The sequence below is a fragment of the Corvus cornix genome, chromosome 9 (genome assembly GCF_000738735.6).
Source record: "Corvus cornix cornix isolate S_Up_H32 chromosome 9, ASM73873v5, whole genome shotgun sequence".
NCBI classification, from domain to species: Eukaryota; Metazoa; Chordata; class Aves; order Passeriformes; family Corvidae; genus Corvus; species Corvus cornix.
The window spans coordinates 6,258,992-6,403,170 of NC_046339.1; the positions used below are offsets into that span (position 1 = coordinate 6,258,992).

Genomic DNA, 144,179 nt, shown 5'->3' on the forward strand with positions numbered 1-144,179 from the left:
TCAACCTGAATGCATTCTTGATTGATTTAAGTTAAGGGAAAATAAACAGTTCTTAAATGAAAAATGAACACCCACGGATTGGCTGGCACAGGTTTAAGTACAGAAAATCACTCCTTCTACCAGTGCAATTTTGCGTTTGTTACGAAGCTCTAAAATGTTAATGGCTTTCAACTTGCAAAAACACAATGCTCTAAAACTTTGTCCTGTTACTCGTGAAGTGCACTGCATTGAGAAGTACATGATAATTAGAGGGAATGTGCATTTAAAAGCTTAAGAATACAGCTTCTAACTGAGAGTCACTTAATGTTTATGATTGCTTTTATCTTTACAAGCAGCTGAAGACATTCTCTGAAGTCTTAAACTTGTCCTCATCAAATGTTTCAGTCAGTGTATTTTCATGAGACCTGGCAAATTTATTCCATTATGCTGCTATTAACGGTGGATATTTATGCATCAGGATGCAAAGGAGCAACTCCTACAACTAACATTTCACATAGGAAACTTCTGTAATTACACCAAGAGATTGGGAATTGGAATACTTGTGTTTCTGCTGAGCTGTGGGACAGACATAATGTGCTGTCCCCAAAGTGAGTCACTTTGATTCCTTTATCCACAGAATGCACAGTAATATTTCTAAGGAATTATTGTGAACATATTTGATGAAAGGGTGGCTTTCTTTGTCATTTGATCCCTTCACCTGCATGCTCACTTCAGGGCATTTTACTGCTGCTAAGGTTCTCAGAGATCCTCAGAATAGTTTTATTGGTGTTTATGGGTGGTTAATGAGTTATTCCCTTTGTCTCTGACCTGGGTCATAAAGCTGAGAAGCTGAATTTGAAGCAACAATACTGGATAAGAGGTAGAACAGAGAAGTTTACGAGCAAGTTAAAGAGAAATTGAGTTGTTACTAAAGGCGTTTTCAAATAAGCCCTTTTTATTTGGGGAGAGGATTAATTTTTTTCTGGAACTATCCAACTTATCAGAAAGAAAATGAAACCACTACTGCTCCAAGACCCAAAAACTGAAAACTTCTCCATTTCTAATAAAATTTTAGAGATTTGTTTGTTCAATAAAAAAGAAGAACATCTAACCTTCATGCTCCTAGATCCTTCACGTCCAGTGTTTGAGGAACAGGCAGGGCAGACAGGCAGTAGGATCCCCCGGAGAAAATCCGTCAGCAGAGATGTCAGAGGGACACAGCTCCAGCTGTGTTGCAGAAATCCCAAGGGAAGCTTAGAGGGAGCATTCAGTTTCCTCTCCCATATCTGCAGAGACCCAGGCAGGTAACTCCAGCCAGAGATTGTTCTAATCTCAGCCTCTGGTTCTTCTTCTATTCCTAATAAACCTGTCCTCAAGGACAAGACTATGAACAGTTCCCTGGAGAGTCCCACAGTTTTTAGCATTGTAGGCCTTTCTTGTTACTCTTATGAGAACTTCATCACCAACGGAGCCACACCAGGATGGTGGCGGCCCAGTACAGACTTGGGGGGCTACTGCTGATCTCCAGTGTCCTCACTTGCCCTGGGGACCAAATTCTCAGGAAAATTCAAGATATGGGAACAAAACCGAGCCCTGTCAAAGCCTCTCATGAAAAAAGGGAAGAATCCCATGCCAGGACAGCCTCTCTCCTAGGATAGCTCTCTACTGGTGTACTCCCTGGTCTGCCATGTGCCAGGTGGGCAGCCCAACCTTTGGCTTTTGCATGTGCCAGTGTAGCTTAGAGTTCAAGGATCTTTTGGGTTGAAATTTCCCATTGAAACAGCTCTATCTGGCTGAGACGTTCAACAAAAGACTTTGCAGAGAAAGGTATTTTATTCAAAAGAATGTCTTGAGTTTCGTAAGTGCCCTGACTTTGGTGGAAGAAGTCTCCTCTCTGAGCTGATGGTGATTTATCTGCTCTGTTAAGTCCAGTGACAAAGCCCCGGTGCTTTCAATGGGACCAGAAATTAGATTGCCTGTGAAAAGGCAGGAATAGAGGTTTTACCTCAGCTGCTCTGATTTAAATGCAGAGAAGCTCTTGTGGCTCCTTTTGTGTTATTTCAGCTCTAAAGGAACAGAATGGAAAGCAGAGCTGGGCCATAATTGCCCAGGCTGAAACCAGCAAATAGCTCAAGCAAAAATATTTTATCATGGAATTCCCAAGTATATTTTGGAAACTACTTGTTCATTTCTCAAAAGTGACATCAATTCTTTTCATTTAATGATAACAAAAACAAATTTAAAAACAAACCAAAAAACCCCCAAAACAAGCAACCAAACAAAATCCTTTGCCACTTCTCACTTATATTAAGAATATACTCACCCAGACATGTGTATTTTTTTTCCTCACATTTCTCTCAAGGTACAATTCAGCCAAAAATAAATACCTTTTTTTATCCCCTGTATTTAACAAATAAAATTCTATGGTAATTTCACAATCAACAATGCCTCGTGTTAGGAATTCCATTATTAAATCTGATTGAATATGATTAAATACGGCTCATGCTTTCCAAAATGGGTTGCATGATGGATTTAAATGAACTCATTAGTGGTTAATGCAGCAAAGCACTTTCTAAATGCTAATGTTTGGCTGCCTTTGGCTCATTAATTAATTTGAAGATTGTGTAATTATGGGAGCTTTCGATTAGCATACGTCTCTTCTTTTTATTCCCAAACGACAGTTGTTTGTGTGTAACTATTGGAAATTCAATTATATTTATAATAAAAATAGGACATCAAACTGCCCAAACAAGCACACTCTGCAGGGGAACAGCATCTTTTTCTTTAAAGCCTCTTTTATTACTGTTCTTTTCAAAAAGAACATGGGCTCAGCAGCTTTCTCTCAGCACAGAGAAGAGAGAGCAAAGTACATGGCACTGCCAGATAATTACACACCCCTGAAGAGCTGTGCAGGATGTGTGAGGGCTGACTATGGCTTGAGAGGAAGCAGGAGCAGAGCCTGGCTTGTTTCCTCTCTCTCTTCCCTCCCCCTATTTTTTTTTTTTTTTCATTTATTTACTTTGTACTTTGCTTTTAAAGACCAACAACCACAAAATGAGGCAGTAGGGCCCAAACAGCCCAGCCAGAAAAGAGGAGCTGGGGTGTGTATGCTGCGACAGGCACAGCCCCGGGCTCCTGTGGATGTGCAGAGCCACATATCCAAGGATTCTGCACCAGCTGTGAAAGAGACCCCTGCTAAACTGTGCTGGTATTTCAGGCAATGAATGCACTGGCAGCTCTACTTTAAATAACACCACAAATAGAAATAAGGCAGACATAGACTCTTAAGCAGATATTAGGCACAAGGGTGGGGCCATAAATATAACAGAACCAGAACTGGACAAAGTGTTGCAGCCAAGACTTGTGTCTGTAACAGAAACATGGCTTAAAAGAGCTGTGGGCTCATGAGATGCACTACAGGGATAACTCATATCCAAGACTGCTGGAGCTGTAAGGCTCCTGGGTGGAAGAAGTAAAAAAGAGCTGGATCTCCTGGAGACATTTTGAATGACATTGACTAAATAATTAAATCAACTCCCTGGAGCTTTCTTCCATGCTTTTCAAAGGCATATCTGCTTTCTCTAACAAGTCCCATCATTGTCTTCCCAGCACACACTGAATCCACATCAGTCCTTGTCATAACAGGAAACTTGTTTGTCATCAATAGATTTTGTTTCCACTAAGTATGGGGTTCTTTGCTGTAGTTATCCAGGGCCATACACAGCTGGGTGGAGTGGTATCACAAATGTAAAAGCCAGGAAAACAAACCTTGGGGTTCATTAGCATGCACGGCACTGCCTGAAAGGAGCCTTTCTCTGCCAGCAGCTGCAAGAGCAGCAAGGCATTAACATATGGAATAACTAAGCCCAGTAAGTAACTACTGCATTTTCTAGTGAAACAGAACCACTTCATTTTCTCATTCAACTTGTAATCTCAAAAACGTCCAATGTGCATCACTTAGATAAATCATCTGATGACTGTGGTTTTTAAATTGCTATTAACCATGGATGTTCATTCTGTACACTTCTATATGGATATATATTATTTTAAAATGAGCAATAGGCATGATTTAATAGATAGCACCAAAACCTCAGCACCCTCACCACATCTTCCTTCAAGAGAAAAACGCAAGGAATGATTATGAAGCAAGACCTGTTGGCCGGGCTGAGCCACTGCTGCTTCCAAAACCAGAACCCCTCATCCATTCAGCTGCCAGAGAGCCGTGAGATGGTGTTAGTGATGACCTGCACTGAAATGTCTCCTCCTAAGGCAGCTGGGAGAGTGAGTCACTGACTGAAACCAACAGAAGATGCAGAAACAGAAACAGGCCAAGGAAGAACAGCACTGGTGAAGGGTGCAGGGACAGGCAAAGAGCAGGAAAATCAACAGAACTTTTGCCACAGCCCCTGCAGAGGAAGGCAGGGAGGGAGGAGGAAGGAACTGGGCTCCCAGGCAGCTCCTGCCACTGCAAAGTCTGTTGGGCTGATCAAAAATAGATGAAACAAAACCTAAAACACACACTTCAAACATGGCATTGGCACTAGGGAAAAGTGCAGCACAGTTTAGCAGAACAGCACCAGAAATGACAGGAAAGCAGTGGATTTTCATGCAAAGTTGCAACCACTATCTAAGGTCGCACTGAATCTCTATAATCAGTGTTTAAAGCCCAAGTCACAGAGACAGAGGTTGGGATTTTTTTGTACTGAAGTTCCCAGAAATGTGGCTGCTGAATTTGTCAGCCCGCCTAGAAGTATCTGTAATTCCAAGAGGGAAAACACCTTCCACCCTCCAGGGGTACGACATTTATGGGTGAGAAAGGCAAAACAGCATTGCTCATACCCCCTCCCTGTTGCTGGTTAGGAGACTGCTCTGATATTAAATCCTGCACTGATGCTGATGGCCCTGGACTGTGCCACAGGGAGCCAGGGCAGTGGGAAGAGCCAGCACTCCTGCAAGACAAACTAATGCAAGGAAGCAACAGGAAGGTCTGTAAGTGCACAGTGGCCAGCTCCAACATCCAACAGTGCCTGTGGAAGTTTCCCTGTTGTTCTGCAAAGCTGACAGCCTGGTACTCTTCCTGAAATCCTAATCTTTCCCTGCTTCCCCCGTACACCCACAAAGACAGCTGCACCTGCTATAATTCCCTTGGGAAGGGTGCTCCATTCACCCCCTCAGCTGGAAGGATCATGGTCCCAATGCATCAGCTCTTTTATCTGCCTTTTAATCTCCATTTTTCCACCCTTGAGGCATACTCCATCTTCCCATCTGCAGACAGGGAAGGCCTGTACACCATCATTTACTCAGCGGACGATGAATCTGACAGTCTAATCTTAACTTCTTAACAGCTGTGTTTATTTACTTAAGTAGTAAATTGTTTCCTCTAAAGCACAGAGGGGTTTGTTTGAACAGACACACATCTCTGCAGTTGGGGGAAATTTGGTACTTGCACATGCTTTCTCTTGAAACTATACATTTTTCTATCACTGAAGTATCTGAATTACAGGCAATCTTGGGATCCAAGCTTTGCTTTAATGATTCCTCTGGCTGCTGCTTTGTATGAAGGAGCAGGCAGGCTGGAAGTGCAGTAAATTGGCTTGCAGGAAATGGGAAATAATAACACCACTTATGCTCTGAATCTGACTGACTACACTTGCTCCCATTCCAAGACACTTTTCTGCTACCCAGTCGTAGTTCAGCTCAGATTACACGAGCCATTGCAACACCATATTGCCCTTTTAGCCTGTGTCCTCACTTACACACACGGGATAGTTCTGTACAAGCAGCACCACTCGAGGTCAGAAGAGCTGTCAGGATACTTTAATGAGTCACTCACCCACACCCTGAAACTTAAAATCCAGCCCTGTTAGTCCAGATCAAGCTGGTTTTTGTGTTTCTGGAAACAGCCTTGAATACCAGGTGAGTCCTGCTGGGACGGCAGCAGCTCCTGAGCTCACACTGCTCTGCTGGATGCTCCTGCTCTCAACAGACTGTGACTGCTTAGGAACCCATACAAAGCACAACTCCTGCCCTAACTCTGGGGGAAGGAAGCAAACCCAAAATCTCACAGCTTATTGTGAGCACTGCTGCAGCCATCCCAGCTGGAATTGCAAGTTTTGGAAAGCAGAGGAGATGCAGAAATCTAATGGGAAAATAGCACATCCTTCCTGCTCAGCAGCAGTGGTAATTTCTTAATATTAATGAACACGTACCATGATATATGGTCCCGTGCTAATAAAATCTCCTCTTCTGGAATCCACTTCTCCTTGGGGATATGGAAGCAGCGGAAAATACAGCACACACCTACCCTCCCTATCACCACTGGGACTGCTGGATCCTTAAAGCTCCTCTCTCAAACAGGGCTGTAAAAGGAGATGCATTTTCTCCATGCTCCCCATGGCAGCAGCAGTCTCAGGTGAGCAATGGCCTCTATTTAGTTTGCAGGTGTGTGGGGTTTTCCAGTTCTAAAATGTGGTATCCATTTAAAGCTTTTTATTCACAACAGATTTGGATACTGTTGAATCCTTGTGACTTTGGTCTCTATAAAAGAAGTCCTTCACAAGACAGAATACCTGTGTGGTCAGAAAGCAAGAATATGTAGGTCTCCATGATACAGAAGCAGCCTTGTCTGAAATATATTTTTATAATATTAAAAAGCATTTACTGCCTGAAAGCATGTTTAACATAGAGCAGTTAAAATTTTTTCTCTCTTCCTTGTAACTCTTACCAAGTGTATTAACACATCACTGGAGCATTTCCTGAATTCACTTTTGTGTTTTGTTTTGCAGGCCCTGCTTCCCAGGGGCCCTTCTCCACTCTCACAGTTTCTGGAACATTTCTGTCACAGTGCTGGTTTGGGAGCAGAATCCCAGGTGGAAGCTATGGGCAGATACAATCCTCAGCCTGGTCCTCCATCCTATTTTGGGGGATTTTTTAAGTTTAATTCCTAGCTTTGCCACAGATCTGCTAGGCAGCCTTGGACAGAAACCTGTCATGGGCTGAAAATGGGGAAGGGGGAGCAACACACAGGTTGCAGAAGGGAGAAAAGGTGTTTATGTAAAACTTCCAAGAACCAGTGGGTCCTTGCTGGGACATCAGCAATGCAAAAACCTATAAATTATTGAGCCACTGCTCATAGTTATTATAGCAGAACTGCAAAACCAGAAAACTTATTTTGTTTTCAGTTTCTCCCCAAGTTGTTTCAGAGACCATTTTTCTTATAAACAAGATTCTTATTTCAGTATTCATTAGATTGTTTGTCAAGGAGAGCAGCTGGTGCTGATGAATTGATTAAGACACTCTGAGGACAGTTCAGCTTAAGGAAGAAACGACACAGCAGATTTCAAAGACGTAAAAGGCTGCTGTGAACAATAAACAGCTTTTTCTTTCCCCCCACATTCAGGGTGGACAAAATGCTAAGTTTTTAACTGCAAAGAAGATTCAGATTAGAAAGTGCTTCACCGTTAAGGTTATTGCAGTATTTCAACAGGAGAACCTTGGAGAGCAGCCAGGCAGGACCAGACACGTGCAGCTCCCTGACTGCCAAGGCCTCTTCCACACCTACAACCTCAGACATTTCCCCTCACCTTCCTCATCACTTGGTGACTCCCATTGTTTTCAAACAGGACCTCCAAAAGCAAAAGTATTCCCCTTTATTCTGCTTATTTACAACTCCTACTAGAGAAAGTGGAATAAAATGGCTGAAGAGCTAGAGAGACAGAACTCTTGGAATTCCTATATCCATGTAAAAACAAATGACAAAGAAAGTCACAATGTGCTGATTTCATACTAACAGAGCACTATGGGCACAGATTTCTTATCCTTATTGTGTCTTATTTCTTGTGCAATTCAGAGGCACAATTTACCTGCAACTAGAAAAGCATTTGATGGAAACACTGAGTTGATTTATCCACCCAGACAAGCAAACAGTAATAAGCCAGGAGATAAATAAATAAATGTGTCAACAAGTATTTCACTCTTGAATGCTCAAGATAAAAAATTATATACCTAAAGCCCAAAATTGGAGGATCACTCACTGTCCAGGCAACAGCACCAGACTAAACCTCTATACAGTTGACATTTCCAAGAAGTATTGGAGAATTCCCTGCCGGAGCAACATGCAGGGCAAAGTTATAATTTATTCCCTATGAAAACTATATTGAATGATTTTCCCATAGAATTAGCTGCAGGAACTGAATAGAAATAAATAGAATAAAATAATAGAATATTTAATTCAGCACACACAGCAAGTTTTGCCAATTTGAGCATGAGATGGTAAACAACACAATTGCAACAAACTACACGAACTCCTACTTCTGTGCCTTGGGAGTTGCCTCCTGGCTTCAAATTACTCACTGCTAGAAAGCAGTTTGTTCCCATCCACCTAATCAGCACCTGACTTTGCTGCAGTGTTCAAGCAAACTGAAGACAGATGGGCTGTGGCAATAGAAAGTGAAAGAACTGCAAAACTTTCAAATAACTATTTAAGAAGTAAACTAAGTAAGTGCAATTCTTCACAATTCCCCTGTGGTGGACATTTGCTACCTTTAAAACTAATCACTTATGAGAAATTAAGGGATATATGTCAAAATTACTGTGGCTCCCAAGTATTATGAATTGTATCATAAAAAAAAGGTCTTTTTCCATATTTATAAAGCAGAGAGCCCCAGTGCAGCCCAAGTGTAACAGCCAGCAGACACTGTGCTCCAAGTGGCTTCTGCAACTGCAAATGATGCAGCAGCACCACTCCCTGAGCAAGAAAGAGGCTGTGGAGACCCAATGCAGCTTTGGAGAGCCCCCAGCCATGTCCACAAGACTTAACCCAACCTCTGCCCCTCTGCCTGGCATTTATTAAAGGCAGACCCCACACCTCAGATATTCTTGTCAGCTTAAAACATTTGAAGCAAGGACAAAGGTACAAATTAAACTAAATGGAGCCTGCAGATTTCATGGTTTCCATCAAGGCTAAGACAACATGCAGATAGCAAAGGGTGCCTTAGGTTTGTGGTGTGAGCACTTCAGCATAGTGGCACAGGAAACTTGATCTTTAATGGATGGATTTGTGATATGTCAGAATAAAAAATCCTTCATCCACCATTTCTTTTCAGAAGTGCTGCCCTAGGTCTGCTTGCACTGAAGGAATTGGGAATTTCCCCTCAGCATCACTGTGAGCTGAGCCCTTTGATTCTCTAATTGGGAAGGCAAAACACTCAGTCTGAGCTGTCACCAGTCCAGTGAAGTCTTGAAATGTTCAAGAACGTGTAACTCAGAAAGCTCAAAATACAGCATTCTCAAGGTTAAAATCAGGGCACTCAGCATCTAGAACAAGTCAGAAAAACTCTGTGGAAAAAAAGAAAATAGTCTACTGAAAGTACTCAACCTCTATTGAGACATCTTGACATTTTTTTGAGTCCAAAATCTTGACCTGGTAACTGAAGAATTAATCTAGAAGCAGAACATTTTCACGTTACATCTATTAAGAAAACCTCTGTCTTTGTTAATTCTTCACCGAGCTTTTATGGCACCAATTTTTAGTTAGTCAGATAAACAGGAAAGCCCCTGCACTGCAGAACTCCTGGGTCCGCTTTCCTTAAGGACAAAACACTAACTGGGGCATCATCATTCTCCACAGAATCATCAATAAATTCCTCCTAAATTATTATTCCATTACAGCTGCCCTGTGCTGACATCAGCAAACAGAAGATATTGCTTCAACTTCCATTAAATAATTTCCCTAGGAGGTAGGGAACATGGACTTTATGAATACCTGAGATCACTAGTTCCTGCAGAGTTATAAGAACCAGACTGTAACTGAAGTCCAAAGGGAAGATTTGGGAAGCAGTGGCATAAGGCACCCACCTGGAATGTTGTCTCCTCTTCACAGGATGGATCTGGGCATCACTACCACGTGAGAGCAACATGTACATAACAACACTCCTTCGTGGTTCCTGCATTTGCACTGAAACATCAACTCACAGTCTCTCAGAACCATGAAACTGCTCCAATATTGCTGCCTCAAAATCCAGGTGATGCAGAAATCTTGCAGTGCACTTGGACTCCAGGTAAAGGGAAGTCAAGACTGGTTTTACACTTGTAAAACAGAGTCCCTCCTCTCTTTTCAATTCATTACAGGCACTTTTCAACAGCAAGTTTCAAAAAATTAAGATCAACTGATTTTGATAGCATTACTAAGAAAGCTACTACTTTTGAATATAGAGTAAATCAGTAATCTACAAGAAAAAGCAGCAATTTCACCATAAAGTTCTGGACACATTGAAAATAAACTGTCCAGGTTCCCTCACCTGGATTATGACATGACCCACAATTCTGAATGAATTAAAACATCATTATATGTATGATGGATGTATGCTATCTCACATGGGAATCTAAATGGTTTCACACATCTGAAATACAGTAACACAAACAACATTGCTCTGCACAACCAAATTGAGTTGCTCTGTTAACACCAGATCTCCCCGACATGAGATTCCATCACCACGAAGGAGCTGCTCCCACACCTCCAGAACCTTCCACACAGCTGGGGTGCAGCTGTGAGCACCACTGGACTCTGCTTCTGTTCCACAGGTGTAGGGGGGAGGGGAAGATGGAGCATGTGAAACACAAAATAAATCAGTTTCCCTAAATGGAACAGCAGGACATGGTGGCAGGGGATGGTGTCACCGTCACAGGATCTACTGTGTGCTCACAAAGATCCTATAGCCACACAGTGAATTACCTCCTGCTGCTGTTTGCACCTTGTCTTACCTGAAAATGTGCCAAACTAAATATTAAAAATAGTGTTTTAGTCTGTCACTTCCCCAGCCTAATGATCTGCAAATCTTCCATCCCAAACATTTAAAAGTACTGGTTATATAACATTCAGCCAAGGTAATATCAAAATATATTTTATTCTGGACCTCTTTCAGATCTGATTCAAATTACAGTTGTCAAAGCAATACAATGCAAAGGGAAACTGCAACAGAAAATGTGCCTAGAAGGGATATAAGGGCCTTGGGGACAAATCATTGTGATGTAGAACCAAAATACATCATAAAGTGTAATTAACATGGTCCAGGACAGTATAGAACATCTATATCAGTCTTCTTTAGACAATAATCATGAAAACTGAACAATAAAAGTCCTTTAAACAAGTACAAAAAACTGTCATGGGCTGGTTTACACTTTTACAACAGTTGTAGTTTAACTGGATAACTGAAGAAATGATGCAGACATTTTAATCCAGTGCTATAGGTAGGCTCACAGAATTAGACCCAAAGGATTTGTAACTCCAAATGAAACCATAACAACTACAATGTCAATGTCAGGAGAGAGAGAAAATTACTTCTGTATTCTAGAATTACTGTTCTGCACACTGCAGTCTGTTGAGGACAAGATTGCAAAGTACACTGGACTAGCAACAACATGCAGACTGTTTTCTTGTATTTACCCACAAATGTCAAAAAACATTATGAAGTAAAAATGAATGATTATTTAAAAATAAAAAAACAAACAAAACAAAACCAAAACATGCCTCAAGTTATTGTCAAGCTTCAAACTTAAAGGCAGAGAAAGCGAATTATGTACTCAAAACTACTGATCTGAAGCACTATTAACACTAAATCTGCAATCCACTCGAAAAGGCAGATTTTCCTGGTTTGTCTGCCTCCCACCAGACTGACAGTGAAGACAGTCACACTTTCACAGCTCGTGGTATTTCAGAGCTTTCTCTAGAGGGAGAAGTGAGGACTGCTCCATGTCTCTCTCCCTACGGAAAATGTCAGGGATCTTGATGGAGATTTACTGCTGTCTCCCGAAGCCATATTTGCTTCTAACATGCCACAATGTTGCTTCTGCTTTCTTCAGGCGTCTGGAGAGTGTGGAAGTGATCCCACCGGGGGCTGGCTCTACGGGGCTTTGGGAAGGGAGGAGCTATCCCGCTCGTCAGCCAAAAAGGAACACTGGGCTAAATCCGGCAGGCCCTGCTCTGGTAAAACCCCGTGGACACCGAGGGACCCTCGGCTTGAGGGGGATGTGGCTCGTTTTACCCACACTGGGGCTACGGCACGGCCCCGGCACCTCCAGCGCTCGGGGTTCCTCATGAAGCGACAGACAAAGGGATTTCTGGTGAAGTAAAGACTGGAAGAATCAGGTCCCAAGGCTCCTCTCTTCACTAAACAGACAAAACCGGACAACCTTGTATCTACAGGCTGAACCCCCCAGTTTGCAGCGGTAATGAAACTCCTTCCCTCGGCAGAGTTAAACGTGTCACCGGCTGAGGCCACTCTGCTGGCAAACCGGCATGGCCACCCCGTGCCACCCACTGTTCTCCCTAAACACAAAGGACATTCCCAAGGTACAACGCCCCACCAGACGCCCTAGCATGAGGTAAGCAGTGTAAGGAAAAAGGAGTGCTTTTTAAAATGAAAATCAATTAAAATTGGTAGAAATCTTTGGCCTTTCTCTCAAGATGCATTAAAGTGTCACAAAATCAAGAAACATGCTTCAAAATGCCATGTCGTTCTGACTCTGGTAACTACTACCTCCCCTCCACCCAACCCAAAAAAAGAGGCACTTTTAGTGTTTCATATAAGATTTCCAATCATCTAGTAGACATGCTAAATAACCCTGCACAATGGTAGTCCCAGAATAAACTCAGTTTATCAACATTACAAAGAGTCTAAAAAAGCTTTTATGAAGACCTAGATATTCTCTTAACTACACTAAAAAGCCCACTGGTTGGGAATCTTTACATCAATTTAAAAATGCAGAAAAAGGTAAAGTAAAAATAGAAAAAGACGAACTCTACAGAAACCTGGATCTGGTCATGCAAAAATGAGAAACGGGATTCTGAGATGGACGCACAGAAAGACAGCGAACTCAAGAGCAGTTCATTTCTTACCCCATCATTAATTCTGAGCCCAGCTTTTGCCCTTCCTTTTATCCTCTGTTTGGATATTTGCCTGTTACTGCGTTGAGCTGATAAAAATAGGAATGACTCCATCTGTAAGACTGAGCATGTATGTACATGCTACACAAAGTCAGGGCCTTGCTGCCATATGGCTTCCCCTTTGAAAGGAGCAATTTGGACAGTCCACCTCACCCTGGAACACGAGGCCTTTGTGCTATAAAAGACAGTAATTAACGTCACGGTTCTGTGGTGGTTTTGTCTCGGTTTTGGTTGGCAGGATGGCAGAACCCGGCGCACCCGGCCTGCGGCGGCTCCGGGCGTGCGGGGCGGCGGGAGCAGGAGCAGCACTGTGGCATGCGAGGCAGGACAGCAGGACAGCTACGGCCACACCTCGGCTCGGGGCCGCTGGCCTGGCCCCGTGGCAGCGGGCACTGCTGGCCCTCGCCGGGCAGGGGCTCCGCCCGCGCAGCCGGAGCGCTCGAGCCAACGGAGCCGACGTTCCTGCCGGAGCCAGCACCTGACAGCCCTGGCCTGGACACACTGAAGCTCTGGTGTTCTCTATTTCTGAGTGTGTGATGCTATGCTGAAGCAACTAGAATTACAACCAAAACAGCTGATGATTGAGAAAGAGGAAAATGGCAATACCCTAAAACATGGCTGTGTGATTTTGCAGCTATGTCACAGAATTCCACCACAATTGTTTAGATTGGCTGAAAGAATCATCCAATAACTTTTATGAAAATGAATAAACTGTCCATATTAAAATACAAAAGTACTATCAAGAATCACTTCTGACTTTCAGATTTAAATTCAGTGCAATTGACAAATGCATTGCTAAACAAAAAATGCAGCTTAAACATACTCAAAACATTTGTGTCTATTCCTGGGAGCACAGTTTAAAATTATTGCACAGAATTTTTTTTTTATTTTTATTTTTTTTCATTAAATGACAGAGGTCAGCCACAGTCATGGACCTCCAGCAATAAAAGCAATATTTCAAGTGCCAGACACTCAATATATTAGGTTTCCTACATATTGTAACTCACAGGGTAATTGCTCTAAACATTTGCAATATGTTCCAAAACCCTAAAAATAGCTGGCACAGAACCACCATGGATAACTGTCTTTATGGATATGACTTGGTGTTGGTTTTAAACACTGTGTATGATAGCAGTATAATCCTGGGGTATATATAAACAATGTATTGTTGACTTGTCTTTACCACTGGCAAATTGCTACCCTACCTTAGCCAAACTCAGACTTGCTTCAAGTCATGTTTATTTCATGGAAATAGCAGAAATTGATGCCTAAAGAACAATGGTTAAAATGTCAAAGCTGCATTATCTCAATTAGATGAATTTATACTTTACTTGAAGGGGGGGAAAAAAAAACCCAAACGAATAAAAAAATAGGTTAGAGACTAACAATCATAAGCCACAAAATTAATTGTGATTGAAATAGTGTTATAAAACTGATAACTTTGCAAAGCTCTGTAATATAAACCATTCCTTAAGTAAAATGTCTGTGACATAAATTTGACAACCTCTCTTTCTATAAATTTACACTCTTGGAATCTTATGCAAGACATGATGCAACCTTTTCGACTACACATACACATAAACACAACCTCATGCTATCATTTACAAATAAAATCACTATTAGTATACTTTTAATCACATGAGCAGAAAAAGGTTTGCCATATACATCTGTCATTGTAAGAAAAATACTTGATATTGTAAACAGAGTAAAAGACACTATATAGTAGTGATTATTAAAAAAATAGCAGCTTACATCTACCCTATATTTGGAAAAAAATGTAGTCACAAGATACAATAAACTGCAGGACTGGAGCAGCAGGGGAATTAGTGCAAGTATTCATCTCTTAAATAAGCTGAATCACTGCTATTAAAATAAACTTGAAGCAAGTCCTCTGTTTAAGTTTTTTTTTTTAAATCTAAGGTAGTAAACATTTTGCCTCTTAATGGCAGTGTTATCAAATATATGCCAAAGATTTTATTTTAATAAAGAAAAATTACATGAAATACTTTTAATACTGGAGTTTGGTTACAATTATACATCTAAGCTCCTACAAATAATGATGGGCAACTCTCAAAGAAGCTGTGGCATGAACCCTTGTCCAGAAAGATCTTAACCTCTTAAACAAAATCCCCCAGCTATACTTTGCTCCTTTTCACAATAGTGCACAATTTAACCATATTTTAGCTATGGTTTTAAAACAACAGAAGATGCATTTTTCCGCTTTTTTTTCCTTTTTTTTTTTTTTGCATCCCTGGTTTTTTTTTCTCCTGTGTTTTTGTGCCCTTCTGTTTTTAAGTTTGGCAGAATTATGTCCCAAATAAGAAATTACTGCATTTCAGCCATGTCACCAGAAAATCAAACATAGCATTATACCCATTTCCATCATACTTCGTAGATGAGAAGGATGTGAAATATCACGCCGCAAAGAAGGATTTTTTTTTTTTTTCTTCTCTCTCCCTAATCCCTTTTCCACCCTCCCTCTGTTCAAAGAAATTGTGCTCTGGGAGCCACAAAATGTACCAAATGTTATCAGGTTCAAACTACCTCTTCAAAGAATGCATCAAAACATGTTTCAAAGAAACGCCTTTTTTTTTTTTTTTCCCAAGGTGAAAAAAATATAAACAAGAAACTAATTCACTCCCTTACTTCATGCATTCGTAAACTTAACCAAAACAAAACAGAAAACCCAATGTTTAAAAGCAAAGAAAAAACTACTGCTGCAGATTTCTGTAAGTCCATTTTCTCTTTACACACAAACTGCTCAACTACTGAGAAGGAAAACAAAAATACCCCACAATCCACGTGAGAATGGATTTCATGGGGGAAGGGGTAATGAAGGCTGCCATTAGTATCTTCTGAATTTGGTATGTATATGGGTCTGCTCTTGTATATGGTATATTTCTCTCTCTCTCTCGCTCTCTTCTGGTTTTCATATCCAAAACCTTTAAATGTTATTTTGGGGCACAGCAGATTCCAGCACTTGGTGAACAGGATTCACAAGCTGTGACAAAACTCTGTCATCCTCTTCAGGGTGTAATTTTTTTTTTTTCCTTTTTTTTTTTCTCCTTTTTTTTTTTATATACAGTATATGTATATATTTCTTTTACATTTGGCTGTAGTGGACTGGCCATGGTTCGATTGGGACTATAGCAGTACATGGGTCAGGGACAGTCATTTTGGCTATGTACACATTCATAGTCGGTCCATGGCTTCCAACTAAGAGCGCTATTTCCGGAGGTCTAATACACAAACCTGCAAAGAGAGAGACACAGATAGAGCAGCTGCACAAGACCACATGGTTTTACAACTCTGTGTGAAGTATCAGAGCAAAACCTACAACATGGATTGTGTAAGCTTAACCTTATATCTATTAACAGTGGTTAAATAATATCAAAATGACCAAGTGAGCTCTAAATGAGCCCCCAGCCAGCTCCAGTGCTAAGGGCACTGCTGCCTCCTGAACTGCTATCAGAACAGCAACAACATTTTATGTAAGCTGTTTGCCTGTTATTTAATACTGTGAGGCTGAGAACTTACTCGAGTCTAGTTTGTAAAAATATAAAATGAAATTAAAATACGTGGACAAGTACTAAAATGGATGAGGAAAACAGTTAATGGTGTACAAATTCGAGTTTTAGTCTTCCCAAAATCTCCACTGAGTAGTGCTTTTGGGTCTGTCAGATGTAGAAGTCTATTAGTAAAATATAACCACACACAAGATAATACCAGCTGCAAGCACATTTAAAACAGAGTGGATGAGAAGGGTTTTTGGTAGCAAATAATATAGAACAAATTAAGCCCAGCATTTTTTTAAATATCAGAAACTAAATGAAAACAAATCTATTCCAAGTACAATCAACCTGTTGGGCTAAATTAATTGGAGGACTGGAAAGGTCACACAGCATGTATAAAAAAGGGTCATCTGGGGGGAATGATAATTAATTTTCTACTTAGGATATGCCTTGAGTTTTTTTCCTTTTATGATATTGCCTATAGTTACAGGACTAAAATGATATGAAACACCAATCAAAATTAATTCTCTAGAATTTAGGCTTCTTAAAATCCAGAACTTCCTATTTTGTGCTTTGAACTCTAACAAAACAACCTTACTTACCAGCATGGAGCATTCAGGAAGGAAGTGCTTTGGCACCTGTGTTAAAATGCCACCTGAGACTCTGCACTACTAAGCTGCCAGGATTGCTTTTTGCTGATGTTTGTTAAAGGAAGCTGGAGCACTTCAAAACACAATTCCCTTATCAGCCTTATTTTGTTTTAATTTTGCTTTTCCTTAGGCTCTCCTCTCCTTTCTTTGCAAACAATGGCAAGAGAGAGGCAAGCAGAAACCCCAGGACTGTGCTTCCTTCTGAAGACCCTGCACATTCCCATCCCACTGCAGCTCTCTGCAGGACAGTGTCAGAGCAGCCAGAAGGTGATGCTCCAACACCCTGCAGTGAAATGACAGTGGGGACATTCATGATTAGTTAAACATGATTTTATTCCCTGCTTTTTCTAAGCAAAGTAAGCAGACTGGTACCTATATATAGCTGCTGACATTTCTAGGAACTTTTTAATTACAAGCATTTAGAAATCTGCACTTTGTTTCGCTGTTGAATGCAATGCAGAAGGTATTTCATTCCTGTCATGCATTATAATAATATCACCTACACTGAGCATTTTCACTTGAAAAGGGCAGAGAAAGATAAACAAATTTGTTTCCAGACCAGCCACACTGAACACACTGACACAGTAAACCCCAGCAGGAACAGAAAACATAAATTGGAGTTATTTCCACCTTCTGAGGTTTTCGGGGGGTTTAGAACAGTGATGCCTTAAACTGGAATAAAGATATTCTCCTTACAATATCACAGCATGGTTACAGGTGGAAACCTACAGGTGAGCTGGCTGTATTCAACCTTCAGCTAGAGAAGGAAATTTTGTCTCCATTTTTGGTTAAAAGATTACCAGAAGATGTTTGTTATTAGAACATCAACCAAATCAAGCAACACTTACTGAACCATCTGAAGCACTTGCTCCAACTTTGTCTCCTGCTGCATTCCAGCAAACCTCAAAAATCCCTCCTGTTCCCCGATAACTGTGAACTAGGGCACCTGTCTAAAAAAGGGACAAGCCAAGTAATTAATACAACAAAATCAAAATGAACAAGCACAATTTGTACATGTAAAAATTCCCCGCTGCTTTCAAAAGCTGAAATTCTCAGAGGAAAGTGGTCCAGGGAGAGACCTGTGGACAGTCTCAGCACCTTGTTAAAGAATGTGACATAACCACTGCACCTTGAGCTCCTGTGTTTGATAGGCAAAACTGGGGATGGTCACGACTACTTCCAATTACTAAAATGAGCCTTTCAGAAATTAATACCCAATTCCCAGTAGCCAGAGACTGCATCATGCCTGACAACATCTTTAGACTTTCAAACATAACAAGCCCTTGGTTTTTTGCCAGAAATATAAAACAAGTAATAGTGTCCTTTTTGAGAAAGTTACATAGAAACACTTTGTCATCATTCTCTTTCCTCAACTATATTCTCTTGTTTGTCAGTGAAATTCAGTGGAACAGCCTATCAGATTAGTATGTCTACAGAGTCATCATTTTTCACAAAAACCCCTGTTTTATCAGGAATTTAAAGTTCAGAGTTAACAAATACTATTTTTGGATGAAATATGTTCTTGGAGAAACCTTGCTGAATGTGGGGTTTTGTCGGTGAGTTTTTGGTTGGGTCTTTTTGGTTTGTTTGTGGTTTTTTTGCTAAGACAATGTAAAAACAAGTACTACTTTACCATAGGCAAGCATTCAAAGTGAGAAATTAAATGTACATCCATTAAAGGAAATAATCTTAGAACAAAGAGAAAACAAGTGTGTTAGGAATGACAAAGCTCTTTGTGGCTGAAGTATGATGGAAAAACAAAGGTTGGAAGGATGGAAAAGACCAAAACACAAACTTCTCAACAGAGAGAAGAGCTATACCTGTGTATTCCAGATGTGTACACATTTATCAAAGGAGCCACTGGCCAGGTACCTGCCATCAGGACTGAAAGCTACACTGTACACAGGTTCTTGATGTTTTGTCAGAGTATGAATACAAATTCCTCTGTCTACATCCCATAACCTAACAGTAGAATCAAAGGATGCACTGTCAAGGAAAAAACCAGAGATTAATTACATCTCAATTCAACATATCTTTGATGCTAATACAAACAAAATATGATAAAGTATCCTACGTGCCTCAAAACATTCTGTGAACTTACATTTATAGAGTGAAGTAAAAATAATGTTTAACAAGCATTTAAAACCAGGATTAAATAGTACCTTGCTAACATAAGATTGGCATTTGGATTATTTGTTCCTGGTCCTGTAGGACTCCATTTGATAGTATAAATTTCTTTGTTGTGTGCTTGTAAATCATGGACACAACTGTCTTGTTTCATACTCCAGATCTACGATAAAAAGGGAAGAAAACACAAATAATTTAGCACAATATTGTACTAAAATACATTTGACATGGTTCTTCTGTATCATTTGCACGCTGTTACCTTTTAGGCCACTCAAAACATTTGCTATGATTGCTAGGTTTCTAGAGTAATGATGCCAAGTATTATTCCAGGACCTTTCATTCTTTGGGTTATAAGTTCCCAGAGAGGTTAATGAGTAATAAAGGTGCTGCCTATAGAAATGAATCTGCCTGAGTTAACTGCAAACCCCTTGAGAAGTGCAGGGATGAGAGCAGATGCTGAAATGAGAAGAGCAATATGTAAATGCTCATGTCTGAGTTGATAAAATATCACGGTCCTATTTTTAAATGAACTTCTTGCTACACAGACTGAGTGAAATAAAGGGATAGTAGAGAAATTTTCTGTTTCCATACAAATCCAGAGATGCAAATACCACTATGGCATTTTCCTGACTTATTAGCATTTGCATTGCCAGATTTCAGTGTTCAGTACTTCACAGAGGTCATTAGAGGACTCCAACTCCTGTATGACCATGCTCAACAAACAAAATAACTTTATTCTATTAAGAGTCTACATTGTTCCTACAGAAGGGATTTTGGAAGGCTTTTATACCTTTTTCTACATGTGAAACTGGATATGGAAAATAACCATCAGAATGGTTTTTTAAATAGTATCTGTTTCAGTAATGCTTTTAGATCACTTTTTGTTAGAAAAAGCTACCAGGAACATGCTTAAGCCCAACTGTATTTAAGATGCAATTGAGGTACATGTTTAAATAAATGGTGCTTTTCAGAACTGCTGCTTTGCTGAAGCGGAAATTGATTTTCAATGTCCAGACAGAACTGAAATTGTATTTCCAGTTTAAACTGATGGGATCAAAATCTAGCTTCTCATCCCAAAACCAGCATGGATGAAAGTCTGTATCAGCTGCCCTAGAGAACATCAAGTTGTAGATAGAAACTAACCAAGTAAATAAATCACTAAGCCCTTCCATGTGCTTCCAAACCTGGTATTTATTCCCTCTGCCATTGAAAAGTAAGGGATCCACAAGTGATTAGTGATGTGTAGACTCATCCCCCAGCACTTGGTGTTTGAGCTAATCCTGAGCAAAACTATAACATTCTTTGCAGCCTGGGCTCAATTCGAAACAGCTGCCAAGAAGTTAATGCCTGAATCCCACAAATGCTGACACATTCCCAGTTATCACCTCTACTCATGGAGAGGCAGCAGCAACAGCTCAAGCTCTAGACTGGAATTCGTCACCCTGAAGTTTCAGCTGCTTTAAGTATTAAATACCTGGCTTAAGCTGGCTATTTTGACTCCATCCACTGCCAAGGGAGAACAACTGATGCTCTCAGGGGTTTACTTACACACTTGACTTAAGACACTTAACTTAGGAAAGGATAACTTGCTCCTCAGCAGTGCTGACTGGAGATGTCTAGACATCCACCTCTAGATAGAAGGCTTAATGCTTAAGTGTTTGTATTTAGATAAGGTGACTTCCCTTGCCAGAGCCTGACCGTGTGCCAGTACAAGGGATATGTGGCTGCTCATTCAGCCATTCCCTGATTAAGTAACAGTGAGCTGGATAGAACTAACTGTCCCAAGGGCTACTGGCAGGACAGTGCTGTCAATGTAAAAAACATGTCCTGAGACTCTACCAAGCACAGTGCTAAAGCTCCCAGGGAATGTAAAGCAGTGCAGGAGTCACAGAAAGCATCTGTACCATGGAAGCAGCACAGGTCTGTCAGGCATGAACAGCCTCATTTCTGCTGGTGGCAGGTTTGTAAGGATCTTCGTGTGCCCTGAAGTCACGTGTGTAAGTTGCAGTGTCCTCTGCACTCACAAGTTTGCCCCTGTTCTACAAGAAATGTAGCTGTGAATCATTTGGAGGACAAGTGTAGGTGTGACTGAAAATTGCAGAATGACTCCTGATGAACTGGAAAAATCCAAGAGTGTACACAGCCTCTGAAGAAAAAACATGCCAAAGATTTGAACTGGAAAGAAGGGGAAAGCAGAATAAAGCCAGGAAAGGAGCAAGTCACCCATTCTTGTATGTGTTACATGACATGCATTCCAACTTTTTGTTTTAACCAAAAGCAACCATCGGGCGTGAGAGCTTAATGATTAATGACCTGATTCTGTAAACAGCTAAAAGCACCTAATAAATCATGCTCCAAGTTTCAGGCTGGCAGCCTGTAACAAGTTCTCTGGACCAAAGCTTGGCTCTGATTAACAAGGATTTCTAGGATTGCCTAACCTTGTTATATTAAAAAAGAACAAATATTGGACCACACGGCAAGTACAGTGATACTGCTGGATTGTCCATTCCATGGTGTGCATTCCAGAGTCCTACAAAGACAAGCACCAGCCTCAGAACTCCCATTACCTTTAGAGTCATGTCATCAGAGCAGGATGCCAGCAGATTACCAGTTGGATCCCATTTGATTGCATTTACTTCATTCTAAAAGTGAACAATGAGAGTAAGTTGGAGTCTTCCCTTCCATTACAAATGACAGCTTACAAAAGATGAAGCTGGACAGCAGTTATGAGCATTTGCATAATTGTCAGGATTTTAGCACTTAATTTTTATTCATAGCTTGGCCTTCAATAACAACAGCTTTTTGCTATCCATTTATTACATTCCCCATGCATACTTGTACACCATGTGGGAAAGTCTTGAAGTTACCATGTTTCTTCTTCTAAAGCTCACTTTTGCATCCTGACACTGGTAAAACAAGCTGCACACGGGGCTGAGAATCGTCCTGATAATCACAGAGACTGTGATTACCATAAAACCTTAACCACAACTACCTGTGTGTGCATCTACTGCCTATAGCCAACAATCAACCATTATACAAGTGCTGGGTACTGGTAAATTTACTGAGCCCCCAAACTCTCACCAATAAAAATATCATAGAGCAACCCCCTTTTTGCAGTACTTACCGTGTGACCCTGGAAGGTTTTGATGGGCCTATCTTGTCCTAGTTTACAAACGTGAATACACATGTCTGTACTGCAAGAGGCAAATGTGTTGTTACTCTGCCAATCAACATCTAATGCTGGTGCTAAAAGAAAAAGGAAGATATTTAAAGCTACAGTATGCATTCTGCAGGAATTTGATGTGCAAATTTAGCATGTACCACCCTGGAAAAAAAGCCAACAGGAAACAATCATTAATTTTACAGCAGTTAGTTCTCAAGATAAACACTGTGAACAGGAAGAAATGCAGCCCAAACAAGTCTTACGCAAAATGGAACAAATTTAATGTAAGTCATCATAATATGGAACATATTTGAAATCAAAGTTATACAGAAGACAGTGCAGCAGGACTTCAAGCTGTACTTAAGCCATCTACAAACAAATCTCAGGAGTCAGCACAAGGAACAGGTTCCCACAACTTCACACATCATCATGCGTGAGCTCATCTCCACCAACAACTGCTGCTCGTGCTCAGGGATGGCAGCCATGGAAAGGTAAGGATTTATTCCTTTCTTAATTCCAGCATTGTAAGGTGTGGCAACTTGAAACTTAATCATGGGCAACATATTCCATCTGATCAAGACAGCTGTTTACGGCAAATTGCACAGACAACTGCTTGGAGTAAATGCTGAGTTGATGTTTTTGACTGCTGTCATGGCACTGGAAATGTGGCATTAGCGGAATAAAAAGTGGGAACAAGACACGTTTCTTAAAGGCCCTTCAATGACACGTCTGTCATCCTCTCCATTCTGTTTTCCAGCTGATTCTGGCAGGATTGCTCAGCATGCAGCCCACAAAGCAATTTGTCTGACCTCCTGCACTCCCACCCCAGCTGGCCAGGGAACAGCTTTCAGCTGGTTTGGCCAAACAAGCTGGGGACAGCAGAACAATGGGACGTGGGGTGGGATTAGCGCACCAGGAGGATGGCAAATGTGGTCCTTAGGTGATAAACACAAATCCCTTGTGGCCCACCCACTTGATTTGTCAGCCACCATACTACAGAAAGTCAGAAATACTTGGATTATTTATCTCTTATGACTTTCATGGAACTGCAGTAAAACTGCAAGTTATAAAATCAGAACAAATCTAGCTTTGTTTACATTCTCAAAATTCAAATACAGGAGTCAGTAACCCAGGACTACCTGTAAGATTTTAAAATGATGCAAATAAGCAGAATAAACATCAGATTTTTAAATTTATTTTTAAAAATAACACCTTTTTGTCTTTTCAGGTGACAAGCCTGAATGATAAAATCAAGACTTACCAGAATGAAAAGGAAACTGCTGCTTGGCTTCGCCAGTGTGGGCATCCCAAATAATTGTGGTCTGTGTTAAACAAATAAATAAACATTGAACAAACTTGTACAAATTGCTAATTTCCCCACAACTACCACCACTCTCAAGTATGAGAATACCTACCCTGCTCCCCATCACCCAAACCTGCTCTTGATTATACATTTCTAGAGTTTTACCCAGTACTAAAAGAAATAGTAATAGATGTACGGACAACAGTAGAACACTTAAGATTGCATTAGAAAGGTGTTTAGTCACAAAATTTTGGGGTCAGGAGGGAGGAAGGAATTTGTGGGTTTTTGACCAGTTTTATCCCCTTAGTCCTATTTATATTCTTGTAATCCATTCCACATGCCTATTTTAATTTCAAACACTTGTATATTCAAATTGTAATATCAGCTACTCACGTGTCTCTAAGGAGATGTTATTAACAATTAGTCACATACTGAAAGATTTAAGGGTGTAATTTCATTCTAAGTTGTTCTCTGCCAATACTTTGAAAACCTTCTGGTTAAAGAAATCTTACATGACAAAATTAGTATTTTATGATCATTATATTATATGCCAAAGTCCCTGGCCTACCTCAATGATCAATGAAAATTTTGATGCCAATGGAAGCACGAACTGACCATATAAATTAATTATGGAAAAGGAGCCTAAGGTTTGAGTCATTCTCTCTGCTAATGCAGAATATTTTTCAAAGCATAATCTCAGTTTGTCTAAGAAGTTTTATTGACTGAAATGAGGCTTCTATTTCTTCCTTAATTATTTTCCTGCAAATGAAAGCTGTACCTCCACAAATATTTAAAAACTGGCATAACCATCACAGCTGCCAAAAGAGTAAACACATCCTTTCCATGCTCTGAGACATAAAATTTTCCTTCCCTTGTGCCAGCACAAGCATTTATAAAGCTGGCTACTAAAGCAAACCAGGTAAATGCACGCAGGGAAAAAAAAAAAAACAAAAAAACAAATAATGGAGAGAATTTACTACTTTGCAGTGACACTGCCAGTTTTAAGTGGCTGTAATGAGGTTACAGTTTGCCACTCTCACTAAGAGAAAACCTGTGCCAACTTCTGCACCTTGAATGAGTTACAGAGGAAAAAATCAACTCTCTTTACTCTTGCAATAGTCTATTTGATTCTTTGAATTCACTTTAAGTCCATTTCTCATCACTCTGTGCCCTTCCTACCATTCATAAAACCTCTCACACTAACAGCAGCTCTGAACTGAAAGACCTTGTGAGCCTAATTTGTTTAGAGATGTAAAATAAAACAGTCAAACAATGAGCTCCATGGCATTACACCACTGGCACCTCCCCAGTCACATATATCAATTCTCTGTATATTCCAGCTCTAATCTTTTTAAGCATTTTCAGGTTTGACTGATATCCAACTCAGCCTGAACCTATTCCTCTAGTACAATTTTCTTTTTCCTGAGGCTTTGCATGAAGTGTCCACTGGATTTTACATGGTTTGGTTTTACAATAAATTGAATGTTTCTGGTTTCAATGCACTTACTTTCCAACTCAGGCTAATCTAATGGAAAGAGATCCACAGACACTGAAATCTAAGAAATTATAATATCTCAATAAACTACTATAAAACCTAAGGAAACATAGCTAAGCATAACAAGATCTTTGTAAGCACATATTTACATCCCATGCCTTTAGTTTCATTTACTTACTTTGCATAGTTTTGCTATTTTGCTTACAGTTAGATTATAACCATGAAGGAAAGAATTTTAATTTTACCAAAGATTATCTCACCTTGTCCACTCCTGCACTTAAAATGAAGTTTCCTTTCTTGTTCCATTTTAACGCAAATATAGGACCTTTATGTTGCCCTAAGGTGCTGGCAAGATTACCTGAAAATTTATATTGATATGAATACATTAAAAAATAAAAAACTATGCTGTGAGCCACAATATAGGAAAATATATTGTAAATTAAAAAGTATTTTGCTTACCATCTTTAGTCCATATCCTTGCAAAGCCATCATAAGACCCAGTTGCTAGAAGTGTACCTTCACTCTGTCAGCAAAAAGGTTATTTATTTATTTTTACTGCATAATTCAAAGCAAAAGAGCACAAAGCAAATTTGAGGAAGAATAGATCTGCGTGGGATTTACGATATTTATTTCATTGATTGCAGCTTATTAAAAAGAAGTTCCTGAAGTACAACAGAAGAAGTTACTACACTGCTCAAAGTGAAGAAACATTTCTGGTGCTGCCACAGAGGACCCCTGCTGCTGTCACTTAGGATTGGACCAGGAGGTGCTGTAGGCAGGATTTTCCTGGGAGCATTTTGAGCGCTGCCGTTTGTACTCACGTTCCAATCCAGCGATGTCACGTCCTTGTTGCTGGGTACATCCTGCCCCCCTTCCCGGATGCAGTGCCGCAGCACCAGCTGCGTGGAGCCGCTCGTGCTGTTCTCACTGAGGTTCCATATCCGCGCTGTCGAATCGCCAGATCTGCAAAACAGCCAGTGGGGAGAGAGATGGTGCCATTTAAACATGGGCAATGCCGTTTATTTCGTGTATGTATTCATAGATATCGTTGTAATGATAGCCTGGGTTATTATAGAATATGCAGTGTGCAATATACAATATATTAATAATATATAGTATGCATAATAATACATTATAGACCATATTCAGTTATATATTTAGAGTTATATATAGTTATTTATATTACATACAGCATGTAACATAGCAATATGTAATATAGCAATATACTATATGTGCTATACAATATATGATACAAATTATATATAAATCATATATTTTTATATTCAATACAGTATAATTATATTTAATATTATACTAGATATTAATTCCATATTCATTATATATTAATTGCAATTATTTTTAATAACAATAGCGATGATGATGATAATAATGATAATAATAATAATAATAATAAATTCCATTTTAAAGCACTATTCTCTAAAGAACAAACACCACGGCATTTGATGTTTGGGGTAGGTGTTCCCTGAGCCTGCTGCCCTCCCCACACAGCAGCGTGCCCCCAGCACAGATAATTCCATACACACGTGGTCAGTGCACATACCCTGAGGCCAAAAGGTCACTAACGGGATTCCAGGCACAGATGAACACTTCAGATTCGTGGCCACGCAGCACCACTGCCTTGTTGGGAGGGATTTCGACATCTCCATCTACTTCCATCATATCCGTGTGATTATCTGCATTATGGGAAACAACAGTAGAGAGAGGTGGATTTTAGTATTTTGGGACGTTGTGACTCCTGTACGGTTCAGATTCTTCTGGGATGAGTGCAAGAATTCACAACTTACGTGATTCAAAAATTTGACAGAGCTGTCACATTCTTTTATTTTTTGGGTTTCAATTAATGAAGCACTATAAACAGATGGGGAGTTTCAAAAATGTGAGAAAGCTCTTCTCCCCTGTAAACCTTCACATCCAAACAGATTTCATTTTGGAGCTCCAGAACTGGGGCCAAAAGTTAATTTTTTGCTATGCTAAAAAACAAATGCTGTTACAAGTACTCACTTTTTCAGGCCCGATGCTGCATCGTACAATATGTTACTAGTCCAGCTTGTGCTTTAAAAATACATTTATAACACATTCATTTTCAAAAATCTCTCTTTTCACCAATTTCAGTCAAACAGGTTTTAAATCCACATCTCTGACACTCCATTTACAAAATGGCTTTAATTAATATAATCACATTTGGTGATAGAGCAAACTGATAACCAAGCTTCTCAAACTTCACCAGCAATTACTGTGGAATTATGGCAGCGTAACTTTCTGCGTGGAAGTGAGGTTGAATCCATATTTTTCTGGGGGTAATTCAACTGACAAAACAGTTTTCTTGGCATCTACCATCAATCATTTTCTATTATTAAAAATGAATTCACGATGAGTGCAAATGCAGAATGTAAGAAATGCTGCACAGTTCACCTGTTCCATATTTATTCACTGCAGTTAAAGAAATCACTTCACAGCTATTGCTTAATTTAGCATTGAGGGTTTCTCTCTCTGTTTGCACATGCAAGAAAATAGAAAAGGCTATTAAAACATGCATATTTTTTCAGAAAGAGCACCATATAAAGCATTGCTTCAGTCAGAGGATCGATGCCAGTCTGAAGTGCTGTACAGCCAGCAGGGGTTGCTGGCAGATCACATTTAACAGGGCTGAGATCCGAGGTCTACCCTTCCTCTATCCACAGTTATCAAGTAAATATCCTTTTTAGATTTCTAAATGAAAGCATCAAAGTAGGCAACTCATTTTTTTCAGCCAAAGATTGTATTTCCAGCTTTTTATCATATGTACTAATGAAAAAACTTAGTAAAATCAAGCTGTAAAACTTGTACACGGCTCAATATTAATATTCTCTCAAAAATGTCATTTCTTCAGGTGTTTTTACAGAAAGAACTGTAACTCCCACATGTAAACATGCAATTCAGACTTCCAGAAGACTATTTTCAAAACCACAGTTTAATTCCTGACCTAAACTTTTCCATACTAAGCCTCATTGTAAGGTATGTTCCTTTGACCAGTGATGACAAACAGAACTCATTGATTTCACCAATCACAACTAAAATGGAATTCATGAATAAAGCAAACCTGAGAGCAGTTGCATCGAGCAATTCTGAAAAGCAAATCATGAAAACTGATACTGATAAAGGAGACAAGGGACACAGGGCTTGTCCCAGCAACCCTGACCTCAGCATGAGCTGTCCTGCTGGGAGCTGGGTACAGCTCTGGGATCCATGGGATTTACAGAACCTGTTGGAAGGAGTTTGTGAAGTTTCACAAGCAATACTCAGTTTTAACCAGCCATGGACTAGTGGACTCCTCTCCTCATTCCTTGTACAGGAATGTCTCTTGATTATTTTTTCCTTTTTACGGAAGAGTCCTGTGAAAAACCTTCAGGTGATGGGAAAGAAGCAGTACTGGAAGTGAGACTGGTCAAGGGAATATTGTGAATTAATGAATTCAGGACTCTGCATCTCTTGCAACCCCATATATCAAAACTGGGGACAGCCAAAGGTGAGACATGATGTGTTCAAGTATCACCCACAAAGAAGGAATTCTCTGCAAGCTGCAGTTACTACAAGTTACATTTTTACCTCACTATCTAAAAGCTCATACTATGGTAAACAACTAGGAAATGCTAACCCAGGTTAAGGCCATTTCTGTCTCAACTTACTTGCTATAGTGTGTGCTCCATTCTCCTCTCCATTTGCAGTATTCTCTCCATTTTTCGCTGATCCCTGTTGGTTGGTGGCGGCTGCAGCTGCAGCAGCTGCCGCCTGCTGTTGTGCAAGTTTGTCTCTGTAGGCCTGCTGCCTTGTCTGTACCACATCAGGCATCACTGCATCTATCAGTGAGAGAGACTCTATCGGCCTACCATCAAACAAGGTACCGTCCTAAATTACAGCACAGGGAGAAAAGGAAAGAAAAGAAAAAAAAAAAAAAAAGACAATACCAAGTACAAATTAACATTACGGGCAAAGATTGCAAGCAAAACTAAAGGAAAAGTTTTGATTTAATATAATAAAGTGGTTTACATATGGTGCTGGAAGTGGTATCTCATCATTGTTGTGGTCAGGATTGGAATTTTAGTCTAAAGTTAAGTGGCCACCATAAATATGCAAAAAAAGCCACTGCAGGCCTCTGGGGGAGCCTGTGGAATCAAAAGTTATTTGCTTCAAGTTTGCTGAATTGTTTGCTAAAAAATTCTGTAAGCTATCTATGAATATGATTTCAAACATGAGTGGCTGCAGCAAAATCTAATGGTTTGTTTGAAGACAGAGCTGCAAACATTGCAACTCGGGTCACTGACTTGTGAAGTTATAGTCTTATTAGACTAATACTTTCCATAAACATATTATCTGGAGAGTTGACTAGTTTTCTTCCTTTTTTTAAACAGTGCTGGCATGTTTTCAAACAACAAGGAAGAATTTTATCCTGAAATGGACAAGACCCAGTTAAAAATACCCTTATACATATGCTAGGGCTTTGTAAGGATCTATTTTTAGGAGCTAGAAGGATTCCTTGCAATAAATATAGGGTCGTCTTCTTCTATTCCTATCACTTGCTTTATTTTTCTGAGGCTTCCTAAGGGAAAGGATTTGCTTCACTGGGACTGTGAAAACCACACAAACAGCAGACATAAGGGAGACTGGAAAGTGAGCAGAATTAATGGGGGGAAAAAAAGTTTCCTTCTGTAATCTAACTGACACATAGAAAGGCTTCTCACCTTCCAGGCACAAATGACAATGGAAATTGAGGGCGAGTGTCTGAAGCATCAGGCAGGAAGATACATAGCTTTCTGTACTGCTGGAATAACCATTTAAACATCAAATTTAATAGATCCTGCTCAAGATGAATTAGCCAGCAGAGGCAAAAGGCAAACTGGTGTATACCTTCAGCCTTCCTGCCACAAATTCAAACCCTCTCTCTCCTTGGAAACCTTGCCTTTGGGCTCACATTACTTCACTGTAATGACACAAGAGCCCAAACAAGAGCTGCACAGTGCTCTCCCACCTCCCTAGTGCCAGTCTACGAAACCAAAAAATGAGGAGATTACTGGTCTCAATTATTATTATCTTATTGCACTTCTCTGGATGTACTACAACATAAGAGTAGGGTAAAAACTCTACAGACAACGGACCTTTAAGCAATGAGCCAGAACACCATGCCTGGTGTTGTGTGGCTGCACTGGGCAGAACCCCCACCCAGTTATGTCACTCCATTCTGGTTCCACCACTGGAGTCATGGTGAACACCAGCAGTAAGGAATCTGAAGTAAAAGTAAATAAATAGGATACAAGAAAGTTAAGAAAAAATACTAACATTCAAACTTACTGCAAGCAAGGACACAATGCTCCTGCAAACAAAGCCTCCTTACCTCATTAATACTGACTTCTGCCTCTACATACTGCAGACCTTTCTGGATGATGGAAATCAAAGCAGCTGGTGGCACCAGAGCACCATTTATATTAGACTGGCTGATATGGCTCTCTATACCAAAGGTAAATGCTGAATGGGAAAACCCTAAAGACAAGGCAAAGACATCAGAATTGATTTATAGATAGACAACACTACTTGCTGTACCACGGTAGGACCTTCTGTTTAAAACCTGAGCAAATTATATGAAGTATAATGCTACAGCATGCTTCTGAGCTACCAAAAAACTTGTCAAAACACCTCAATTCCCTCATAGTTCAAGTGTACAAAAAGAGAAAAGTAAAGCTCGTATATAAACACGACAATTATTAATTACAGTATCAACAGCAAAACATTTGTGTGCGAGTCAATATAAAATATACAATTCACTATAGCATTTAAACATGTTTATATATTCACAAACTACATGTATGTGTTGTATCATATGTAGCATTTAATAAAAAAAGAAATAAATATCCAAGACACAAGTCTCACTTCCTACTTTTACTCACTGATTTGATACCCATGAAAGTGAAATGAATCTGTATGTGAACAGAATTCAGCTCATGGTACAGTGCTGCCATAATTGTGTATGCTCTGGCATTTAGAGCTACATCAGCACTGTGCACTGATTAAGAAGTGGCAAACATGTTACGGTGCAGCAATGGCAGCTGCTTGCTATTTATTTGATCACCCTGAAAAAGTGAATTTAAGCTAGAGAAAAATAGTTGTTTCAGCAAATTAACTCTACTGTCATGGCATTTTTCTTAAACCACTTCATTTTTTTTCCCTTTTTCCCTGTCAGGTAAGCAAGAAGCTGCCTGCAAACTTTCAAATGAAGATGAGGCAATTTTGTAAGTTTGGCTTCTATGACAAAAGCAATCAGCAACTGGAATAAGAATGTGTAGTAGTTTTCAGTAAATTCAGGCAGAAAAATCAGGGTTAGCTTTCTTTTGACAAGCTGAAACTGAAAAAGTCTGCCATCCACCATTGCTTCTAGTGCTTCTCTGCCTCAGCTTGGGAAGTCCATGAGCAGTGGACATATGTTGCATCAGTCAAATGCATTTTCAACAAGCCTGAAGCCACCCATCAACAATCACTGAACAAAACTAAGAACCAGCAAATGCTGAAAAAAGGAAGGTAAAATACGCAATATATGCGTACATTTTCTTATCTACCTATACGTATACACATTAAAGCTGATCTCTTACACTGTTATCTTAAGACTGGAGTTTATTTTTGCTTTAATATGCAGACTTCTTTTATGTATTGCTGAGATCATATTCCCTCCTGCCAGCTGACGATCATCACTTGTTCATTTACTGGGGCATGCCCTGACTTCCAGTCAAATCTTCCCATTCTAAATGTAGGCTGTGTTAAGCAATCAATATCACAGTTGTGAGTAAAAGATGATGTTGTCTCTTACAGAGCTTCAGGAATAACCACCACCACAAAACTCCCTGCAGCCATATGGCTGCATCTAGGAACCCAAACATGCAACACAAACTCAAACTGCTGATCCGACTGGGTTGGGGAAGCTTTACAAATAAGGGAGCACTGCTGCATTCTTGCTTGTGTTGTGCAGACACAGTGTGGAGGGATATGACAGGAAAAAGGTTTCTTTCCAAGTCTGACAATATTCAAATGTCTTTTGCTCTTTCTCCTAAGAAGCAGGAGATTCTGGCTACCCTGATGCCAAAGGACAAGGTCCTCAAGAAAACGTCCTGCAGGGACAAAGGCTTTTGGGAGCCCCAAGAGTTATTCCTGTAAAAAATCTGTTCATCTCTAAGTAGAGTCAAGCAATACAAATCACAGTCACAGTTGTCACTTCTTCCTTTGAAACACAGCCACATCTGCCCTCCCACAGTCACGTTCAGGCAAGGAATTCGGCTACACAAGACTGGTTCGCAGGAGCACCATCACTCCAAGGCAACAGGGAAAAACAGCATTTTGCTGATCATTCTATTTTCTTCTTCAAGCAGCCCTGAAGAAAATGGTGCAAAGTGCCATCATCACCCTGCAGAGAAGTGATCTCCAGGAAAATGCATTTTAGCAATCGAGTGAGTCCTTGGCTGGTTGACTGCCATCTGAAGACTCCAAATGACTAAATCTGATTAAGTTACAGAAGGTAACTTGGCAGGAATTCATTCTCTTGTTGAGAAGAAACACCAAGAAACAGTTCAGACAGAAGCACATGCCTACTGGCAAAATAATTGAATGAGCCTATGTTTGCTAAAGCCAGTTGCAGATGAAGATCAAATAAATTATGCGTTGTTTAATAACCAGAATTGTAAAAACTCACCTGACTCTTGCAAGTATCTATATACCAGGAAGTTAACCTCATCACTGCTTATACTCATCTTTATTCCCAGTTAAACCATGAGGTCACAACAAAGGACACAACCCTGCAAATAAACAAAAAATAATAGGTCAATCAAATATTTTTAGTGCGTAATAGGTATTTCCCAACAAATGCTGTATTTATAAAGTAAGTAGCTCCCTGGCAGCATAGACAATAGCTTCATTTTATAATGCAAATAAGTCTACTGGAGTCATTAAAAAGTCATTTCTCTCACCACAAAATAAAGGTCAGTAAATTAAATATTGCAGGGCCGGATTCTCATACGATGCAAGGTGGTAAGGACTGGAGAACTCTGCTGTTTAATACCAGTATTAAAAAGCCCTCGTTTCACAGGTTTTAAAAAATAATCAAGTAAGTTTCACCCGTTCTACATTACTGCTCTGGAACACATTTTTTATAACACGGGTCTCTCTCTGCCTGGTTAATAAAGACCAAGAACTTGGTTTCACATTGGCATCCAGGCAAGTTCTCACTTTTATGTTCTAATCTACTCCAATTTTCAGTTATTCCTGCTCTAGTGAAAAGGTACAGTATAAGCTACAACACGGTGTCTGTTCAAACAAGCCCAGCTAATCCCACTAAATATTAGAAAACATCTCAGCCATACATTTTGGCTTTGCAAAAAGAATTCTTGGCATTAGAGATCAACTTGAGACAGTCAGTTTTTAGTAACATTTCTCTAGGCTTTCAATCAGTGCTTCAAAAATATTGATGGGATATATATACAGATAAATAGATATAGATATATATATGTCTATATCTATATTTACACACACAATTTTTCCTTGATTTTAGTAAAGGCAAATATTTAGCAAGACAAATAATATATCAGACTATATATACTTTTGATTATAAACTTTGAAAATATGAGGCAACAACAGTGTTTAGAACATGAAGAGACAATACAGTACTTTTTCTAACTCAAAGCCTCATTTTTGAGAACATTCTCATGATGTCTGAATGTTTGAAAACTCTGACCTTTTTAAGTAAGCAAGTGAAAACATCAGCTTCCAGAACATGTTATGAAATAATGTCCACCTCCTGTTCCTATTATCTGTCCAGCACTTTTCATCAGCAAATCTTCCCAGGTTTTTACCCAGCTGACAACCACCATTATTTCTTCTGTGGAACTGGAGTCTGAGAAGGCAAGTGACTTTCCTACTGTTTATTTGACAAAGCTTGATCTGGGATCTGATGTTAAAAGGTACTAGAGAATGGGTTTTCCTGCATTGTTCAAAAGAAAAAGTTCTTGCTGCATGGCTGTGTGGTCAGGCCATTTGCCACTGCTGCTCCAAGAGGGAAAGCAGAGAGTGAACACAATAGAAAGTAACAACTACAGGGTTATGATTGACATTATAAGGCTGCCATGTGTATTCTCCCTGGGCATCTTTTCCTAGCAAGAACTCCCAGGGAAACAGGAGAAAATGACCACACTGTTTTTCTTATCACCTAACTTTGAGTTTTACCAGTCCACTGCAGCTAAACTTGGGAACAGCCCTCCAGGATGTGACCTTCCCACAAGTCCCATCGTGCTCTAAAGACGAGATCCAATTAAACCCCTCAAGAAGAGGAGAGGCTAAAGGATGAACTCCAATATCAAAAGGAGTTTATTTGCCTGAAACCTCACACAGACATCCCCAAACCTGCCCCAGGCATGTGGTCACCCAGCTCACAGCCATGCTGTGTTGTCAAAGGGGGAGATGACTTTAGTTTCTTAAGGAAAAAAATATTAAAATGCAGTTCTACTTAAATCCTTCTCATGTCTAAAGGAAAAAGCTGCCCCAGGACAATGACTTCTAGTAAGTGCAATACGGGTGGTAAAGGAAGGCACATTGATCCAACCCTACACCACCCCTCCAGAGCCCCCAGCCATGCCTGGGGTTCAAGACATGCCTGCCAAACTCCAATATATACTTTGAGGACTTGTTTACTGAGCAGAATGTAAAATGAATGGCATTTTTAGCCATGTCATGCATTAGCAACCAATTCCACCATGTGCAGGACCAAATGCTAATTTTATTCAGTTAGGTTTTGTTGCCATACATGGAGAAAATTATCTTTCTTTAAGACTTTTTTTTTTACAGAGAAATGCTGTAGGAAGAGGAACAATATTTTCCTTCAGAGGAATAGGTAATTAACTTTAAAGAGACTCATAAAGAAGGGGGTTTTTCTACATTACGCATGCACACACAAACGGCAGTATTTATTTCATGGGTCTGTCACCGATTTTTAAAATCTTGCTGCATCACCAAAAACGATAGATCAAACTGCAGAAATCTGATGAAAGTGCTATTTGTCACGCTGAGAAGTCCTGAATTATTAATATAAAGAGGGCTCCCCCCTCAAAGCAGAACTGTGGAGATGCCACATCAATTCACCTGTTATGTAGCTGGATAGCTGAAGGAAAAAAAAACCCTAATGTTTTGCTTGTCTGTCAAAAGTGTTCTTCACCCTGCCCGAATCAAAGGAGCCTCATTTTTTCAAGGCTGGTTCCCAGTGTTTTCCACAAGAAGCTTTGGCAAGGGGGAGCTGCCACCCGCTGTCCTGCCCGGCTATCGGGAGGTGGCACTGCAGCACTGGCTGTGGTACCCTGGCCACGAGAAAAACACAGAAATGCTGTCAATAAACACCGAGTTTGCCTGATGAGGGGCTTGAAACTGGAAAAGGTGCAAAAGGTTCCAGTGTTTTACCAAAATACTGCTTTATGCACGTTTTCAGCGCTCATTTACATTTTCTGGAAGCTCCTTTTTGTGTCTCCCCCATCCCAGGCCCCGTGGCTCAGGCAGCGTCTGGGGACAAGCGTCCCACAGCCAAGTGACACAAGAAATGTGAGAAGAACGAGCAACACCAAAGCATCTGCCTTCCAACCCAAAGAAAATGCCACACTGAAGAGAAAATGCAGCAGAAAAGGATACGATAATTATTTCCCTTTGGCACATTCCGAATTAACGCCAGGCTTATGCTGCCAACCCTCAAATTGTTTGTGACAATGGACCCATGCATGTACACATATACCCCAAACCCTAAAAAAAAAAATCACCTCATCGATGTTGGCTAATTTCCCCCAAATTCACTATTTCTACAAGCAATCAACTACTTATTTTGGTCACTTTAATAGATATTAATATTGCTCTTTATTTCAGATGCAGAAATGAAATCACCAAAGAGACACATAAAAATGAGACAAAAATAAGTAGAAGTTAACATGTAATTCCTAGCAGTCTTAGATTTGTAGCCGAATTTGCATAGGGCCCATTAAAAATATCTTAAAATATTTGCAGTTTTATGTCCCAAACCGATTCTGAAAATGTGATGAGATCCTTACGGCCCCCCCCTTTCTTTTTTTTTTTTTTTTCCCCTTAGAAACATTCCAAGTCTTCCTCAAAACATTCTGTGAAATTACATGGCAAAGTACAATGCACCCACACTGCTGTTTCAGATCCAATTATGCTTTTGAAGGAAATCTCTCCCACTTGCCTCTACTTTTGTTTTGCATCCTGGAGCAGGCACAGCACATGTGGAGTGGATTCCTTACTGGTAAAACCAAGATTAAATAAATAAATAAAATACCCCATGACAGGTAAAAAAAAAAGGATGTGCATGAGAGCTTACAAATGATGCCCAAATTGCTCATGAGAGTCTCTGAGACCACACCAGGATTGATATTCCCTGCTCAAAAGCAAGTCCATTTCAGCAGGCCTCTTCCCAGGTTTGATTTGCCTTCCCAGAGAATGGGCCTGTGGTTTGTAACACCACTGTTCAGTTAGAATTAGCACAACATCCAGATATCCCAGGTAATTTTTAATGCTGCTACAGAAAGTCCCTGAAGTCCCAAAATTTATCAGGCATAACACACATCAGCCATAAAAATCAACTGTCTGTAGAGATGCTGGCCTTGAGATTTACACAAGAACAGGTCAGGAGCACACAAGACACACACCTGAGCTTTTGACAAACTGACCCGCTCATTCCATGCCAGGAATCACACAAAAATTAATTTGGAAGCTACTTTTTGGAAAGGAAATGAGGTTTCTTATCCCAGAGACAACACCAACTCTGGCTTTGCTCCCACCCTGGCAGAACTGTGCCTGTGTTTCTGCGCCTGTCCCAAGGCAGGTCTCACCCCAGCACCTCTGTCCCTTGAGGACCATTCACACACTTCATACCTGGGGTAAAATTTACAGGTAAAATCCATTAAAAAGGAGATCGAATTGCACTCTCACCAGCACCAGATCTGCAGGCTAATCAGTGCCAACAGTGCAAACCTGGTTGTATTTCTGACAAATCATTATTCCACTCCACATGTTTGTGCTAGCTTTGTACTCATCCAGGTTCATGCCAAATGCTGGAGAACAGATGCCACCCGATAATGGCTCCTGGCCTAATAGGTTTTTTGGTTGTTTAGTGGTTTTTTTTTCAGACAAACCTGAACTGGCAGAGAAAGTTTATACATCAGATTATTACTGGGTATCTCTTAATCACCATTTGATAATGTACACTGGAGTTACACTACAATTAGAGCTATTGCATCATCAAATAACAGCCTAAGAAAGTGATATTTCTGCAGTTGTAGGTGGGCTCTAACACATTCTCATTAGGTAGGAAAACAGGAAAACCTGGCAGGCTGCTGTGAATACTAATTCCCCAAAAACATACCAATCATTAGTTTGATACCAAATATGATATGTTAAAGGGAGCAGCTAATGCTCTGGGTAGCTCTGAAGAATGCTTAATGTTCAGACATAAACAGACTGCTACAGTTATCCATGGAAAACAGAAGTCTGGCTACAGAAACAATAAATCCCCTACAACAAAAATATTGCCATTAGAGCTTTTATTTTTTCCTCTTTTGCAAGAAATCCAGACAAATATTTTGCTAGCATATGTGCACATAGACACTGATACCAATTTATTAATTGTTACTTAAGAATCTTTCTTGTTTTTAATGGCCATGATGATTAAAATAAAAAGAACAAAGGGTTCTGTTTCAATCCAACCACTCAGACCAGGCAGACTCCTGGATGTGTGAGGTTTCAGCAGGACTTCATTCAGATACTAAAGCCACCATGGGAGGAGCCTGCAGAACTGGAGATTTAAACCACAAAACACTGTTCCTGGTGGCTGCTGTTCTACTCAAGCTTTCTCCAAAGCCTCTTCCCCAAGACATGGTAAGTCTACCCCCAAAGGCTGATGAAATTCATAAGTTTACATCCAAAACCCTTTAGAAATGCTTTCTATGAAGGAAAACTCATAAGCCAGTGGTTCCTTTATATCAAACATGCAGTGACTTGTGTTGTACATCCTTCTGCATAAGAATTTATTAGACACCAATTTCAATAAAAATGAACATTTTCTCACACTCTAAAAAGAAAAAAAATAGTTGACTTTTCTTTAAGTGTACCAACTACTTGCTCGAAACACTCCTATTTGCCCTTTCACATCTTCACTTGAGAGATGGGGGCCAATATTGTATTGGGAACAATACAATTGAACGCTTAGTAAAGTTTTCCTACCACCCGACAATCTGCAGTTAGGAATTTTTTCTAACATTCTGAATTAAAACAAAAATATTTTTTCAAGTTAAATGCCTACGTTTTTTCTGTAATATCTCAAAATAAAGTGTTCTCATGTTCTGCATTTTTACCTGTGCCTCTAAACTGCTATTATTTAAATGTCCTCTTGTTTAAGATTTAATAATATGTCAGATGTGCACTTGCATTAAAAAAATCTGTAATTCTATCTTACGAACCTTCTTAATGATTTCTCATATGATCAGGCTTTGCTAGTTTTCCTTCTAGTAATTTAAACCAAGAGATGCTTCTCATGTTCTTTGTTTAACTCTACTGCTTTGCTTTTAACCTCAGGAATACAGCTTAACTTCTGAACATTGAAAAAAAAATAACTTTTCCTCTCCTCATCTGAATTGCCTTCCTTAGCTCAGGCGATAAATATTTGTATTCTGTACTTCAGCTTTAGTGACCTAATTTATGGCAACAGTCTCTGCCTTTCCATGCCAATTTGAGAGTATGAAGAATACAAGATGACAAAGCCAGCCTGAAATCTTCTGAAGAAAAAGAATTACAACCCTGAAAGGGAAGAGAAGGAAAAAAATAAAAACCAAACAAAACCCACTGCAAAACACAAAACCACCCAAAACCTTGGCTAAAAGTAAGTTACTGTCTACTTATCTGAAAAATGCAGCACAGTACTGTTACAAAATATGCTGCAGATGAAGCCCATTTGTTGATTTTGCCTAGAGCAAAGTAGTATTTAATTACTGAACTACCAATCTCCTCCCCAAAGTCATATGCTGTGTGACCCAGGAGGCTGGAATTCCGGATGTTACAGCACAGACACAAGCGACAGTGTACCCAGTATTGTATTTCCAGGGCTATGGCTGCAAAGCTGCACACTTCTGTGCTTTCTAGAGTTGAAAATACATCTTCCTGGACAGCTATAGGGCATCTTGCAGTGATTCTTGGGAGCCACATTTTGTAAATCCCTAGGCTGACTAAAGATACAGGGATATTTCTGGTATTGACACTTTATTCAACACTTTAGGTTCTTAAACTGTTTTCTCTCTTCATTATTATAATGCAATACCAGAAGAAATGATGCTTGGGGGAGATTTTTCTCCTTATTTCCTGTATCAGAATAGCAAAGAGGTATTGTTTATTAGTATTTTAAAGACTTTGCAACTCTCTGGGTAACAATGAAAATAGACAGATGGACTAAATGATCTCCAGAGGTCCCTTCCAACGCCAATCATTCTGTGATTCTGACATCTCTTTAAAGGCACAACTGTCCTGCATGACAATTACAACCTTGTTGAAATGGAGCTAGTCCTGATACATCCTTCTGCAGATGCAAATATGTTCCTTTAAAACTTAAAAGCCAAACTCAGCTGCTCAGAACATGCAGTAAAACCTCCAGCAGTAAGTCCTGCCTCATTTTTGATTACTCCATGAAAGCCATCCCCCTCTGACTCCCCACAAGATCCCAAGCCCAAACACCTTGTTTAGTGAAGGATTTTTAATCACAGAGCTCAAGCTCCCTGATGGAGACAGACCGAGATTAAATGAAAACTTAGTAGTACACACAGTAGTTCAAAAGAAACCACCATCATCTTTCAATACTTATATAATTATCAGAACACACCAGGAAATACAGCTAAACATTATGAAATTCTCCTTGATCAATTGTCTAATCCAGACCAAAGGCATTTTAGAAAGGAATAATCTGTGGCTTGACGGGATGACCTTCAGGGTTAGACTGTCCTACCCACACAGAAGCTGGACAGATGCTTATGGCAACAAAACTGGAAATGTGGCATTTGTAAAACTGATTAGAAAGTGATGGGTCTTGACTAATGACCAGAACTGGCACAGTCACCTGAGGGAGCACTAGTGTAGGTTTGGCCAGTATGGGTTACTTCAAGATGACCTGCAAGGTCCAAATTCCGGGCCCTGTGCGCTAAATATATCTCTGTAATGGAGAGGGAAGCACCAGACAAATGCTTGGCGTTCCTCCTGGGAGAGACATCTGTCCCTCAAAGGGGAAAATTGTCTTATTGGAGGGGCCATCTCAGGAACAGTGGGAACATCAAACAAGCTCTGCAGCTTCCATTCTTAGGCCATTTGAAGGATGTCCCTTTAGAGAGAGTTACAGTCCTTCAGGAACACCCAATTCCAATAAATAAACATTTCTGCAGTCAAACTTTTAGACCCTGTCTCAAGAAGGCTTTTGGAAATTATTCAATGGCTTCACCAAGTGCTAAAATAGGAGCCTGCTAATGCTGCCTGGATCTAGACACAGAACAGCTGCTGGAATCAAGTCCAAGAAAGGGGAAAACTGGAAAAAGCCTTTTCTGCAACATTGTTTAAAATCCTGTATATCCCTTTTTGGCACACATCTGATTTTAAGTATGCAACTGTATGGCTGCTGATCTCCTGTGCTGCATTAAAAAGACTTTGCAAGAAATTAATTATGGATGCATGTGGGAGCACACCCATTAAACCTCGCTTGGATCAAACTGTGTAAAAAATTCTGAGAAAATAACAGATTGAGAAGAGCCCTTGAGTCAGTCAAAATGAACCCTATCAAGGGCTTCTGCTGAGACTACGGTGGGGAGGGGCAAGGTCCAAAAATGCTTTTCTGTTTGTGAACACCACCACTGAAAATAAACACAACTCCTGTGGTTCAATCTTTTTGATCCAGAACTTAGAGAAATTAACAGTTAAACGGGGTTAAAAATCTCCATACCATGCTAAGTTTCTGCTCTCACCTGATTTATTCTCATTTTCACTGCTAAAAAACCTACTGAATAACATGGCCTGTAAGTCTGATCAGGAACATTCCATTTCTCCCCAATATGTTGTTCCTGATGTTCCCACAATACATCATTCAGGGCTCTGAGGGACTGTGTCAATTGAATTGAATGATGTGGTCGCCTGCTGGTACATAAATGCAAAAGCAAAGCTGAGGGGGTTTATTTTCAAAACAGGAGACATTGATCCTGTGACAATGTTCCATTACCCTGACTTTATTTCTATTAGAGACAGTGATTACATCTACATCAATTGCTTGAGCTGATGGATACTGGTGCACTAACAGTGACACAGTTCTTCACTACGCTGCTGCTGGATGCTGATGGCTTACAAAACAAGATTCATTCTCAAACTAACACTACTTATTTCTCCATGGAAAACCACTGAAGTTTGGGCAGACTTTTGTAATTAGCCAGTTCTCAGCTGTCTGTGGTTTTTTTTGGGGGGGGTTTGTGTGTTCAGTAAATCTTATTGTGGAACGGTGATTAGTGACTGTGTAGCCTGGCATGGATTCTATTTGTTATGATTAAAATATTTACATTGCTACCTGCTGGTAATAAAACAGCAGATGTAGTTCTCAGAAGCAGCTGTGGAAAGGTATTTCTGCACTGGTACAACAGCAGAGGCAGCCCTATCTTGACTGGGGATGTTTTCATACAGCTGTATGGGCTCCCTCCCCTTTTCATGCACTGTCACCCTTTTGCAGTTTCTGTCCACTGCCCTTGCTATCTTTCCCAAGCTGGTGATCCATCTTCCAGCTTTCATCTCTTGATCTGACATCTGATCTCGAGCCTGTGGTCATGCATTTGCCCTGGTTTTCACCTCCTCACCATGCACTGCCTACACACACTCTGCACTCCTGAGTCCATCTCTCCATCTGCTCTCCAGAGTATTGAGTTTATCTGTATCTCCTTCAATCACTTCTTTTTCTATGTCCTTCTTTCCCTACTTTTCCATTACAACACAAGTTGCTAATGTTTTGCAGAAATAAATTCTGCTGGTTGAAAAAAAAAAAAAAAAAAATTCAATTCATCATCAACAACAGTGTTTTCTAGTCCAAGTAAACGCTGTTCCTTTTATTTGTCCTTGTTTGTTTAGCCTTGTGCCCTGAGTCATGTCCTGAACTGCCTGCAGGAGAAAGGCCTTCATCTGACTCACTTCAGGGTATTTACCAGAATGGGTTCCCTCACTCTTGATAAGGAAGTTTTTTTAATGTTGCCATAACAACAAGAACTCGGGGTGATTCGGAGCAGCACCTGCACAGAGTGACCAAGCACAGCTCTGCTCTGAGCTCCCAGCGCCTGAAACTGGGACCAGAGCAGGTCTGCCAGAGCCAGCCAGCACCTCCTCTCTGCCCCAGGCTGGTGCCTACAACTCAGCACAGCACTACCTGGGCACCTCCCTGCTCAGGGCGATTTCATACTGCACACCTAGAATTTTTGCACAACCAACAGCAAAATAAAAAAGCTCCAAATTGTTCTCTGTGGTGTGACTGGGGACTTGCAAGGCTGAGCCTGCAGGGATCCAAGCAGCCCTTGCCTGGCAGTTCTGAGAGCAGTGAATTCTACTAGAGTCCAAGTCTGCAAACACTCATTGGTGGCCATCCCTGCCTCACGGTGTTGGAATAGGCTTTTTTGCAAAACACTATATTTTGGGGTTTTATTAAAGCTGATATCATTACTTGGGTAACTACACTAAATTTCTGCATATCTTTGGGGACTGGTTCCTCTTTCCTAGTGAACAAGCAAATTAAAACCAAACATGCATCGGTCTGGGCACAGACAGCTCCATGAACATGACTTTTTCCAACAAAGGATCCGCTCCCTCATTTACCCTGCCCCTCGTGTCTAAGCCTGAACACTCTCACCTCAGCTTTTTCAGCACCTACAAAGTTATTTTCAAGCGCAGGTATTATTTTGAGCATGAGAAGTTAACAGAACTACTCCATAAATAATACTGACCACATAAATAGAGCAGGAGAAGCATTTCCTGGAGTGGAAGGATGCTCTCTGTGTGTGCGAGCATCTTTTCTGACTCCTACATTATTTCAGAAAAGATCAGGGATTATCAGGCACAGCACAGCTTTGGCAGTGCTGGGGATATAAACATATGAAAAAGAGAGAGACGGTAATGAGGTGCTCAGTGCTCAGAACAGGTCCTGAAGAGGCTTTGATCCATTCTAAACGCAAATAAACCCAGCTTATTTCCCCATTGTTAAGACTAGTCTTTTATGCCTTTCCCATGAGAAAAGAAGTTTTGGAATTATGTTACTCTGGCAGCATCTAGTTTGGGAATAACAAATAATTTTTCTGAAATTCCTTTGTGAGTGCATAAAAGCTGCCAATTCTTTTCCTGAAGCAGATGTCTTGTTGAACAGTAACAGCTCTGAGTCCTGTGTTTCTGAAAAATTAAGGATGACACACAAAACCCCTGTGAGGGAATACCATAATGGGGTGAGAAAAATGGAAAAAAATCCAACCTAACAACCCCACAGGACACAGAGAAGATCCTTTAGTTACAATTCATTGAAATTTCAAGCCAAGAAAATACCAACTGTTAACAAGGAAAGATAATTTCCAGCTTTAGTGGCCATTAATCACAGAATCAGCTCATGAGCAACTACATTGGGACCTGCTGCTTTCTGAAGAGGAGGCCAGACTTCTTTATCTACTTTTAACTTTGGGATGAAGAAAAAGAAGATATTGCCCTTTGGACAGGGAAAACAATGAATTAATTATACTAACAATGCAAGGGTTCGTTGTGGATTTTTTAAACAAAAAACATTGAATACTTCTGACTTCTTAGAACAAGGTCAGTATTACTCATGAGTTGTGGATTGATGGCAAACAAGTAGATTGGTACTTGTGAACATTAATAGCAGAAATACACTGCACTTTAAACAAGCTTTTCTCCATTTACCCGGATATTAAACATGCTGAGAATCTAATGCAGTTGGCCAGCAGAATTTGGTATTGAAAATATAGGCTAACATTCATCATATTTAGTATTCAAACTTCTCCACAGCCATGAAACATATCCTAAAGCTTGGAATAAATTAAATGTAAACTGACAAGTTCTTCTAGCCCCAATATGTTCACCTCAAGAGATTTAAAGACATGTAACTCACGACTGACTGCAGCATTATGTATGAATGGAGTTCTAAAGAAAGCTTAAGAAAGTTTACCCTCAGATTAAAAACTCAACTCTTTGCTTTGCCCAAGCAGTTTCACATCCACCTTGTTCACTAAAGCAGCCTGAAACGAGCCTGTGGGAATCTGCAGGTAAATAACCATTATGAGTGGAGGATCTTTAAAAAAGCGGAAAACCCCCCCCACTTTTTGCAAAACCAAAAGTCATAGATAACGTGTTTCTGCAATTGGTCACATGAATGCAAAACCAGAATACGTGTGAATCTCCATGAGCTATTTCTACTCCTACACTCCTGCACTATCCCTGCCCTACTGGTTGCTAATCTGCAAAAAAAGCCTCCTTTCCTCATACCACTCTACCAATGCCACCTACCACACCATCTTATTCTTAAATAAAACCAAAAGCAACACCAGTATAAAAAAGTGAAAACCACAGCTCTGAGTCTTTAAGAAGCCATCTTAGAGCTACAGCCCATTTTTGTTCAGGAATAATCAAACTGCAGTGTCTGAGGATAAATTACAGAAATCAGTTACCAGTGCAAACAACATCAGGTGCAAAAGGGCATTATGAAACCATCTTCACCTAGTTGGTTTTTTTTTTTATTACTTAAAGACCAGTTAGCAGGGAAAAAAGTCACTAAATCAGACATTCCTCATTTAAAAAATGAAAGAAGATGTACTAATTAAAACAAATGTAACACCCAGAAATTTATTTCAGATAAAGGGCCGATGAAGTGGATCAGAAACCAACTGTATTTACTTTGGCACCTCAAGATTTAATTTCAGGTGAACTTTGAAATTAGGCAGCTAAATTTTCCAGAAGCACCTAGAACACTTGGATGCCATATTGAAATTATTTCTAACAAAGAATAGGATGTGAAGTTCTTGACTTTTGTGGCTACTTCCTACCAAGACCCATCTCTCAAAAGCCATGAAAGAAATTAAGAAACAAGCACTGTCTGACAAACATTATTTCTGGTATTCAAAGAGGCAAAGCTCTTTTGGTTTGTTAAATCAAATATTACAGAAGGGGTTTAATACCCATGATCCCAGCCCTGCTACAGACACCGGGCATGGCCACTCATGAACACGAGCGACTGCAGCTGCAGACAGCACTGATTCATTGTCCTAGGCAGTGACACAGCACCATCACCATACTCATCCTATTTTCCATTTGCAACTGAAAATAACAGGAATGTGAGACCAGTGTAAAAATTCCCATTTCTCCTTTCACTGCTCTGTATGCCAATCTGCAATACTGGTGTGATCTATCACGAAGCCATAGAGGAATAAAGCAGAAATCTCAGAGCTGCCAAGGCAGCCAGGAGGAAGGAGCGTGTTCCTGAGACAGCTCTGGAAAAGGTGGTGGGGAAGGGGCTGTTGGGGTCCGTCATTAGGGCAGAGTGCTGCTTTACTTTTACAAAATGAAAGATTGGGCATTCCTGGGCCTCTGTTCTGTCCTCATGGTCCCTCAGGGCTGTCACTGCCTCCTGCACAGGGCCCAGGAGGCAGTGGGGTGACAACCACAGAATGAGAGGGGCAGTGCAGTGACTCCCTCGGTCCAGCCCCACTGTGAGACTGGACATTCAACTGCACAACACGAGACCCTGGTGGGCACACAGGCAGCTCTGACAAAACCACCTCATCCCCAGGAACTCTGCAAAAATGGCCAGATTGTTTTCCAAGCCTGCAAGTACCTCTTGCCTTGATTTAGACAGTTTTCAGTTTCTGCTACAGTCACCACCCTCAACGCAGACATTCCATCTCTGCATCTCTCTATCCTACTCTGCACCATACCTCAAATCTGACTGTGGAGGTTTTCATGAGCAAAACCTATACTGTCTAGGCATTAGTACTGTGTATTTTGGCAGAGACATCTCCATCTATATTAGCTATACCCAAAGTTCAATAAGAAGTCGTATTGATTTTTCCCTTCAAGCATATATATATTTGATGAAAAACTCACTCATGCCTCCAAAAGTTGTCTAGACATTAGCTGATTCCCCTTCTGCCTTCAGCATCTGCTTTTTTTTTTTTCCTCAAAATGAAGCTGTACCAAGGGTCGTTTGGCAGAATATTAAGAATAGCATGTATGCTGATATGATATGCCTATAATATGTGGAAAAGGCACACAACACGGTCAGTGTCATCAGCCTCCTTGACCAGATTTTCCATACCCTGCAATATACCCTTTTTTTTTTCCCCACTGGGAACTGTTCCAATATCTGAATCATCAAGAGCAGTCTTTTCTTTTACAGAACGCCCTAAAAAATAAAAACAAGCTTCTTTCCTTGCCTGTAGAAATTGGAATATTTTGCCTAACTCAAATTATCCCGCACTAAGGACAACTTTGAATAAATGCCAAGTTCTGATACTTCATCAGTGCTTAAGTCTAGAGGCATATTTATACTACTGTAAAAGAAAAATTCCCAGAGATTGGATGATTGTGCCTGCTGTAACACAGCCCCAGACGGCTCCTACACATTGCAAAGTCACCTGCATCTCTAGAAGTAATTACATTGTTGATCTTAGAAGATTAAAGCAGCATACCAAATGGTCCTCTTGCTAATTTGGCACTCTACAGAAGGTCTAACTGGCAAAAGGAGCCTGAACACACCTGTAGAAGAATATGTAATGACATTCAAAAATATATTAAAATGTAGTTTAAAGGAACACTATTTTGCTTTTCTGTGTAGCACATGGGATATAAAAAAGCTATAGTAAAGCAGCCTGTGGTATATAAAGTTTTTGTTCTGTGAAGGAGTCATCCTTCCAAGCTGTATGCAAAAACTTGCCTCAGTGCCTATACCCACACATAAAAACCTTAAAATTTAAAGCTGTTGGCTTTGTACAGTAGGAGAATCTACTGAAGAAATTCTTATCAAATGGGCTGAAAGTCACAAGGGGTCCAATTAAGATAAAAAGTTCAAACTCAGGACATTTCCTCTTCTTTCTGAGTCCTCTTCTTTCTGACTGCTCAGGCCAACATCAGACATCTGTTCTCACTAATTTTTTAATTAATCCCCTTTGAAGCAAACTATTCAAAACCTGACAATACCTCATCTGTCCGATAAGGACCCCCCTCCATCAGAAGGTGCTATTTTGAATTAAACTGCTCCTCCACTGATGCAGTTGGAAACACAATCATAGCTTTGTATAGAGAAAACAGTTTTGCTGAGTCAAGCTAAAACATTAGCAGAGATGGAAATACACCCTGTCTTGTAACTGCAGGCAACTATTACACAGGCAGCTGCACTGAAATGGTCTTCAGCTTGTCCCACAAGTGACCTCTACTCTGTTTTTTTCAGAATTAACCAATCACAGTAACAGCTTCTCCTGGTTCAGAGTCAAACAAATTAGATAGGACGGCTTTTCACAAAAAGAAACCCACTGTCTTTGGTTACCTTGACCTTACCTCAAACAGATTCAATGCATGTAAAATTCTGCTCACCCATTTCCAGTAATGGGAGCATTATTTGAAAATAAAGAGATGATAGAGAGGGAGAAGTCCATGACTTCTCCAGATGACATTATACTTTAATAAGTACTGCACAAATTGCTCACAACATTTTGAAAAATTTTCAGTATTTCTCAGACTCCAAAGAGCTCCCATCATCTTTCTTTTCTTACAATATTTATAAAGCTATGATGTTTTTACTTTGCAGAATTGCCATTTAACATTCTTGAGTGATGCTACTCAAACCTTCCCAAAGCCATTTCTCTCCTGTAGATCTGAAAGCGCATTTTCTGCCACTCCAAGACTTAGAAACTCTAAAGTAAGCCTACATGCATGGCTGGTGCATGCTCGAGGCACTATGTACTTACAGGGCTGGAAACCACGCAGTGTGAGTAGTACCATGACCAATTATTTTAGATAAACCAACCAAATGCAATGACAAAAGGGAAAATGGCTTCAGTCTTTATTCACTCACAACTTCCAGCACCTTTTGCTTCCTTTATTTATCAGTCCAGAGGCTTCTCAAGCAAGGACATCCCTCTCTCTCCTCAGTATCTCCAGCACATAAAGAACTTATTTGTTTCTTAGCTTGACCAGAGAATCCCATTGAAAATTTCTTGTGGACTCCACCTTGTTTTCAGAAAGTACACACAGAGATCAATCCAGAAGAACATTTAAACATATTCTAGTCCCACTGCCTTCAACTGCTTAAGTGATGTGTTGGAGTAGAGCCAGCCCAACACTACCCTGCAAGGCCACAAAGAACATCAGCAATATCCTTCTCTACCTTGTGGGGGTCTACTTGCAAGATAAGGGTTGTTAAATTCCCTCTGTCTTTGAGTGCCCTCCATAGACCTAAGAGAGGCACACAAGGAGAGCTTGCCAAAAACTTTAAGGGACTGTGAATTTAAAAAAAAAAAAAAAAAAAAAAAAAAAAAGGGGGGGGTGTGCTGGGGAAAGAAAAGACATCTGCTACACCCACAAGACATTTGTTAAATTATGGTATATATTAAAAATGCTACAGATGCCAATGTGGTCTCAGTTATCTCCTGCTGAAAGAACAAATGCTCAATTGTGCTCTTGCACAATACTTGAGCATGGCTGCTGGTGGCCTGGTGCACAAGGAATTTTCCCTTTTCCCTTTCTAAGAATAAGCATAGGTAATCTCATCTCCCTTGTAACTCTAGCCATAGAGAAGAGATAAGAAAATATATTTACGGAAAGTTTCCAAAATCAAAAGAAATTATAGAAGGATTGCAGTTACATACATTCAAAGGAAACAACTGCAAAATCATGAGTGCACATTACATTTAAGAAGACAATAATAACAGCACACAGTCTGGATATTTGCCCTCTGAACCACACACTCATGTTTTCCTTTGGGAAGACAAGACTTTAGCACTTGAAAAAAACATACTATAATCAAAATTCAGTAATTTTCCACCCTTTTTTAAGAACTGATACACACCAAGGCAATAGTGACTCCACACTTCAAGGAGACAACATAGTTTTTACAATGTGTTTTAACAAAAGGTCTATTTATTAATACTTCCATACCGTCAATTGATGTGTTATACCATAACTCTCAACAAAATGAATATGGATTTACACATGAGACACTAACAGCTCCAAAAGGAGCTGTTAAAGACCACTGAATAAAAGAACACTTAATGTATGGATTCAGTGAACTGCAGAAACTGATACCTAACAAATACTGTAAATGCACGTAATACTAAATTGTACCAAACTACAGTCCACTTTTATGACAAATAAATAGATAAATCATTGAGTGTCCTTACCAGAACTACTCTCTGAAACCCCACAAAATTGTGATGTGGCAGCAGTACAGCCCTTGGTATTACACCACCTGTAACACAAACCATATTATGATAGTTTCTATCAATATTTATTTTAAAGGATGAAAAAAGGATAAAAGCTATTTTTCTACCAGTCTTTTTACTGAAAGAATTAAAACAACATTCAGTTTCCTACTGATAACAATATATGCTTAGTTAAGAAAATAAACATAAAAAATTAAGAGACCTTGATTATTTACATGGAATTTATTTTAAAAGCGAATTACAGTCACAGTTTCAACTCTATCCTCTTCTCACTCTAAGTTGAAAGCAAATCTCCACCACAGAATAGCATATTAGCTTCAAAGGAATTTCTGTTCTTTATGAGACTCCAGATTAAAGTTTACAAAGGGGTAAATACTGATGCAATAGATATTGCAGGGTTAACCAATGCATACTAAAATGATTCAATAGCAAGATGAAAACCAGGAAACACAAGGCCATGATCAAACAATCCAGTGTTTTCAAAAGTTACCATTTTGGAGCAGAACTTCACATCAACAAATTATAAAGAGTGTGTTATATGAACAATCCTTAAAATACCCTCATGAAGTTAATTTCTACAGGCAACTTCAAAATTTAAACAGTCCCTAGAAATACATTGCACACCTGTGATCAGAATAATTACTGATTCTGTATTTGTGTACCATGGTGATCCCTACCACCAATATTCATTACAGATTAAATCATTAGAAAGTGATCTTATGTAAACTAAGGGATTAAGGAGAAGATTTGTAGGCAGAAGCACAGGAACACTGTCTGGGCACCACAGGAAAAGAATCCACATATCAAAAAAAAAGCTGTTTGAAGCAGGATACACTCAATAGTAAAACAGATAACTCTGCCCTCTGGAAGAGGATCTGGAAAACAGCAAACAATTTTCTAAGTACTAAACTCCAGCTACAAAGGCTGACAAAATACATTACAAATAACACTAAAACTTCCCAAGCACCTCCTTAATACTAGGATTAAAACCAAGTAAGGCAACACATGCCTTAAACAGGACTTAGCATTTCAGACTTTCCATCATCCTAAAAGCAACCACTGACGTCTAAGAAACTCTCTGCTATTTAGCCTGTTGCTACGCTCAATAAGACTTGAAAATGTTTTTTCCTCTTTTGATTGAGGAACCACAGGGTATTTTGGTCAGCAATCATTTTCCATGTTCCAATTCCCAAGAGAATCAAGTAAACTTCTCCTCTTTTCCTTCTGAAAAGCCTCTGACAGCCAAATGGACAGTAGTGTCGAAAACCATGGTACCACCACCCTGGACTGGAAAAGTGTCCTGGTCCTCCCTGTAACACTGACAGTAATTCACAAGAACTAACTGAAAAGGTCCTGACCCTCCATTAATGTAATTTTAATTCTCTGCTAGGGTATTACTTACTGCTTTGATCATTTCTACAAACCTAACTGTATATGCCAACTACACTGCTAAAATTTAATTTGGGAAAAAATCATCAGAAACACAGTTTAACAAGCTTATAAAATTTTAACTCTAAGTGCAAAGGGTCATTAAAAGGGGATGTTGATCCTTCTGGGTGAACAAACAAGACAGCAGTAAGTTTCAACTTTTATGCTTTGAACCTTGTACACTTTATGTTTACATTAAGGATTTTTCATTCATTTGCAACAAACTCTGCTCAAGTAAATAACTGAAATTACCCCCAAAATGATGCCAAACAAGAGAAAGAACCCAGAGGCCCTACAGGAGAGCAGAGAACCACCACACTCTCAACAGAACCTGCTTTAAGAGGAATTCCTTTCCTCTCCACAGCACCCTTCAGAGCACACACAGAAAACACAAAACACACTGAACACCAGAAATTCACCATTGCATTAACCTCTCTACAACAGCAAGAAACCTGTTCACAGTTACCTTAGCCATGGCATGGAGAGGGCTGAGGGAACAGCAACAATTAAATGCATGGCCTAACTTAACAGGGCTTTTAAGAACGACTAAGCAACAAAAGCAATTTTTTCAGATGGATCCTGATAGTCAGCTACTTCTGCAGGCACTTGCAGCTCGTAACATGACCAATGGTCCTCTAAAAATCCATGTATTTTTAATCTGTTTCAAATTAATAAATAGGAGTAAAATTTATTGCATGTGCTGCAGAGACACACTGCATAAAGAGTATATGTCTGGGGTTTTTTATGTATGTTAGTGATGTGAATAGAATTTGTAGTAAAAAACCCTTCACATACAGTGAAGAATGTAGGATAAAAACTTCACATTTAATTATATTCCTACCAAGTGATATGATGAAATGAAGCACATCACAGGGTGCTCACCTATAATCACAGGGCATAATTTCCCTACCATATCTACTCTTCAGCTGTGGATTGCTTCATAGTTACATACTTAGTATTTTATTTTTCTTTCTTACAAGATGCCTATCTACGTGTATTTCAGGAATCTGAAGAGAATCAAGCTGTAAAGCTAAAGTCTCATTACAGAAAAAAAAAAAGTTGAACGAGAGAGGAAGAACTGAAGAGATTTACCAGCCTCAGGGAGAGGACAAGAACAGAAAACAGTGCAAAAATGTGCAGGATTTCAGGAACCCAACATTTTACGTGATGTTAACAGGCAAGCTTAACAATGTGTCTGTTACTAAAATGCTCACACTCCATAAGAATTTGTGCATCGTGAGCATGAAATCTTTCCCTCTGCAGCTTAAAATATCTATGCATTTAAAAACCATCTGTAAAAATAGACATATACTTCCCCACTGCAAAATTAATTAGAGAGTAGGAATTTCATCTCACTACCACCAATACAAGTGATGATGCCACACGTAAACACATTGCACTTGTTTTGGCACAGGACAGCACAGAAATGGTAAATTTAAAAAGATTCTGTGAAAATGTCACTTTCTTGAAGAAGCTGATTAATATCAGTGGAGGTGGAGGATGGGCACCCGAGAAGGCCAGGCTGGATTAACCCACCACTAGAGCGTGCTCCTTGATCAGCACAGAGCCCATTTACCTATTCCATGGGTGGGGTTTTTTCCACAACCTTTTTTGATTTTTCTTCTCTTCCATTTCTTTTAAATGAAATCCCTACTGCTAGTAGATTGGGACTTAAGTCTCAATTTTTAATTTAAAAAAAAAAAAAAAAGTTGCTTTTCAACCAACAAACAAGTAACCTTTTTTAATGGCTGACTAGGGGTTTTGTTTGTTTTGATTTTAAATTGTCTGTAGTTAGGGAAAACAAGACAAAAAAGTAAATTATGTGGTCATAAAAAATACTGATGTGCATTTTATAAATTGAATGTGACCCATCAGGGAGAGAGAAATTATCCACTTTTAGGAAGTACTGTTTACTGCTGTCTTCCCACTAGACCACCTGTTAATAATATTTGATGTTGTTTTCTTTCTGTGTGAAGAGTATGACTATAAATGAGATATTTGATCTGCTCGCTACAACTTATTCTCTCTAATGCCTCTATTTCAAAGACCATCCAACCAACAAATGACACCAGCCTCAAGGCAATGTCCCAAGTGAATGTGCGTCTTTGCTTCTCTTCCTTATCCACTGTCATTTCCATAATTCATCCTCTTAACGATTTATGAAGTGCAGAGGATATTTTCAGAGTACACTGATGGTGCTCAAAAAGTCTTGACTGACTGCCAAGGGCACATGAAGAAAGCAAGAAGTATGTACAACTATTTTGGAAACAAGATGCTGAAATTCTCATTCTTTCTATTCGACAGATATTCCAAATTCTTTGGCCTGATCGTAATTCACACTATTTGGCTTAAAACATTTAAGTTTTATAAGGGTAGGCTTATTGAAAAAAATCAAACACAGGAATCATTTTTACCAAACTAGAAGGCAGCAATATTTAATTTTTAAAGGCTGTCTCCAATAGTACTGTTTCATATGCATACTGGCATTGCAAATACTCCAGCCACTATTTTGCATACTCATTAGAAGTGATGTCTGGAACTTGCAGCTCTTTTTCCAAAAAAACGACCCTTCAAAATGTAAGCCACTCAAAAGCACTGTAAAGTTGGTCATCATTCTCCTTCCTGAAAATCCTCCATTTTACTGTATTAGAATTTGGTAAATAAATACACTTTTCTTTTTTTCTTTTCTCCCTTGCCATTCTACACAATCTCTAGCAGCTTTATTTTATGCCATCAACCATCATCACTGTCAGCACTCCAACAGCAGAAGTCTGCTCTGTACTTTGTGCCTGCCTCTGAATTCATGACCAGAGATTCACCCTCACCACGCACAGAAAATGAGCAGCCTTCATCTTTCAATTTACCCCCATTAAGTCAGTGCCATCATGTTCTCCCAGGAGAAAAGTGCAAGAGCTGAAACACCTCAAGCGACAGCAGCCAAGGACACTCAGAAATAAGGTCTGCCCTTGCTGCTCTTGGACTGTGAAAAGGAAAGCTCCAAACTGCAGGGCAGTGACCATGGACTGCTGGAATCTCAGCTCCTTTTGAATAGATATCAAGTAGCTGGGATGGAGCACATATCTCAAACTGGGCTTTAATTTGCTTGGAAATGCATGTAAAAAACAGTGGAACTTGGTCTTAAATTGGACCAAAAGCAGGTTGTATCATAATTATGTCATATCTAATTAAAGTCCATATCACTAAAATAGAGTCTTTGCCATTCTAGATACAAATGTCACTTGGCAGCCACAGTGGTTCTCAAATCTGCAGCTGGAACATAGCTCAGGACAGGAAAGTGTAAAAAAGCTACTGATTGAATAGCCTGATTGCTAGAATTTAGTAAATTTTGCTTTATTTTATAGTGTTGTAACACTTTACTCCAGGGAACGACAGGTCCTTGGATTTCAGAGATCCAATTCAATTGGTAGATGGAGTTACCACACCAATGGCTCTTGCACTCTGCCAGGGGACTGTAAATTCTTGGCTCAGGTTTGTAGTGAAAATAAACAAGCAGCATTAATCTAGTCACCATTTATCCATAAATTACAATTAACCCCCCAAATCTTAGCTTAATAAGTGTCAGCCCAAATGATTGCAACTGCATCTGTCAGCACTAACAGTAAAAAGAAGGTGCCTGACAAAGTCTTAAATGTAGCTCTTGTAACCTGTCTCTCATCTATTCACAGAGAAAATCATCTTGGGACAGATGGATTCACAAAGTCAATGGAACAACTCAAACCAGACTTACGCACGCCCGTGGTCCTGCTCTGTGGAAAAGATTTTGACAGGGAAATGAGTCTATTTTTCTTCAATTTCGCAAGCGTTGCAGCTGTGTATTGCTTAATAATTTAGTTTATTAAAGGCAACAACTGTCAAAATCTATACAAACTAATTTGTCGTGCAGCAATTTTGCATTATTGGAATCTTGTTATAAATCTGACTAACGCACACGGTCGCGTTCTAACCATGCCTATAATTGGGTTCTTGGCTCCACAGGCCTAAAGACAGTAATCCAAAACATCTTCCAATTACACTGAAAAATATGCATGTTTGTGGGAAGCTACATTACTTAATTTTCAGACTCAATGGGCCTTTAATAATATGGGGGGCCGGGGGAGGGGGGGAGGGGGAATGTTTGCAAAAGGCACTTGTTTGTAGTGCTACTCAGAAAGTTGTGTTTTCGTCTAGGAAAACACCACCTCAAAACCTATGAACACCAAAGCAGCACTAGTGAGATACTTATGGAATGTAAGACAAACTCAAACAAAAACAGTCAACAATCCATTCTGATGGAAGACCGTATCTCTAGGCTACCCATCTGAACCAAAGAAGGATCCCAGCCACTAAAAAAGTCCATGCTTCCAACTCATGTATGTGTGAGAGTCACTCATGAACTTTACTTGTTTACTTCCAACACATCAACTGTCTGTTGCTCCTGCTCACAACCCTTCACAGGGCAAATGTGAAGTTCCTTGAATTTATTGGTGGATCAGCAGCAGCTCAAGACACAAGAACCTTGCACAGGAACCATTGCTTCATATTCCCAGTGTCTGACAGACACTTCCAGTGCTCCACCAGGACTGACATAAAGGTAATTTTCAAGATGCTTAAAGTGCTGTGACCTGCTACATTATTTGACGAACATGGTTTACTATTTTTAATACAAAAGATAAGCAAGTAAATATTAGAAGGGCAAGCAGGATTGCCCAGATGCAGATGTGCTTTTTACAGAGAGAAAACACTGAAGTTGCCACAGAATCATTTAGGTTGGAAAAGTCCTCTGAGATCATCAAGTCTAACCTACAACCCAACACCACCTGTTAACCCTTGAAATACAAGAGAATTTCTGCAAATTTTTAAAGCATTAAGAGCTTTTTGGTTTTTTTTATTGCTAGAGAATCAAAAAATGTCTATAAATCTTGGCAGATTAAGAGTGCACCTTGTGATGGGCTCTCATTATTACATGAGAATCAACAGGACTATGTTAAATACTGCCTGCAATAAGCATATACATAGAGAAAAGATTCCCTGAGTCACAAGGAACTGAAAATATAAACACGTACTGTCACACAAAAAGAGTCAGAAAAATACAGAGGTACAAAAACTTCAAAACAACCCCCTGACAGTCACTTCCAACATGCCTCAGACTGACTCTGAAATTAGAGAAATTGGAGAACTCAAACATCACGTGCCTCACTATTTGCCCCCACACACAACCCTCAGCACTAGCACAGGTGAGGGCATTGGTGGTGTCAGCTCTGTCCTCTGACCTGGACAAACACTGCCAACTGCATTTTATCAATGGACAACAACCTCAAGCCCTTCTTGAAATGGCCTGGATCCCAAGCGATGCCTGAAACACCAACATCCCCAGCAAGATCCCCGCATCAGTGACACAAGATTTTTGGGATTGGTTCTCAGATTGGCAGCCCAGAGCTGCCCTCTGCACAGCAAAGTACATAAGAGACAGGAAAAAGAATCCCCCTCTAAAAAAAAAAAAACCAACAAACAAACAAAAGCACTTTGAAATTGCAGTCTCTGGATATCTGTAAGAAAACGGAAGGAGGAAGCTTGCTTCAGGGAGTCTGTCTATCCACAACTGTTTGTTTCACAATGATGACACTATGAACTGTGCTGAAATACAGAGACACAGCTTTGGGGAGACCAAACACAAAAGAGCTCAGCACTTTGGGAAAAGCACAGCCAATTTGGCTGTGAACGCTTAAAGCCTCACACTATGTTTCCTCTATCATCAATGCCATGCCCTGCAACAAGCCAACAGCTGCAATCCCCACCCTCTGCAGAGCCAGGTATTAAAAGGCAGAATGCTGTATCTGCTTGTTGTTAGACATTTGGTGCTAACATGGGCTTTTCCTCACACCTGCAGCAAATGCTGAGACCACCTTAATGCAGATGATGCAGCAACTGGTCGAAGGGACTGCGGGTGCTTCCACTAACAGGAGAGTTCCACAGGCAATTAAAACCTCCTGCAACAGGTTTTAATCCAACAACAGGAAACACTTTCTAGGGCACGGCTTAAACCTCCTAGGACCATAGCTAAATGAGTAATGCAAACTCTGGAGACAGTGGGAAACAATTTTTGTTCCCTGTGAGTCGAGCACTCACAGCAAAGTTATTCACACAAGAGGGATGAGCTGCAAAGACAACACACAAATTCCACAGCTAGCAGTCAGGGCCCAGATATCGCAGCACTGCTCTGTGGAGTTTGGTGGAATACATTAAAAAATGTTTGGATATGTGACAAAACAGATCTAAACGTATCGAGCATACACAAAGTACAATCAATCTCTCACACAGTCTTCCTGCCTTATTATCAATTCAATTAAGAATTCATTAAAAGGACAAGTATCACACATGCTTATTAATTTACAGATTAATGTGAGTGCGAGAGAGAAGGCAGGAGGCAGGGGGAATAGGTAGAAGAGACAAAAAACCTATGTTGAAGTTTGTCCCATCAGAGCAAACAAGAACATCACATCTCTTTGGTAAAGTAACACATATGCTGTGAGAAGCAACAAGCACTTGAATGCATGTTTTATTCTGATCCCAAAGGACCAAGCTGCTTGTTAGATGCTCCTTCTTATTTTACTCCTCTCCAGTTTGTCTATGAGCTACACACTTTCAGTGGAGGCCTAAAAACTGCCCTACATTCTACTTTACACGCAGGAAAACATACAGGAGTGATGCTGATTTAGGACTCACAAATGCAGGTGAGATGTAGACAATGCATCACTGGCTTTCCTCTTAGGCCTTGCTTCAAGAGGGAGACTTCCCTCAGTAGCTGAAGTGTTATTACTTTGAAATTGTCATCCTTAAAAAGTGGGTTTGAAGAACACACCGACTTTGCTAGCAAGCTTTTGATTGCAAAGCCTGAGTGCTACCGAAGCAAAAGTTTCAGAATTAAACATACACGAAAAGAAGGATACACAGCGCAGATGAATAATATATGCCTATAAATAAGCAGAAAAATAGACTTAAAATATCCACATAACTATTAATTAGTTATTAATATTAGATCACTGGTCTATTTCCTTTCAAATTAGCCACCCACTAGCAAAATGTCAATTGCAAAACAAGAGACTATATTTATAGTACAACCTACTTTGAGTTTTGAGCGACATGTCAGCCACTGCTAAGTTACAATACTCCTATTGTGTGCCTTCCCAAACTGATACCTAACTTTCATTATAGGCAACTATACGTACAAAAGCCATGTTGGATTTTAATAGTCTTTATTATATCACATAAGCTGGTGCAAACATTTTTCCATCTAGAAATCTATGCAAAAGAAAATTTTTAAAAAAACCCAAAAAACCAATAAAAATAAATAGAGTTAAGTAATACACTGGGATGAAGTTCGGTGGGATGCTGGACATAGTGATGCTGGGAGGAGTGAGTGTCCAGGAGATGGCAATAAGAAATTCCTAGACCTGATTTTATTATTTCCCAGAGAAAGACTAGCTTTGATTGCTGGTACCAAAAGCAGTGCACCATGAGATGCAGTACAAGGTACTACTCCATCTCTAGACTTGCAAGAGTCACCCACAAAATGGAGAAACCCCTCAACAATACATCTTATCCATCAGTGGGGAGGGGTGGCTGCACCTTCATAAGATACCCTGCAGAAAAGCACACCGGTGCAGCCCCAACCCCAGTGACCACCAGCTCACCGAGAGGAAGGACAGACTTCACACGTGGCTACTACTGACACAGCCTCTCCTGCTCTTCTATCATGGCAAAACCAAGGACAGCACAATCACCATGGAACACATCCTCTCTGCAGCTTTTGTAAATGATGCAACTGAGGACTCCTCTGGCAAACCAGACTGCGTTGGGGACTTTGGAAGAAGAGAGATACATTTTTAAATATCGCCTATTTCACTAAATTTTCTTCCAGTTTAGGTTTTGTGATCTGCCCTGAAAACAGTTCTGCTCCCTTTCTCTCTCCAGATGCCTGACACTATCTGCAGAAGAGCAGAAAAAAGAGCATCCTGCAGAGGATGCTCAGTGAAGATGGAAAGCTGGCAGGAGAAACCCTGCCAACACACACTAAACTGCCTCAAGCCTTCTGCTGAGAGAGAAGCAGGACTCATTGTTTCAGGTACGCCTGCCATGGAGAGAAAACAGAAATGGAGGCAGAATTACATAGAAACAGCTCTTGAAACACACTTAAGACTAGGGAACACCACCCCCTCAATAAGAGGTGACCTGTGCTCATGTTTCAGTGGATAATAATATATTTTTACAGTTGTAGTTGTACAGCAGAATAATTTGGAATACTCAGAAATGTTTGAAAGACAGACTTGAAGAGAAACACAAAAATCATTGCTGTTCAGCTTTCCTCTTTGTATAAAATCACATCACTTCCCATCAGCTTGCAGAAGCACACTCCTAATAATGCCATTTACAGAACTTCCTTCTACAGCTAGGTCTTTGAATCTTGACTAAAATAAAAAAATGCATCCTCCTAGCCTTAAGATTTACACAAAACCAGGAGACCTGTGCCAGCTGTTTAATTTCTCATGTATTTATGCATACCAAAGTGCTTGTACAAAGAAATCAATTGTAGCTGTAACTAATATTGCACGTTGCCAATTCATCTTTAAATCCAAGGGGAGGGAAGAGAATCCTGAGTTATTAAGATCATCACTTGCTGTCTGGGAACAGGATTGTCTATGGTTTTCCGATTCCTAAATTTTCTTTTTATCTTAAAATTCACTTTAACACTATAACTATTTAAAAACTAGAGGAAGAAAATCAGGAAAATGAAACAAAATCTGCAAGAAACAAATACAGAGCTAGCTGGGATCCAAAGCCACTTTCATCATGTGGGCTATTTTTTATCCATTGTACACTCTATTTTTTCTAATAACTGCCACACTTGTAAGCAAAAAAGCTGCAAGGTACTCAAAAAGAAGGTAAGAAAGAAAAGGTGAATGTAGTTTCATCCATCCCCTGATGGGCTTTTTCTTTAAATATACTAAAAATATTTAAACCTTAAGGAGACATTTAAAAATGTTCAGGATTAGAGTGGGCTTGACCAGCTAAGTGAAAGTCTCCATTATCAGCAAATTTCACTCAAGCAACAGCTGTAGGAATTCACATGTCTTACAGTTATGAATAAAAACTGGAGCCCAGCAATCAATAAGCAGTTTTGCCTCTGTAGCTGTAACACCACAGCCACTCTCGCACCACCTGCTTTATATAAAACCAGCACCAAGTCAAGACCTAGTTCATATCTTCTGTTTCTCCTATTCCAAATCATTTTACCTCTAATGCTCATGTTAAAAGTTGCAAACACTATTAGCAGTAGGAAAACATTATTTTCCTTTTTTTTTTTTTTTGGCTACGCTTACCCTAGGCAAAATTGGCTTTACAGAGGGAAGGACATTTGACATGATTTTTTTATGGTTTAATTACTCTTTAATAGAAATAGGGATAGAATTTAGAGGTTTGGGTATGTTAAGGAGATGAAGATGAGTGGTTTTCTAGTAAGTCCTGCCTCATACAGATCACTCAAAAAATCCACACCAAAAGCTTCTTCAAATCACAGGAAAAAAAAAAAAAAATCAAGCAAACAATGGACACTTTACCCCTACTGCTGAGAGATGAACACCCATTTGTAAGCAGTGTGTTCTCGGACTGCTCTTAGATATCCCACGGGTTCCCTGACAGTGCTGAGGGAATGAGCTTCCACCAGGCAGAACACAGACTCCGTGGTCAGCCTAAGGTGGATCTCCTGGTAAGAGGATTCTCCCTCCAAGATGCCACAGAAGCTGCCTTTCTGCTGAATTTAACCTAATTAACTGAAATTATTGTCACTGACTATCCCATTATGTAACCACAGGAACAATAAATCCTTTGCCATCGTGCTCTTCACCTGAATTGCAGTTAAGAAAAGAGTGAACTCCAGTGACCCTGTGCACCACAGCAAGAAAAGCAGACAGGGTTATTCATGAACACAACCTCTGGATAACACCAAGAGCAAACGTGAGGTACAGGGTATGGAAGGCAGTCCAAGGCACAAGGATGAGGCAGCACTGTCAACTGAGCATGGACTTGAACTTCAGCTCCTTAATCTGCTGGAAAAGCTACTCAAAGTATACCAAAAATGTTATTTTCTGCCTCAGGTGAGGAGAACTGGTCTGTCTGTTCAGCATAGCAGCACTTGGATGAGAAGAGGCTCACTGTAGATATACCACAAGATATAGTATTGAAAAACAAAAATAGCTCATTTTGTCACGAAGAAAACTGAGAGCACTTGCAAGTAGTTAAAAGTCTGTAGGGCTTTCTAGACCTGTTGTACTTTGGGTTTATACATATATATTATAATCTTAGGCATGCCAGGAAAAGTTAATAGCAGATCCATTTTTATTCCCTTTTATATTGAGAAGCAAACTGTTTAAGCATTAACTACCCTTGACAATGCAATTAAAACATGACCCATTTTCTAGACACAAAGGACCTGCATTTTTCACAGCACAGCCATACGTAACCAAATTCATCTCTATTTACACTGTCCTTCCATTCCATTTGTAATACTGAAACCTGAGGAAAAAAAAAATCAAAACAACAAAACAAGGCTACCAGAAATCAGTGCCTGGGAGGAAAACGAGCAGGTACCATGCAGAGGAGGGGTGGCCACCCCCTCAGCTGTGATTCCATGACTTGTAGAGAAGGAAAAGTCAAACAAGTCTATGTGCAAAGTTTTTATCACTGCTCTGCACTGCAAAACAGGCAGCAAGTGAATTACAAGGCTGAAAAGCCAGGATTATATAAAACCAAAAAACCTCTGGCAGTCATCATCTTTACTACTGAGTATAAATCACAAAATGCACTGATACTAACCCTTGTAAAATCTCTGATGTGGTTTTATACACACTTGGATAAAACAGAGTGGTACAAAAACATCTACAAAATACACAGACAATTAAAAAGCAACACATGCAAGGGATCATGGGGACTTTACTCATTTCACTTAAAATGTTGCTGTTCTGCTTCAGGCACGTCTCTCTTTGCTCAAGGAACCTTCACAACAATTAAAACCAGACATAATGAACATTATTATTACCACCATTTATTTGAATAACAGCATCATCCAAAACATCCCTTTTTAAGATGGGGCCCCCATTGTGCTAAGGTTGCATAAACACGTAGGACTTCGTTCCTGTGCTGAAGAGATCATAATCTCACCAGACAAGGTCAATAAACAACATCAAACATCAACAACAAAGTCTCCTGTCCAGGACTTTTGTTGCTTTGTTTGAATATATATTCCCTTAGACCATCTGCTGCTCTCTCTTATGGAGCAAGGTCCTCCAGAGAGCCAGCATTGCTGCTGCCGCCAAGTCTGTCCTCCTAGCATACCCATTAAAAAGATTCCTCTTCTGTATGAGACAAAATAAACTGAAGAGTCTTCAATGATAATGCAAGTGCTGAGATGTAACACAGCTTTTCTAAACATCCCTGCAAGTGCCAGTTGTTACTGAGTTAGGATAAATACAATGTTGAATATTGTCACCTTTATCTAAATTCAGTAACTTCTTCTCTGGCCAGTGGAATGAAATATTTGTAGCACTGAATGAGGACTAAATGCTAGTCCTTGGTTTATTTTAGAAAAAGAGCTAGATAAAGAGCTATGTAACAAGTCTAATTGTGTCTGGAAGAAACAATCTGTATAGAGCTAGTAGTGAGAGCATGGGATTTCTCTTATTTTCTAACCATATAGCAACCAGCCTCCTACAACCAGGTCCTTGCTCAGCCCCAGTGAGCCCAGCAGAAACACAGGCACTGAGCTAGACCAGAGCTGAGCAAGCAGGGAAGTGTTTTGCAGGAACAGGCTGAGAGAGGGAAGGTAAAAGCATCACAGGAACAGGCACTTTTTCTTTTCTTGGCTCTGGCTGTTGGGCTGAGTTAGGGAATGCCTTATTAAACAGCTGAAGCTCTAGAAATTTGCTGCCATTATCCTAGTGTGAGGCAAAACGTTACACATGCACTTCTGCCTGGCTATGATTCTTTCTTCACTCAGCAAATATTTAGTAGATTTAAGGTTCCCAAAACAAATTATTTTTTTGCTAGGTGTTACTAAAACAATCCATACAGCTCGCTTAGATTTGGTTTGAAGTGATAAATAGATGCATTTCCTACAATGAAGTCCACACTTTACAGATCCTACAATCCTCCTATAAGATGGAATGAGAAAAGGAAAAAGCAGCAAAACCCCTTCTTCAAAATGCTGCATTTAGGAGGATTTTATGGCATTCACACATTATAACAGAAACAATTGTCCCCCTCCCCCTTTCAGTATATTCCTTTTCATTTAACCGAAGATATGTATCATGAAATCCTCCTAGGAATTCATAGCAAGTCAGGGAATGCTTTGCTTTTTGACAAATCCTCTATACTTAAGGAATGCAAGTGTTTCCTTCACCCAATTCTTCAACTAAGCTTCCTAATTATAGCACTCTTATCACAGGATTTCAACATATGCTGGCAGAGGCGCTGTGTATCACACTGAATTTAAAGTTGAGGTAGCCACAAAACTGCTCTTCAAACCCCCTAAACCCGCGCACGTGGTAAAACTGCACTGTCGTTTCTCAACCCTGACAGTGTGCAGAGAGCTGCTTGTGGAAATGAGACACAGCATCATCTTCCAAATTGTCCTAAGTGCTACTCAGCTCCCATAAGCTGTCCAAGGGAGGGCTGTGAATTCGCCCACTTCCCAAAAAGGCCCTTTCAGCTGACCTCTAGGCAATTTTTCAGTTGACCTCTTGGCAATTCTCATGGGTGTAGCCAGAGAGATGCATGTGGCAAGGCTGGATTTACTTTAAATACATAACTTCTCTGACATATATTAATTTTCCAATCGAAGATTCCTGTGGATATAGCAAGAACACAAATGCCCTGCTGCCAGGGCAAGATAATAAGGAAGGAAGGAAGGGTGTTACTCTGTGACCCAGACCTCCTCCTGGGATCCCCAAGCTCCTTTCCCAACACAGAGCACCGTGCCTACAAACCACTGCGGATTTTTCGCCAGATGAGTTACAAGTCACAAAAATATGTGGAACAATTGACTTCACTTAAGCTGCAAGGCCTTTTCTTCAAAAGCAAGCACAGAGGTTCCTAACTTATGAGTCCTGCATAGCTGACATCTTTTTAAGTTGATGTCACTCACCACAGCTGTAACTTGGCACTTCTAGTAACACTCTGCTCAAGCTTTGCCTTTCCTGATGTTTCTCCACTCATGCACTTGCAAAGCGTCCCACATCTATCTTGGGGTAACAACAGAACCTCAGGAACCCTAAAAATGACTATTTTTTCCCATAGGTTTGCTATGTATAGATGCCACGAGTTCTTTTCGGAATGATTTAGAATTTGCGCACATAACACTCCTTTTTCAAAGCATAAATTTAAAGATTTACATAACGGATTAAATTGTCTTCCAAATCAGACAAAAAATGAGTCCAGGACTTGCTTGTGTGCTGCTGAATTTGCTGAACTATAATGTTCCTGATCATTACACTGTTTTATCCCAGGCTACAGTTTTTGCCCCATGTTCTCAGTTCCCTCATGACCCAACTCCCATGAACCCCAGACACTTGGATGTTAGGACTAAGACATTTCAGAGGATTACATATAACACGCATTCCTCTTCCAAATATGCTACAGCGCACATCCAACTGTGGACAAACTGAGAAGCAGTCTGAAGAAAATTATAAGCTTTAACAGGAACAGTCCAAATGCAAGTCAAACTCAACAGGATAATCCCTGCAACTGCCTTGACATGGGCATTTTAAAAGACAAAAATCTGTTTATTTAGTTTGCGTTATGATGAAAAGGAAATTCACCTGAAATACGTGGACCACCATGGAGATGTGTGAATTAAAAAAAAACCCCCCCCCCAAAAAAAAAAAAACAAAAAAACAAGCCACCAAACCAAAACAAAAAGGCAACAGCTGTTCCTGTAAGCAATGAGGAGGCCAATCTGCTGAGAAACTTCTGTCAGCTTCAGCAAAAAGGATGTTAAAACAAAACTGGATGGGTCATTGAAAGCAACTTTGCTCCACAACAGCCTATTCACCACAGTCTGAGCCAAGAACTGGGACAAGGAAGAGTCTGCTCACCAACTGGGGAGGACTTTAAAACAGGAACCTTGTAAACTGCAGCAGCATAGGAAAAATCTTAATAATAACCAAAATTGAACGGTTCAGCAGAAAAGGATTTTGTTTTTAGAAAAAGTTAAATATAAAAGAAGCCAGGAATTAGGCCAGTGGAAAGGTATGCCAACAGTCTATTCTAAGCTGCATTCACAGTCACAAACTCAAACACATACCAGTTGCTTGCTTATCATAAGAAGTATGAAATGTGTACAAGAAAAGGCAGCAATGATCTTGCCTGAAGAGCAGCACATCACCTTGGGGTATCAATGGTAGGAAATATTAAGTTGTATTTTATCTCCTATTGAGAGCAAAAGCCCAGCATCCCTAATGTGGTTTCCATTTGCTATTTACATAATTAAGTCACCTCCTTACACCGCTCCAATACCCTTACCCTTACCTACTACTCATGTTACTGCTCATTTGCCAGATGGTCAGTCTTCAGAAAACACCATCTGAGCCTCAGCCACTTCTTGGTTAAATCCATTCTGACAGCTTATTAGTAGAATAATTTATCAGCTGTTGAAAAAATAGTTGTTACAAATTTGTTTTCTATGTAAATCAGGTTCCATGAACTAGGATGGAATCCGGTCTTTTCAAATGCATTTTAATGTGAAATGCTGATATCTAGTCTTAACTTCATTTGATTACTTTTTCTGTTTATGTTATTAACAACCAGTTTTTCTGGCACTCTTTCCTGTTCCAGTTCAATCACTCGGTTGAATTACTTGAACTCCTGCTGAACTGCACCAAAAAAAGGAAAATTAACTAATGCCTCATTTGATCTTGTGACCATAAAACTTGTGTTTTCATTCCCTCTTTAACCTTTGACCATCTATTTTCCCCCTTAATTTGTGTGTTATGTACCTGATAGTTTTAAATTTGTTTCTTTTATTCATGAAAAAAGACTGCTCTGATGGTTGATCTGCCCTCTGTTCATTTTAACCACCAGTGACTCTATTCTGGATTCTCATCAGTAAGCACACACTTAAAATCACTTCTTCATAGCCCATCACATATATGTTATTTGGCTTACTGTATGCTCTTTACCAGAAGTGCATGGCTGTTCTCATAAAAAATGTCAACTGAGCTAAAAGAGAAAACACGTTACAAGACAGTGAAATGGCTGATTTTATAAAAGCTCATTTGCCAGTTTCACAGAACCACAGAATCAGCTGAGTTGGAAGAGACCCACAAGGGTCATTGAGTCCAGCTCCTTGCCCTGCACAGAACCATTGCCAAGAGTCATACCACATGCCCAGTTCATTACTTTATTCAAGTCCTCTCCTTTACATTGTTATGATGGACTTAAATTTAACTTATGCTACTGGACTTACCTATTTTTTGCACAGCTGTTAAACACCTGAACATACGATAAAACATTTTTAAAACACGTGTAGACAGTAATAAAATATGGTCCATCCACAGCCCAAAGAAATTAAGTGAAAGGGGAAGATTTCATGAATATCATTAATGAGGTCAAAGATTCCAATTATGGCTCACATTTGACATCAATACCCTCCATTTGTGTGAATATTAAATTCATGGATGCCGATCCTACATACGGATGCTCAGTATGGGATTCAAATCCCTTGTCTTGAATAGTTTCTTATAGTTGTTCACTAAATTACAATAAGAACACCACACATGACCTTTATTTACAAATATGGGTGCACTAACCCACTGACTACAGTTTTTGTTTCTATTCACTGGGTGAACTAAAGGCTTGGAATGCAAATACAGGCTTTTAGCCCTGCCATCCATGCTGATGGCCACACAGGGTCCTGGTTTTTGAAGGCCAGCAGGTCTCTGTTTCACCTGAGTAAATAAAAGTCAGCATCAGCAGTGTCATTCCACACAGCCTACAGACTTCCTGTTGTTCTGCAGCAATATTCATTACCTCCCAGCATCAGCACTGCTGAAACTAAGGGCAGCTTTTACTTTTGTTAACTTGAACTAACATCAACTTTCTGTTGATAAGAAGGAAACCAGTATCAAGGCCTGGTGATACAAGTGACATATTAACACAGTCTCCTGTGAAATCAGCCTTGCTCTTCTGCAGATGGCAACACACTCATGTGCTGGGACACAAAAGAGCTTGTCCTTGGGTTTTCTCTACAACATCCTACTTCATGTACACCCAAAAGCCAGTTTAGTTTTTTAACTATGCAACAAACTTTGTCAATGTCAAGAAGATTTTACACTGTATTTCTAATTCTTTCCTATAATAGAGCAGGAAAAGGCTCATTTCAGGTTATACGACTTCACCACGGGCATATGGCAGTGAACCCAGAGCAGAAACACAAAATCTCCCTCTCCTCTAAAGCAGATGGCATGTTGATCAAGTAAGATATAATCTAATGCTAACTGCACTACTATTATCTATTGCACCAACACCAGTATAAAGCAGTAAAGACAGAAAAAAACTTAAGGCAGGGGAGATGAAGCAGAGGAAGACAACAACGAAAAATCCAGAGTAAACCAGCTGTAAGAGAAGATAGCCCATGGCAGCAGAAACAGCCTCTTTTCAGGTACATTTAAGATTTAAAACCTAGGAATGGAAGTAGATAAGGAACAGCAATGGTCCTCACCCTGTTTTAGATGATGTTCCTCTAGCTTGAGATACTGGCCCAGTTCCCTTTGCTCTTGCTCTGCACTGGGCACCTGCCAGGGGCTAAATATCCCGGCTGCTTAGATAATTACATATTTATGATTCTGCCGAGAATTCTTAGTCAAAGCTTATTTCTGAACTGTAAAACGCTTGGAGAAACAGTAGAGAAAGTTCTCTGACAAATGGTACTTCAAAACAGAGCCAACACTTAAATTTTTTTAAAGGACGTTCATTTCCGTTTTCAGTTTTTTTTTTCACCATTCAGTGGTGAACTTTAATGGCAGAAAAAGGAGAAAAGAGGTGTTTCCCCTCTGAATCAGAAAGGGATCTTGCTAGTGTGTTTAACTTGCTTTTGTCAAGAAACAGAAAATTCAAAAACCTTTCCAAAAACGACTCTGAATGGTGTACATAGACTTTTTAATGCTTATCACAGTTTGCACCCTACCGCACGATGGAACTTTTTTTTTGTATCACATTATTATTAGTATTTCACCTTCCACACATAAACCACTAGATTAGCTAGTTCATGCTGGTCCAGTAAATAGAACTGATGTATGAACGTTTTGAAATAGAATTGTTTAGCCACAAAAAATTATCACACAAAATATATTGCACTTCACCTTCCTTCATTGATAACAGCATCCACTGATTTCAGAAGGAGCAAAACAGTCCAAAATTTCATGTTGTCAGTTATTTTAGACTATTTCAGAACCTGCTAGAAATAATTTTTTTTTTTTTTCTTTTAAGGCTGCACTCCATAAACTGTACAACCAACAGACTCAACAATAAATTTCATGAGCACTTTTAGGCTCTACTGTTCAAAGTGCTTTCAGGCTTGGTTAGCTTTATACATGCGAGTGCTCCTTATTTATATCGCAAAAGAACTACTCCTACACTCAAAGTTACATGAACGCACATGCATTTGTATTTCATAGAATAAGGGCCTTAGTCTTGCAGGGTTATTTATTTTAAATCAATTATTCTAGGCTCTTGAGGGCAACATCTTTAGTACTGTCAAGTTTCATAAACTCTGGAATGCAGGGGTCCCTGTTCTCAGTATAATGACAACCGACCTTCAGCTCTACCACCTTACAAAGAGCTGCTCATCCGCAGATACTCATTTTATATACCTATAGTTGAGAGATGCCATTCAGCTCCTCTTGAAACAAAGCCAATTTTGCAATTCCAGCGCAAAAATCTTGGAGCTAGCGGCACAGACCTCCAGCTGTCCTTGGCAGGTGCCAGCACAGACAAGGCTTCCATACCAAATCCAACTGTGCAGCTCCTGCCCCCTCCCTTGTTTGTCTTCCTTTGCAAGAAAGCAGTTTAACATAATAGTCTGGCAGATCAGTGTTTGGATGGGTTTAGCTGCTGGGGAAGCACGGGCTAATAGTTACATGCATTTATTCATTCACCTGTCTTCTAAGGAGCGGTAAGGTCACACGACTACTTGAAGGCACCACGAAGGCATTCAAATTAAAAACAACTTGCTGCAGTCTTGTGGAAATTTTTGCAGACATCTTCCAGCCCCTTCACTTTGGAGTGACTTATTCATTCTCCTCAGCTCTTCCAAGCCCTCCTGCTGTTTCTGAGCTAAATCCCCTGAGTAGGTAATTACACTGAAATGCTGCACCCATGGAATTTCCTGGCCCAAGAGACTCAGTGCCTGCAGAGCTGTTCTGTAACATGTCTTACATGCAGGAACAGTTGACATAACACACAATAGGTGTGTTACACCCTCGAAACACAATATAATGTGTTCACCTAAAAGTAGGCAGCATTGGAAAGAATGGATTTAAATCATCTACTTGGTATTCCCCTTAAGACTGTGAGGACATGCCTTAGCTGTTGATGACACCGCTTTCCTGGGGACTAGGTAATTTTGTGCTCACTGCCTATCCTGACTTTGCCTGTGCCAGCTTGTAATAAACAATAACATCCTCTATTCTCTTCTGCATGAGACCTCTTATACTGATCAGGGTGTCGATCTCTGTCAAACTATCCATGCAGTAAAGGATGGAGCTCAGAACCTGGACACAGTGTTTTCCACGATGCCTCTAAGAAGGCCACCACATTGCCCTGCTAGTTTGAGTCCTTCACAGCCCTTTCTGGTTACTGCTGTAAAATTAAAACCATCCCAGCAAGCTGTCATAGCAGAGTCACAAACTGGTAGCTCCCACCTTTCTGTAAGTTCCTGGGTTTTGCACAGTCCATACCATACTTCTAAATTCACCTATATGTGTGTATAAATACACGCACAGATAAGCACACTCCTATATTCCCACATGTTTTTATGTGTACACACACAAACCTGCTTCAATGACTTGCAGAAGACAGAAAGGCAAACTGGTCTGCTTCCAAAACTCACAAAAAAACCCTTGCAAGGTATGATGGAAAAATCTCTCTTGAGTAAGCTACCTGTTCCATCATATAACAAGAAAATTTATCTCCTAAAGCCCTTGTTGAAATCCTGATGTCATCTTTTGCTTAGAGCAAAGATCCAAGACTTTAAATTTTTATTTCTGACACATTCATTAATTCTTGTGACCACAAATTAAGTACCCAGTTATCAGCCTCTAAAGGAACCTTCAAAATACGAGAACAAGTAGCATTATACACTTACTCTCCTGCACTTAACATGCCTTTTTCATTAAGCCTTTGTATCTTTCCTTTGACATTGTGAGGAACATTAAATTTGGCTGGAAGAATGGAAAGGAGACTATACATCCACTGATAACAGCCATGCTATATCACAGTATAAGTATTTTCAAAAAATTGCCAACAACTGCAATAATTTTTAAGGAGTAAATGGTATTTACCCAATTTGGTTTATCAGTTAACATACACATAACATATGTATGCATATCATAACATAATATGATGCAAAAAATAAGCTTCTTTTAATTACCTTGAAAATTGAAAATCTAAGAAAACAACAGAAGAGGATGTGTAATTTGGTTTTTTTTTTTTTTTTTTTACTACTAAGAAATGGAACTGGCAATCAAGATTAAAAAATTATCAAAAATGCTACAACCATTTCTCAAGGGAATCAGAAAATTTCTTATTCAAATATATGTGTTGAACATGTGCAACCATGGTTAAAGCAAGTCCTGTTTGGGAGATGTACACAACCTGCTTTTTTTCAGCAACCTCTGCCCCACATTTTGTTTACACACATCCAAGGGAAAAACATAATAAAAACCTATGAAAGCATTTTTTACTGTACAGGTTTAAGTTACGATTACTTTGGGGATGATGAAAAATGTGTCTGCTTGTCTCTTAAATCTACATTCAAACTATTTCAAAGTTAATTAGAGGTGAGTAATGGTTTAGAAATCTCTTGAATAATAAAATATAACAACTTATAGCACAAAAACAGTCCTCAAAGAAAAGAGTGGGGAGTCCTTCACTTCACTGCAAGTAACAGTTGAGTATGTTTTATGATCACTGTAACAACTACCATGCCCTTGAGACTGTGCAATTCTGAATTTCTAATATAATTTGTAGGGGGAAAATTAGGACAAAGTGCAGTAACATTTCAAGTACAGTCTCTCAGTATTTTAAAATTTTATGAAGTATATGGACTAGGTTAATACGAAATGAGTCATGTTTTTAAGAGAAGCAGTAATACAGATCGGTATCTTAAATCATAACTAAAATAACACTCAAGCACTACAAAATAAAAAGAAAACAGAGTAGCTTTTTGCTGGAAAAAGGTCAACAACAACAATGAAGATTTAGCAATACTAGAAAAGGCTGAGAGCACTGCTCCTTTCGGGACTGAGAAGTTAAAACACCAGTCTGAGTGGCCAGGTAAACACGATGCTTTCTCACTCAACAAATCTGTTCCCACCAGCTGAAATTCATCCCAAATCAATATAAACTCTACACATATCAACTCTGAGCCTAAAAACCAGGCTATTAAACAACATACACACTTGGTGCAGATCTTCTGATTTCAGAGGTATATTTGCTTTACTTTTTGACAAATATATTACATTTCACTCCATTACGTCTTTCGGAGTGAACAGAATTGCTTACTACCTCAAAGTAAAGAGGTTACATCCGAGCAAACTCTCTTGGAGCATCATTTTCCTCACAGGGCAAAGGCAGTGGAGTTGCAAAGGTATAAGTAAAGCTGTAATTGGTTTATATATTCTTTAGATCCATGTCCACATGCAAAGCAAAGGAAACCAGCACATCTCTCAGATCCAAAACTGAGTTTTCAAAGCAAGCGGATGAAAATATTATCCCTTTAACTTCTGTACTGTGCACAGTGATCTAGAGATCCTTCAAACACAGAACTCACACTGGCACTTTATGCATTTATTGCTTAAGGCTAACGCTGAAGGTACCACTCCTGTACACCTCAGCTGTGACAACATAAGATACCAAAACTGCTAAAGAGAGGTTATTTGTTCAAAGCTGAAGCAGTAAGTTCCAGTCCTTCCCTTCAGGCCTCAGCTCTGCTTTCCATCTGCACAACTATCAGAAAGCACCAGCAAACCCTAAGGACAGCCTGAAAATGTGAATTTGTAAGAGTCTGTAACACCAAGTAACATTCCAGAGATGGAATAAGAAGATTGCCCTTTCCTGCAGAAGCTAAGATTTTAACTTCACTAGTCATACACTGACAAATGGGCTGAAGCAAAATATACCTGACGATGCAGAGTTGGTTTTGGTTTTTTTCTGGGAAAAGCTGCTAAAATTGAAACAAACTGCAGAGAGCATCCAAGTGGGGGCAACAGAACACTCGGCTTGGCTACAGCTCACCCCAAACAGGCTCTTGGCCAAGAAGAGGAAGCAACACCAGTTACCAACAGGATAAGCTATGTTACTGTCAAGTCACACTTCTCACTTCAAAATTAACATGCTGCCCTACTTTCCACAGGATAAAACCAGGTGCAATTGTAATATTTTTGTCAAACAGCATAATGGTCTAGACGTTGCTTAAAAAATGAAAATAATCCACTTGAATACTAAAAAGTAGTTATTTTAAAAATACTATTTGCAGTGTAAGCCTGCTAATGGTATGTGTGCAGAGAGGAACCACACCACCTTTAGTCAGTTAAAAAGGTACTTACCATTGGCAGTGCATTGATATGCAGAAGTTTTCCTTTCGGGTGCCTCTTGCCACAGAAGGGTGATGCTGACAGGGAAATAAGGAGACAAAATAGGAAACGTTCATATTTATTATTTTGAAAACAGTGCTGTTAACATGCAGTAAAACGTTACCAACTTGGGGCCCTCCTGGCTCTCCCAGCCTGCTCAGTTCCCAGAGCTGAGCGTTCCCACTGCATGGGCTCAGAGCCCGGAGCAGAGCTCGGGCACAGCACACAGAACTGGAGTTTTGCACATATCCTGTCCTCCCAACATCACAGAGCCGGCTCCTGCAGGGAGCCTGGCACACAGGCCTTTGAACAAACATGCCTGCTGAATGAACACTTGCACCATCTAGACGGTCGCACCCATTCAGCAGGAGCACACACACACAGAGCAACCTGGGTAGAACAACCCTGATGCCTGCATTTTGCCTCAGTTCACTGCAGAAAGCTTCAGGAAGGCAACTAGGCAACTTACAGTATCATCTGTCCATGCCAAATTTCTTCTGGAAATAAACCACAGCTACTGACATCTAAACACTCTGAAAAGCCCCAAACAAAAATCGGCATTCCAGTGGTATGACCTCCAAAATGGTTACATCCACTGTAAAGCAGTGGAAGAAAAATAAATCTGTTTTCCTAACCCATCTCACACTAAATAACTCAATTTATATACACAGGTGTGCCCATGAGCCTAAAGAGTTTCCAACTCCAGCAGTGACCTCAGTAATTAAAAAAAAAAAATCAGCTCATACTAATTGCTAGCAACACTTGACAACATGTACATAACAGAAATCTTCCTAGTGCAAAATCCAAGAGAAATCTTGTCCACCATTAAAACCCAAACAAAAACATAGTCCAAACAAATCCACACTCTCCTACATTTTTGTAATTTCCTTTACATGTCAATAATAATTTTATGCACCCAACAATAAAATAACTAAGTATAAGCACACAGCTTTTGATGTCCAGATATGTGGTAACTCCATCCACTGCAACATCCATTTTTATTCAGCAGTGACAAACAATTTTTATTCACACTAATATTCCTGAGCGGTTGCCCTCTATACAAATACTTGCCAGATGACTTTTCTTTAGGACATAATCTAATCGCCCACTCAAAGAGCAGGAAGGGTGACAGATGGACATGGGTGACTAATAAAGCATTACCAGACTATTTTTAGATTGAATTCTTTACCAAGCATCTGCAACCTGTGTTCAGAAAACTTTTACTATGAGTAAAGAATAACTATCGTTTGTGGGACTCATGATCAACACAAGGTTCTCACGTGCAATTTTCAGGCTCAACCAGCAGGAAATCATTTATTAGAGCCATTTTTGGACCCAGACAAAAAAAAACCCCAAACAAACAAAAGAACTAACCAAACAAACCAACAAGAAGCAGAAAAGCTGCAGCATTGGGGCTTATTTTATTCTTAGAAGATCCTACAAAGCAGGCAGAAACATCACCTTCACAGTGCAAGCAAGAGGCACTGCAGAGGATGCTGAGGAATGCAGGAATGCAGGGAATTGAAAGAATTTGCAAACATGCTCTTATTTCCTTGCTTAGTTGTACTAGTGCTGCAGAAATTATGTAAATAGGCTGAGTGAAACTCCACTCCTCAAGTGGTACAGTATCCTATGCAAGGCTACTCAGAAAGCTTTTTTTCCACAGCCTGAGCTGCAGACCTGCAAAGAAGAGAAAGCATTAACACCTGCTCTGCAGACCCCATGTATTTGCTTATAACAAGAGTTTTCCTTAAAAAGAGAGCAAAACAGCAACCAACCAATACTCTTTTGAGAACAGTCTAAATCATGATAAAAGCTGTGTGCAGAGAAAGGCAGAGGAGGGCCCTGCTACCCTGTTGGTAGGGGTTATTTCATTTGGGAAGGAACATGGCAAACATAAATAAAAGGATGATTGCACAAACATAAACCATTTTCTTCAATGAAAAAAGGCTTTCTTCAGTACACACTGCCCAGACTGTCTCCTTCCAACACCTCTTTGCCCTTGTGCAATCTTGAGTGCAGTACTTATCATCAAAGCCAGAGAGGGAAACCTTTCCGCCTGATCCGTGGAAGAGGCTTCTTGTCCTTTGCTTTACATCTAAACAGGGCAGTGACACGGAAAAAGCTGGAAGCAAAGACTCAAGAGAGCAGAGAATGAGAAAAGAAAGGGTTCACTGACTTCGCTTCATTCCTCACTCAATGTTAATTGGTTGTAGGCTCCAGTTTTAAATAAGGGTGCTTGAAACGAGGTGTAAACATTTAGAAAACTCTGCAGTGTCCTTCTTCAGAATCAATTGCTGAGTACAAATGTCTCATCAGCAGCTTTTTTTCTTTCCAAATTTATCCTATTGGATTTTGGCATGTACCTTGAAACAATGCAGGTGACAGTTATAATTTATTGATTTTAGACTATCTCTCACCTTTATATTCTGACACATTACGGTGATTTAAACAGGTGCCCAGATGTAGTAACAGCTACACTATGTGACGCTTAAAAATAATCCACCAGATGCCCTTGAAGTTGATAAGGCACACCTGGGGAACGCACAGTAGCTTGTGAGTTGGGATCCTTCATATTGGAGGGGCTGGGAACACCTCACCACTGCCTGATGACTAATGTGCTCAACATCAATTGAACACTGCTTCCCTCAACTTGAAAAGAAAGATTTTGCCATGTGTGCACTGACATGTGCTCATAGCCAGTGCTCACCAGCCTTGCCCACACCAGTTTTTTCTGCACAGAATGACACACCTGATGCCCGTGTCCCTCTGAGATTCTGGGCCAAACACTCAGTACAGCACCCAACATCCTCTCCCATGAAGAGCATCCTGCTGCGGTGCACACAGACCACCCAGGTCCCAGGCCTTAAACAGGCAAGTTCCCACCTGCAGGGCCAAAACTAACACACCAAACCACTTTCACCAAAGCAGCAAATACCCATCCATGCTGCTTGCACAGATTGGGCTGCTGCTATCAACCAAGTAATAATTGTGTGGTACAAAGGAAACCACAGATAAAAACAACCCTGGCACCAACACAGTGACAAATCTGGTTATAAACACACAGACCAGCTGTACACTGATGTTAGTTCTTATCTGTTTCCAAACAATCAGTTCAAAGCAAGGATTTCTCTAAAAGCTACTTGCAGAAATGTTTAACCATTTCCTTCCAGAAATGCTGCTATTGGTGCTATTTTTCTCCTTCCCAGACATTACACTGGGTTCGTGCTACAGCTAAACCAGTGGTTTTTGTGTGAGCTTTGAATTGCTCCTGTTCCCCATGTGAACTTGTGCACTTGTGTTTTTTTCCTAATCCTCTTAGGATCACACTGTTTATACTGCTTTCTGAGATTTTGGTGCTATTTGAGCTCTAACAACAAATTTAGTCATTAGATGTTGCGTGTTCCAAATTACAAAAGCCTTCTAAGGACACAGTATCTTTTCTTCTACATTATTCTTCAGTATCCTGCTTTTATCTAGATTCAGTATCTGGAAAAAGTGTCCCAATCAAAATAGAATTAAAAATAACTAAATCCTGGATATGCCCCTCAGTAACTAGGCTGCAAAAAGCATGAGACAATAATTTTAAAAGCCTAAATTGAAAACTAATCACTCCATTGAATCCTTCCTTTCATTTGGTTAATAGGCACACACAAAGCTAATGGTGATTCTACCACTGCTGCGCTTGGAACATAAACAGAGAAAACCAAAGTTATTCCTTTTAATCACAGTTCCACAGTGATGTATGGCAATTTTTTTAAAGCAATTCAGCACGTCTACAACAACATCTGCTTTTCAGATCTGACGGAGAGGCTAAACTGAGACAAATACCAACTCAGAAATTTCAGGAGAAACAAATACGCACGAGTGTGTGGGGGGGTAAATCAGCACCACACACAAGACGTTGTTAAAAACTGTCATTACTTGAAACTGGTAGGTAGCAATAGGGTTCCTAGTGACAAAATAACATGCACAGACTGCTCCAGTACTTCACTCTGGGAACACGGCGTGGGCGAAGATGTTTTACAAGAAGCCTCATCAGGAAGCACTGAAAGTATCTAAGACCTGCCCAGAGACATTTCCACACAAATTCCTAAACTCTATCTGAAACAGCTCTTCTCTGTCAATTGAGAGATTTTTATTTCCTGATCTTTGTTCTTTTACCTTTCTTCCATCAGAAAAATAGAAAAACCTGATGTAAGTTGACTTTCCAGATGTTTCAAAGAAGAAATGCTTAACTTGTACATTCGTATCACATTAAATCTGTACAACTTTCAACACTTCAGGAATACTCTTACATAGAACAAGCACCTGTATGTCTATGAACATATGTGAACCAACTGCCAAAACAAAGGGTTTCTGAGGGGATAAAGAATAAGAACTGGGCAACCAGACAGCACTATTCTGGAGAAAAGATCATCCGGATACAGAAACCACTCACTGTAAGCCCACAGAAACAGGATCCACTGTGCAATGACAAACACAGGACAAGTCAGACCAGAGCAAAAGAATGCTGCAGGAGTTTAAACACCAATTTCTGTAACAGTCAAAAACTGAGACAATCACAGAAAATAGCTCCTAGCACACTGAAAGGGAAGGAAGCTGAATTGCTGGAGAGGAAACCAACTTAGCCAGCTCCATTAAAAACCCATAAAGCACCCCAGTAAATCTTGTCAATACCAATCAGCCAGTACCCACAGAAGGAGGGTGAGCAGTGCTGCAGCACCATTTCACTTGCAAGGCATTTAAATAAAATTCATTAGCAAGTAATCCAATTCATGTAAACTGGAAGTTAGAAGGTCCTAGAGAATGAAGTTAAACCCAGTCTAGACTGGGAAAGACTATAAACAGTTATTACTCAAAGCACTCTGCCAAAGGACCTAAAGCACTCAAAAAACCCCACCTTCACAGACTGCTACCTCCAGGATGGGGGCCCACCTGTGAAAATTCAAGGTAGTTTCCAATTTGTGGGGGTTTTCTTCTGAAAATAGTGGACCTGATGACTAGTGTCATATTGATCGTAACAGTAGCCTACTGACAAATATTTTTTCTGTGTTTTTGGACTAGAACTAAGTTTTAAATTTAAATTCATCACTGGCATAATAATCAGCAAAAACAGCCTGTCAAACTGGATACTGTCAGTAGACTCACTTCAAATGGGAAAAAGAAAAACATTTTTCCTTCTCTAAAAAAAAAAAAAAATAATCTGATGTGTAACTTTTAGCCACTCTATTATTCTCAGTATGTTTAATACAGATTTCAAATACATACCTAAAAAACTGAACCAAGAGACAAAAAAAAGTTCAGAATATTTTAAAAAAAAATTCAGAATATTTTTTCCCATTCCCTTTCCTCAAAGTAAGAACAGACATATTTCCCATGATACTAATTCAACCTTCTCCAGCTCGCTAAATCAACTCAGCTGCACTGGTGGGTGAGAACCCTTCCCTTCCCTACTCAGAGCCAGTTAACTGAGATGAGCCTTCACAGCTGAAGGAAGGCAGCAGCTGCTTTTGTCAACATGGAAATGTGTTTGTAGGGAACTGATAGCTGCAAGGTTAGAAGGACTTTTAAATTGGTCTCCAATGGGGCGATATGGAACAAAGCTCAAACCACTTTCCTGGAAAATCACCTTCTTCTGCTCACAGTGCCTGCCTCAACTGTGTTTTTAGACAGATGCTGTGTTTTCAGAACAATATATTCCTCTGCTTTGGGATTCATGGTGGCCTTGCAGAAGAACTTATCTAGATTATGGCAAGCTTAATTTATTGATTTCATTAAAATTCTATCTCAAATATGCCATGATTTGGGGAGAGGGGACACATGTTTTATGCAGACATCACATTTGGAATTAGGCTCAAAATGTTTAAATAAGGAAATCTCCCCAAAATAACAAAAGGATGTGACAATATTGTGTTATTTTCAACCTCAGTGAGTGTAACCACCATGGGAGCCCTGGCTGGTTTTCCCTCAGTGTTGCTGCCACTACCACCTTTAGTTTTTTGGGCACCCAGAAGTCAAACAGGGCATCCTTTCAGAGTAGCAGCTCAGATCTACATTTTTGCCACGCCAAGCTAAGGAGCTGCTGAGGACATTCAGACAATGCAGTGGGGCTCGGGCTCTGCTGCAAGAGGTGTTTGCAGACAGCTTGACGTCAACAGGCTCAAGTTGTCCCACTGTGGCCACTGACCCTGAGTGCTGTGTACACCCAGTGGTGCTGAAGTGACTCTCCCTGTCTGAGGACACAGTAGGAAGGCTGGTTGCCTTCTGTCTGCCCACTGCAGGAGTACTTCCCAGGATACTTGCCCTTGCAGCAAACGTCAGGTTTAAAAACAAAGGTATTCCAAAACGTTCTTACAAATCCACCTTACTTGTGATATTGGGTATGTGGTAGTAATAGCACAGGCTGAAGAGTTAGGATCCAAGAATTCCTTTAAAATAGCCCTCAAAATTATGAGTTACTTTTAAAACTCAAAAGTACTTACAAATCCACAGGTATGAAAATATTTTTCTGAAAACTTTAAGTCATACCAGAGGCCAAAAGAAAGTTTGTGGTGGAGCTTGGGCTCATACACTCCAGATGTTCCTGGGATACAGCTCCACTAAAATACCTTAGTGTTTATAATGTGTTCCAGATTCTTCCTAAAATTATCATTACTATAATTATTTTGTGCAAAGCCAGAGAAAAACATAAGCCTCTCACACTGCCAAAAAAGGTTAACACTGAATGCCCTGAGATCATCAATTAAATGCATCAAGGAATAATTTCTTTTTTATTTTCAAAAATACTGGTCAACAAAAGCTGCTGCACTTCTGCTTGCAGCCCCCTCTCCTTTTCCCTGGAATTTTTCAAAACTGAGTGATACCTGAGGCACAATGCACTCAGGCAGCAGCATCACCTTTCCACACAACTACTGTGTCTTGGTCATATTTTCACACAAATAACCTACAGATTAAGTTCCTCCTGTACAGGTAAACCCTGTGACTAAGCAGCAGACAAGTTGCCTAAGACCAAGAAACACAAGGATGTTTTTTCCTTTTTGCAGCTCTTCACACCGTGCCACCAGTAGACAATACCATCTTCCCTACAAACCTTTGGCCCCTGTTATTTCCATGCCTCCACCACTTCTCTAACAGAGCAATTTTGCAACCTCATGTGAGGGCTCTGATTCATAAAGAGTTAAAACCTACCTGGAGGGGGCTGCCCTTGTTCATGCACTGGTTATCCAGCCATCCCTGCTAAAAGGACAACTTATTCTTACACAGCAACTACTGAGCTGTGACAAATTGCAGAGCAGGGTATAGCAAAAAAGCCTGTGCCTCTCATTACCGTGGAAAGCTTTCCTGCCTCCTGAGAAGGGAAGCCTTCCCTGCAGCAAGGGCTAAAAATCACAGAAGACAGAAGGACACTTGTTCCCAAATGAGCTGTCTCTTGTCCCTAAGAGATCAGAGATGTGGCTCACCTGAAGGCTTTGGTTTAATTTTATGCTCAAGTCACATCCAAGCCAAGATCTAACTGCTACTGCGTGGGGAGACCTCAGTCTACCCTCATCAACCCTCTCCCAGCTGGGTGTTCTCAACGCTTCCTTTCCTCTAAAAAAAATTAACAGTTTTCTACCACTCAGCTCTTGAAGCATGCCACTGCAGGGTCAAAGGAGGATAGAACTGGCTCAAGAAAGGAAGAGGGAAGACAGCCCTGAAAGGGAAGAAATGCAGGAGCAGCCCTATAGCTCCATATCAAAATACATGTTTCCAAGGGATGCCTGGTGCTTTGGACTGCAAAAGGGAGCCCAGCACAAAAAGCTCTCAGCAAACATGGAATGATGTACTAGGTATGAGTTGTACCAGCAACAGCACAACAACTAACTGTATAAAACATGTATGTTATTCTGTTGTCTTTTCAAACCATTTAGATACCAGAGCTGTTTGCCTGTCACACTGACTGAATAGCAAAATAGTTGCATCAATATCAGACTTGTACAGGGAGTAAGAGACACCAAAACATGTTCCAATAAATAAGGAGCTTACAGGACAGAGAAACATAGCAAAATATTTACTTTAGCACTATGGTCAAGGAGAACAGCATTTAATAAATAAATGGACTAAAGTCATTAATCAACAGCAGCATATTAAACTAATATAATCGTGCCACTTGTTCTTTTTTTTAACAACAGGACTCCAGCATGACCAAGGAAAACATGTATTTGATTCATCACAGACAACACATTGAAAAGAACTGATGAGCATCAGGAAATGAAACCACAGCAGAGAGGTCTTACAAAGATCATCAACTAGGCTATGATTAATTGGTAACAACCTAACAATGTCCTTATTCAAGCCTGTTCCAAGCAGTAAAGAGGGTTTACCTATATGTGTACAATGGAACTATTAAACTACGTACCTCCAGGATAGACCTAGGTGATCTATCCTGAAATTAAAAAAAAAACAACCTTCTAAAAATACTGTTTGATATGTTAATTAACATTTCAATTACGTTGGATTTTCTTACGTGTAGGAAAAGGTTCGTCCCTATTGAAAATGAGTGCAAAAAAACCCTAAGCAAACTTAATTTGCTGCCAAAGAGTGAAGTCAGTAGTTTTGTTTCACTGGAAATATTTTCTGCTGAATTTCCTACGGTCACTGCAGCTATACAGCTCAATTTATATCCCTTTCAACGTATGTGTTACACACACAGAGCAACACACAGCAGGTGTTTATAGTGGAAGTGTGATTAGATAACCTATTACACCAGTTTACAAACATTAAAAAAGTTGAAAAAAGAATGCTGATGTTAGTTAAGGTATCAGTCTCAAGTACAGCTACGTAACATCCCTGACAGGAGAAGAAACAGCAATTTCACAGGAGCAAATGTCAAGGGTAATGAGAAGAATTAGATTTGCCTAGTGAAGATTGGGTGGTTGCAAATACATTTTAAATAACCAAGGAAAAAAACTTCCCCATAACAAAATCATGCAGCTGAAGACAAGTTAAGAGAAACTCTGTGCCATGGGGCTTCTGTTATTTTAAACAAGAGTAGTAAGGACTCTGGAAGGAGTAATTCTGCCTAAGGAGAAAGATTAGTGCATAGTGTTCAATCTAACAGGGCTTTTCCCTTTCTTTACTTTTTGATTCTTATCTTGATTGTTTCACACCAGGAATCTGAAACTGGCTGAGCTGTGCATCCTGCAAATCTCGTTCAAACTGGAATAGGCTGGGGATAGGATTTCACCGTTTGGGAATTTCATTTACAGAATTCTGCCTCTGCAGTCGCCTACAGAATTCTCATTCTCTGTAACTGCTGTCAGGGCTTCATGAAACTGGTGGGTTTGGGGCTTTTCTTCTTTAAGTCAACTCACATTTATCAATGTGATCTACTAGACTGGTCAGAAAAAGTAACAAACTCAAGACCTCTGTTCCTGGTATTTGGGAAATAAAACTTCCTTAATCTTTCAACTTGTTAAAGATAGAAAATTTACCCACACCTTAATATTAAAATATGCCAGATGGGTGCCATCACTGAAGTGACTTGCTCCTGATGTAGTTTTTGCTGCTCTGATATAGATTCACTAAAGCATCCACAGACCAGCCCAGTTTTCATTTTTAAAAGGAAAAAATGATGAATGCTTATAAACTTAAAAAAAAAAAAAAGCTATGCCTCTATTTTCCATTTGAATCTACAGATATTTCGTTCTTTTTATTGATAAAGAACAAACAGAAGGCCTGTAAATTTTGCTGCTTTCTTTTGTGATCATGCTAACACACATTGGTTAACCAATGAAACAAGTGACAAATGCTTGGGGGAGGAGTATCAAACAAACACACTTGTCAAAAATGCTCCACCTAGCAAAAGTATTTCCCCTCAGTGTCAAATGTCAAATATTGGGGTCTGGTTCATCTCCAAACAGAACATGGTAGATATTATTTTAGTCACACCTAGTCAAGGGCTTTTCTTCCCTGTTTTTTGGAGGATGCTTTTATGCCATGCTTTTCCACATCAGTGGCAGAATGTTGAAATGGAACAATATGAGGTATTTAGCACTAACAGATACACAGACCCTATAGAGCACAGAGTAATAAACACACACTACTTGGCAGCCCAATAAGGACACATCTTCCATCATCAACAAGTAATAAAAACACAGGTTTACAAGCTGCTGCACTTCAGAAGAGACAGTTTACCAGATCAGATAAAAACAAGATTCAAGATACATATTTTTTGTTGTATGACACTGTACAGCTGCAATTGTTTATCAGACTTCTTCTTGTGTCTTATCTTTCTTATCGCTACCTAAGGAACAAACAAAATTTTGGAATTATAAAATGTCTCAAACACTAGCACTTCTGACCCATTTAACACATTGCCCTTCTTTTTTATACCAACTTTACCCAGAAATAAATCCACTTCCCATATTCTCCCAGGAATACTACTACTGGACTGGTTTTGACACTTTTTCAGAGAAGTCTCCTTGACCCTCCTGGACTTGTAGCAGGCTGTGTGTGCGCGCCACCTACACACTGACGCTCCCTCTCTCACAAAAACAAGAAGGATGCAGTTTTGCCAGCAACATTTGCAGACTAAACAAGCTCAGTTTAAGAGCAATTAGCACTATTTGTTCTTTTGTCAAGTTAAGATAATTTCCTTGGGGCATTTTTACCTGACCTGTTAATGCAGTGATTCAGAAAACTTTACTAGTTTTATGTTTTTGTTCCTAATATCTTCCCGTAAAGCAGTAAAAATGAAATGACACTCATTTATTTTAGCCTGCATATGAAGAGTTAATTGTTATAACTTCATTGTGTAACGACTTTACTACAAAATTCTTAACTGACTTGAACAATTGCCAGTCCTCAAAATGGCACTTGCCAAACATTCTTACCAAATTTTGAAGATAGTGGCTCCATGGACCAGCCAGAACCAACCACAGGCTCACAGGGCAAAGATGAGTGTGGATGAAGGGGAGCAGCCACAGCGAAGTGCAAATAATTCATGCCAGAGAAGCAACAACAGTGTAAAGTGTTAGTAACACACGTATGGAAGAGATCTACGAAGCCTCCCATCACTGCATGAAATTCCTCTGTCCCAGCACAAGCTGTAGAGCCATAAAGGGCAAGATAAGGAAATAACCCTGGATTAAAGCAACGTGGTGCAATGGAACACTGCAGCAGCTCCTCGTTTTTGGTAGTACTTAAAATTGCCAAGGGGGCAATCTGATTTCACATGTAACTCTCTATGTCCAAACACACCTCACGTCTCTCATGTGACACATTTTAGGAAGAGAGGTGTACTTGCAAAAACATTAAAGCCAACGTTTTCGTTCCTTTTGATTAACAAACCAGAAAGATACTCCTGCTCATCCTCAGTCACCAGTAGACTTGACCTGGTGAGGTCATTTCAGCAGTCCTATCTCAGGCACTCCACCCAAACCCTCCTGAGGCTTTTATTTTTCTCTTTTAAATTAACCAAATCTCTTGCAAAGAAAAACTGTGGGCACTGCCCAAGATGAGTAGCTGAGTTACTCATGGCCAGAGAGACCCAAAAAGCCAGGACTGAGTCAGGGTGAACTTAAAAATTCAAGTAAAGAACATAGATGCTTCCATGATATCAACATTAAATATGTTTAGAATTAAGAAAGATTAAAATACAAATCCCTACAGATACCATACAGTAAATTTTAAACCCTGCTGCTTATTATTTTAACCAACTAGAACAAAACACAACTAAATGATGGTGCCTAAAGAGAATTGGGGGGCAGTGTCTCCACTGGCTCCCTACAGCAGGGCTGTGTCTCCTGCCCAGTGCCGCTGCCTCACAGCATGAGGGGAGCAGAAGAGAGAATTCTGCAGAAGCATTTCTGTTTATTTCTTTCAAAAAGAGGGAGGTTTTTCATATTTGCGAAGAATTTCTATTTAAAAAAAAAAGCCAATAAAAAAATCCTTTTGTAATTCTTTAACTGAAATTCTTCCGTGTTTTGACAACAGAACCCACTGCAGATATAGAAACTATAGAAATATCATGTCAAAATTAAGTTTAGATTTTAATTTCAAATTCAATTTAAACTTTTGGCTACCTGTACCAAAATCTGCTTTAAGCCACTAGGAAAAAAATCAAATAAATGAAATAATCAAGCGATATATTAAATTTTGAAAAAAACTAAGCAATCAATGGAACTGCTGGAAATCATGGGCAGAGCGTTCATGAACTAAAAGTGTTAAGTGATCAGCTTTTACAGTGGCATAGAAATTATTTTTAATACCACAACTGTTTTGCATTCAAGTGGCTTCAGTGCCTTGTATGTACTCTGGATACTCAAGGATGAGAAATTAATCTGCCAGTAATGAGATGACAAACCCCCACTTATTCCAAAATACTGAACATGAAAATCAGTCCATTTCATTACTGTCAAAAGAGTACTTTTTCCTAGTTTGAAATGTAGAAGTTTCCCTCTTTATCCACTGCAACAGTAAACCAAGTGAAGATTTTGTGCATTAGATACACGCCTTCCTCTAAATGTGCTTTGACACAATAAATTAGAAACACAGTATTCATCAACTTGCAACTTCATAAAAAGTCATAAAAACTTAAATAATTTGTATAAATAAAGGTTATGTGCTTTAACAAAAGCAGAGCAAAGCAGTAAATCAGTCTGATTAGCAAAATAAATACCACTTCTACTACAACAATTCAATCTTAGTAGCAAATCAAACATTTTAATAGATGGCAGCACAGTTATTTTCTCCACAAAGTTTGATTTCTCTAAATCCAAAGCAAAATTACAATCAATTACTTCAAACAAGGGCTTCTGCCTGTTGATTAAGTTGTTTTTCCTTTAATCCACCTGGGGCCTGGCAGACATTTCTTCTGGTATTAAGTAGTCAAAGGTGTAAATTAAAGCCTAAAAGACCTCCTTAAAACAACATCTATAATCAGCCTTGATATTCAAAGAGTCGTTCACTACTTTCAAAAGAAAAAGATTTCGAATAGGGCAGCAAAGGCACACAGCACCAGGCAGTCTCTCTGTCTCTGGATGCAAGTCATTGAAAACAGATCCAAGGAAAACCCTAGCAGGACATTCCCACATCCTGAGGTGCTTGGTGCTCCTCCAGAGGTAGAACAGTGAGCACCAAACAAACAAATAAAGGAAATTTAACTATTCTGTCCTGGGTGGGTTGATTTTTTGTTTGTTTGTTTTTTAAGCTTAGCTTTACCATTGAATGCAAAACCAGCAAATATATTGAAATAAACCACAAAATTGTATCCAGACTACAGTAATCTTCAGGTAATTACACCAAGAAAGAGAATAAGAGGTTGCCACAGGAAGTCATGTATCTTAATTATGCCTGCAATTATTTTTATATTCAGTATGCATTCAAAACTAAGCTTTTTTACACTTCTCTTCTGTAATTCACTCCAGCAGTACCACACTTGCTCTCACTTCTGAGATTCCCCAAAAGTTCACTGTGGATATCATAAAATCTCAGCTCATTGGTTATTAACTTGTACATCTCATCCAGAGGTTTCTGTACAGTGCCTCCTCTGTATCCCTTCTGGAACATCAGTAAGAAACACCAAAGACTAAACAAAGAAGGCTGATTTTAACTACAAGTAATGTCAAAAGAATAATAAAGTTGTTCCCATTTGTACAGTAGCAAATAAGGAATCAATAATATAAAATATATACATTATAAAAAAGTAAACCTCAGAAATCCCCTTCTGAATTTATGTTTCACTGTCTTACACACCTCAAAAACATGAAAGGCCCTGAAAGATCAATACAACCCATAAGAACCTAAGGTGCAGAAATCCATAATATTTTTTTTTTTTAATATGGTAAATTGTACAATAGCAAACACGGAGATAAATCAATCAGATCACCATACAAGAAAGAAAACAAGTTATAAATCCAGAATTTATAAACCTCCCATATCTTCAAATAGGGAATGTGGTGCAAAGAATGTATTACAGAACTTGTTTTCTAGAGGGCATTCTGTTAGTTCACATTTCAGGTAAAAACTTTTATTAAAGGAACATGATTTCTAAGGTTTTATCTCTGGGCTTTTTCCCCTCCCAATATTGTTAATTTTTAATGAGCTTTCTGAAAATTCCCTTCGCATTGAGTCTCACCAGCCGGGGATGCCAAAGGACCCTTTGATCAGCAGATACAACCCTTTTGCTAGTTTTGGAGGGATTTTACTCATAGAAACTGCAAAAAACCTCTTTTGATCATAGGACCAAAACTCTCATCAGATCATTCCTGGTTTGGAGACATCAGGGCTTCGTGTTCTGCCGAGTCATTCCTCCTGTGGAGCAGCTGAGCTCAGACTGGAGTCCCTGAGCAGAGCGTGCACAGAAGGATCCAGGAAGCTGGGACCGGCATCTAATTGTCACCCTGGCTCCATCCCACTGCTGTCGGAGTCGCTTTTATTCACTTCAGTGCCTGAGAAATTTCCAAACAAGGCAGAATGAATCTGCCAAGCCCTGATGTACGTCCACACCACAAGGACACTTGCTGGACTGTTTCTAAGAATGGGACACCATTTGGGAGAGCTAAGAAAACAACTCATTAGAGCACCAGGAGAAAATCCTTTTCTCCCAGGACACTGCTGTGCCATGGAATAGAAAATGCTATTAAACAAAAATGATCGACTGCAAACAAACACGAATAATTTGCTGAACAAAAAATATCTTGCAGCTAAGAGACAATATAAATTACCATATGCAGACAACTAGGATGCCAAAGGGGCAGGGGCCTCGCTGCCCGAAAAAATAAATCAGCAAATGCAGAAAGACGGTTAGTGACTATGTTTTGATTTTAGCAATAGAAATCTAAAATAATCCAAAATTGAGGATGTAATTGCCAAAAGGAAGAAACAAACAACACAGAAAAAGAATAATCAAGACTGGAGAAAAACAGATTATCAAAGGCACCTGCTATCACAAGAATAGAAATGAGATCTTCAGAAGCCCTGAAGGACTCCTTGCAGAAAGGAAACAAGAAAAAGCATAAAAACCCCAAGAAAGCGATCATTTTAGCATACAAACAGAGATGTACTACGGACGGTAGAGACTGCCTAAGGGAACAAAACCCAAAAAGGTGGGGGGTATATATTCCTGTATTCCTCTAGGCTGTGCCATGCCAGACACATTCCCCTTTTTTCCACCACATCCGAACCCCTGCAACCTGTTGGCTCTGCAGCAGCTGCATCGCTCCCACACTGCCAGACCACAGAGTTCCAGGAAAACAACGGCACGGGGGTGTAAACATCTTGGTGAGACTAACACATCATCTCCTGAAAGATCTCCCCCGGCTGCACTGGCTCTGGCCATGGCCTCGGCCCCGAGACAGTGCTATTTCTTCCCTCGGAGCAGCAAACGCTCCGCATCCAGACCAGCACGAGGCTCACTGTGCTTTTCCACTCAGATCAGAGCTGTTTACTCCATCCTTTGCCCTGGCCCACACGCACTACAGAGCACTTTGGGGCCCTCTCTAAGAGATTACGCTCCCAGAATATGGGCTGATCCAACACACTGAATGCACACCACATTTGACTCCCGCATATTAATTCCACACCTCTAAATCCTAACAATTTCTCTACTAATTTTCTCACAGAACTTAAAATTCCCACAAAAGGAAGATCCCCTTTGATGTTTGAATGCTCTACTGTAGGTATCAGAGACACAGCGCAAATATTATTTTACAACAAACAGAAATTTGATACATTTCTACTCATTTGCAAGGTGATCAAAACGAGTGAGAAGTTCTAAGGAGAGAACTTTAATTTTGCTCATTCACCCCCTGCATCTACCAGCTCCTTGAGTTCCTGCAGGAGCTCCTTAAGCCTTTGGAGAAACCAGAAGATCCTGCTGGGAAGGGATAGGGAGAGTGCACATTATTTAATAACCAGAAACTATGTATGAGAGACCTTTCTGGTTTTATTTTTGGCACAGTTTATCTGCTGGTAAAAAGACTGTATTTTAGCACTGAGAGGAATGTAATGGGAAATTTATTTTAAGCATACAGTTCTAGCAGGTCATAAAGATTGGATCATTATCCTCCTTGGACAGTAATTGGCAATAAGAATACACGCACTTCTTTTAGGTTTTGTTTCTTTGATGAGTTGTGAGGAAAGAGAAATGCTGTTCATCCAACATGCTGTTTATTTAATATTCAGCTTTCCTGAACTCTCCTTATGCAAAGCACAAATGCTGACGATCAATTATTTTAGTCATCATAATTCAAGCTCAAATTTTACACTCTGTAAACACATTATCGTGACCACCACATTATGCATTTGAAAAATTCCAGTTGCAGCAACCCATACAAATGAGCACACTGCATTAGGTTTACAGTAAAATTCTGTTCTGGCTAGACATACAAGGGCTTTTTTCATAACAGTAAAATGAATGAAGTACACATAAATGCTGAGTATTTTTCTATGTAGTGTACAAATGCACACATTCATACACAAACAGTCACAGCACTTGCCTCAAATATCGAATAAAAGTGAAAAATATTTATACTTGTCACTAACAAGAAGTTATTTCAAATATTAGATTTTATGTTTTTAAAATTAAATTATTGGGTACGATAGAGAAGTCAGAGGAGAGCTGCTGTCATTTTTGCAGGAAGATTTCCTGTAAACTTCATCAGGTTGACAAGAACTAAGTTTTCCCAAAGCAACCGGTAGCTCTTTGGGAGCAATCTAGAACGCCCTCACACTCAGTGGGTGGCCTAATACATCCTGAAATGTAAGTCTATAATTAAATAAAAATTTGCAAAATTCAGTTTGGACTTCTTGTGGGAACGTTTAATGCACGTATAATTGGGGTGGAACACGCTGCATTACATTTCACTGATAAACCATAACTTTTCAAATCAACGTTTCATGGAAATGCTTAGAAAATAGTTTGACGTTTAATGCTGCAAGTAACAGTAAAAGGCTAAACATGGAAAAAGTGGGCCTGTTGCTGAAGGAGGTGGATGATTTAGTGACAGCAGATGGGAGATAAGGCTGAAGCTCCTATCAGGGATTATTTGATCTTGACCCATGGGACCAGATGGGCTGAGTCCAAGGGTGTAGAGAGCCAAGGACCACCACTGTCATGTCAGAAAGCTTGTGGAGATTGAGGGGTCCTCGATGGCTGCAGAAAGGCAGATTTTCTGCCATGCTTAAATAAAAGGGAGAGCAGCAGAGGGTATTACCCCAATTTATACCCCAAAAATGCACCTATCCAATCTGGGATGTGGCCAGTGGGATGAATGACCACCAGATGGGTGGAAACACAGCTGGGCTCCAAACACAGCAGTTAACGGGTCCTTCAACAACTTAGAGGAAGCCACAAAGATGCTCAGAGGGCTGGAGCACCTCTGCTATGAAGCCATGTTGAGAGAGCTGAAGAAGAACAAGCTTCAGAGAGACCTTAGAGCACCTTCCAGTACCTAAAGGGGACCTACAAAGAAACCAGAGGGACTTTGTACAAGGGCACATAATGACAGCAAAAGGGGGAATGGCTTTAAACTGACAGAGGGCAGGTCTAGACTGGATGTGAGGAAGAAATTGTTTACTTTGAGGGGACACTGGAACAGATTTCCCAGAGAAGCTGTGGATGCCCCATCCCTGGAATTGTTCAAGGCCAAGTTGGAGTTGGAATGAGATGGTCTTTAAGGTCCCTTCCAACCCAAGTCATTTTGTGGTGACCGGGAGGCCAGTAACACCTGGGATACTGCAGTCATCTCTCCTGGGACATGACGTACCCAGTGGCACTACCAATGACTTGGAGAAAGCCCAGAAGTGCAGCTCTCATCAAGCTTGTAGGCAACACCAGTCTGTGGGCAACCAGCAGCTACGCTTGAAGGCAGGGCTGGCACCCAGAGAGACCAGGAACCCACCAGAATTCTGCAAGGACAAATGCAGAGTGTTGCTCCAGGGAGGGAAGAGCCCTTCTATCATCCCTGGCTGGGACCCACAGCTGAGAAGAACCTGTGTGTCTTGGACAAGCCAGTGGTGTCGTATACTCTTGGACATCTTGGTCCTACAATGGTTTATTCTGTCTATTCACTGCCTTTGGAATATTTGACTTTGAAACCTTAATAACATGGTTTTGGTAGTTCTTTTATAAAATAAACCCTGGTAGAAAGCACAATTCCAGCACACCCATGTCCAGCAGGAAATGCTGGTAGTGGATTTTTTGTTCCCAAAATGTGCATTTTGTCCTCAGAGAGAGCCAGTGCACAGCCTTCAGCAAAACAACTTAAAATTGTGATTTCTGTGTCTATAATTAAGCCACAATTGGCACTGTAAGGGGCACATTCTACAGTTCATGCTGCTAAAGTAAATACTGTGTGCATGAAAAACTGCCACATGATGAGTGCAATGAGCATCTACGCTTATTTGCCAAAGGAGCTCCTTGAGTTTGTATTTAATTTTAATTCGTTATCAAGCATCTTAAAAGTCAAGCAATTGCAAAGTCCCATAAATATATGTGACTATTTGAGTTTTCATTAATACAGTACTTAACATGCAAAACCAAATTAATTTATTTCCGCATGCAAAAACCAGAATGGGTTGGAAAGGCAGCACACACTCACACAGGCTTGGAACTGAGCAAACTGTTACAAATTTACTGGAAAAATTGTATACTGGGCATATGTAATAGGCAATTTGTTAGCACATAATTGCTATTTCTAACCTAAACCAAGGCAAATCTATCCAAGAAGCATGTTCATATAAACACTATATTTTATATATATGTATATAGGCACAAACACTTTTAAATATTTTATATAGAAGCACATTTTTGAAAAGTGAAAAACAAGGTGTGCTGGGGACAAAGAGCCCAGCTTCATTTCCCCTAAATACCAGGGGAGCTAAACATGTACACCCACACTGTAACCAGTGCTACCCCAAAGTTATCTTCTGCCAGGAAAATGAACAGCAGCTGCACAGACAGAAAGTTGGAGATTAAACTGAACATCTAGGGGGGAAAAAAAAGAGGCAAGAAACTTTAACATGACTGTCTTCCCAAGCTTGAGCAGCAGCCCTACCTTCAACCCATCCCACCTTGCTAATACTCAAACATTCACCATACACGGGATGTATTTTAATTTTATGGTGACATATTCTAATTGTGTGAGCACAAGGCTAAATAAAAATCAGAGCTGTTAAATGGAATTCTCTTAAAAATTAAGGTTTAAACCACATCCTGAGGTTAAAATTCAATTTGGTAGGGTGATGCTTATAGTGCCCCTAGAATTTTGTAATACCTGCAAATTCCTCCCTTTAGCTAAATATCTGCTTAGTGTAGAACTTCTTCCCACAATGAAACTCAATTTCCTAACACAGAAATATGAAAACATTCACAAATCAAGGTTAAAAAGAAAGACTTTATGACACATATCTGAGCAGTACTTGGCAGATTCCAGTAACGCTCCATGAAAAAAACAATACCTAACCATGTTTATTTTTGACATCACTTTCTATTTTCACGTAATGCCTTTAGTCTTTGCATTCAGGCAACCACAATCTCATGTAATGATCACTTTGGAAGAAAAAAAAAGATTATTGGGCATATGAGCAGAAAGGGTGACATGCACCACCATACTATTTCCATTGCTCTTCAAAGAATCTTCTTAACTAAGCCTGCACAATCAGAGCATTTACTCTTCAACCACGAAGAAAAGCAAGATTGTTTTACTTCTTGAAGCCTCAGTGTACACTCCAGGGCTCCTTATACTTTAAGCAAATGGCAATAAATACCAAAGGTATTCTTATTTTGAAAGCGTTTCCATAGCCTTAGAGACAGTTACTCTACATTTTCAAAATGCTCAAGTACATATACAAGATGCACAATGCCACTCATTAAAAACCCACACTTTTTTACTGGTGTACATGCCTCTGTCTTTATATGGACTATAGATTTAACTAGGTTATACCTAAATTTTGCAATTCTTTCTGCTCAGCACCAGTAAAATAGGGCCTATTCCAGCCATCCATACAACTGAAGTTTTTTGTTATCTCACACTTGAGCTTAGGCTGGTCCTGGCAAAGGCAGTCTCACCCCACTCAGAACCACTTAAAATCCTTCTGAAAAGGTGACTGGCTTTTGTCTCTTTGTAGTCCTGCACCAGCTTCACCTTCTAATGTCTCAAACATAACACTCTTACCAGGCTTCTCTTTTATTAGCCAAGAAGGGCACCTGCACTTTGCTTACCACTGATTTGGTACCAGAGAGCAACTTCAGCTCCCTCCAAATGGCTAATGATGCACTTGATGTATTTTCTGATGAGCATCAGCATGCTTTCTCACACAATGCTCATTATGAGAGCTGCTCCTAAATTCACAAGTCTCCCTTCAATCCCTTTTCAAAAGTCTCCCTTTCCATGTCAGCTCAAAAACTGTGTGTTCAATAGCTCCAGGTCAATTTTTCTACCATGAATATATAATGGCTTTCTGAATTCACATCAACTTTTAGCATTACTATGTCCCGAGGCAAAAAATTCTGCAGGAATATTCTAGGAAAAAAATACCTGTGTTTATTTTGGATATCACTTTTTTGTTTCATTTGAAGCCTTTAGTCTTTGCATTAGAGCAACAGCAATCACTCCCTAATTACCTTCATCACTGTGGTCCCCAATTTACAAATCTCTCCCATCACCTCCCTCAGCTGTTAATGGGTTCCTGCCACTCAAACTGGAGACTGCTCGACTGCCTAATGAAACTCTTCCACTGCTGATTCTGACTGTGGGGATGACCCAACTTGTAATTCTAAGCAGACACTTCACTAAGTTTCTAGCAAAGACTTAAAAAGAAATCACTTTGGGTTTTTTCTCATTAGCAGGACAGGATTCTGTAATTGTTCTACCTCAAGGACATTAGATGCTGAGTCCAGTGTACAAAGAAAAGTGTCAGCACTGCTCATTTCTGCTGCCAGTAAGAAAGATGCTCCATGTCACCCAGACCATGGCAGCAGAAGGGAAAGGACAGAGAGGGATACTGAGGACTGTCAAATCCTCCCCCACTGCTGTGGTTATTCCATTTCCACACCTCATCTCACTACCATGAAAAATGAATTGGATTTTCTCTCAAGGGCTGAACTTTACTGAGGATGACGAGGTTGCTGTGACGAACCAGAAACCTGCAGGGAAGCCACAGACCTGGCTCCTGTGCACTTCAGTAGCAGCTCTAACACAACTGTTGTTAGAGCCTAATCTGCCTCTGGTCCAATTCCTTATTCTGCAACAGCAGGAAAAAAGTCATCAGCTCCTGCTTTGGGTAGCAAAAGGGAATGGCTGCGTAAGGAAGTTCAACACACATGCCTCCATTAATTTGCTAGATGAGTAACTTCCCCATGATACCCACAGCACAGCAGTAGTGTCCTAATAAATTCATATTTTTAAGTCAGGAAATGCATTTTTGGTACAGATTTGAAGCTGACTGAGACATAAATTAATTAGATTCTCTAGCAGTGGTTTTATTTCCTTTGAGCATGAACCTGTAAGAACTTTGGTAAACACACTGAAAGGTTCTATGGTTTCACTGCTTTATGGTTTAATAATTTTATATCCTTTTCTGAGATGTCTCACATCTGTTTACAGAACTGCTGCCTACTGAGTCACAGATATTTCCAGAGCCCCAGCCACACTAGACCACTGTTATTTTTCACTCTCCAAAAGAAGCAAGATAATCATTAACTATAGCAGCAGGGAAAATAAAATCCATGCTGCCTCACCAAGTTAACATTGCACATCCAATAAAAATAATCATTTAAAAAATTATAAAATCATTCAAACAAATTTATCTTTAACATTTCCCATAGTTTCTCTTACTACACTTAGCCATTTTTTCATGTTTCTCTTAACAAGGCTTGCATGAGATGACCTAGTTTATTTGCACTCCTCCCAAACTGTGAAGTAGAATGTGTTAACATAAACCAAATGGTCCCAGTCATTTTGAAACAAGCTTCTCCTCTGCCAGCTACTCACCCTCTGCCACCTCTGTCTACTGCCTTGACACTTTCCAGCCATTTTTCCTCCCCAGCCTTTGCTGCCACTTCCTTTGTTCTCAAATCCTGCCACCCCCAATGCCTGATACCTCCCTGCTTTTTATCCTGAGGGGTGACACTTTCTTTTCCCTGGCAGCCCCAAGCAGTCAGGTTCCCCCTTAAAATGGACTGCTCCTCACCTCCAGCATCACCAAACATCACCACGAGGGAATCCAGCTCCTGTGCTGCCAAGAGCTGCTCACCAAGCCCAGGGGCCCTGGCTCTGCCTGCTCTTTACCTGGGCACAGTTTGCTTCCCAGCCATACCACCGGCCACTGAGCACAGCCCGGCAGCTGCCATCGGATAATGCCACGCTCCCCATCACATGTCTGCAGAGAGCAACTGAATGCCCTGGCCATGGGAGAAAGCCCAGCTTGGATTTAGTGCCAAAACATGGAGGAGAGGTCAACATATCACCTATCCCATGGCTAAACCTGAGAGTGAGAACTTCAACTACCAATCCAGTGGAGGTGTTGCTGCCATCCCTGGCATATGGTATTGCTCAGGTTACTATTTTCATCTTCACTAGAACTGTAGCTATGGTAAGGTAACAGCCCAAAAATTTCATAATATAACATGAGGGGGGGAAAGGAATTTAAAAAAAGAGAGACAAGCAAGTCACAGCAGTGAGGAAAAGGCCTTTAAAACGTTTGTACTGTTGTGGCTTTGTTCTGCTCTTTAGAAAAAAAAATAACACTAAACAACCTTGCAATAAGCTGCCTGAAGCAAGCTATTTTCAGGTTTTCTCTAGTTTAATGACTCCTCATTTCCTCACTCCAGAGGCATACCTCTGAGTGCCACAGGCCAGAGAGGAGCAAATAAGCACCTGTGGTAGTTAGGAGCAGAAAATGCAGTGAACACTCGCCCATTAAGTGCAAGCCTGAAGGACAGATCGTGAATTACCAACAGGGGAACCAATGAGGAAATCATATGGAGATGTGAGAGTCTGCCACTCACATAAAATAACTTTCATTTCTTTAAAATTACCTTCACTGCACACTCCTATATTAGAAATTCACATCCAGAAAACATCATGGAGTTTGTTTCTTTACTAAGCAAACTCCCTCTTACTTATCCTCAAGTTTAATGGAAGTTGTTTCAGCTGTTGTGGTTCTAGAGGAGAGTGGATAAATCCACAGAAGCTTGAAACCATGGACTACCAGAATGCTTAGAACACAGAGGAACTGTACCTAGTGCACATGGCCCTTAGTTGTGACTGTAAAATACACCTCTCCCAGAACATGTGTGAACAACACATCAAATCCACAGCAGCAGACTGGTCCACCACAGTGGAACTGCCAGGACAAACTTCCACATGCTTTTTCCTTTTGTGTCTGAAGGCTGAACAGCTAGAGAAGGATACTGAAGAAATACATCTTATTCCAGTGACTACCAGAGACCATTTCCCCTCACACTTTGCATTGCAATAATTTGCAATTCTTACAACGGCAAACACTGTTGCTTGTATTGCAAGGGTTTGGGGGTTTTTGTTACAGATGTGAACCTTTACCCCTTCTCTCTGCAATCACACCAAGGACTTTGGCTAAACCAGGTCAAGGGCTGAACATGAAACACCACATTAAATCACCACACAAGGAAAAATGATGAGCTGGTACAAAATTATGTTGCCAGATTGGACTTGCACAAAAAAGCCCAAAAGGAGCAGCTGTGATCTGGCACATGCCCGGTTTGATCAGACACTACTGCTCCTCCAAAGGCAGTGTGTCGGTCATGCCCTTGCTGATTTCCTGGAAACAAGACAGTCAAGAAGCACAGTTACAAAAAACAAACTCACCCATTAGCACAAAGATGGAGCTCTGGCCTAAAGCCAGTCTTGCTTGGGTTTTTATGTCATTTAGGTAACTAAAGTATCTAAATCTCCCCATCAGACTGAAAATAGGACAGAGAATGCAAATAGGATTCTCATTTTCCATTTGGCTGTGTACTGAGGGCAACTGTTGCTGGAAGTGTGAACTGTCACATAGAGATTTGGGGTTCTCAGACACCTGCCCTCTGAAACTGTACAGTTGACTACAGATGTTGCTCAGGACAATGCAAAAATACCAGAATCTCCCAGTGCCACTCAGAGCTTATTTCCAGGAACACACAGATCAATGAAACGCAACAGAAAGTCATCGCCGATCAAGAACACATCCAACCACAAATCCAACACCTGCCCCAAATCCAACCACACGCTGCTGCACAAGACCAACCAGATGTCACAAGGCAAGGAGAACTAATTCAGTCCCCTCCACACAAACACATGACTTTGCTTGCTGGACTGAACAGCTCAAAGATTCAGAGTCTTTTTACCACACTTCTCCACCTGCTACTCTTTTCCTAAGTCATTGGGTAAATTGACAGACCCCCTCCCCCCAAGCCATAACTGAAAATTATAATTAACAAGATGATGACATACAAGGTCTTAATCACTACTAATTCTTGTGTTCTTGCTTGCTGAGAAAAGAAGGTAAATTTCATTCTGAATTTTTCGCAAATAACTGCAGCCACTCGGCACAGCTTCCTGAGATTTTTGCTTTCACTAGTGTTATAAAAAAACAAGTTTCCTAAATGAAGTAATACAATAAAGAAATAACCTAATGAACAGGAGGCCAAACTTCCATGGCAGCTATACAGGATAACACAAAATCTCATTGCAGGCTCCAAATCTGCACCAACTTCCATGCCTGTTTCCCACTTTTTAGGGGAAGACCACCAAAAATCACCTGCCTTTGCAAGTTCTCTGAAGGATCAGAGGTGTGATCTAGTTTCACATGCTTGAAACTAGACAGATAAATGACAATTGGGCTACGATGAGTACATGTATCAAATAAAAAGCACCAGAAATGCTCTCCCACAAACACATACACACATATTTTAATCTTCAATACATTGAAGTGTGGTACTGCAACTGTCAATACTACATTTAACTGGGTGGAGGCTGCTGTTGAATAATGCAATGCATTAGCTCCCAAACAAGATTACATTTTTTGCCTTAAAATGTAACCATTTTGTTCAGCTCAACAAGGATGAGGACAATGAGAAAGCATCCAAAACATAAATAAAAATTGCCACCCCAACTTATTGTTCCCAGAACATACTCCAAAAATAGACTTATCTACAAAAGCAACTTTGTCTTAGATTGTCTAAAAATTCTGACAAATGGGCAACCAATCTTACATGCTGCCTCTGATGCGGAAGATCATGCTTTTAAAAAAATCCACTAGTCCAGGCCCAAACCTGGAACTACAGTGTAGCCTGTATACCCCTGTTACCCAGTGTCATCTAGAAATTAATGTGGTGAATTAATTTAGGCAAATATTCCCGTGACTCTCAACAGTTTTCAATGAAACCATTAAATGTTCTTCTCAGCTGAGTTCACTGTGAGCAAACACAGTGCTGAAAATTTAACTTTCCCTTCCCACTTTGAAACCTGTTACTTAAGTACCCATCCAAGATCATTCACCCAAGTAAAAAAAAAATCCCCCTGAAACTGGTTAAAACCCCCCCTGAAACAGGCACACCCACTGCAATCCAAAAGGACAAAAAGTAACTTCCTTCAATTGTCGTGTAGGGAAAAGGTACCAGTTAGAAAACACTCAAATACAATTTATTTTAATGATAGCAAAATGTTTCACATACCCTCCAGCAATAACCCCCAAAAGATCAATCTTCACAGCCTTTACTTCAGTAGTTCCTTGCTCCAGGGCTGTTCTCAAAGCCAATTCAATTCTTCCCATGAGCTGTCTTCCCTTCAATGATCCCTTTCCCTCCCCATGCTTAAAACATACGACGGTCGTGTTTCTGTCAATCCCTGCCTGACCTGCTGACGAAACGTCAGAAACCGTCTCTTATCAGATCCGTCCACAAGCCACCCAAACCATTACAAGATTTTTCTCCCAGTAAAGGCTGGGATCAAAGCCAATCACATTGTCAGCATGAACTGGGACGTGGAGGAAGTCAATGCGAGATGGGACGTCTCAAACTGAGGCACAGCTCACCATCACGAGCGATAAATGAAAACAGAAGGCCTTTCTCCTCTGGGAGCCATTTATTTTCCTAAGACATGAAGCCTGATTTTAAATTGTTCTGAGTCACAGTCAGATCCACACTTCAATGCATGCAAGATGATTAATATCAGTTGAGAACAAGGCATTATTTTGAGCTTCAGAAAACCCAGCAATGTGAGGAAACTAGACCTGGAAACACCCAAGAAAGGGATAGATCTGGTTATAGTTTAATTTCTTGCCTACAGCCAGTCCTAAAGAGGTTTCCTTACTCCTGTGTATATCAAAATCCCAGTAAGAGTTTGCTGTGTAGCTCAAACACCACCTCAACACCCTGATCTGGGCATCCTCCCCACTGAGCACAGCAGCTGGAGCTGCTGCCCTGCCTGGCACCAACGAGGAGTCCACCAGCTTCTGACCCCAGCAGAGTTATAGATTTAAACCCTCTGAGGCCCCAAATCCAGGCAGCAAGGAGAACAGCTCTGTCTAGGTGTTCCTAAAATCCTCACCGTGGCATCACTAGAAAGACAATCCTGGTCATGTTTCTAATGCAAAGGATTGCTCTGGTCGACCCAAGTTGCTGCTAAATTTCACACAGAAAAGCCCAAGTGCAGGACAAACTGCAGCTGAAGAACACCACTACAAGGACTTCACGTACAAGACTGATGGGAGTCCAGGAATTTTAATTGCACCACACATTATATTTCCGTACTATTTAAATAATTATTTGCGTATAATTTATTTCAATTATTTTCGTGCCTTTCATAGAAGTCAGGGTATTTTATTAAAAGGCAAAATAAATACTATTTCACACAAAGCAATTTTACAGGAACCTTGCAGTGAATTAATTTCAAGTCAATATAATGAACTGCAAAATAAAAACTGCTCCATAAATAATGAAGTCCCTCAGTCTTCCCATGCCACCCCATTCCAGTAATCATACTGGTTCACCAAATACTGCAGTAATTTCCACCATTCAGATTAAACAGAATGCACCCATTTCATTCACACACACAAATGCCCACAGAACACTAGAGCAGACATCCAGCTGGCAGGGCAGTCAGAAAGTCACCAAGTTTTCAGGTCTGTTTTGACAATATTAAAAATGTTACAATTTCTCCACCTCAAAATACACATTGTAAAAATGTATTAGGGGGAAAAAAAAAAAAAAAAAAAAAAAGAGTCCAAGCTAAAATGATCCAGGGATCAAAAAAAAAAAGTCTTGCCCTGCTCCTCCTGAGCTGTTTCACAAGTGGTTTTTGTTATAAAATTTCTAACAATAGCCTTAAAGGAAATCATCATACTAATAGTAGCATCAGAACATAGAAATTGGTGGATGTTCCACAGAGAATCTGGTTTGGTGTCAGACTTGGATAAAGCTGAATGGGTTTGGGGAACTGGTTGGTAAACTGGAAATGGATGAAGAATGGGTTTTTATTGAGGAAAGCCAACACTGGAGGGGAAAGAGACAGGTCTTGAGGTAACATTACTACCATCAAAACCAATTTCACCCAGGCAATAAGAAGGGGTTTGAGTGGAAAACAGCACAGCATTATTTTATAGATATTTTGCTAAACAAACAAAAAAATCCTGAATACAAATTCACGAGATGAGAGATAGGTGGAGGTCAACAAAATAACTTGCAAATTTCAGTAAGTAAATACAGCAGAAAAACATCCAGCAGTCTACCTTAAAGTATTTTAAAACAAAAAACCAAACAAAATAAAACAGAAAAATTCTATTAAACCAGTCTGAAATATACCTGATGCAATTTCTAAGTTTCTCCTTATTTCAACCAAGTTTGTTATAATAAAGAGAAATACTGGCATATATTTGTGGAACTACATTTTGTGGCACTTGCACCTTCTATTCTCACTCCAATAAATAAAACCAGTGATCCTGCAAGAACACACACTTTTCACACAGCAGACACAATTACCTCGTTTAGGCCACGAGTGACCAATTTTGAGAGATTCTTGTCTATGTTTCCTATGAAAACAGATTCGAGACATTCTTCAATATACTGGGATTTTGTTTGTTCATGTTTAACATGCAATAAATGACTCGTTTACTTTTGGATTTAAATCTAGACTATGACTCTGCTCCTTAGCAGCTTAGAACTACAATGCACAAAAAGAGGCTTTGCTTTTTTTTCATTTTCAGGATTTTATTGAGACACATCCGCTGTTTAAAAATAAATAAATAAATAACCAGTTGAACAAAAAAAGGCCACCTAAAAACCCCAAGTCCCACTTTATCATAAGCATTGATGATCTTTCAAGGCCAAACCCTGCAGGTGTGTGAGGAGGAGACAAAAACCATCTAAAATTTGGGCATCCCCCTACAACTATCCCAACAACACAGCAAGCTCCCCACTGTTGGGATAACACTTGGTCTGCAGATGAAGCTCTCACTTCCACCAGCCCAACATTCATTCACCACCTCAATAAAAGTGTAATTAATGGCCTGATGCAAGGCTTTTCCTAGTTATACCTAGTCTATCCTGCTTTTCAACAAGCACAAGGAGATAAAAATCCTAAAACACAGAATATTGTTATACAACTACGTCCTTGTGAAAATACATTCCAAAAAGTCTTCCATCATTCTATTGCCACTGCTCATTTCATTTGCCTTGCTCTTAGCCCTCACTCCACTACTTTCTTTCCTAGTTCTGAGATTTATTAACTTGAATAAACGTGAATTCAGTGTTTCTACTACAGCAATGCTCAGCAGATGTCTCACATCTCTATTTATACAACTCTAGAACTGGTAATAAACATGATTTTCCTATTGCCACACTACATTTTTAAATGAGACATCATTCCTTGTCTCTGTTTACCAAGAGTTACGTTGGCCACAACGAAGTCCTTCTCCCACATTATTACAGCACATAACAAGGATCTGGACAGCTGAGTGGAAACTTGTCTCTATACATGAAGGAATCCTTAATGGCTAAGGATTGGCATCCTCCTCCCTGTGCCTGCAGACAGCAGGGATCCTCAGAGGTGTGCAGGAAGGTATCTGAGGGGAGGGAGATGCCTGGGAAGGCATCAGGCATAAACACCCAGACTTTCAGAGCTTATTTCCACCCAGATCCCAACCACAGTGACTTTCACAGGGCTGTGCCAAAGACATTTGTCCAAGACCGAGCGTGTGGTTCCTAGATGACGTCAGATGTCTGGGCAGTCAGCCAGCTTCCTATGGAAGTGATTTCAATATTGCTGAACTTCAATCTAATTGTATTTATCATATGATTACTTATGTAAGGAGCCAGCAGTTTGTATAGGTAACCCGTATTCTTGAATCTAATACAATAAAGTGCATTTTGAAAATACAAAGAAAGAGATAGATTGAGCTAACCAGAAATCATATTAAAGTTTCATGCCTTCCTTTAAAGCCACTTACTCCAGAAAGGAACAAATGTTAGCCAAGACAAATACCATCCCTGCTCAACTGGGACTTGGAAAGCCTGATGCAAAGTACAGTATTTTCTCACCTGCAAATTTACAATTGTTCCATACCTATTATTATACACTAAATGTAAAATCTTGCCCCTTCTACTCATGCTTCATAGCAGGTTCTCACTGCTTTGCACAAAGTTTATGTTTATTTATTCCCTTTGTGACCTTTCTCTTACAATTTTTCTGTAACACACAAAAATCTTCATCCAACCCACCAAAAAGCCAAACAAATTTGAAGAAAGTTATGCCACATTCTGAAATGACCGTTCCTCCTCCCGGACAATTAACAGCAGTAATTCCATGCACACTTTGCTCTCTCTGTATCCCTTCCCTACCACACAATTTTTTTCACTGAAGTTCTACCTGCACACAATAAGGCACAACTGAGCCCCAGAACACTGATGGGTCCCTGTCCCACAGGCAACAGGCAGTGCCACGTCAGGTGGCCGTGTCCTGTAACACACTCGTGACCCTAAATCAGTTGATTGTTAACAGAAAGAACAAGGAAGCTGGTGAAGTTCCCACCACATTAAAGCAGGGCACTGAACTCAGACATTCATGGAATCAGTGATCCAAAGAGAAGAGCAAGAAACAGAATTAATGCTACTTCTCCTCTTCCAGTCCTCAAAAAGGAAATACACCTTTACAACACCCCAGTTCAGATTTCAGATACTTGCAGGGTGTTTCCAAGGTCTTTGCTGTCCTTTCTGATCATCCCTCTCTCCTAAATAACAGCTCAGAAGTTCAGTGACAAACAACAACAGAAGAACAGCAGAAAAGGCTCTGTCCTTCAGCAGTGATTTCAAGATTCACCATGTCTCTGAAGGACTGTGATAACCACGAGCAGATTCCCTCTCTGTTCACTGCAGATCTCAAAAGTTTTCTATGGAAATCTCACATTTGTTTCCATAAATTAAATTTGGATTGTTCTCTAAAAATATAAATAGGAAACACAATATTAAAAAAAAAAAAAAAAACAAAAACCTACACACACAAATTTTCCTCTGTGGCACTTTTTTGGACAGGATGTATTTGCAGCAGTGTTAATCACTCATCACTATGAAGTGTACAGTGCAAAAAGCATGTGCGAAGTGTTTGAAAGCATTCTGAAATTTTGGAGAAAAATGTTTGTTAAAAATGTTTTGTCATAATTTGTTAGGTATGTCACAATGTTAGGTAACATTGATGTATTTTATTTCAAAGCTTGTTCTGCTATCTTTACACTTTTGCCTGCATAACAATTAATGGGTCTTTGTCATTTATCGCTTTTTAATACTACACACAACCTCTCCACAGCAAGTGGTTCACCAGCCTGAACAGTCTATTAGAAATGCAAAAACTAAGGTTGCCTATGTCAGATTTATGTTTTACAGAATAGCCCTACCACCATTAAGAAAAACCCCAAACCAACAAAACAAATCCAAAACAAAACCAACCCAAAAATATCCCCTGCTGACACAAAGATCACATCTTTGCCAAACTTCAAGCACATGTTCTCAAACAGGAAACAAAGCTTTCCAAGAAAAAATTTTAATAGGTAAAAAAAACCAAAACCAAACCAAAAACAACTGAGTAGTTTTTCTTGTTACTGTTATCACAAAAGCTGACCTATTCCAGCTAATTTGGCAAGAAAAGGGAGCCTACTCAATACAAACCTCATCATGCAATGTTTTGGCCTACTTATAAAAAATTATTTGTGATCCAATTTCCTAATCTGAGTTGTTTTTACAAAGCTTTTCCCCACTGCAACCACATTTCCACTGGGATCTTAACCAGAAGTGATCACATCAACAACTGAATTTCTGCAAGGGCCATGACCCCACTTGCAGCTTCCTTCGTCCATCCTGAGCCACCACCTCCGTGATGGAGGCAGAGGGATAGACAACCCTACCCACAGGGAAAAAAAGTATTTTCAAGTTTTGTCATGGATTTTGTTAAGATTAGGCCCAAAACAAAGCCCCAGACCAAAGCAAACCGCCCCAAAAAATTAGGAATCAAGATCTACAATTCCAGATTGGTTTCCACCTATGCAAAACACAAGCTGTGACAAGCCTTATTTTAGAAAATTCTACCACAAACCACCACCTTCGCTGATTGAGCCCATGTTCAGTTGTTGCAGTTATTTTGGTGTTACCAGTGTGTGTGCACGGAGCAGCTCACACATACATTTACTGTCTGACTCTTCTGGTAAATCAGCGTAAGTATCTCTACGTAGTAGAGCCATCTTTTCTAATAAGTATCAATAAATAGGGCTGCAGAGCATTCCACAAGACAACAATAGGATAGCAGATCCAAATGCCACTCTTTTACAACAGTTCTTGGCTAAATAAGAAGTTAAGAAGAACACACCATGGATACAGCTTAATCCTCAGCCACCTCACAACAGACACACAAAGGACACTTCCCAGGTAAACACAGAACAGGAAGCATTTCAAAAATTGTCCAGTTTGGTTTATAACTGGCTTTTTTTAAGACACATTCTGCTTTTGACTTCGGATATTTTGGGACCAAATACAGAGGGGGAGAATAAAAAAAAAAGCCATTTTTAGCAATTTATAACTACACAGCCACACTCTTTTTAAGAGCAGGCCCAAGGCTGTGTGCACAGATCTAACTCTGCTTTCTCCACACATACATTATGCAATGCAATGTGATAAATATGTAACCATGGAGGCACACACTGTTGCAAACAGGACACAGAGCTCCTCGGTGACCCGGGAGAAGGCAGGCTACACCATGTTCTAGCTGTGATTCCCTCCCCCCATTTCTTTTTCATAATGGTCCAGCACTTGTTCTGCAGCCTTTTTATATCATCTCCTCTCTGAGGTATGTAAATAATTTAGTCAACAGCAATGCATTATGCAATTTATTTTCAGCCAACAGCACAGCTCTCGTTAGGTGCAATTCATGGGAAGCAGCAGTTAATTATGGTAATTCATCTGCAGACCTAGGTGAGCAATTTCACTGTTATTCTGCTATCCTACTTAATATGCATGTGATGTATAAGAGCAGTTAAATGGCAACTTTCAGGCTGACATCCCAAACCCTGATTCCATAACAAGCCTTGAACCTGGGCTTAAGGCAGAGCTACAGTAAACAGGGCTTCTGGGAGGCGAAGGAGTCGATTTACACAAAACAACTTGCAAGCTCAGGGTTTAAGGTAGTCTAGTGAATAGACCTCTACCAGATCCTAGGAATAATTCTATGCTATTGTATTGCACTATTTGTGGAATGGTATGTGATCGTATAATTAGAGATCATATAGTACATTCACACAAAGAATACTTTAGGGCTTGCCGGGGAGGGGGGAGGGGAGCTCTTTTTTAAAAGAAAATTACATTATCTGGAAATTCAGAGCTAATCTCAACAACTCAGAAATGCTACCAGAGAGCTTTTTCCTCAAAAACTTTAGAAAAAAAAAAATTTCAGGTCTGATTTCTGCCTGAGGAAGAAATTGCTCCAAACAAAACTAGCTGAAGTTTGGAATCATTAAGATGTTAAAAGCCTAAATAAAGTATTTAGGAAAATACACTGAAATATGTGCAAATATTTAGAACAATAATAATAATAATTTCTAAACTGTAGCTCTATGATTGCAATGACAGGGAGGCAAAGACAGCATTTGGTTCAGAAGCAACACTGCAAGAAGTGTTTTCAACAGGTGTAGGAAGAATACCATGGGTTTGGTGGCTAAATCTGAAGAGAGAATGAAGGGCAGGTCCCAGGGAGGGTGGCAGCTTCCTGGAGAAGGTCACTTGCTTGAGCACAGCCTATTTAACTCCTGTGTTCAGGGGAAGGCTCCAACTTCTTCTCCTGCTGACCCCGTCCAGAGGCGATCCCGACTGTCCTCCCCGTGTCCTTCCCTTGGGGTGACAACCTCACCCGGCCTCCACACCCGCCTCTCGCAGCCTTGAGAGGAGAGCCCTTGATCTTGGGGCTCCTCTCCACTGCACCTCACCTCCACCCTTGTGCAGCCTGTCTGCAGACTTCACAATCCGGTTGCTAAATGACCCAGCTTGCGTAACTTCCAAGAGCACAGAGCTACCGAAGGGCAGCCTTCTGCCAAATCCCTGCCCTCCCTGGGGAAGCACATTAAATCCTGCAAAAATCACTGAAGCTCCACTCACTTTGGAGAACAGGTGCCCAGCTGAGAAAGGTTTGCGTGTGCAGTGCTGGTCTTCAGCCACAAACCAAGCCTGGAAACCTGAAAACCCCTCCTTGATTAAAAGATTGAAGCCGCAAAAACTTTAAGAGAGTCACTGCTTTAATGACAGAAAGCACAGAATTCTAACGTGAGCATCCTGAAGGTCTCAGTGGAGCACAGGTCCAAGAAGTACAGACAGACAGACAGTTTTAATTTAACCTTACATGCTTTGATACAGCCACAGGACTAAAGCATTAGTGGTCTCTAGTTTGTTTATGACTGACTACATATGCTAGAATGTGCTCTGCCAAAACTCATTGCTAAAACAAAAACCAGCGTTCAAACGGCACAAAACTTCATAAACCAAATAAACAACACATGGCAAATATTTAAGGCTTCCAAGCAAAGGCTACTTCCATAAACTCCAACATTTAAACTGGCAACAAAATATTTCAGACACTGAAAATAATGACTAGCTAAAAAAGCCCCGTCATCCTCATCATTTCAAATGGTTCATTTTTCTGTTCTCCTGAAACATGCAGGGCAGTCAAATTATAACTAAGCAAATATACATATCCCTTCCTATTTAAAACAAACAAAAAAAAATTGGAAACATTAAATTTAAATCTTTCTGCTTAACCCAGGACTAGAAAACTGTCAGCGCTGAAAATTAGTTTCACAGAGCCTTAATGCATCTGAGAATGGCTTATTTGCTACACATAACAAGCAAATTCTGAAATAAAGGGAAACCCTTTCCCTCAACATGCACACTAATATTTTTCTTTTCTGAAGGTTGGATTACTTCCAGAGAACCTGAATTGACTTCAACGGAGCAATAATATATTTCTTAGGAAGAACATGTAAACTGCCTCAGATCACAAAAAAATGGTTCAACCAAGAAAGGGCTTCACTCAGCTCTCCTAAATATACCCAAGAATCACACTTAAAAGTGGTATTTTTTTAAACAATTAGGGCTTGACTACACCAACAGCTATATCAGCTGATACATAGATATGTATTACACTAAAAAAGGAATAAGACACTTTCTTTCTGGAGTCATTCCAAAAAAAATGTGAGTATACTGCAAATTCCCACTTTTAACTTCAAGCCACGCTGCCAGAGCGTGTAAATATATTTTTGCAAAGTTTAAGGTATTTAATAAAGTGCTAGCAGGACTTTCTTTTTAAATTAACCAGAGGATACTTCTCAGGGTAGAGTATGGTGAAAATAAGTCACCATACAGAAGTACAATTTATTACAGCCAAATGTATACAACTGCAAGGACTACTCCCAAACTGAAGAGATTTCCCAGAATTAAAACACTTCCTAAAATTCCATTTTTTCAGCAGATGAAAAAATGTCCAAACAAAATACAAAAATAAGGTAATTTAGCAGCAGATGTCTGCTCATCAGCATCACAAGCACAGCTGTGACAGCCAGGACCAAGATGTGCTTTAGGAGACACCTATATGGACAGGGAAAATGCTCACCAGAAACCTAGTCCTCAGACCAGGAAAACACCACTGGCTCCAAGTAAAGGGCATAAAAAAAGATTTTCATAAAAGCTTGTAAATTAGTTTATAGTTAAACTTATAAACAAGAATCGTTTAGGAAGTTATAAAGAAGACTCGCCCAAATGAAATTATATGCACGTGAAAAAGATTTATGTCTATTTTATGTATGGATGAACCCAAACAGTCAGTACAAGCCTGTATGCACAGACTGGCTGAGCTATCAGCTGGCCCACTGCACTGTGTGAAGATTCTGTCTGATAGCAAAGCTGAGATAAGAAGTTCACAGCCCACCCTTACCTAACCCAGACACGTTCACCCCTATGGTTCAGTCACAACCTTCACGGTAGCAACGCTGCTGTTTGTGGAGTCAGGCTGTAAACTGGTGCAGCAAAATTACCTGGACTTTAATCTCCTCCCCCACCAAAACAGCTGTTGGGTTTAACACATCCCTCCAGAGATGATGTTTTTAGGACCAATAAACCTATATCAAGCAGGGCAGAGGACTCAATATACCACACTACAGGACAGAAACTTTTTTGTGCCTCTGCTCCATCAAGAACAGCGTCAGCTCAAGGGTCCCACCGCTCCCTTTCCCACCTCCACTGCTGGGACAAGTGGCTGTTTGTGTAGCTCTTCTCCAAAACCCATTCCTGAAGTGGCTCCACCAAGAAATTTCAGCCTTTCCTCACTCGCAAAATGCTGCCGGGGTCCAGAAAAAGTGCAGGCATCTTTAAACTTCATGTAAGGTTGCATTTCCACCTTACTAAGGACACAAACATGCCTAACTTTATGGACCGTGTAGCCTAATTTCAACACATCCTAGCCACTAGTAGAAAATATTTCCAATGTGAAAAACCATGTTCTGTCCAACAGAAAACTAAAAGACACACACAAAACCTATAAACAAAAAAAGGAGCACTTGCTTAAACCAAAAACTTCAAGTAAGCAGAGACTGAAAAATTAAACAAAAGCCAATTTACGCTGCTACACAGCCTTTCACCAGAAGATCTCAGGGCACTGAACTGGTCTGAAAAAGCTCCTGTTAAGTATTAAATCACTGGTGCATGGGTAAATTTGTTAATCCATTTGCTAAGGTCACACAGTGGCAGAAATAACAGATAATCCAGACACCAGCTTTCTGTCCTAATCATTATGTGGACAGAAAATCTTCAGTGATGTAAACGAAAAACAAAGTAAACACAGTTATCTGTTACATACACATATATTAGGTCAACTCAGAAAAGCAAAATTGTGGGTGTGGGGAGTGGAGGTGTGTCTCTGGGGATCTACCACAGACCTAGACAGGCCTGTGGAAAGGTATAGAGAGAATTTGTAATCAGAAAGTAATTCCATAATTCCCTCTGTCAAGCAGTTCCTATGAAGGGACTGTATAAACGAAGTGCAGTCATGCTCAAAAAAAAGTCTGAAAACTTTGAGCAGTAACCCACAGAATATATTCCATTGCTGTATTACACCCACATTAGGATGCCAAAAGTTTGCCATTCATTCTGTATCAAAATCAAAGCAGTATTTTACAGACTGCCTGCAAGCCACCCAAACTGGGGAAGTTTTCTAATACCAGGGAGCAGATGGACACACAGCTGACACTGTCGACACGCAATCAAGATCGCTACAAGAATTGCTACCAGCTTGAACGTTTCTACCACCTTTCATGCCATTGCATATGAAAGCATCTTGGTAATACCTACTGTGGAGCTCTGACAATTCAAGATCATTTTGTTGAACAGTTCTGTATAGGTATAAAACACACTGCAAGCACTAGTTTCCAAAGAGGAAAAAGCAAGACTACAAGCTGATTAAAAAAAAAAAAAAAAAAAACAAAAAACCAACAACAAAAACCAAACCACAACCACACTTATTCTACAAATTAAAAATACTGGACCAGACAATGAGCTACACTGGCATTGTTAAGATGTACTAAAAACAACACATAATAAAAATCACTGTAGGCAGGGAGGCAGGGAAGACTAATCTTTCTGCACTTTCTTAAGCAAAACTCACAGCAATTTCAATGGAATTCTCCCCCAGATACGGCTGGATGACTACATCCACAGCCTACACGTGCCAAGTCTGCTCCTGCAGCCAGTCTCTACTGCATCCATCTTAGTTACACTACACATACCCTGATTACAGGGATTTATAGACAGCACGAGTAGTTTAGAGGTGGATCACAAAACTGTGATTTCAGTAGAGGTGAGGTTCACTATTACCATCTCAAGTGTCACCAGCTTTGTGGTAAAGGACTTACACCTGGAAGACTTTCAAGCAAATATCTTTTATTGACTTTCTCAAAAGCACATCTTGTGTTCTCTACGTCCCAAGCACATCCACTCCAGAGCCAGGACACAAGCCTGCTATCCATAGGTTTCGCTGGGCAACGAGGTAGGAAAGAGTTTATGATCCATTAAGTCACTTGCATTTATTTTCTTAGGTTCTAGACGACAAGACATGAAAAAAAATGGTGCTTACATATCAAGCAAGAGAGTATTTTATCATGCAGTTTCTAGATGTGAACTCTTTAAAGACAGATCTCTCCACTCCGAAGTCGCAGTTCCACACAGGACAAAGGCGCCTGTGCGCACGTCCCAGCTCGCAGCCTCAAAGCCGTGTTTGTTCGCCCAGAACAATGGGGCATGTGACTTGTCAACACTACCCACAATAAAAACAATAAGATAAGGCTGCCACTGATTTCATGATGACTGACTTAGTTTTCGCTAATTATAAGTCACGACGTCAATAAAAACTTCTTGCATAAAACCCCTTATTTTAAAAGGCCCAAAGCCAACCCCACCTTGCACCAAGGTTTTCACTCCAGCTTCCTTAGCTTCTCGTGTCTGTACTAAATGATGACACCAACTCCCTCCAAAGCCTCCCTCTGACTTCATCAAGAGTTGGATCAATGCTGTATGCCTAGAGCCAAGATTATTTTTATCAAATAAAAGCACTGCCAAAATCTGTCCTCTGCATTTCCTGCCCTGTGTGCCCATCCCAGCCACTCATGTGCCCGCAGGCAGGCCCCTTGCTCACCTCCTGCTCGCTGCCAGCGGCACACACAGGAAAATGAGACTTCCCCAGCAGACCAGCAGGTTTTGCTCCGCCACTGACTCAGGCTACATCATCCAAACCCATTCAACCCCTCCAGTTCAAGAAGGCTACCCAGAACTGAGTCCTGCATATAAACTTAACTAGCATTAGGAGAAAGGGGAAGAAAGCAGAGAAAACACAGAGAACAGAAACAAAAAGGCACCAATGTGATTTAAAGGACTGACAAGAGAACAGATGGGGAGAACGCAAAAGAAAAGTCCAAAATAACAAAAAGGAGAGAGAAAGCCCAGGAAAAAAAAAAGACAGGCGGGAATGATTAGAAAAATCAAATAAAGCCTTAGGAAGGGGTAAGAATAAAACGATGCAAACCGTCAGGATGGACCCAAAACACTACAGTTCACTACACTCATTTGCCACTTTCCCACCACAGCACAGACAAGGAAGCAAAACCAAGAGGAGGAGAAGGCAGGCTACCCTGACACTTGGAAGGGGTTAATGCAGAAAGGAAAAAGCAGCACAATCTTGTACCACTTGTCTTTTTATCACACAGGGGTAGGCTTGGGGGGTTATTTTAATTACACATAACAGCAGTAGGTCCAACAGCACCAGATTAACAAATACAAGTAGGCAGCAACAGGCACATGGAAGTACATTACAGTTCCAAACTTTCACTATTTACAAAAATATTAACACACCTAAAATCTGACTGACCTGATCTCTGAATGTGTTTTTAAAACCTGTGCATTTCATTTGTTTCACCTTGAAAAAACTCTGTTCCGCAACCAGGTAGTTACAGGCCACAGCTGGGAAAGTGGGAGGCACATTAAGCACACAAATGAAATTTCACATATTCTAACACCATCAGTGGAGCTTTCTGGAGCTCTGCAGCAGTGTCCAACATACACAAGCCTTGCTGCTGGCACAACAGACAACCTCAGCCTATGTAAGGGATGTTCTCCTAGCCGGAGTCTGACACTGCATTTCACATACCCTCTGAGCCTCGCATATGAAGTCATCCATAGCGTCAAAGAGCAAGTCAAAACACATTGAGAGTGTTTTCCCTGGCTACCTCTGAAAGTTTCCATCTCTTTATCTTTTGTGTATTTTTTTTTTTTTAATTCTTCCCACCATTTCTGTCGATACACACAGGATCTCTGAAAGTCCAGCTTTGTGCCCCAGTACGTACAAGCAGTGAGTATCTGTCTAACGTGGGACCCCAGCTGTGTTCCAGGCACTGGGACAAGAGGAGACTGACGGGAAAATTGAGTTTGGCGCTTTCACAACCAGCCCACAGAACCACACAGTGAGAGGGTTCATTTTTTAAGACAAAAGCAAAGCCCATATTACCAGAAAATAATACAACTGGGAGGACTGTAGTGCCCAGGCACCTCAGTGGGATGACCAAGGGGAACTTTTTGCCTTGTTTTAATAAAAGAGACTCTTAAAAAGTAATTGGTTATGTATTTAATGTCTACTATATGTACTGTAAGAAAGAATCTTACAAAGGGCCTTGGTGAACTAGGAATAACTAATCCATATCAAAATAACCTTGCACATGTAAGACAGCAGAAGAACCAACTAGTGTGGACTTTGCCAACAGCAAGATAAACACATTAAATAACATAATCAAAGGCCATTCACAATCTGCCCTGGAAGACATTCACAGAAATACAAAGCATTTTTCTTACAACTTAAACAACTGTGACATATATTTACTATAATGGCAAAAGCTGTTAAAAAAAAAAAAAAAAAAAAGGAAAATAAGTTGGTTTCTATCAATCAGCTACATTTAGACATCCGTTCCTGCTATCAGATCAAGCTCACCAAAACTGCTTAGTAGATTGTTTCACTGTATTTGTGTTCAAGTTTTATCACAACTCAACATATTGAAGTTTCATATTTGTCATACTTTTTTCATCTTCCACAATGCTAGATACTTACAGTCTAAACAAGACACCAGATTGTGAAATTTAGTTGTGCATTCAAAATAAAGTAGAATATCAGGTACCATGTCTGCATCAGCAAAACATTCATGTTGTTCAGCAAGTACAGACCCCATTCCCATAAACCTCAGAGCTGTTGCACTAGCAATGGGAAACAGCTAACCCATTGCTATACAAGATATGTTTCTAGCACAATTTATTTGATGTCAGCATTAATAGATGGTTTGACAACACTGTGCCTCATTTTCCTCCATCCACATTCATGCTAACTTTGCTTTATAAATACATTAAAAAGTATTTAATCTGAACAAATGTAACCCCAAAGTAAATATGTTACAGAGTCACAAACATCATCATGGCCAAAATCCGTATTTTTACAAAGCACTTCCTAATTAAAATTTATCTCCAAGAGTCTGTATTTAGGAAGGCTTGTTGATATCCAAGCAGAAATTTCTGCACTAGAGAAGAATGTGGACATCCATACAAAAATTAGTGGTGATTCACTGTCTAACAGTTGTCTTCCCTTTACAGCACACCGCAGACTGAAGGACACGTTGCCAAACTGAGAGCACCAATACTTCCTTTAACCTAATATAGGACAAATAAATACACTTCAACAGCTTCTAAATCTTGCACGTCCTACTTTTTTGACCCAGATCTCTTGTTATTCCCCCACAGGTCTATGCAATATCAAAACTATTTTTTCCCCATAAATTTAGACATAACCTAAAAGAGGAAAAGTGCTCATGCTTATTGTGAGCTAGAGAGACCAGGAAGCGGGGGGGAGGGTCAGACTCACTCATCTCTCTTAAGATCAATCGGTATTTTAAGGTAAGATCCTCCCTCAACTGCTGAATTTAATGGCAAAAACGCTTATTTGTCCAAGAGGACTGCAAGTTAGACCAATATCAATAATAAATGAAAAATAACTACGTCTTTTTAATACTATTTTTACAAAGCAAAATTGTATTTTCAGAAGTCATACTGACACTCAAGCATGAATCAGTCTGTCCAAAACCCACTAAAGAGCTATGAAACTTGTTATTCCACTCCTCAGCCAGCCTGGGCAACTTATTCCAGGAAATCAAACGGTGTCCTCTTTGCCTGGTACTTTCAGGGAACCATCAGGGGACTGAAATCCATCTCACATGTGCTCACCATCCATAATTCCCCACTCAGTTTGCTGGCAATAGGTCACCCATGCGAAGAGCCTGAACTCTTTAACATCGTTAATGTCAAATGGATGCAACTTTTAGGACGGGTTCTATTTAGGGCTCTAGACCCTGACAATTTCTGTGGTTTTGGCACTGGGCACAGTATTTAGCACTACATGTTCACAAACAGTAAATATATGACCCTTAACTCATAACCTTGGAAAAGTGTTCCAGGAATAGGCAGCACAGAGATCTTTTCTGTAGCTCTCTGGTCACCACCAACAGGCACGTAGCTGTGCACAGAGCAAAGTTTCCACTTTCACAGTCCCAATTCATAAAAATCTACCATCAGCCTGATGTCAGCGGGTGAGAGGGACCTCTGCATGCAGCCAGGGAAGCAACTGAATCATCCCCCCAACCCACAAGGGGTTAAAAGAAGCACCAGCATTACTGCAGGGACAGCTGCTCGCCTGCCCTGACAGGCTGGCAAAACGATTGCCCCGCTGAAGGGGAAGGGAAGGTCTACTACTCACACCCCACCAGCTAAAACTTCCAGCAACGCACCTCCAGCAATCCAAAATGACACCCAGCGTGCCTGCATATGGCACACGGTTACAGAGAGTGTCTGTAACACACTGACATTGAACAGAGATTGAACAGAGCCTCAGATCATAAAACAAAAAAACCCACGCAACTGTTTTCTCTGGATGATTCTGATTTTTTACTGCTAGACATTACTAGTGAGCAAGATTGCTCCTCTGCAACATGGAGACTTCAGAATTACAACAATAAACACAAGTCAGAGCACACAACATAGCCTTTTACTAATACTGCTCCCAGGAACAGAAACTACACCCTCCCGGGAGTTTGCAAAAGCCGGCAAACCACACACAAGAGTTGATTTTTAGAAATGCTAAGCACACACACAGACTGCCAACTTCACATGCAACTGCGGGGACTCAGCATCTTTGAAAATAAGACTATTAATATCTTAGTTTAGTGATGCAGATGCCAGCTTATACTCTTCTTAAGAGGAGTCATGCTTGCACCAAGCACAACTACAGCACAAATTCAGATCCCCACTGCCACCACACCATCCAGCTCCTGGAGACAAGCAGGACACACAGAGCACCAGGAAGGGCCACACAGCCAGGTTAACACCCAATCTGCCTGCATTACTCATCCTCAAAAAACGGTGTGTTAGGCTGATAGCATACCTAGGGATGTTGCTTCTGGCGTTTCAGCTACCATATTCTGAAGGGCCTCAGTATCTCCACGTAGCACTGGGTTAGGCCACGCACAATTACATTCAAAGTAAAAGGAGACTCTGAAAGATGTTGCATATATTGGCCAAGAAAATTCCGTAATGTTCTCCCTCATTTCTTCACAGATTCTTTCAGTAGGCTCTTCAGAAAGCTACACCAATTCACCAGACCTTTTGATTACTACTTCTACAGGTAAGGAAATATGCTCAAAAGTCTTCCCTGCAATCAGCCCATCCAAGAAAGCAAGTGAGCAGGGGTGAGCTACGACACCAGCAATTTCAATCCTTGGCTAGCCAAGCCAGCAAAATCCTACACACCCAACCAGTGTGTGCATTTTCCCCTGCAATTACACAACCTCCAGCTTGGAATGACCGCTTACTTTTTATCAAGGAAGAATTTTTTTTAAGGCTTCTTATCAGTATAAAAATGTAAGTCTAAAGGACATCACAGAAAGCTAAGCAGTAAAGTATTAAAGACCAAGGTTCCAGAGTATAAGCTGAGTTATGGTTCTGTAGATCCTTCAGAACCAAAGGAACGTTTAACTTGAGCTCAAACAAGGCCACTAAGATTCATGGGTATTTTGTACAAACAAGTTCAGCTTGTTTTTTTATGAGAAGGAAGGAAGGAAAGGGCCTTCTCATCTTGGATTAGATACCACAAGACAGAACCCTAAGAAGTTCTCCAATTTTCATACATGCTGGCAGAGTAATTTCCAGACCAGACTTCCAAACCTTTTCACTCAAGCAATCAACTCTCCCAAAGTGACAGCTATGCTGCCTCATTTTCACAGCTTCTTACCTCCAGTTAGCTAATTCAATTTTGCAAAATTAAAAGAAAGCCAATATATTCCCCTACAATTTCATATCAAAAGATACTCCGTCTTCCTCATTTCATTGTCACACTTTATCTCAGAGGAAACCAATTATGAGATGAATAAAGCAGTCTCCATGTATTCTGCTCGGGATCACTGGATGAACCTTTTTCTAGTAAGGCACTCATCATTAAGTGACTTTACAGAAATTAAGACCATCACTTCATACTTCAACACTTAAAAAACTGAGCACATTTGGGACAGGGGTAGCTAAATCAATAGCAGGAACATAAAAATAGTTTCTTCATCACCTGTTAATTTGAAGCTACTACATTAATGCAGCAATGCAACTCAAAAACAGAGAAGAGCTGTCAATCATAGTTCCTAATAGGAAGCTACTGACACTTCTTCACATAACACAAACACTTAAATTTGTATTTAAAAATGAGCATGCAATGAGTATACTCTCAAAGCAGTTACTTTTTGCAGGAGCCAAACATGCATAATTACAGAGTGTGCACACACACACTTTCACTTCTCTGCCAACCTGCAGCTACTTGCATGAGCTGATATTTAGGGCATTAAATACAGTCATTACTACACCCTGAACTCTGGGTGCACACATGTGCAAACACCCTATGAGGATGGCCAGCATGCAGACCTGTATCACACCACTCAATATAAACAACATGAATTAGATTATGAATGAGTCACACTTGGATACGATACATTTCAGCATCACAATATTGCAGTATCAACGCTACACTGACCTGCAGCACACCCTGTCCTTGCCCTCCTGTCCAAAGCAGAGACCAGACCACTTTACCACCACCCTACCCCAGCTGGGAAGGGAAAGAGCTGGCGGGAAGTTTGTGTCTGTCTCTCCTCCGCTTGCCAGCGGTGTCCTCACCAGCAAGGTGTCAGAATTCACACGGGCACCACGATCCTCAGCGCCTGTGGGACTGGGGAGACAGAAGAGACAGGCAAAGCAAGCAAAACCTGGGGGGGAGAGGTGACCACCATCACTTGGGACTCCCAATGAGCAAAGGAATTAGTGATGGAAGGGTGTCACACCTGCCACTACCTCAGCCTTCCCAAAACACTTTACAGTGCTGTGATACCAAAACAGCATCAATGTAATGAGAGAGTCACATCCTACTGCCCACCACTAATACAAAACACACCCAGCTTCTGGGAGCAACTTCACAGACAGCTGCAGAGCTCATTCAGCCAAACGAGACCGCTGATGTTCACAAAGTTGTGTGTTTTACAGGACTTCCTGACTTCTGCACGATTACATACTTGTAGGATGTGGGTCTTCACTGCCACTACAAAACTTGTAACAGCAAACACATTCTGACTCAAATGTGAAGTCCACGTTCAATTAAATTCCAGACCAAAATGAAGTTAGGTAAAATAACTCCGTTTGCTTTACATTATTCAGATCTGTTCTTCCTAACTTAAAACTATTATCTGAAAACAACATTATCAGCAATTTTGGCCATTTTCCCTAATCCATCCAGAGCCTCTTTATGCTTAGGGCTGTAGCACTTTTTAGCATCAAACTCTTTCATGATGGGGAAATGACTATGAAGTATTGCTGTTGGGTACTTAGCGCTTATACCCTGCCTTACAACTTCAAAGCATTACACAAACATCAATAATTGCCATATATAGAGTAAAACTGAAAGAAGTATTCATATTAAAAAAGAAACTCACAGGAAAAAAAAAAACCTTAACTATCTGTTTGAAGGGGGGAAAAAAGCTTAAGCAACAGAATCTTCTGTAATTATTGCGCTCTTTATGCTACACACATGTGTTATGGCTGTGCACGTTCAAACAAACAAAAATTATAAACTCTTGCACAGTCTTAAAAATAAATTATAAAGCCCAAAAGCCAAACCCCAACTCCTTTCATACATTTAAATTACATTTCCTTCTCCCTTCCTCAAGGAATGAGAGCTAAGTGTTCTCCAGGTGTTCCTAATAACAGTTTGGGAGGCAGGCCACCACGCTCCCAAGACACAGTACCAGAAGACACAGTTCTCACGGAGAAAAACCCAACTTCCCCCAAGAAAACTTAAGACAGCAACAGTGTACCAGCTCAGGTGACCTTCGGTAAATAATGCAAACTGTTACCATTCCATTAGACCTTAATCAAAAACAAAGGGAAAAAAAAAAAAAAAAACAACACTAGAGAAAACCACAGAAAGTTTGTTACAATCAATTACAGGGCACCACCTGCGCCCTAAGCACCATCACGAGCCCCTTTTTTTTCAATGGGTAAGGGGAATAAACCCTTCACAGCTCTTCCACAAACACATACCCACTAAATTTAAGGACACACACAGGAACTTGCAGCTTCAGTCCTCATTTGGAATGCATTCTGAAAAGCCCGTTAACACACCTGTCCAAAGGAAGGCCACAAAACCAACGTGAGCCTCACGAGGACCAGCCTTCAGAGCACAAAACTGCCCAAAAACTCAGGTACAACCAAACCCCAAGCACCAATTTTGCAAATGGTGCCCTCGCTGCCAAAGGAGCACAACTCACAACACCCAAAGGGAAGAGACCACCAACAGCAAAGAACCTTGTTAATGCACACAATGCTCAGACATTTATTTTAGCACCCAAGGACAGCAAAGCAAGTCAGACAAGCCCACAACACTTTCTTTTTTACGCAACAAAGACCTGGTTCTCCTGATCATGCCTCCCTCCCATGCCTTAACAATAAGGAAGGAATATGTTTTGTGATCCCCTCCCCCATAAATCAGTTAGGAATTTGATTTACACAGACAGGAAAATGAGGAAGTTGAGCACACTGGAGAGTAGTAAAAACTTCACCAGCAAACTTCACTTTCCTACACAGCGACCTACAAACCAAACTTTCCTCCAGACTCACGTGTCATCTGCAGCAACCAGCCCCTGCCATAAAGCACAGACAAAGTTTTGCTGTTCTGGGGATAAAGACAAGCGAGGGAGAGACTTTTATTCTGTCAAGCTGCCTTAAAAGGAAATTCGGTGATGAAAGATTAAATTCACCTGGAACAACACGATAAATTTTAACCTTTTCGAGGGTACAACAATAACAAGCCACATATTTCAGGACTTAAATCCTCCACCAAGAAAACAGTACACATTGCATCAACCGTGCGAGCCCGTCGAATTGATGCGACACACAATTTACACCAGGGTTTCGGACAGGGATAAGCCCTGGGAAAGAGAGACGCTGTGAAATGGGAAAATAAAAGCTTATTTTATGCCCCGAACCGGGCCCGCTCCCTGCCACCGCGGGGTATTGCATGTTCCGCCCTGAACTTCGCCGGAAAACTGATCAATAACTTGGCTCTGGGGGGAGCAACATCGGGAATGGCCCGGGGGGGTGGGGGGTGTATCCCCTTCCAAGGAATGGCCGGGTCGGGATGGGGGAGAACTCCGCGGAGTGGGGGAGGGGCAGGGCCTCCCCTCTCCCCCATCCCGACCCGGCCCTGCCCCCCCTTCCCCTCCCCCCCCCAAGTAAATATGCGGGAAGGGGGGAGGGGAAGCCGCTCTTCCACATAAATCGGGCTAAAAATAGGCCTCTCGCCATGGCTCCCGTGTGCCATTCGCTGCCGAGGCCGGTGTCCCCCCCATCCCCCGCTCCATTACACCTTTTTTTTTTTTTTAATTAAAAAAAAAAAATGAATGCGGGTGGGGGAGGGGAAGCCAGCGGCGCGGGGTGGGGGAGGGGAAGGGGTAAATATGTATATATATGTATGTGTGTGTATATATATGTATATATACACATATTAATAAAAAAGGGGGGTCACAGAGGCGTTCTGATCCCATCCCCCTCCCGCCTCCACCGACACAAACAGGGCGGCCGCCCCCCACCCCCATCCCCGGCCCCTGCCCGCCCCCGGGGCTCGGAGCCCCCCGGTTCTTACCTTGCGAGCGGCTGCTCCCCCCTTTCCCAGGGAATGGAGGCACGAGGAATTCACCCTGGATTGTCTCTCCTCCTCCCGTGTGTTTTATACCGCCGCGTGTATATACGCGCACATCCCTGCCTGTGTGAGTGTGTGTGTGTACACGCGTATAGTTATCGATAATATATATATATATATATGTATTTTTAAGGTGTCCACACCGAGAGGAGGAGGAGAAAAAAAAAAACAGGAAAAAAAAAAAAAACCAACAAAACCACCACACACACACAGGAGGAGGAAGGAAAAAAAATACCCAGCGCGTAGCGCTGTGATATTCAATTATATCCGAGCCAGGGGCCGGGGGAGGGGAGGGTGGGGAGGGCGAGGGGGGGGGGGGGGACTGGAGATTAAGTCCCGAGGAAGGAGGGGAAAAAAAAAAGTAATATGTGTGTGTGTGATTGAGATTGAGGAGGGATCGGGGCGGAATGTGGGAGCTGTTACTGGGGGAAGGAGCCAAGCGGCGCGGAGCAGCCGGCGGCCCGCAGACACTCCGGGTGCCCGGCCGCGCCGAAATGGGCGCCGGCGGAGGGAAGGGAAGGAAGGGAGGGAAGGAAGGAGGAAGGGAAGCAGCGGAGCCGGGAGGCGAGGCCAGGCGAGGAGGAGCGGCCCGGCCCGGCCACACAAGCCCAGCGCGGGGGTCGGGGACGGGGACCCGCTCCCTGACCCCTTCCCTGCCGCCCGCCCGCCCTTCCCCGCCGCGCCCGGCAGTGCGGGAGGGGAGGCGGCCGCGGGGAAAGGGAGGGAAGGGAAAGGGAGGCCGCCCGGGCACGGCAGGCCCCGGGCCGCGGAGCTTTTCTAGGAAAGGCATTAAAGTGCGGTGCCAACAGAGCTTATGTAAATGCAGGATGTAACATGGTGGTTTTGCCTCTCTGCTCGCAGCCCGTCGCGGTTGGCCATGGCACCTGGCACGGGGATCCGGCCCCGCGCGGCCGCCCCGCTACCGCCTCTGCCCCCTCATTTTATTTAATGAAAATAATCCTCCGCAGCGGTAGTGCAGTGTCCTACCTGGGTGCTGCTCATTTTTAGAATTGCAATGCTGTTTGTCATCTATATGGCCGCACTGTTTGTTTTTGAAAGCGAGCTTTGTTAATCAAAACCACATTGGTCACCAGGCAGCCCTTTCCATCTTAAAATGGTTTTGCAACAGCATTTCACACTCTTGGGCGATGGTCCAGCACTCTCATGTCTGGACATTGGCACCCGTGCAGAGTCCCAATGACCGCAAACCCTGCACAGATCCCATGGCAACATCCGATGTTATCCCAGCTCATTCCAAAGGTTTGCCATGCACCCCAGCCCAGCCCTGGTGCTGCTCAAACAGGGCATCCACATCACCACTCTCAGTTTCAGAACTTCATTTCACTGCAGCTGGAAGTGGATAAAGAGATGGCCATGGATGTAGTGCTTTTTTTTTTTTTTTTTCATTGCAAAATTATTTAATTCTGGGAAAACCCTGGCCCTTCAGATCACTTGCTTGAAGAGGCCAGAGTTGCATAAAACCTAAATCTCTCTAGAAAGCCAGGAAGCATATTTGTAATTGCAAATCACTTGGTGTCCAGCATTTATTTCTGTAATGATTTTGGTGGCCTAAGTGGGCAACTTTCTCTTCTCACTAATGGTGTGTAGGCTGTCTGCTTTAGGTATGTAAAGAGGTGATAATTTTGAAGACTACATCCAGTCCAATTCCAAAATTTGCTGAAAGCCAAGAAATTTAAGAGGGGCAGAAAAAGTGGCATTAATAAGTTCATGCATTATAATCTTAGATCTGTCCATGCTTCTAAAGGAGTTTGACCTCTTGATACTCTGATTTATTTCCCAGGTGGAAGAACATAAGCAGTAATAGTGTATGAAGGAAGGGAAATGGGAATATGCACATAGCTTAAGGCAAGAGGAAAGGGAGCTCTTCTGGGGGACTGGGGACCAGCAGGGGCCTAAAGAAGGATATGTGAGAAGTCCATGAAATGGGGGTGAGAGGTGTGACGTTCAGAAAGCTTGTGTGAGAAACGGGGGAGGGAGAATCCCTGAAGTGTGCGTTGTTTGGCCCTCAGGAACTACAAACACTGTCTTCCCATCCATCTGCTGAGCAGCAACAACGTGCTGAGCTGAAGTCATCTGGCTGAAGGTTTCCGTGGTCTGGTGTTCTCCAAATGTTCAGCTGCGGCTCTGGAGTGCCGGGCCCTCTTTTTTAACACGATGACGTGCTCAACTGGGCAATTTCCCGAGGAGAAGTTCTGCTCTGCAGGATCTACAAAGTGCATTCTGGCAGATTTATGCTTTAATAGTGGTCCCCCATCCGTTTTGTTCTGGTTTCTCTTTTTTCACGAAGGCAAACACCCCGCAGGACTGCACAAAGGGCTCTCACTCTCTGTGATGGGCTTTAGATTTTGCAGTTCTCTTGCCCAAATGTGCAGCTGGACCCAGAGCTACAGGGGACACTTCCAGAGTGTATGGGAAGGAAGTTCTCACTTTCGGAGGTTTCCAAGAACGGATGTTGGGCAACACGGGGCAGTTGAGCAGGTTGTGGTTACAGCGGATTGTTCGGTGTGAGCGAGCTGATCTCAGGGAGTTGGCTTTGCCTTCTGGGAGAGCCACTTCTAAACAATAAATCTTGTTATGTTTCCCTTCCCAAAGCAGCAAGAAAGATGGGATAAACCCCTAACTTTCAGATGTATAACTGGAGGAGATCCGAGGTCTTGGTTCATCCCTGTGTTTGAATAAAAGTGCACTTCCGAAGTTCTTCAGTGACACAGCTGCTCACAGCCAGTGGCTGCATCATCCCAATGACTGGAAAGTCTTCTCACACCCATATTTTAAAGACATATCCTTAAAATAGTTGAAATGACTTGTAACAGGGAGTGCTCGGCCTACCAAGCACATATAAGCAAATATTTGCAATAACTGGCCCAGTGTTTGCACAGCACCAAGCACACTGCCTGGACTCCATAAATAAAAACACTTGGCACTTGCAGAGTGGTTTCCATTTTCAAAGCACTTTAGTCATAACCCTTGACACCTGTATGGCCTTTTACATCTTTACAAGAATTAATTAATCCTCACAATGCCCTGTGAGGTAGGTATGCACTGCAATAATAACAATAACAACAATTAATAATTCATGCATTCTACTCAAAAATCACTTCAGGGATTAAAATGCATCTGTAATACTTGGGGTTTATTAACATTTTCCAGCAAATAATAAAACCCATGGTATTGTGTTAAATCTATATAATATCCATCCATAAATCTTGTGCAGAGACTGAAGGCACAGCAAGGCATCAGCAGGAAGCGGATGGCTGGCTCCAGAGAAGTTCAAGCCCAGTCCGCATGCAATCAGGTGCCAGAATGGAGCTCGCCACGCAGGGCAGCGCGTAAATAAATACCAGCGAACCAGGAAGGCTCTCTGCTCATTTTTAGCTCTTGTTTTATGCAGGGACTCCCCCAGCCTGGGCGTGCGTGACCCCATCCTGCACAAACACAGCACCAGGAAAGCTCAGGCGCTCGCTGGGTGAGAAAGGGCAGTGACTCAGCACCGCTCTGAGCAACGGGGAGGGCAGGGAGGAGCCTGGACAGCAGCAGGCAAACACTTTCCCTCAACACTTTCCCTCGTAAAAATTACCATAGTGCCTTTGATATGCAGGCAAGCCCCAGTTAAACCTGATATTTAAACCAGCGGGACTTAAACCCTGTTGATTTAAACAGAAGAACCATCAGGCTCCCACGGGGGAGCTCCGGGCTTGGCAGGGCAGGGGAGGGACTGGGCTCCCCACGTGGATGGATCCCCCACAAAGATGCTTTTGTCGGTTTGCATCCCAAAGTGGATTAACGTGAACCACAAGGGCACTTTAATCCTAATGAGCAGGTACACCCACACCCTTGCAATTCCACCACGATTTCCCCGTGACTTCCCTATGACAGCGAGCTCTGGATCGGAAGCACTGAACAGTTAGGCCTGGAGGCCTTCATACTCTAAGAGTTAAGTTTTTTTTTCCTTAATTTGAGGGAGATATCAACATAAAGAAAACAAAATAAAATAAAAAACCCTCTAAATTATTTGTCCTTGTGTTGTGCATACTGAGAAAGGAAATGGAGGTTCACTTGTCTGAAGGCACGGGTTTTATTCCTTTTGAGGCTGCTGACAGTGATTCTTTGCAGGAGAGGACATGCTGGAAAAGGGCTTCTTTCTGTGTAGGGAGCATCTTCTACCCCACCCTAGCATAAATTCATTGGTAATTCATCATTTATTGATCACATATGGTAAAAAATGTCCAACACTGGTGATCAACATACCAGTACCACTAGTTTCATCAGTTGCTTCGAAGCACAGATAACCTTGTAGACCTCCATAAGGCAGGGAGGAGTCAATCCCAAAGCAATCTTCTCATTGATACACTTACCAGATCGATCTGGGAGGCTTCTGCTGCCCAGAATAAACAGCAAGAGCAGAGGAACAGTGTGACCAGGTGAACAGTCCCTCATTCACAGGCAGTTGATGAACTGTGTGATCCAAAGCCATGAAGTGATTCTTTCAGAAGTTTCAGGACACAAGTTATGCTGCTCAGAGCATGTTCATCTTTAGCTTGGTGTTTGGACATGGGAACTGGTCAGCCCCTCTGTGGTGCACAGAGCTTCTGCAGGACACAGCTGCTGGCCTTGGCCCTGCTGCACACGGGCAATTTCACATTGCTATTTTCAAAATCTACCACAAGACCCCAAAAAATAGCACATCCCACCAATGACCAAGGTCAGGACTGCTGCAGGATGGGGATACTTACCAAGCAGAGTCCGGCCTCACTGTTTTATTGCTGCCAACCTCCCACCCAGAGGCCCAGCATCCCATGAAGGCTTTAAGAGGAACACAGATGGGTGTGTGGATGTGCCACACCAAGGAGAGCTTCCAGATCAGTGCCAGATAAACAGATTTTTAAAGGAAAAGTGAGAGGAACAAAGGATAAGAGATGCCTACTCCTTGAACTCCTTCAAGCACCCTGCACCAAGTTCCTGCACCTTGGCTTCTACTGGGGTGCGTTGTCCCTTTTTTTTTTTTTTTGGAGAGTAAAACCAGTGGGTTTGTTGCTGCAGTCCCAGGGCCTCCCTGCCCATGGAGGGCTGTCATTTAGGGCAGAGAACATCCCTGCCCACCTGAGCTCCCACTGTGGTTCCTGGCATAAGAGGGAGGACAAAATAAAAGCTGAATATCGTCCCTCGCTATCCAGAATCCAGTCCCAGGAGGACTGGTGGAGGTTTCACACAAGAAGAGGAGAAAAATGAGTGAATGACAAGGAAAGATGCTGATATAGACCTCACTCTGGGCAGTGACACAAACTGACCTCAGCGGGTTTAGTTATTGCAGATGCACCACTGTAGCTCCAGTGTGAACTGGGGTTGTTACAGGCATGGGAACAAATTTCTGTTTGGCTTTAATAATTTGCTAAGGATTGGGTTCCTTTCTTGTTTTGGTGTGTTTTTTGGCTTTTGAGTTTTGGGTTTTTTTGCATATGTAAATATGCACATTTTTTAAGATGGAAGAGGCCCCTGTTAACGCCAAGGTTATGGCAAAGCTCCCTTCACAGCGGGCTTGTAACTCAGATGTTACATCCTACAGTGGCTGAGCAAATCCAAACTTGTTTTATTTTAACACAGTTACGAAAAAGGGTGTGTCCCAGCTGCTCTCAAACACCTCTGAAGTTTCAAGCAAGACATATCTGGCCCTCGTAGGAGATCAAACAGATTATCTCACAGAGCCAGGATGTGGTTGCAAAAAACTCGGTCTTGTAAGCGTCATAGTGATTCATAATGTAATCTACATTACTTGGTGTAATTACTGCAGAGTAAATAAAGGCACAAGTACAAAGGTATAATATTTGTTATTTACCTTGATCTCTGTCACATACTATTTTAATATTTCCTGTCAGTCCAAGAATCCAGCCAACCTGAAGAAGATTTCTCTTTCTTGCCCATACTTAAACCCTGCTTTTCTTTCATTATACCAGCGTTGTTCTGGCTTTTATGTGAGGGGAGGAGAGAGCTAGGACTGATTCTCTCCCTAATCAGGGTCCTAAAAGACTCCTTGTGGCCTTCAGCAAGCTTTTTATTGTCAGGGCATGAGCTTCTGTCTATAAAAAGAGAGGACCAACACGGCTACTAATGGTGATTACATTATTGTTAACATATAATTATCTATCTCACAAGAAAATTGGGAGGGTAAATAAGTGTTTATGAAGTATTTTAAAGATGATAATATTATTTATGTGAGGGCTGTACTTTATGTCTTGAGGGCAGCAATTGTTGAAAACCACCTTCTAATTAGGTTTTGCTAATGATGGTGTCAAAAAGGTGTGGAAAAAAAAAATCAGTAGGTACACTTGAAGGCCCCTGTTTTTATTTCTTAAATTATTTGCATCAGCCGCTTTCTTGTAGACAGATATGCTATATCCACTTATACCAGATGTTAAACATTGTTTTCTAGCATATTAAGCATAAAATGAATGACGAAGATGGCAGTGCCAAAGCACACCCACAGTATGTTATTAGACAGCTCGCTCCAGTGATTAAAGCCCTTGAAGTCAGTAGAGGTTTTTGTAGTTGTTGGGTTGTTTTTGTTTCCCCACCCCGCTGGGCAAGGATTCCATCCTGGATCTCCAGCCTTGTCTTTCACTGCACATCACTGATGTGCTTAACACTCAATTAAAGCACACCCAGGATTTATTCCACTCAATCCCTTAGCAAGAGTGTGACTGCAGGTACTCAGAGGGAACTGACAGCAGCACAAGTCCAGCCAGAAGGATGACTTCACTGGGGCCTGCCGTATTTCCCCTGTTTTTTAGTCAATTATCTACATTTCCTTGAACATCCACTTCTTTCAGTTTTATTCTTGAGGACTTGTGATAAGGTATCAAACTTCCCCGAGCCGGCTGTAATCTTCACCCCCTCCCGACGACAGTAACTGTGAGTGGCTGCAGTAGATTAAACAGCACATTCCCACAAAACATTTCCAATACAAGACCAAATTTTATGAGCTGTGTGAGCATCCTGTGTAACATTTCTAGCAGGTACATAAAACACTTTGGGGTATGTACAGAAAGAGAGATCCGACTGGGTAGAGCAGTACATTAGGAATAGCTGTCAATATTTCACAGCACTCGATGTGTGCCATGACATGAGACCAAGAAACACACACACACACAAAAAAAAAAAAGAAAAAGGCAGAAAAAAACCCCCAAATCTCACAGTGGAAGAATGAACTGAGAATTATTTCCTCCGCTGAGCCAATATTTCCTACAACACGGCTTTCTGTGAGTCAGCCTTTTTGTGCCACAGAACTTAAAATAGCAAAAGTGAGATAACAGTAGGCTTGTTGGAAATAGAAAATTTTAAGGGATATAAGAAAACACACAGAAAAAACCAACTTTTGGACCTAGAGAGTGGTGATGAGCATGGCAGTGATCTGCTGGTAATAGATTACTGTAAGAATATATCAAGTAATCCTAAAAAAAAGTGACATTTATCTGAGATTGTAAAACATGGAGAATCCCAGGTATGTGGGAAGCCCACCTCAGAGATTTCAGCCACTCCCCAATGCTCCTGCAGCATTGAGGGCAGAGAGCACAGCTCACTGACTCCTCTCTTTCTCTCTCTTTGATAAGCAGGAGTGTTTCATCCCAAACCCAGCACCTCTTTTAATTTTGCTTATGCTGCTGAGAAGCCCTGGGCCAGCAGAAGAGGAACCTCAGGCAAATTCCACACTGATTCCACACGGTTCAGGACATGACTCAATAAATATACATAGAGGAGGAGGGAGAGTATTTCTAGAGGCAGAGTGAAGCAGGGGATGGGCTAGCAATTATGCAGACTTGTTGGCCACATACCCATCAGTGGTTCTTCAAGGGCTGTACCTGCCAGAAATGAGTTTAAACCCCAGATGAAATGCATCTCCCACCAAACCCATCACCCGTTTGCTTACATGATGTGCAGTGCACCCACATAGGAGAGTTCCCACTGGGAGCAAATATCATGCACCCACTGGTAATTCTGCACTGCAAACTAGAAGTGATTAACAGGCAGAAGAGGTAGAGCTCCACTGTGGCCCCACTGTGGCCTGTATGAAAATTAAGATTGTTAAAATGTACCCAAAAGCAAAAAAAGCACCCCACGAACCGCAGGTCTTGGCATAGTTGGGGTTGTCTCTTTCCTTACTGGCTTAATGAAGCCTCCTCCACAAGTGCCCTGTCCACCTCAGATTTCATCTGCTTGCTCATGGTCCATATGGATAATTCCTTCCATTCCTCTGTATTTAGGTTTAATATGTAACATTTGCTAACTCAACTGGCCATGGGGTGTTTTGCAAAGAAGTGGTCCCACACAGATCCATGGCATTTGTCTTTTATTTTTCATTTCTTCCTATCAAACACAGGTCTGGTTCTGCAAGGCACCAGGCAGAGGCAGCTGCGCCAGATGTGTAATTTAAGCAAAGCAAGCTGAGGCACACATACTGCCTGGATTTATACAGCAGGTTATTTTTAAAGCTGAGAGCAAAACCTCCATCTCCTGAGCCTTGTTGGGGGAAGGCTCACTCCATCCAGGCTGTGCGTCGGCGCTGAGACCCAGAGTTTCCACACAAGCACCTTCTTCCCCTTCATCACTCAGGAATTTTTATTTTAAAAAGTCTCCGAGGACATAAAAAACTTTTCAATTCCCACATCCTGTCATTAAGCAGCTGTACTGCAAACAATGAATGATGACAAACCAAAGCAACAGTTTTAACTGAAGCAGGATTACACTTGGCATCACTATTTGTTATGTGGCTTACTGGACAGCAAGACAAATGTGTGCTTCTGCTGCCCTTTCCTGCTGCCAGCTCCATCCCCTATTAATACATAACGGCACGATTGGAGAAAACACCACAGCAGAAACAGCTGCAGGATGAGACCCCAAAAGTCAAATGATGTCTGGGCCAGCAAGGGCTGGGGGTCCACAGTCTTGGATAGGATCTGTGATTCCTCTGGGCAGAATTCTCACCTCTGGCACTGACTCAGTGGCTATCTGATGCTTCAGGAGGAAGAAAAAGATTTGGACAAGCCTTCTGGTCTGTGATGCCCTCATACATACACATGTCCTGACCTGGGGGGAGCAGCTCACCACACAATTTTAACCAAAATCCTGCTCCCTTGCATTGCATTATTCTCCACCGAGTAAGGTGAAAACATAACCAACCAACGCCTGATTAATTATCAGACAGTACTTGCAGAGGTTTAAGTAATATCACATTTTGCATCCTCCAAAGCCTTGCTGGTAATGGTGATACATGGCTGCTAGCAGAAATGCCATTTAGAAACTGGAGGTACAGAAATATTCGCCGAGGAGGCTGCCAGCTTTACACAAATGGATGTGGATGTATAATCACATTATTCTGCGCCAGTGTGGCACTTCTGAAACAAGAGGCTCAAATTGCTGCACCCAGCAGGGCACACCCAAGCAGGATGGACAGCAGCCCCTGTGCAGTGAGTGTGAGCCTTTCTAAGGGGTCAGTCCAGCCTACAGAGTTGGTCAGGCCACAGGCAGGATCCTGCTCATGCCAGCCCCTCCCCGAGCACAGTCCCAGGCACGCTGGCACCCAGGACCCCCCTCAGAGGTCACAGGCAGGGGGAGGACAGACCCTGCATATACAAAGCAACATTGAGCAGTGTCTGCTTGGAATCACTCTTGGGTCCTTCTGGGCCATCTCTCGGTGCAAACACAAGACCCATTCAGCCCAGGTCGTATCCGCAGTCGATCAGGAGTCAAGGGGATCATTCATGTCCCGAAAACCCTGCGCACACTCAGGTTGTTCCTTTGGCAGTGGCCCGGAGTGGCACTGCCATGCACTCCCAGCCCCTGTCACGGCAGCATTCACACTGTTCCACCTCCGTGAGGTGCACAGCACTTGGGTAAACATAAACAAAGGCAACATTATGGCCCCATTTCATGTCCAAGGTCGCAAATGGCATTTCTATTTACTACTGAGCATCTCTTTATTCATCAGACACATTAGAAAATCCATTAAAGGAGAAATTAGGGATCTAATGACCTGCACAGTCATTCGAACTCGGTGTTTCAGATACAAGCATCAAATATAGTTCAGTGCCTGCATCTCCTCTCGGCCGATGAGTCACTGGAGGTGGGAGCAGCGTGATGAGACAGCCTTACTCACCCTTCACGCCAGGAACAGGCTGGGAACACTCACAGTGTGGAGCCATCACAGCTGCCCAGCGGGCAGGAGAGGACACAGGACTGTGCCAGGGGCAGAGAGGGAACAGGGCGAGGGCAGAGAGGGCAGAGAGAGCAGAGAGAGCAGCGAGGGCAGAGAGAGCAGAGGGGGCAGAGAGGGCAGTAGGGGCAGAGAGAGCAGAGAGGGCAGTATGGGCAGACAGCTGCCCACTCACAGTCAAACTGCTGGGAACTGGGTTGGCTGGGAAGGAAGGAACAGCGTGGATGGCTGTGGTACGGCTCCGTGTGTGTGTATAGAATGGAAATATTTAGAAAACAGGAGTGAACTGCAGCACATCTGCCTCGCAGCTCAGTCTGTCCTGCAGGTGCAGCGGGGACAGTGACTTACCTGCGGCTCTGCAGGGAGTCACCACCCAAGGGCAGGATGACAACAGCACTTTGCTGTAGCCAGACCTGAGGTTTCAGCAGCAGCTCCCCTTGACCTCCCACAGCAGCTTTGAGCTGGCACATCCCCAGCTCCTTCATGTTCTGCCATCACAGCACTACAGCAAGGGCAGCTTTTCTGATAGGACTTTCAATCCCAAATCTCTTCCTAACAGATGACACCAGCCAGGTTTCCCAATCTTAAATTTGCAATGAGCTCCATAAATTGTTGAGTGCCAGTGTTGTATATATAGATCTATACTTGAACTGTGTCTTTGTGCTGGTCCATTTCATTAAACAAGCTGAACAATTCAGCAGCTGGTTTTATGCCTTCAGGCACTTGGGTCATCTCTGATTTTTACTTGTCTCAGAGTTGTAATGAATGGCTTCCCTGGACAATGAGATAAAGTAAATGATAAAATCTTCCTCAATGAAGTGGCTTCCACCAGCATGGAGCAGGGAACAGGCAGCGCTGGGACTCCCTTCATCACATCCCTCCCTTTGCCAGCATCTGAATCAGGGGAGAACTGCACCATCCCCAAATCTCCACCCTTAGTTCAGTGTGACAGCAGAAGCCAAGCCACAATTTACTCCTCCTGAATATTGCTACAGCCTTCGTCCCCCTTCCAGCAGTATAACAGAGTCCTTTTCTCCCTTGCCTGCACAGCAGCAGTGTTTGCTTCCCCCACACCCCAGTTAGGAAGGTTTTGCAGCCTTGAAATGAACTGAAAAGATCTCGAGCAGGAGCTCAGCTCAGCAGCTTAGAGCTTGTCACACATTGCATCCCATCGCTTTCAACGGGGTCTGAGACTATTTTGCAAGTCACTAACGTGGAGCTGCAAAAGATTTAAAGCTTTCTAATAAGTGCCATGTCCCTCCCTCACTGCACACAGACACAGACACACACACACACACACTGCATTATTCTAATGCCCTGCTAAGCTTTCTAACTCCTTCTTACATCACACGACATATTCAGCCATTTGGCCCTGAGTCAGTGTTTCCATGAAGCAGCGTCAGTGTAAAAAGCTTTCAAGGCACTGGGATTGTTTTTGCTTCTGTAATGCTTTAAAAATGCTATATCTTGGGACTGAAGACTATTCAGTGAAAACACGGCATTTCTGGACGCCTTTCAGTTCTTGCATCAGAAATGCTGGCGCTGGGAACCAAATTGTTCCCATATTTGAGCTTGGTACCAAAACATTAAGGTTTTGTTTGTGAAGTTTGTAAAAACAAATGACTATAGACTTGAATATATTAATCACGGGGAAACGGAAACAGCTCGAGAGGGCTGTCTGGCCCCCTTTGTACTTTACATAAACAGCAGGTCTCTGCTTACCAGTGGCCACATTTTGGGCCAGATGAAAGCAATTAGGATGGTTCACATGTGTGTTCAAGACTCAAGGCAGTATCAGGGCACGGCTGTGTTCTGACCAGCCCAGCGCTGAAATGCAAGAGCCCATGGGTGACAGAATTCAGGGAGGTTTATATTAGGTATTAGGTATTAGGAAAAAAAATCCTCACAGAAAGAGTTGTCAGGCACTGGAGCAAGCTGCCCAAGGAAGCTGTGAAGTCACCATCCCTAGGAGTGTTAAAAACACATGGATATGGCACTTGAGGGCTTGCTTTAGTGGTGAACATAGAGGTGCTGCTGGGTTGATGGCTGGACTTCATGACCTTAGAGGTCTTTACCAACCTTAATGATTCTATGAATCCCTTTAGGAGTCTTTTGAGGATCCCTTTTGGGATCCCCTTCCAGCTGCTCCATAGGAATGTACTCCAGCTTCTTAGCAGACATGTCCCAGTACCCTCTCCTTATCCCTAGTGACACTTAGGTGCCATCAAATGTGGTGTGGGGACAGGGTTGACACACTATCTGTGTCATTTGACCGCTTATAAATGTTTTTCCCATCTCTGCTTATTACACGTTATTACTCACCACTGCCCAGATTTATTTTGCTTTCCAAGGGCAGGAGTGGTGGAAACACTGTCAGACCAGCAGCAAGGACAGCAACACACAGGCATTTTGGAGTATTTATGTCCATTCTTAGCCATCCCCTTCCTTTTTCTGTTTTTAGAAGCCAGAGTGCAATTTCTGCACCGGTTGCAAAGATTACGTGACACCAGCTGTAACCGGTGACACGTTTAAATGTCATCTGAGAAAGGGAGTGGTGAGGAAGGCTGTGGTTTGAATTCTAACAGGGAGCAGGAACTGATTGGATATTGCTGGTTTGAGGGGATGCTTAGGGAAGGACCAGAAGGTCTCTCTGCTCTGAAGTGATGCATGTAGCCAGCAGGAACAATGTTTTCTGGAAAAATGGTGGGTTTGTAACAGAAATCTTTACAAACGGGTCTTCTGTCCTATGGAAAATAGTAATTTTTTTTTTTCCCTAAGAAAATATGCTTCCTTCTTCTTCATGGGGAGAGCTCCCAAGCTCAGCCTCATCCCCAGTGAGGCACCATGGCCAGGAACATCTTGATTCCCATTTGAAAGGGCATCACATGGTGACACAGGACATGTGTCTTGGCCGACAGAACTACCCAGCAAGAAAATCTCCCAATCTGAACTTCGATCTTTGAATTGAAAGTTTTGTCCTCAGATCTTCAAGTTTCAACTTTTCAATTAAAAAATCTACATTCTTTGGGTTTTTTGTTTGTTTGGTTGGTTGGTTGGTTGGTTGGTTTGTTTAGATCCAGTAGAAAGGACAGTTAATAACTTCCCTTTCTCCTTGGGGTAGAAGTGAGCCATGTGTTGTCTCTAAAAACCAAATAATAGCTCCTGAGTTTATCTCAAAAAAACCTCTAAATGTTTTTGGTGGTTATTATTAAACGACAAGTTTTATCTGCTCTTACCATCTCAGTACTAAGGGGGAAGTTGAAGAGTTTTCTAAGAACTTCTTAAACTGCCAGTGAAAACCAACATTAGAGATAAACCATGGTATCTGAAAATCAGAAAATAGCTTCTCTCTAGCTGTGTTATCAAGCAGCAGCACAGCCCCGTGAAGTGCATTTATTGTGCAGCAACTGAAGAAAAAAAATTGGGGAAAACACTGGGAAGCACGAGGTGTATTTTTGGGCACTCATTGATGTGCACGGCCTTCATCTGAGAAAGGAAAAAAAAAGCCCTTAATCCCTCAGATATATCAGGATCTCTCCAGATTATCAGAATATAAAACTGGAAGAGATTGAAAAATTATATATATTTTTTTTTTTTTTTTTTTTTAAAGAAATGTTTACCAGAGCCTGCAGAAAAGCACTTGGCTGCTTGCACGGGACAAGCAAGGACCAGCCGTGGTCCCTCTACTCAAGGCAGGTCAGCTCTGTGGCCATTGTGTGCAGCAGCAACCCTGATAATGTTTCCCCTGAACATTTCTACATGTGTAGAATCATAGAATCATTTAGGCTGGATAAGACCTCTAAGAACATCAAGGTACCTTAAAGGTCATCTTGTTTCAACCCCCAGCCATGGGCAGGGATACCTTCCACCAGATCACATTGCTCCAAGCCTCATCCAACCTGGCCTTGGACACTTCCAGGGATGGAGCAGCCACAGCTTCTCTGGGCACCCTGTGCCAGGGCCTCCCCACCTTCTTCCTGAACTACTGAACACAACCTTGGGAAGGATAAATATTGGCCCCAATCCAGCTCTGATCAGGCACAGGGCGTACGTGGAGACCAAGAAGCCACAAGATCTCATGGACCTGTAGGAGAAGTTTCCAGCCCTGGCAGCCCAGAGAAAGACAAAAGGTTCAAGCAGCAGATTTAAGAGGAGCCTGAGCCCAGGGTTACCCTGTATTTTGGAGGGAGGCTGAACTCAAGTGGTGAAGGAACACCAACCTCATCACCAGTGTTGCAGGGGCAGGCACTGCTCTGAGCCATCCTTTCTCCTCCAGCAAGGGCAAACGCAGCCAGATTTCAGTGGGGAGTTAAGGAAGGCTCTGTCTGAAGGCACAGCAAGGTGCCACGGGTGTTACCTTCACAGAATCACAGACTTATCAAGGTTGGAAGAGACCTTCAAGACCATCGAGTCCAACCATCAACCCAAACCACCACAATCACCCCTAAACCATGTCCCCCAAGTGCCACATCCAGAGGCCTCTTGAACACTCCCAGAGACAGTGACTCCACCACCTCCCTGGGCAACTTATTTCAGTGTTTCACCACTTCTTTAGTGAAAAAATTGTTCTAATATTTAATCTGAACTACCTTCTCTGACAAAATTTTTTCTCTAATCCCCAGCCCAAGGTTTAGACTAAGGGTGGAAGGGGTAGGCAAGGACCGTGGCTAGGGCTTTTTGGAAAACATTAGTGTGTTATTTATTTCAGCGTAGTTAGTTTGGAGCTACAGTAGGATAAATGGGTCTAAGACCTAGTTTAGATGTTAAAGGAAATGTACCTGACACTGACTTCAATAGACTAATTCCAGATTTATATTACACTGAGGCTAGAGCCAGTGAATACGCAGCACAGTGATAATTATAGAGAGCAATATAGAAAAACAAATCACCATATTAAGAGAAACAAATAGATTCTGGAAAAGTGCCATTTTTTTAAACTGGGCCACAGTGACTCGGGCTGGTTGGTGCCTATTAGATCATCCGCATGTCCAGGCATTTGGTTTCTATATCTTAATCATGTTGAGAAGCTCAGGCAGAAGAAAGAAAAAGCAATAATGTTTCCCTTAAGAGGACGGTGTGTTTAAATAATAATAATAATAATAATAATAATAATAATGATGAAAGAACACTGGGCCAAATAAAAACCACAGCAAAATCAAGGGAAAGGCTGATTCGATCTGACAGGACTTTCTCAGGCTTCCAGAGAGCATTTCCTCCTGCCCTGCAAACCCCCCTCCCCCAGTCTCCCCAGTCACCACAAAGCAAGAAGTTAAAGGTAAACATCTGTTTCTGCTTGCTAACCTTTCTTTCTTTTCTTAGGAGGCTCTTACTGCTGACAAGGGCACTGCACATATTTCACTCCGAAAGATCAAGCGAGGATAAAGGGAGCGGTTTCCTGCTCCTAAAAGCCGCCCGTGCCAGCACGGTCATGCTGCTTAAGCACGGCCCTTCGTCATCGCCAGCATGAATGAAAAGCCAAGGCAGCCCTGGGACACAGAGAGACATCTCTTATAAATCAGAACAGAGAGCTGACCCCTGGCTCTGACATCGCCAAGCCACCATTTTTGACCTGTTTGTCATCACTTGGTCCTCTGGACACAGTCTCTGCGAGCCATGGCCTGGAGAAGGGGTGGGAGCAGCAGGAATTCCCCTGGGAATGTGCCCTGCAGGCAGCAGCACATCAGCTCCCCATCCCAGCCACATCCCTCCTGCCTGCTGCAGCCCCTCTCCTGCAGCTCTAGTACTGCCCCTCTGAGCTGCTCCCCAGGCCCTGCATCACCCTGTTATGCAATGCCAAGTGACATTTTATTTAGGCTGTTTCAGAGGAGCAGGAAGAAAAGACACAACACGATGCTTTCCAAATGCCCTCAAGCCCTACTCTTTCCATCCCTATTTTTCAGCTCCAGCAGTGGAGCACAGTAAGTGCCCCTCTCTCTGCCTGGGCAGAGCCCGAGCCCGCAGCCCATCGCCCTCTTTCCCAAGCTGGGCGCCTGCCCGCCAGCTCCAGCTGACCCGGCACACCCCTCGCCCTCTGAAACGTTGGAGAGATGAGATCATCCAGAGCAGCTCTAAGACAAACATCCTGACAGCTCTCACTAACATTTTCCACAGGTTTCTCAGGCTCCATTAGCTCTTGCTAGATCCTATCGCGCAGCAGTCGCCATAATTAATGGCTTGTGTACTTTTGCACACATGGGTTCTGTAATCCTCCTGCTCCTTTCTAAACAGAGTCAAAATCACCATCCCAAGGCAGCGAACATGGTCAGACAATCCATAGCTTGGCAATCACTTAGAACATGTTCTTTTGACAAATTTCCCTCTGTTCTTCCCACCTACTTGTATTACTTAAAAAAACCCCATGGCCACCTCCCTTGTAAGGGGTGAAGCATAAACAGAAGGGTAAACCAAAGGAGTAACTCAGCTAAAATCCTTCATCTCAACAATTTGCCCACAAGACTTGGGGACTGAGGAAAACAGACCCAAACTTTCTTGTCTGGATCTAAGCCTTACCCAGAGCCATGATGAGAGAGAAGTGATGGAAGCGAGAGGAGAGGGGCTGCCCTACAGAGGCAGTGCTGAAAGGGAAAGGGCAAAATGCAAGCTGTAAGTGAGTCTTTCCATTTTCCCAGGTGAGGACCAGAACCTCTTCCTGCCCTGCAGCAGCATCCAAACATGCCACTGGTGCTAATAAAATGGTTATCCTGGGGGGATGTTAATGGGCACATCAGCAGCACCTACAGAGTCGTCATTGCTGGCACCGCAGTTCAGGCAGAATTGCTGATATTTACAGTGGAGTACCGTGGTGGTTTAAGCAGTATTTGGGTTTAGGAGCCATTACATTATTGTGAAATATGCACACTGCTGGTGGATGCTTAAAGCGCCGCTATGCTGTGGCATAAACTCAGTATTAATTTTGGCTCCGCAGAGGAAATTGAAAATGGTGCCCTTGAAATCATTATGCTGAGCAAAATTCAGCAACAGGGGAAAAGACAGCCCGGAGGGAAATAAGAGAAAATTTACTTCAGGCAGCCAGAAAGACCCCGTGGGACTCACTCAGTCCAGGCTCAGGGATGTGGAGGATGTTGGGGGCAGCCTGCTGGGATGTGGGGGTTCCAGCATCAGAGCCCCACACCATGGCTGTGCCTTCCTTAGCCCCAGCTGGTAGAAACCCTGAGAGCTCCTGGGGATGATGTTCCACCTGTGAAGTGTCATTTGCTCTAATTTTAGCCCTGTTTATGTAACTGCTGTGTGATGGGAAGGTGCCACATTCCTGGAGGGGCTGTGCTGAGGATAAAGCCTGTACCCACACCCCTAGAGCAGGACCTGTGTCTGCCAGAGCGTTCTGTCCCACGCACTGGATGCAGGCAGCACCTGAAAGGATGCTACCCGAGTCTTACAGGCTGTATCCTGACAGGCAGCAGATTATATAAATACAGTTATAGATATATAAAAAATTTGTAATAACTATAATATATATAAAAATAAAGAAATCCACTTCATCTGCCACCCCAAAACATCCTCCCTACTGACTCCACATGTCCTGACTTCTCTGGAAAGAGCTTTGCAGAACCCAGATGACCAGCCCTGGTCTGTGGGTGCAAGGGATTCAAAGTCTGTTTGAATGAGCATCAGAAATAAGTGGGGTTTATTGAACTGAGATAAATTCTTGGAACTCATCCACGTAGAAAGGAAATGCTCAGAATTCATCTGAGAGTTGACTCAGACCTGCCCTTTCAACCTCATATCCTGACATTACAACCTGTCTATAAAAAAAAAAAAAAAAAAGAAGAAAAAAAATTGTCTACTGGGACTTCAACATATAGCAGAACTGAGCCCAGAGAAAAAGGAAACAGAAAACTACAGCCGTTGAATAGCTCCATGGGAACCACTGCTGGTGTGAGCTCTCCTCCTTCTCTGGCTTAGGAGAGCAAAACCCTGCAGCTGGAGCTGAGGCAAGGACCCGGCTCTACCTGGCCCCCGTGGGACCACACGTCACAGGCATTAGTTGGGAGTTGACAGGGGAAGCAGCTGTTCCCACTCCCCCAAAGCCTGTGATGAGCTGCAGGGATGGCTCCAGCATGGCAGCATCCCTGATCCCCACAGCTCAGCCCCCACAGCTGTCGGGGTGGATGCCAGTCGGGACAGGGGCTCCCACACCTTGGGGGGCAAGTCCGCACCAGCTTTGGGAGGAAAGCTGTGAGCAGTCAGTGGATTTTCTTGCTCTCTCCCAGGATTTGCAGGAGCGGAGGTCTGGCTTGGTATGGCTCAGATTAGTTTTCATATATATATATATAAAATTTTGCTGGCAACACAGCTGCCCTTTATTCAATGCAGATTGTGTGTGCTCCCCGAGTCGAGAAACCATTACCTCACCGACTGGATACGATTTCTCAGCTCCCTGCCTTCAATAAAAATTCTAACACCTGCAAACTTTTAAAATAAATTATGTATATTAGAGCAGAACCCCTTCTCCCCTCCATGTTCTCCTGAACTTGCAGCCATGTGTCTCCTCTCCAAGACATCTGGTCTGAGCTGGTGTGGTTATTACAAGCTCCCCTGTGGTGCTGGTGGCACAGAGCCCATGGACCTGCTCCATAAAGGCCACTGTGTAGCCAGGGCTCCCTCTGCCATGCTGGGAATCCAATGGATCACTTTCAAAAGTGCCTTAAAAAAAAAAACAAACCCAAAACTTTCTGTTTGTAAATGCAAAATGAAAGGATGGACAGCAAAGGGTGAATCCTCAGCTTGCTCCTGCAGGTGGGGATACTGATGTTAGAGGCTGAAACACCTCACAGAAGCTTTCATCATAGATTTGTGCACAGGGATACCAAGAAAAGTATCCTGGTCTGGGCTGCAAAGACCAACGGGTAGGGGAGAACAGAGGTCTAAAAGTTACATTCCTGTGTACAATCCTCTGAAAGCTGCTTTGCCTCCTCAGCCCAGCAATAAAAGGTGTATACTTGAGCTCTTGAATAGCTGCTAACTAGGAGCCAGGCACATTTCCACCAGACCCAGCACCCAGAAGTGCTTAATTCAGGTGTGTGCAAACAGATTTGCTAGAGCAGGGCCCAAGAAAATGCTCATTCATCTAAAGAAATCCAAACTTGTTTTCTTTTCCCCCAGATCTTTGGAGCATAATTCCCTTCCCAACAATAACTTGAAAGAATGAGAAAAGAGCTGGCTCCCCACATCCTTGTGCAGCAGGAAAGCCCATGTGGAAGCCTCATGAGCAACCTCTGTTCTGGTGACATTTCCAGCCCAGTCACTAGGTCAGAGAGAGCACGGACAAGTTTAATTAAACATCCAGACTGTCTGGTGTTGCTTTATTATCACCTGAGCCTTCCCCACTGCTTCTCGAGTGAGACCTGAGGCACAGAATCCTGACAACGAATTAACAAGTTTATTTTGGTTGATTGACCCAGACTTTGGAGCCATAGGAGAAAGAACAAGGGCTTGAAGTTCAGCAGAGCTCGGTGCCAAGTATCACTCCTCAGTGACAGCCCAGAGCTCAGCAGGAGCAGTTTGACTTTCCCAACCCAACGTCCTGTCACCGGCAGCCTCTGCAAACCATGCAAATGCTGCAATTAGTATCAGAGATAAACCAGATCCATTAGTAGATGGAAGGGGAACTCAATCTGTTTTACAAATGGAAATGAAGTAGCAGGCTCAATTATAGGATTTTTAAAAACATGCAATTTAGCAAAATGTTGATTTCCTTTTCGTTTACTTCATTCTTTGTCTTTCAGATACTTCAGCTCAAGTAGCAGGCAGTATATTAACCGACCAGATTTTGGCAATGTATTTAATAATCAAGCTCAAATAAGTGCTCTTAGGAAATAATTTTATTTACAGTTCAGCTGGGGAAGAATATTAAAGCTTGAGGATTTGGCTAAAATTATTATCCTACAGTAACATATTTTGAAGGCACTTGGGCCATGGATGACTAGTACTAGTGAGTCACAGCACAGCATTTGACCTTTCTGAAAATCCATCATCTGTTTGGGACACAGGGCAAGATTTGTCCTCCAGCTTTCCACAGCCAGGGTGGGCAGTCACCACCACAACAGCTTTAGCACCTCCCTCACCCCTGCTGCACCCTGAGCCCAGCAGAGAAGTTCTGGGGTTCCTGGCAAGCAGCTGAATCACTCCTCATCCACCAGATTCCCTCCTCCGTAGACTTGCTTTATGCACAGATATATTTCACCACATATTTTGCAGCAAGGCTGAAGTTTGGGAACACTACATCAAGATATTTCAGCATGTATATGCCTGTATAACAACTTTGTTTTCTAATTGGTCCAGCCCACGTTACTGTTTAAATAATTGAAGGTGCTCAGCATTAAACATATTTTGCCATGCTTTCCCCATGGCACCTTTCCAACTCCAAACTATTTGGAAGCTGAACAGAGACTAAGTATTAACTAATTAAATTTCTCAAAACAAAGGTTAATTAGTGTGTTTATTTGGATTATATATGTATTGAATTATTAAACACTATATGGTACCATAAAAAAAAAAAAAGAAGGAAAGAAAGACAGAAAAAGGGTAGGCTGAAAGGAGGAAACATTCCTAAGCCCAAGGAACAGCTTCTCTGGCTGCTTTGCAGCTACATTAACCATTTGTTCACAACTCCAGCATGTGCTTAAAAAATGCATGATCTTTCTTCATGGCTAAAAGCAAAAGCCCTCCCAATCCAGAGGGAAGGTCCAGCAGCCCTGAACTGTGACTATGGCAGATTCATGTCATTTTAGGACAATGCACAGGGGAGCTGCAGAGATCCCACATTTGGCACAGGATAACATGTTGCTCGACACCTCATCTGACACACACGCTCCTCCTACAGCCCTGTGTGCTGTGCCTGACACAGCAGCCACCGAGGACCAGAGGTCCCTCCCAGGGTCTCTTGGACAGCAGCATTTCTCTTCTCCCTCCAATCCACCCCCTTTCCTTTCTGGCCCTAAGATGGAAAGTTTGCAACATGCAGCCCATCTTCCAAATACAGAATTGTACAATTATCTGTCTGCAGGCCAAGGTAATGACTGGAGTCCAAGAGCCAGACCACACTAAAAGAAACGAGCTGGTGAAGATTCACCCAGATTCCAGTTATCACCCATACACTGGCACTATAGCTGTAGCATCAATCCCAAAGGATATATGGATATACCACTGGCAGCACATGAGCCATAGGAAGATACAGATATCCATCACATTGTAATTACCTGGCAGTGTGCAAATACACCTACCTGCCCCAAGAGGAGGGCACACGGGGCGCTGTTTTCCAAGCTCAAAGGAACCTAAAAAGCTTGCTTGCCTTCTCAAGATTCTTATGTAAAGCAACACTTCATATATGCCTGGCCTACAGCAACAGGAATGGTGTCAGGTTTATCTACGTGAGCATTTCCAGCATGCCTGTCATGGTGGGTTTGTGATTCATTCTGTCTGAAGAGTCTTATGACAGCTGATATGAGAACCCTTCTTCATCACCAGAATAAGGCTCTGCACTTCAGCTTTCAACTCTTTTTCTGTACAAACAGGAGTCCTGAGTCAGTTACAAAATTAATTCCTTCTTTCAAAGCATCCTCCATTGCTGCAGTGAGCAATAACCTGTGTTGTAGCCCAAACAGCAAACAAAAAGTGGACTCACAAGCACCTCTCAGACAAGAGACGATCCCTGACTTGTGCTTATCCAGAAGCCAGCAAACACCTAGGAAAGTGTCTTCCCTGTTGCCCCATGTAAATATAACAACAAGTTCAATATAATGTTGGAGATGCAGCTTCCCAGGACTCTCTGTCAGATGAACTGTGCAGGAACTCGGGGGTGAAAAGGACAGTTCATTGAGGATGGGTGTCAGAAGCAAAAATGGGTCAGTTCCTGCTTTATCACTTTGTGATTGCTGGAGCACTATCAGGAGGTGCAATCAGAGCTGCAGCTGACACCTTCAGAGGAGCCATAAGTGGCTTCAGCTGCTTGTTCTCACCCTGATGTCCTATTCCTATCCTTCGAGGTCAGAATTCCTCCTCAGTCCTGAATCTCTGCTAGATTGCCAGTTATTTGTCACCAGACTTTTTTTCAGATTCATTACCTGATCAGGGGGCCAAACTGGATAAACTCATTTTACAGCCATTGTTTATGAAGGAGTACAAATAAAATTGTCTCTCTGAGGGTTTTTTTTGCTCTGCTTAATATTTTTTAAATGCGTTTTTATCAAGGAAATATTCTTTCTGCAGATCTAGGAAGGCAAACCTAATTAAAGTCACTTTATTGAGGGACCAGATACCAATGCTTGCTTTAAAGACAAAACTCCTTTCTTTTTAAATTCAAATATTTTTGTTCTGCTGCAGAAGCGAAAACAGATCTTTGAATGACAGATATCTCAGAAATCTGCTTTCATTCCCCTTTCCTCCTTCCCTGACGATCTTAGGTTTCACATTCACACCCTTCGGGAAAATTGCCTGGGAAACTTTTCTGATGATATGCTGAAGGTCATCTACAATAAATGTGGTACAAAGTGAACCCAGATCTCAGGCTTTGCAAATGTTCATTATGTAAATTACAGGAGCTGTGAAGATGGAAATGAGGCGTACAGATGCTGTTATGCACGAAAAAGCAGAGGGGAAACTTCAGACTTCCCTTCACTACAGAGGCGGTTGCTGTCTGCAGGCACTCTCCTTCCTCCCCGTGGCATTTCCAGCATGAAAAGGCTTCAGATTCTCTATGGCTGTTAGTTCAGAGATGACTGGCTCTGTGCTCCTCCATGTAGGTCAAGGACTGGGATAGATCTTTAAATTCCCCACATATCTGGGGAGAATCATGGGCCAAATGCAGCTGCAACCTGGATGGGAGGAAATGGGGATGGCACCCGTGCAGGGCATTTGTGAATTCCCGTCCACAACCCGTATTTCTGGGATTACTCTTGTCGACTGCCTCAGCCAGGGCTAGTCCTGAGGAGGAATGTATCTGTGTTGTGAATTGCAGTGCAGAGATGATCAAGTGGAGGAGATAAAGACTCAGCCCTTGATTTTGTGCATCCTTGGGCACATTACTTGGAGGGCAGATTTTGAAAGATGTTAGAGATCAAAGCATGAAGAAAGATAACCAGCTTCATTTTTGGCTCTATTCCTGGGCATGTGTTTCCTGAACATTTCAATAAGAAATAAGCATCTTTGTGCTTTTAAAAAAAATAATTCTAAATGCCTTTGGGCAGGTGGTTTCATCATGAGGAGCCAACATACATTTAAATGGCAGATCTTAAATTGTACATTGTTTCAGTTTCCTACCAGAAGAGTGTAAATCCTCCTTTCTTTGATTTCTCCCAGGTCTTGCTCAGGTTTGAAGCACAATTCTCCTCTAAACAATAAATACCATTAAAGACACTCCAGGCCTGATTTCACGCAGCAGTGAGTGCTCAGCCAGTAACGGGAGCTACTGGTGTTCAGTTCTGTTGAAACTCAGCTGCTGCATCTCATGTTCAGTTCCTCAAAAATTAAGAAATCAAAACCACAAG

At 41.3% G+C, this 144,179-nt stretch overlaps 1 protein-coding gene across 5 annotated transcripts; it reads right to left on the reverse strand.

Moving 5' to 3' along the window:
- Positions 1 to 10,864: 10,864 nt before the first annotated feature.
- On the reverse strand, positions 10,865 to 120,588 carry TBL1XR1 (TBL1X receptor 1). 5 transcript variants are annotated; one of them, XM_039556749.1, is made up of 17 exons: positions 120,393 to 120,588; positions 73,036 to 73,100; positions 49,694 to 49,761; positions 32,902 to 33,004; positions 30,562 to 30,707; positions 28,859 to 29,078; positions 26,734 to 26,866; positions 25,994 to 26,135; positions 25,632 to 25,695; positions 25,433 to 25,530; positions 23,636 to 23,696; positions 22,336 to 22,457; positions 21,779 to 21,853; positions 19,247 to 19,374; positions 18,905 to 19,070; positions 17,933 to 18,034; positions 10,865 to 16,174 (listed from the first exon to the last, which is right to left on the reverse strand). In XM_039556749.1, exons 4-17 carry the CDS (start codon positions 32,957 to 32,959, stop codon positions 16,148 to 16,150), a joined length of 1,542 nt encoding a protein of 513 aa, XP_039412683.1. In that variant the 5' UTR covers positions 32,960 to 33,004; positions 49,694 to 49,761; positions 73,036 to 73,100; positions 120,393 to 120,588; the 3' UTR covers positions 10,865 to 16,147. The 5 variants fall into 5 exon arrangements, with proteins under 5 accessions (XP_039412683.1, XP_039412681.1, XP_010395661.1 ...); XM_039556747.1 differs by having other exon boundaries at positions 26,734 to 26,884; XM_010397359.4 differs by lacking the exon at positions 120,393 to 120,588 and adding an exon at positions 119,369 to 119,392 and having other exon boundaries at positions 26,734 to 26,884.
- Positions 120,589 to 144,179: the final 23,591 nt, after the last annotated feature.

Coding starts and splice junctions, on each gene's coding strand:
- TBL1XR1 (XM_039556748.1), bottom strand. CDS start 32,959: ATGAGTATAAGCAGTGATGAGGTTAACTTCCTGGTATATAGATACTTG. Junction 29,079..30,561: donor CAGAAGTCAGTATTAATGAG/GTAAGGAGGCTT, acceptor GCTGTAATTTAG/GACGGTACCTTGTTTGATGG. Junction 16,175..17,932: donor CAAGTGCTTCAGATGGTTCA/GTAAGTGTTGCT, acceptor CTCTCTTTGCAG/GTTTGTGTATTAGACCTCCG.